The 144179-nt window shown below is 44.0% G+C and overlaps 1 protein-coding gene and 1 pseudogene across 1 annotated transcript; both read right to left on the bottom strand.

The window, feature by feature from the left end:
* Positions 1 to 22663: 22663 nt before the first annotated feature.
* RNF130 (ring finger protein 130) lies at positions 22664 to 124814 on the bottom strand. The gene is made up of 9 exons (XM_044262448.1): positions 124553 to 124814; positions 92954 to 93148; positions 68063 to 68313; positions 44078 to 44149; positions 42197 to 42279; positions 35120 to 35216; positions 32901 to 33105; positions 29691 to 29784; positions 22664 to 22864 (listed from the first exon to the last, which is right to left on the bottom strand). The coding sequence occupies exons 1-9, from the start codon at positions 124797 to 124799 to the stop codon at positions 22849 to 22851; spliced, it is 1260 nt and encodes a 419-aa protein (XP_044118383.1). The 5' UTR covers positions 124800 to 124814; the 3' UTR covers positions 22664 to 22848.
* LOC122897016 lies at positions 91538 to 91697 on the bottom strand (annotated as a pseudogene).
* Positions 124815 to 144179: the final 19365 nt, after the last annotated feature.

The raw sequence follows: 144179 nt of genomic DNA, 5'->3' as shown, positions 1-144179 counted from the left end.
AGGAGTAGCAGACTTCCCACTGAGCAGGGAGCCTGATGTGGGGCTTGCTCTCAGAACCCTGGGATAATGGCCTGAGCCGAGGGCAGACACTTAACTGATTGGGCCACCCAGATGCCCCGTGACTTCAATCTTTTAAAATTTATTGAGACTGTTTTTTGGCCTAACATGTGATCAGTTCTGGAGAATATTCCATGTGCACTTGAAAAGAATGTGTATTCTGCTATTTTTGGTTGGAATGCTCTGTACATATCCATTTGGCACATCTGGTCTAATGTGTCCTTCAAAGCCACTGTTTCCTTATTGATTTTCTGCCTGAATGATCTATCCATTGGTGTAATTATATGTCTTTTTAGATCTAAAGTGAGTCTCTTATAGGCAGCATATAGATGAGTCTTGTTTTTATCCATTGAGTCACCCCACATCTTTCGATTGGAGCATTTAGTTCACTTACATTTAAAGTAATTACTGATAGGTATGGACTTATTGCCATTTTGTTCATTGTTTTCTGGTTGTTTTTATAATTCTTCTCTTTTCCTTTCTTCTTCTCTTACTTTCTTCCATTGTGAATTGATGTCTTCCCTTAATGTTATGTTAGGATTCCTTTCTCTATTTTTTGTGTATTTATTACAAGTTTTCGTTTTGTGATTATCATGAAGTTCCTATATAATATTGTATTTATATAATGGTCTTTATTGACAGTCACTTATGTTAGAACACATTCCAGAACCACATTTTTACCCCCCACTCCACATTTGACATACATGACATCACATTTTACAACTTTCTATTGTTACATCCCTTTTTTTTTTTTAAGATTTTATTTATTTATTTATTTATTGAAGAGAGAGAAAGCACAAGTAGGGGGAGGACAGAGGGAGAAGCAGACTCCCTGCTGAGCAGGGAGCCTGATGCAGGACTTGATTCTAGGACCCTGGGATCACCACCTGAGCAGAAGGCAGATGCTTAACTAAGTCACCCATGTGCCCCTATTCTGTGTATCTCTAAACTAATTTTTGTAGATATAATTGATTTTATTTCTTTTAATCTTTTGACTTATATACTAGCATTATAACTGATTGGCCTACTTTTACTATGTTTGCTTTTATCAGTGAATTTTTTTCCATTCATAATTGTCTTATTTCTAATTATGACCTTTTCTTCTTAAAAAAAAATCCCTTTAACATTTCTTGTAAGGCTAACATAGTGGTGATAAACTCCTTTAACTTTTGTTTGTTTGGGAAACTCTTTACATCTCCTCCAAGTCTGAATGATAACTTTGTCAGGTAGAGTATTCTTGGTTGTGGGTTTTTTCCTTTCAGAACTTTGAATACATCATGCTGCAGGCTTCTGGCCTGCAAGGTTTCTGTTGAAAAATCAGCTGAGACCCTGACGGGTTTCTTTTGTACATAACTTCTGCTTTTCTCTTGCTGCTTTAAAAATGCTCTCTTTGAGATTTTAATTATTATGTGTCTTGGTGTGGACCTCCATTGTCTCAACTTGTTTGGGGCTCTTTGATTTCTGGACCTGAATGTCTTTTTCTGATTTTCATAGCCAGATGTTATGGCGGCTTGTCTTCCCAGTGTAGGTCCTCAGACCCAGCAGTGTCAGATGTGGGGCTTGGTCCCTTCCCTCTTCAGGGAACCTCTGTGTCTGTTATATCCCTCCTGCTTGTGGTTTGCTGTACTGGGGGTTTGGCTCCCTACCTAGTTTCTGTCCCTCCTACACTTCTTGGTGTGATCCCTTTATGTCTTTATCTGTAAAAGAGCTGTTCTATCAGTGTCTGGATGTGTCTGTGGGAGGAGGTGAGCTTAGGATCCTCCTTTCCCACCATCTTCCTGAGATCTCTAGTAAGTAGCCTTTTCATTATGTTGATGGTTTCCTTTGTTGTGCAGAATGCCTGTTTATTTATTTTGCTCATTTCCTCATCAGTCAGTCAGTCTTTTTCTTCTTTATTCTGACTAGAAGTCCTTTGTCAGATAAAAGCATTACAGGTAGCTTCTTCCAAATAGTGTATTCTGGTTAACAGAATTTCTTAATTTTATTGTGGACCAGTTTATCTCTTATTTTATGGCTTTTTGAGTCCTGTTTAAGAAATTTTGCCTATCCCAAGGTTTTGATGATAATTCTATTTTATCTTTCAGGATCCTCTTTGTTTTACCTTTTGCATTTCCATTTCAAATTAATTTTAATTCAAATTAATTTTTGAGTGTGGTGTGAAGATTCATTTTTTTTCTTTATAGATATTTAGTTGACCCAGCACCCTTTATTGAAAAGACCATTCTTATTTCTACTACTATACAGTGCTACCTTTGACGTGAATCAAATGTCCATAAATGCATGGTTGTTTGGGATTATATTGTGTTCCACCAAGCTATTTGTCCATCCTTGTATCAATAACTCATTCTTTTTTTAAAAAAAATATACAGCTATAGTGTTGTTGTTGTTTTAAGATTTAGTTTATTTATGTGACAAAGAGAGAGAGAGATCCAAGCAGGTGGAGAGAGAGGGGGAAGCAGGCTCCCCACCAAGCCGAGACCCCGATGCGGGGCTTGATCCCAGGACCTGAGATGATGACCCGAGCTGAAGGCAGAGTCTTAACCCATTGAGCCACCCAGGTGCCCCTCAATAACTCATTCTTAATTACTATACTTTTATAAAAAGTTTTAATACAGTTCTAGAAATCCTCCCATTTTATCATTTTTTAAGATTGTCTTGTTATTGTTGTCTCTTTTCACTTCCACATGAATTTTATAAATCAGGTTATCAAGACACACACACACACACACACACACACCCCACTACTGGGATCTCATTAAAATTGCAGTTAATCTATAGATCAATTTGGGGAGAATTAACACTGTTACAATACTGAGTCTTACAAACTATGTACCTGGTATATCCATTTATTGAGGTCATCTTTAATTTCTCTCTCTAATGCTTAATAGTTTTCTGTGTAGAAGACCTGTGTATTTACTCATTAGTACCTGATGTTTATTCGATGCCTTTGCAAATGGTATCTTTTTGAAAATTTCATTTTAATTGCTTATTATAGAGGTACAGAAGCACAATTAACCCTGTAAATTTACTTATTATTTTAAGAGCTTATTTGTAGGTTTTTTTGGATTTTCTATATATACCACTATGTTGTATGTAAGTAGTGACAGTTTTCTTCCTTCCTTTCCAATTCTTAAATCTTTTATTTCTTTTTCTTTCCTTATCATAATGGCTAAGACTGTCAATACAATGTTGAAAGACACAGTCACGACAGGTATCCTGATTTCTAATCTTAGGGAAAGTTTTTAATATTTTATCATTAAGTAGGATATTTGCTGTAGTTTTGAAAATATGCATTATTAGATTAAGGAAGTGTTCATCTATTTTTAGTTTGCTGAATGTTCTTTCTTTCTTTCTTTAAAAAAGATTTTATATTAAGTAATCTCTACACCCAATGTGGGGCTTGAACTCACTACCCTGAGATCAAGAGTCACATGCTTTTCTGCCTCCAATTTTTCTTTTTTTTAATCAGGAATGGATGTTGAATTTTAACAAGTGTTTATTCTGTACCTATTAAACATGATTTTCCACTTTATTCTGTTAATGTGTTGAATCACACTGATTTTTCAACCTTGCGGTTAAATCCAAGTGGTTGTAATTTTTTTCTATTTATATGTTGTCAGATTCATTGAGCTAGTTATCTTATTTACTGTATTTGTATCTGTAATCATAAAAGAAATTAACCTGCAATTTTCTCTTTTTTTTGTAATACCCTTGTTGTAATGCTAGTCTCATTCAAAGACTTGGGAAGTTTTCCTCTTTCTATTCTCTGAATAAATTTGTGTAAGATTGGTGTCATTTCTTCCTTAAATGTTAGACTTCACCAATGAAACCATTTAAGCTGAGAACTTTTCTCTGAGGGAAGATTTTATTTTATTTTTAAAAAAGATTTACTTATTTTAGAGTGAGAGTGGGTGAGAGAGCACATGCAAGTGGGGGGAGGGGCAGAGGGAGAGAATCTTGAAGCAGACTCCCCACTCAACCCTGAGAGAAGATTTTAAACTGTTGATTTAATTTATTGCCTAGATGTAGAATTCAGCTTTCCTATTTCTTCTTTCGTCAATTTTTTTTTAAAGATTTTATTTATTTATTTGACAGAGAGAGATCACAAGTAGGCAGAGAGGCAGGCAGAGAGAGAGAGAGAGGAGGAAGCAGGCTCCCTGCTGAGCAGAGAGCCCAATGCGGGACTCGACCCCAGGACCCCGAGATCATGACCTGAGCCGAAGGCAGTGGCTTAACCCACTGAGCCACCCAGGCGCCCTTCTTTCGTCAATTTTGATACTTCGCATTTTCCGAGGATTTGTCTATTCATTTAAATATCAGAATTTACTAACATAAATTTGTCATTATATCCTTTTATAATTTTATTGTTGTAAAAAACACAGAACATGAAATTTTCCATCTTAACCATTTTTTAAAAGATCTTATTTCTTTGTCAGAGAGAGAATGAGAGCGAGCACACAAGTGGGGGAGGGACAGAGGGAGAATCAGGCTCTGCACTGAGCAAAGAGCCCGATGTGGGATTTGATCCCAGGACCACCCTGGGATGATGATCTGAGCCAAAGGCAGATGCTTAACCAACTGAGCCACCCAGATGAACCTCATCTTACCCATTTTTAAGTGTATCATTCAGTAGTGTTGAGTATTTTCACATTGTTGTGAAATACATTTCCAGAACTTTTTCATCTTGCAAATCTGAAACTCTATACCTATTAAAGGACTTCCTTATCCCTCCTTCCACCAGCCCTTGGTAACCACTATTCTACTTTCTATTTTTATAAATCTGGTATTATTACTTCTTTTAATGCATATAGGTTCTATAGTGATACCTGTTTTCATCCCTGATACTGGTCATTTGGGTCTTTTTATTATTTTAAGATTTTATTCATTTATTTGAGAGAGAGAGTGTGAGTGAGTGAATGAGAAAGCATACAAGCAGGGGCAGAGGGAGTGGGAGAGGGAGAAGCAGGCTCCCCTGCTGAGCAAGGAGCTGGTGCTTGACCCCAGGACCTCAGGACCATGGCTTGAGCCAAAGGAGACACTGAACTGATGGAGCCACCTGAGCCACCCAGGCGTCCTGGGTCTTTTTTCTTGATAGCAGAGATCTGCTAGCTTTATTAATAGTCTTTTTTATTTTTTTAAGATTTTATTTATTTATTTGACAGAGAAAGAGAGATCTCAAGTAGGCAGAGAGGCAGGCAGAGAGAGAGAGGAGGAAGCAGGCTCCCTGCTGAGCAGAGAACCCGATGCAGGGCTCCATCCCAGGACCCTGAGATCATGACCTAAGCCAAAGGCAGGGGCTCAACCCACTGAGCCATGGAGCTGCTCCAATAGTCTTTTTCAAGAAACAATTTTGTGCTTGGCTGTTTTTTTCCCCCTCTTATATAGTTGGTTCCCAACTGAATTCATTTATGATCTTTATTATTTCCTTTATTTGACAGGAATGCTTAGAACACTGACTTCCAGCCATTTTTTTCTGTTCTAATATATGCATTTAAGGTCACAGACTTAACTCTAAATGGATTTAGCTGCATCAGACAAGTTTTGATAATTTCCACTGCAATTTCATCTCAAGCTTTCTTTTTTCTTTTTTAATTGAGTAGGCTCCATGCCCACTGTGGAGCTTGAATCCACAGCCCTGAGATCAAGAGTCAGAAGCTCTACCAACTGAACCACCCAGACACCCCTGACTTATAAACTTTTTAGAAATATATTACCAGAGGGGTGCCTGGCTGACTCAGTTGGCGGCACATGTGACTGTTGATCTTGGGAGTTGTGGGTTCAAGACCCAAGTTGTAGAGATTACTTAAGAAAAATAAAATCTTAAAAACAGAAAAGAGGTATATTACTTGATTTCAAATATTTAGGGATCAGTTTAATTACCTTTTCACTATTGATTTCTAAACTAATTCCACTGGTCAGAAAACATACTCTGTATGATTTCAATCCTTACAAATTTGTTGAAATTTCACCCAGTATGTGGTCTATTTTAGTAAATGCACTTGAAAATAATATATAATCTATAGTTGATGAGTGCTACATATATGTCAATTAGATCTTTGCTAATTGTGCTGTTCAAATCCAGATCCTTGGTGAGTATTTGTGTGCTTGTTAAAAAGAGGTGTGTTTAGGGGCACCTGGGTGGCTCAGTGGGTTAAAGCCTCTGCCTTCAGCTCAGGTCATGATCCCAGGGTCCTGGGATCCTGTCTGGGGTCCTGTGATCTCTGTCTGACAAATGAATAAAATAAAAAATCTTAAAAAAAAAGAGGTGTGTTTAAATTTCCCACTATGATACTGAAATTACTGGTCCTTTGAGAAATTGATAAATTTTTGCTCCAGATGTTTTGAGGATATATTAGGTACGCAAAACTTAGAATTATTTTCTTCATGACAGTAACTTTTTCATCATTATGAAATGTCCTCTTTGTCTTAAAGCATATTTTGTCTACTATTTATATAAAAAAAGATTTTCTTTTGATTAGTGTTTACATGGTATATATTCTATCATTTTACTTTCAACACTCCTTATATATGTCTTCTTATATTAAAGAAGTATCACAAATATATAGACATATATGTGTATTTATAAATTTTAAATGGTCTCTCTTTATATTTGAATATTTAATCATCATTTTATATTCATTACTGACATACTGGGATACAAATTTACGATATTAATCCTTTCTATTTGTCCCTTCTGTTCCACCTTCTTTTGTGCTTTAAAAAAGAAGTTTCTTCTTCCTTTGGATAATTTTATTATTCTATTTTTTGCTCTATAAGTTTATTATATATTATTTTCCTATTCTTTTAGTGGCAATACTAGCCTAGAGACTATTTTACTACTTTGTTAGTCATTACCCTAATTACAACATGTATCTGATTTTTTAAATTAATTTATTTTAAAAATATTTATTTATTTATTTATTTGAGAGAGATGTGAGCATGCACATGAGCTGGGGAGAGGGGCAGAGGGAGAGTAAGCCCCACTGAATGGGGAGCCCTATGTAGGGCTCTCTTTATCCCAGGACCCTGAGGTCATAACCTGAACCAAAGACAGATGCTTAACTGACTGAGCCACCGAGGCACCCCTATAGTTTTTTTTAAAGGAAAATAGGGGACACCTGGGTGGCTCAGTTGGTTAAGTGGCTGCCTTTGGCTCAGGTCATGATCCCAGCATCCTGGGATCGAGTCCCGCATCGGGCTCCTTGCTCATCAGGGAGCCTGCTTTTCCCTCTGCCTCTGCTACCACTGTGCCTGCCTGTGCTCTCTCTCTCTCTGACAAATAAATAAATAAATAAAATCTTAAAAAAAAATAAAGGAAAATAGGAAGTATTGGTGAGGCTGTAGAAAAACTGTAACCCCTATACACTACTGGCATGAATGTAAAATTGTTCAGCCACTGTGGGAAACATTCTGGAAGTTTCTCCAAAACTTAAACAGAATTATCATAGGACTCAGCAATTTCATACTTACATGAAGAGAGAGATGCAAACAGATTCTTGTACAGCAATTCTTAACAGCATTATTCACAATAGCCAAAGTTGGAAGCAGCTCAAATGTTCAAATGGATGAACAAACTGTGGTATACAAACACACACATATATACACACACATACATACACACACACAATGAACTATTAGCCATAAAATGGCATGAAGTACTGATTCATGCTGCGATGGGGATTATCCCTGAAAACATTATCCTAAGTGAAAGAAGACAGACCAAAAGATCACATAATTTGTATGATTCCATTTATATGAGCTATCTAGACTAGGTATAGCCATAGACAGAACACAGATAGGTATTTTCCAAAGGCTGGACAGGAGGGTTGGAATGAAGAACAACTACTTTATGCATAGGGGTTTGCTTTTTGGTGTGATAAAAACTTCTTAAAACTGGATAGAGGTGGTGGTCATACAACTGTGTGAATATACTAAATGCTATTTGCCACTTTAAAGTGGTTAATTTTATGTTATGTGAATTTCTTCTCAATTAAAAAGATGCATCTTTTTTCTCTAACTTTTTTTTTTGAAGATTTTATTTATTTATTTGACAGAGAGAAATCACAAGTAGACTGAGAGGCAGGCAGAGAGAGAGAGAGGGAAGCAGGCTCCCTGCTGAGCAGAGAGCCCGATGTGGGACTCGATCCCAGGACCCTGAGATCATGGCCTGAGCCGAAGGCAGCGGCTTAACCCACTGAGCCACCCAGGCGCCCCTCTCTAACTTTTTTTTTTTAAGATTTTATTTTTTTTGGACAGACAGAGATCACAAGTAGGCAGACAGGCAGGCAGAGAGAGGAGGAAGCAGCCTCCCCGCCAAGCAGAGAGCCTGACATGGGACTTGATCGCAGGACCCTGGGATCACGACCTGAGCTGAAAGCCGAGGCTTTAACCTACTGAGCCACCCAGGCGTCCCTTCTCTAACTGTTTTCTTTTCCTTTTCCTTTTTTTTTTTTTTTTAGTTTTACTATGATGTATCTTGGTTTTTTTTTTTTTTTTTTTCCTCATATCTGTGGTTTGATATCTTTTGTCAGTTTTGGAAAATTCTCAGCCATTTTCTCTTCAAATATTGCTTCTGCTTCAATCTTCTTTCCTTCTATGACCTGACCTGAATAGCAGGTGTGTTAGGTTTTTTTCATCATGATCTAAATTCTCTTGTGTGACCCCTCACCACCACCTTTTTGTATTTTCCTTCCCTTTTTCCTTTTGTGCTTCAGTTGAATATTATCTCCTGACCTGTATTCCAGTTCACATATCCTTTTTTGGCAATGCTTAAGTTGATGTTAAAGGTTCTATGAGTTTCTTACTGTCAGTTCTCACATTCCATTTACTTTTTTTTGGCGGGGGGGCTGTTTCTATTTATTTCTGAAATTATCCATCTTGTCTTCAGTTTCCTGAGCATACTTAGAGTTATTTTTAAAGTCTATGTTTGGTATTTCTGATATTTGTATTTCTGTGGCTCTATTTCTATTCTTTGTTTTTTCTCCTTTTTGGTTGTTTTGTCTTCTAGTATGCCTGGTATTTTTTATTCATTTATTTGTTTTGGACTGTACATATGAAAACTGCAGAGATCTGAGGCTGCTGGTGGTAGTATCTTCCTCTGGAGGATTTCCACATATCACCTGAGGCTATGGGCATATCCTTTCTTCCAATTAGAAATTAAGCAGATTCAAAGTTAGGCTTCAGTCTTTGAAAAAGTTAGTTAAATTCTGGTTCAACCTCTACCTAGTTCAAGGGTACAGCCCTTGGGGAACCCCAGAGGAAAGTCTAGGGTGTTTATCAGGGCTCATTGCTCTTTGTGGTCTCTGAACTCAAGGTTATGTCTTGCAAGTCCAGTAAGACTGCCTGAGCTGTCCTCATCAGTCATTCAGCCCCCACATTCTGGTTACTTCTCAGCCATTGTTCATGAATTGGCAAATGCCTCAAAAAGAAAAGCAGTGTTGAACATCAGGTCCATATTGCTGCACTTCCCTTTCCTCTGGGCTCTTGACTTCTCAAGTCCTCACCACATTGATAGGTCTTCAATGCTTTAAAGTAGAACGTTAAAAAAGTTTTTTCCATATTCTCTGGTTGTGCTAGGTATGATGTTTGAACTACAACAGGTTAGTATGACATTACCAGAAGCAGAAATGTGATCAATTTATTATCAATGGCTTAGAGCTCCCCTTCATGTGGGTTAAAGTTTTTCTAAACTTTAGAATCTTAAATCTGATTAAAGTAATTAAAAAATAAAATAGAGAAGACTTTGTAATTCTTTGAAAAATATAAGTACTTGATTATGTGTGCTGCTCTATTTGCTGTTTCTTTCTTCCACAGTTAGACCATAAATTTATGGGTACAACTCAGATATATTTTATCTTTCTCTTTTCACATTATGCCAGTAAACACTCCATAGAATTCAATTGATTAGCATGAAAACTATCCCAATCACATCACTAATTTGTATCCAGATGGTTTTCTTTTTAATATTTTATTTATTAGTTGCACTAGTTCACTAGCGGCAACACTACTGACTGAGAGAGAGAGAGAGAGAGAGAGACAGAGACACAGGTATGCAGAGTGGCAGGCAGAGAGAGAGAGAGAAGCAGGCTCCCCACTGAACAGAGAGCCCTACGTGGGTCTTGATCCCAGGACTCTGGGATCATAATTTGAGCTGAAGGCAGATACTTAACTGACTAAGCCACCCAAGCACCTGTGTATCCACATAGTTTTAACTTGGAACTCCCCTACCAGGAAATAAAGAGGGTTTTTGCATGAAGAAACGGACAAGAGGGGTGCCTGGCTGGCTTGGTTGGAAGAGTGTGTGACTTTTGATCTCAAGTCATGAGTTTGAGCCCTACTTTGGATATAGAGATTACAAAAAAAAAAAAAAAAGAATAACCTTAAAATAAAAAAAGACACAGACAAGAAGCTACAAATTAACCATCACTTGCTACTTCTGTGTATATCACTGGTTTTGGTAGTTATACAGCCTTTGTAAGGATTATAAAATGTTTAAGGCAACTGAAATGTCCATCAATTAAGAACTGATTCACTATACAATGCATTTATCAATCTTAAAAAGAATGAGGCAGACAGATCCATATGCACTGATGTGGAATAACTGCCAAATACTGGGCAGGAAGAGAATGATGGTCCACATATTCTGTTTTGGCAAACCCACTGCTTCCTATATTCTTGGTCTCAAATTGTGTTAAGTAGTTATTTTCTGATTGAGTTCTAGCAAACTTCAAATGGAAGTCTGTCTATGCTTTGAAAGTGCAAGCTTTTGTGAGAAGAAATTTCAGATAAAACTAAGGGAATTGCTCATGTAGGTGCAAAGAGGGACCAGAACTCTGTAGAGCAGAGCCACTTAAGGAGAAACTTTAAAGGTTAAGGTGAAGACAGGAAGCATTCACAAAAGTACAAGTTCTAACTGCTTACAAATGTAACCATTAGAGCATCTTGTGACCATATTTGTGAGCTCCCTTCTTGAGGTTTCTGCACTTAAATGGTATAAAGTTTTCTTCACTGATGTTACATTTATTCTTAAAATACCGTGTGCTAATTTGTTGCTATGGTTAACCAGATTCCCAAGTCACCTGTGGCCCTCCTCTGTGGATATAAGGTATGGGTTCTTTCATTTGGCAGAAAGCCTGAAAATCGTCTTTGTTTGTTGGTTTTAAACTTTTGGGCTAAAGGAAATTTAATAGATTGGTGACCAATCATTACCTTGTCCTAAAACTATGTGCAGAAGAGATTTTTTGTTGGGAGAAGAACAATGTGTATATCATGTTAACAATTATCAAAATACATTTGAGAGACTATGCTCATAGATGCACAAAACCTCCCTGGAAGGGCACACATGACACCAAGGCAATAGAAATTGCTGGAAGATGCCCAGGGTCGGCACCATGGTGGGAGGGAGATATAGTACACTTTGGAACTTTTCTTTTCTTTTTTTTTTTTTTTTACTATTAGCATGTTATTCAGGAAAATAATTTTAGATGATTTCTGAATACAAGGAACAAGGGCTGAAAAGGGAGAGACTTATAATTTCTATATAATTTCACAACAGCCCTTCAAGATAGATGTGTTATTACAGAGAGACGAAGTAACTGGCCCCAAATCATCAGCTAGAAGTAGGATACAGTTAAAGCTGAATTCAAAGCAAAGGTATCTTTCAGTTTTATACTCTTTAACCAGCAAGTACCTTGGATTGCAGTTATGACCAAGCAGCAAAAAAATTTAACACTTAAGTTTAATTGATATGATTCATTTATACAATTTATTTAATTTAAAGGTTTTATTTATTTATTTAACAGACAGAGATCACAAGCAGGCAGAGAGAGAGAGGAAGGGAAGCAGGTTCCCTGCTGAGCAGAGAGCCCGATGTGGGGTTCGATTCCAGGACCCTGTGATTATGACCTGAGCGAAAGGCAGGTGCTAAACGACTGAGCCACCCAGGAGCCCCTACAGCTCTGATTTTCATAAAATCACAATGTTCCTACTGCTTTTCTTTCTTTCCCAGAAATTTAAAAAAGATTATGTAAGTGAAGGCAGACAGGTCTTCAATGCTCAGTGCTATTCTATGACCAAGAGATCCAATTAGGTAACTGAAGGACCTGGCAAATTATGAGGACCTGGCAAATCACTATGGAAACCTCCCTGTGTTCCTATAATTAATGTAAACAGTATAATCTATAAATCTGCATCTCGTGCTTTCTTCAAGAAATTAGACAATGCTTGCATCTGCTTTATCCTGAGGCAGCAAGAATTTCCTTCAGCTGAGCTGAGGGGGAGGGGCGGTGCCTGGCTGTGGGTAGAGGCTCCAACCCCCTTCTGAGAGGCCTTTTCTCCTATTTTTGCCATATAACTCCTAGCCTCACTGCAGGCTCTATCTCCAGAATCAGGCCCCTGTATGTGCTCACAGGTGGCAAAGCTTTCTTTTATCACCACGCCTTGGGCCTTGTGGTAAGGGCACCTGTTGAAAGTGATAAATGACTAGAATTTTCAAGTCAAGCTTCCCTCTTAGAAAACAGGAAATGGTGCTTGAGGCCAGATAGCCTTTCCAAGAGTCCTTTCAAAGGGCTTGAGTTTTCACCTGGAAGGAAGGTCTGCTGGAGGAGCATCGGGGAAAGGCAGTGGTGCTCAATGGACCCTTATGTTGAGCAGGAGATCAGCTGCAAAACCTCAGTGGGGTGGGGACCTTCTTGGGCTGGGGGTTGCTGGGGCAAGGCTTTCCCATCATCCCCACTGGGATGGACTTTTAGGGGTCAATTATTTTTTCTTCCTTTGTTAAAGATTTTATTTATTCATTTAAGAGAAAGAGAAGGCATACAAGCAGGAGGAGAAGCAGGAGCGGGAGTAGCAGACTCCCTGCTGAGCCAGCCCGGAGGCCCAAGGGGAGCTCGATCCCAGGATCTCATGACCTGGGCTCGATCTCATGACCTGAGCCGAAGGCAATGCTTAACCACCTGAGCCACCCAGGTGCCTCCAGAGAGGAGCAACAAGTACTACAGGTCAACACCACTCACCAGGTGGATTCACAGATGGTACTGAGGAGGATGGTACACCGAGGGGGAGATGCTGACGCTGGGAGAGGCTACGAGACCAACCCGGCCAGCAAGGGGCGAGCCCAGGTTCACAGCCCAGCAGCTGGACCACACATGTGAACGCGCAGCGCACAGCAATCTAAACACTGGGCAGCGGCTGCTTGGTGCATTTCAGTTCATTTAGCAGGGCAGCAGGATAGGTCAAGTACTCAGAGAGGGTGCAAATGCAATTTGTTTTGCCCCAAGCTTAATGGAGCCGGGACTCCGTAAGAATTCTGCATGTGCTGTGGTTGTGAACCTCCTCATCTGCCCGGGGCTGTTCACCCAACTTCCAACTGCAGAGGACAAGGGCGGGAAGCCCAGTTCGGCCTGGGAGCCCGAGTCTCAGCGTGCACGTATACACGCTCTGCAGTAAATGCCATTCATTCATGCGTGCATTCATTCATTTTAAGATCTTTTTTAATTTTTTAAAATTTATTTGACAGAGAGACAGTGAGAGAAGGAACACAAGCAAGGAGAATGGGAGAGGGAGAAGCAGGCTTCCTGCTGAGCAGGGAGCCGGATGTGGGGCTCGATCCCAAGACTCTGGGATCATGACCTAAGCTCAAAGCAGACACTTAACCATTGGGCCACCCAGGCACCCCAACAAATGCCATTTAAATAGTGTGGGTGACTCTGCCTGTGGCTCCGAGGCAGGAGCGCCTGCCCTGCGGTGATGGGGACACAGGCCTCTCAAGTCCCTGCGACAAGCGGCGGTCCCTGGTCCAATGAGTCAGAGCCATGTTTCAAATGTCATTTGGATTCCGCTTGGGATTTTGCCCTTTATAAAACCTTCCCAACCCCTAAGATGCCCCAGCTCTCTACTGTAGTTGGGATCAAGCAGGTGAAATGCCCCTCTCAGGATCTGAACCCAAGGAAACTGTTTGTGCCTTGGGAGTTCTGCATGAGCCTTCCTGGTCCAACTGCCTCGGCTGCTCGTTTCAGCCACGGGTGGTGTGTGGTATGTGGTGTGTAGGGGTCATGGGGAAAGACGGTTCCTGGAGGGAGGGGTGAGTCAGGCCCAACTGCCTGTGCCCTGAGCTTAGGGCCCGCCTCTGGGGGGAAAGGGTGCCATCTTGAGGCAGAGTGCAGTGACCCCTTTCCCCTTGGTTACTCGAGACCAACCTTGTATTTTCCTCAGCTTCATGAGAAGCTTTGAGAAAAAGAAAACAAGAGTGAGGGCACTGGATAGGTTTAACGGATTTACTAGATTTCTCCTGTTTCCTGGAGCCCCATCAGTGACTGGCCTGTCTGCTGCCACCACCTGTGCACATCCAGCCTGGGCCTCTTTTCCTCATCTGGGTTTGCCTTTACCCTCCCTTAGCCTCAGTCTGAACTCGGGTTTAGCAGCCGCCCTAGCTCTTACGACTTCTTCCCTCCTTTTTGAGTTCTCAGTGCTTCCCCCGTCTCAGTCTGGCCCAGTGGGTCTAAATGCACTGAGGCAGTTCTCTTGTGCGGATGCTCTCCCGGGCTGGGTGAACGGCCCCTGGAGATCTCCTTGCCCAGGGGTTTCTAGAATCTTCTCATTGGCCCCACTGTTTCCATCCTATTTCTTGCCTGCTGCCTACTGAAGGCACCTTCTCAGCTGGGATGTTCTCAAAGTCAGCACCTCTACCTACTTTCTTTAGTAAACCCATTATTTTAATTTCAGGAGACAGTCTGTACCTAATTGACACCTTCCAAAATGCACCTTGAGGCTCCCCACTGGAAAAGCCACCGATCTTGTAATAGCCCCAGGACACCTTTCTTCCCAACCCTGCTTTGTCCTAAACACAAGGACATCACACTTCTCAGCCTTTCCTACCACCAAGCTTTGGGCACACGCGGGGCCTGTGGCCAGGACATCCCATGATCACTTTTCTATTTGGTGAGATTATTCTCTAGGCAAAACAGAATGGCATTTAGAACACAGTGCTGGCAAGTTACTGGATTTCTCTCAACTTGTTTCCTTTTCTGTAAAATGGGGGTTAATAATAGGGTGTTGTGAGGATTAAATGAGTTAATGTGTGAAATGCTTAAAAGCGTGCCTACATAGTAAGCTATTATTATGATAATTTCCTTTAAAGATACACACACACACACACACACACACACACACACACACACGTCTACAGAAAGAGAATGTGCGTCCATACGCAAGCTCAGCCCTCAAACAGTTCCCTGCATTCATCATCCTGGTTTTTCCCGAACCTGTGAATTCCTTAAGGGCAGGAACCATTGGGGTGCCTGGGTGGCTCAGTGGGTTAAAGCCTCTGCCTTTGGCTCAGGTCATGATCTCAGGGTCCTGGGATCAAGCCCCATGTTGGGCTCTCTGCTCGGCAAGGAGCCTGCTTCCCTTCCTCTCTCTCTGCCTGCTTGTGATCTCTGTCAAATAAATAAAAAGAAAAATCTTAAAAAAAAAAAAGAACCATACATACCACAGCAAATTCTGGCCCAACTGTCTCAGGGCTGAAGGGTGGCTGGGGGTCAGGGACACGGCCCCTGGGCTGCCTTGGTTTCCTTCTCACTTTGCCACTTAATAGGTGAGCGAGCTTTGCCCAGTTTCTGGACATTCTCAAAACCTCGTTTCTTCATTTGTAAAAGAGGAAAGTAACTCTCTCTTCTCTGATTTGGATATTGCCAAGATAAAAATTATAATGGATATAAACCACTCAGCATGGTGCCTGTCACATCCCATGTGCTAGCTTCTGGCTGTCTCCTGTTCAGCCTCACCGAGGAGATCTAGAATAGCAGTTTCTAGTTCCACTGGAATCTTTGTTTTGTTTATTGCTATTAGGTTCTATTCTAAAGTTGTCTTGATAAGGAATTTACTATAACCAAATATTTTCCTAGATAAAAAGTCAAAGAACCTCCAGGATCTTTCTCTTCAACTATTGAAAAAGTCTAAGTTACAACCCAGCCGGCCGAAGAGAAATTAGATTTCATTCTACCAGGCTTCAGTGGCTATAAATGCCTAAAGCCTGAGTATCAGGGAGGACCGAGGGGCTGCTTTCCTGTGGAAGCTCTTTGAACTACAGACTGTATTCCTATACACCACTGGTCCATTGTAAGCACTGAGGCTGCCTTGAAATAAAACTCTTGAAAAACATTTTTTTGGGGAGGGTGTGTGTAAAGAACAAAAACACAGAAACAACCCATGTCTTAAGGATTACAAAGTTTTTCCAAGAAGGGCTTAAAACTGAGCTATCAATCTATTCCAGACTAACTTCTAGTCATTTTCTAATTTTTAACATCATAAACAAGAAATTACTCAACCTCCTACATCATTTCTATTCATGAAGTTTTTAGCTGGTAGAACTGTGATTATGAAGAAATTAGCAACTAGGTTTTGATGAAAATTTGAATTCTGGTTCTAAGGAACCAAAAAGCCCACTCAAAGGATAACATGTATGCAGATACATGACATACCACTTTCATAGTTACAGAGACCATGACTAATTGAAACATAAAAATTTAATGAAGCCAGTTAAATCCCAAAGCCACAAAACGGCAGATTCAAATTTCAGTGGTTGAAATATCCTCCCTAAGATTGATGGAAAGCTCCATTCTCTTAATTCACTCATTTTCATTTCTTAGCTCTTGTAAAAATTCTAGATTTGGCCCTGAATAGCACCTACTATTTAAAAAAAGTCTTACTCTCTCCTAGGGCTTGAAATAATGTGAAAAGTGTGAAAGTACACTAATAGAGACGATGGCATGGTCATTAAACAGTCCTACATCTCCTGACTGCTGATGAAGGAAAATAAGAATTCACCTTAAATGGGAAGGAGAGAGCAAAGACAACAAACCAGGTTAATTTTCACTGGGATAAAGTGAGGTGGGGAGGAACTATCTTACTAGTTTATGAAAATCTGCTTGAAGAAAAAAAAATTGTAAGTATTAAGGAAGAAGTCAGCCTCAATGCTGCCCACTCAAGAGAATAAGGTCAAACATTCAGCTGAACTCTCTAGCACAGAGTTGGCTGGAAATATCAGGAGAGCAACTGAACCAGTCAATCTCAAGGGATAAAGATGTACTGAATAACCTCTGTAGCTTCTAGAAATCCTTTAACCCCATATGAACCTAACAACAGAACCACCGAATACATAAAGCAAAACCTAATACAACTAAAGGGAGAAACAGAAAATTCAGTAATAATCACTGGAGCCTTTAATATCTCATTTCTTTCTTTTCTTTTTCTCTCTCTTTCTCTTTCTTTTAGATTTATTTATTTATTTGACAGAGAATGAGAGAGGGAGAGACAAGGAGCACAAGCAGGGGGAGCTGCAGGCAGAAGGAGAGGGAAGGCAGGCTCCCTGCCAAGCAAGGAGCTCAATAAGGGGCTTGATCCCAGGACCCTGGGATCATGACCTGAACTAAAGGCATATGCTTAACCAACTGAACCACCCAGGCACCCCCCCCATTTTCAATAATAGGTAGAACTAGTTAGCTGTAGACAAAAGAGGAACAAAAAGGTTTGAACAACACTATTAACCAGATAGACCTAACAGATGTCACAGAGCACTTTATTCAGTAGAAAAATATATATTTTTTCTCAGGGTTCACATGGACTATTCTCCTGCACGGACTATATGTCAGGCCATAAAACAAGCCTAAATGTATTTAAAATGATCAAAATCATACAAAGCATGTTCTCTAACCACAAGGTAATGAAATTAGAAAGCCGTAGGAGAAGAAGTTTTGGAAATTCACATATTTTTTAAAGTTTTTTTAAGATTTAAGTTATTTGAGAGAGAGTGAGAGAGCAAGCACAAGTGGAGGGAGAATCATAGGGAGAGGGACACTAAGACTCTGGACTCAGTGTGGAGCCCGATGAGGGCCGGATCCCAAAACCTCAAGATCATGACCTGAGCTGAAATCAATAGTTGGACAACCAACTGAGCTACCCAGGCACTCCAACATGAGGGGTTTAAACAACATAATTCTAAATAACCAATGGATCAAAAGAGAAATCACAGGGGAAAGTAGAAAATACTCTAGGATAAATGTACGAAAACCAGAACATACTAAAACTTATGGATGGGCAAAACTGTGCTTGGATGAAAATTTAATAGTTGTAAATGCTTGTAAGAAAGACCTGAAATTAATAACCTAATTTTCTACTTTAAGAAAAAAGAAAAAAACAAAAAAAACTAGACCCAAAGCAAGCAGAGGAAAAAAATAACAAAGATCTGAGCAAAAATTAATGAAACAGAGAATAGAAAAATAGGCAAATCAATGAAACCCAAAGTTAGTTCTTTGAAAAGGTCAAAATTTACAAATCTTTAGCTAGATTGACAAGGCAAAAAAGGACTCAAGTTACTAAAATCAGGAATGAAAGAGGGGACATTACTACCAACATTGCAGGAATTAAAAAAAGGTCAAAAGGGAATCTTACAGGCAATTGTATGCCAACGAGTGAGACAACCTTGATGAAACAAATTACTACAGAGATAAAACTAAAGAAACTGACTTAATTAGTAATAGAAAATATTAATAGATCTATAACAGGTAAAGAGAGGGAGAGTCAGTAATCAAAAAACTTCCCACAAGGAAAAGTCCACAGCCAAATGGCTTCACTAGTGAATTTTACCAAATAATTATATAGAATTAACACCAATCCTTCTCAAACTTTTCAAAAAACAGCAGAGGAGGAATTACTTCATAATTCATTATATGCGGCCAGCATTACACTGATAGTAAAGCCAAAGAAAGACATCACAAGAAAATTACAGGCCAATCAATACCTTTTTTTGAATATAGATGCATATTCCTCAGCAAATACCAGCAACCTGAAATCTGCAACATATAAAAACATAGTCCCGTGTGCTTTGGTGAGTGCTGTGGGGTGTGTGGACCTGGCGATTCATGGACCTGTACCCCTGGGGATAAAAATATATGTTTATAAAAAATAAAAAATTAAAAAAATAAACATAGTCCCATTGTGACCAACTGGGATTTATCTCAGGAATGCAAGGTTGATTCAATACTATGAAAATCGATCAATACAATATATTATTATGATAAGGGACAAAACACACATAATCATCACAATAGGCATAGAAAAAGCATTTAACAAAATCCAAAAGTCGTGATAAAAACACTCAATAAGCTAGAACTAGAAGGGAACTTTTTTCAATCTGATAAAGGGCATCTATGAAAATCCCACAGCTAACATCATACTCAATGGTGATAGTCTGAAATCTTTCTCCCTGAGATCAGAAACAACACATGGATATATGTTTGCTCCATTCTATTCAACATCCTACTAATGGAAGTTCTAGCCAGGGTCAATTAAGCAAGAATATAAAATAAAAGCCATCAAGATTGGAAAGAAAGAAGTTAAAACTATCTTTATTTGCCAAAGAGATGACCTTTTATATAGAAAATTTTAAGGCATCCACTAAAAGACTATTAGTCCTAGTAAATGAGTTCAGTAAGAATGCAAGATCAATGTACACAAATCAATCATATTTCTATAGAAATTAAATGGAGAAAGATATCTTCTGTTCATGGATTGAAAGACTATTTTTAATTTTACTGTTTTTTAAAGGATTTTATTTATTTGAGAGAGACAGAGGCAGAGAATGAATGAATGCAGCAAGGGGCAGAGGGAGAGGGAGCAGCAGACTCCCTGCTGAGTAGGTAGCCTGAAGCAGGGTTTGATCTCGAAATCCTGAGATCATGACCTGAGCTGAACTCAGATGCATAACTGACTGAGGCACCCAGGTGCCCCAATATATATATTTTTTAATTAAAAAAAATTTTTTTTGGGGGGCACCTGAGTGGCTCAATGGGTTAAAGCCTCTGCCTTCGGCTTAGGTCATGATCACAGGGTCCTGGGATCGAGCCCCACATTGGGCTCTCTGCTCAGCATCCCTGCCCCCCCTTCTGCCTGCCTCTCTGCCTACTTGTGATTTCTATCTAATAAATAAATAAAATCTTTTAAAAAGAAAAAAAAATTCAAGTAGGTTCCATGCCCAGCATAGACTTGAACTTACAACCTTGAGATCAAGAACTGAGATGAGATCAAGAGAAGGATGCTTAACTTATTGAGCCACCTAGGCACCTCAAAAGACTTAATATTGTTAAGATGACACTGCTACCTAAAACAATGCAGATTCAGCATAATCCCTATCAAAATGCCAGCTGGCATTTTTTGCAGAGATTGAAAAACTGATCTTAATTTATATGGAAATGCAATGGATCCTGGATAGCCAGAACAATCTTGAAAAAGAACAAGGTTGGGAGGAGTCACACTTCCCGATTTTTTTATTTTTTATTTTTTTTAAAGATTTTATTTATTTGTTAGAGAGAGAGAGATACAGACTCCCTGCTGAGCAAGGAGCCCGATGTGGGACTCGATCCCAGGACGCTGGGATCATGACCTGAGCCGAAGGCAGCCGCTTAACCAACTGAGCCACCCAGGCGTCCCCACACTTCCCGATTTAAAAACTTACTACAAAGCAACAATAAACAATATCATATTAAAATGACACAAGGACAGAAAGAGAGACCAGTGGAATAGAATTGAGAATCCAGAAATAAACTCATATATTATAGTTAACTGACTTTTGACAAGGGTACCAAGACCACTCCAAGGGGGGAAAGAATAATTTGTCCAGCAAATGGTACTAGGATAAATGGATAGCCACATGCAAAGAATGAATGTGGATCCCTACCTCACACCATATACATGTATTAACTCAAAATGGGTCAAAGACCCAAATACAAGAAAACTAAACGAGAGAACTGTTGGTTTTGTCACCTTGAATTAGACAATGTCTCAGACATGATCCCTAAAACACAAACCAAAGAAAAAAAACAGATAAACTGGGCTTCATCAAAATTAAAAACTTGTATCTTGAAAGATACTATCAAGAAAGCAAACAACTTAAGGAATAAGATAAAGTATTTTTAAACCATATATCTGAGAAGGGCCTAGTAATCTAGAATATATAAAGAACACTTACAACAAAATACCACCCAATCAAAAAAAAAATGGGCAAAGGATTCGAAACTGACTTTTTCTAAAGACATTCAGGGGGCCACAAGCACAGGAAAAGCTGCCCAACATCATTAGTCATTAGGGAAATGCAAATCAAAACTGTAACGAGATGGTTTTAAAAAGGAAAATAGTAAGTGCTAGTGAAGATGTGGAGACACGAACTTTTGTACACTGCTGGCGGGAACATGCAACTACAGTTCTTCTGGAGAACATTTTGGCCATTTTTCAACAAGTCAGAGCTACCACGTGACCCAGCAATTCCGCTCCTAAGGACAGACCTGAGAGAACTGAATAAATGTTCACAGAAACTTGTCCACTGATGTTCACAGCAGCATGATTCATGGTAGCCAAAAGAGGGAAACAATGAATGTCCATCACTGGAAGCATGGACGAACAGAATGTGGAATGCATCCATATGACGGAATATTACTCAGCCACAAAAAAGAACCAGCAGGATTCATGCTGCAACATGGGAAACTTGAAGATATTATCCTACGTGAAAGAAGCCAGATGAAAAGGACTAATACTATATGATTCCGTTTCTATGAAAAGTCCAGAATGGGTAGATTCAGAGAGATAGACAGCAGATTTGTGGTTTCCAGGCTGGCAGGGGGATGGGAGGGCTGAGAGGTTACTGCTCTTGGGTATAGGGCTTCTTCTTTTGGGGGTGATGCAAATGTTCTGGAATTAGACAGATGGTTACACTATCTTGTGAATATACTAAAAACCACTGAAATGGCTTATCCTTTGCAAGGGTTAATTTTTAAGGCGTGTGAATCGAAAGATAAAAACCCCTTCACCCCCTACTGACTGGTGAATGACTGGGGTTAGTGAACCCATTACCAGTGGGAGTAAGTTCTCATCTCTCAGAGATCCTGAAGTAAAAGGTGGAGAATTCATTGCTCAAAACGTTCACACATACCAATAACCCCTCAAGCACAGAATGCAACAGAACATAAAATATTTCAACATTTTCCTCAATAATACAGCAAAAATATTTCATTTACACTCATAAAATTGCTCTTTTCCAGCTTTTTAGAATTTGCTGTTTTTTTTTTTTTTAAAAGAATACTGTACAAACTAGGTGGAAACCCATCTTGGACAGATGTAATTTATTATTAATCAGTGTGTGTTCTGGAAAATTTTCCTTAGACTCATTCCTTCATCCCACCAATATTTATTGAGCACTTACTATGTGCAAAAGCACTCTACCACGCACAAGGGATGTGGTGGCGCGCAACACAGCTGAATGTCCCTGCTGCTGTGGGGCTGACGAAGTAGTAAGAGTCTCAGAGAGGACACTGAATCTGAAGAAAGGGAGACGGAGGAACCCCACCGAGGGTCCGGGCAGGCATTACCATGAAGGACGTGCCCACGCTCCAGTCTCACTGGGGCACGGTCAGGACCGTGTGAAAATGCTAGCAGTGTCATGGTTCCTTCTGGGGGGATTCGTGAGCACATGCTCTCTCTGGAATACATGCACACGAAATCGGGTGTATGTGATCTCTAGGTCGGCCTTTGGGACATGAGTGGGTCAATAACACTTGACAGCATGGTCTTTTTTTATTTTATTATTTATTTATTTTAATACAAAGCTTTGGCATTAGCAATTTTATGAAAAAATAAAATGTACTAAAAATAAACGCTTGTGTGGCATGATTGGTAAATGATGCACAAAAATAGGTTCTTTTTTCCTTCAAGGCAATCAGTCAGAAAGCTGTTTTTTTTTCTTCTTCAAAACCACTCTACCCTGTGGAATGAAAGGAAAAAAAAAAGACAGAGGTCAAGAATTAGTTAAAGGAGAGTTGCCAATATTTTAAAATAACAGAGAAAGTGATCTTCACTGAAGGGTGGCCTTGGGCTGTCCCCAACGCCTTCCCAGCCCCGCTGGATAAAGCCAGTCAGCTCCTGGCACTTTCCTGAACTCAGCAGCTTCAGATTTGTGGTCAAGTGGCTCGGTCACCTTACACGTGTGCGTGTACTCTCAGCGGGACTGCAGGGAAAAGCCCAGGCTAACAGCATCTTGTTTAGCAATAAGGAGACAGTTACCACATCATTTACAACTTTTCCTGGTTTCATGCATGTTCTCAGGGCTGTGTGTCCTGAAATCTAGGTCTGTGTCTTTGCAACAGGATCTCCCATTTATGCTTCAAACAAGAATGTCAGTCTTTACTGTGAAACGAATTCTGCAGAGGACAGGCTTCCAGTGGGGAAGGCCCTCTCGGCGGACTTGCCCAGACTGCGTGCACGCACGTCCCTCAGTCGGGAGCCTGACGGAACCCGGGGTCTTGGGCTAACGCTGCTCCCTTCAGCCTGGCTCTGTGGGACTGCCCTAGGTCCCCGAAGCCTTGCACAGCTGGTTCACTTCCTTGGTTCCCAATTCATGTCTTTAGCGGTGCTTTCTCTCCTCTCCTCTCTGCCCAGTTCCATATCTGCGTTCCTGACCTCTTCATCTCTGGTCATTGCTCCCTCTTGATTTCCTCTCCTCCTCATGACTTCCTCCTTCAGCTCAGTATTTCACCTCACCCATCTTCCTGCCTCCAGTCTCTACAGGCCAGAGCGACTTCTCGTCCACAGAGATCCTCTTTTTGCTGAAAGGCCTGACACACTGCCTGCTATTTACAAGAATCCAGTCCAAATTCTGTAGTTGGCCTACCAACACCACCTCTTCCAGCAGACACATCAAACCCACAACTCCCTGACTCTGCTCTACTTTTTCCTCTTTGGGCCCTAATTATGCCCGGCCTGGTTCCTGAGTCACCTCCTCCAGGAAGACCTTGACGACTCCCCTGGGCCACAGTGGCAGTTCTGTGGCTTCTACGTGACCCCAAGTGGCTGGGCCCTGTCTGTAGGCTCTCCCGTCCCTTCAGTGGGCGCCCTAAGCCTGAGCCCTGTGCAGGACAGCCCCTGCCCCACAGTGCCCCTGCAGGGCGAGGCCTGGTGCCTGAGGGTGCTGGGGACACTGAATGAGCCGCAGAAAGGCCACTCACCACTCCTCACAGAGCTCCGGACCTGACTGTTCACTGCAGCTCTGCTGAAGATATGAAACTTCCTCAGAGGAATCAGATATTAGAGGTCAGAACTTTGAATGGGTGAACCAAGATTTTTATACCTAATTTATTTGGCTGTTCTTCTAAGGACTATAAACTAATTCAGCCACAGGATTAAAGGTACTTGTGAAAACCAGAAATGACCACTATGGAGACAGAGCAGAAGTCCCATCAAAGTTCACATTTCCAGAAAGCCAGCTATCTCCTTCCACCATGTGACGTGGAGCCCGTAAATGTCTCTCTGGAGTGGTCACAGATAAGCAGCGTAAAGAGGTGGGCCCAGAAATACAGGCTTGAACCACAAGCCCTTCTTCCTAGGGTATTTCTCAGGGGATCCCCCAGCCCCTCTGGCCCCCGGGTTTATTTTGTGTATATATCTTATGCTCTGAGTGACTAAAAGGAGAAGTCAGTACTAACAGAAAGAAGAGGATATGGGGGCAAGTTCAAATCTTCGCTGGCATTGCTACACGAAGGCTGCCTTGGAAAAAACAAACAACCCGCCATGGATGCCGGTGGAAGCCAGAAGTACTCGGTTGAGAACCAGAAATTCAGGTTTTAGGTCTGTTTCTCAAACCGCAGCCTGCCACCTGTTGCTGGACCATAAGAGCAACATGGGGTCCCGAGCAGCCTTAACAACCAGGTATAGAGAAAATATCAGTGGACACTGGACATGCTGAGGAAAACGTCTGTGAAACCTGTTCCAGTTACACATGTGTGGATACGGGTCCCACAATGTAAAATGCGGTTCTTTCTTTCTTTCTTTTTTTTTTTTTTTAAAGATTTTATTTATTTGACACAGAGAGAGAAATCACAAGTAGGCAGAGAGGCAGGCAGAGAGAGAGAGAGAGGGGAGAAAGCAGGCTCCCTGCGGAGCAGACCCCTTTGCGGGCTCGATCCCAGGACCCTTGGATCATGACCTGAGCCAAAGGCAGAGGCTTTAACCCACTGAGCCACCCAGGCGCCCCATAAAATGCGGTTCTTATAGCAGCAGGGGGTAAGGAAAAAAAAGAAAGTTTTAAAGTCACTGGTCCTGATACTTAAGGTTCTAAAAGAGGCAGCCAGCCACCAGGGCACGCGACCCCTCCCGTCGGGCGCGGATCCATCCAAGGAGGACCCTTCAGGACAGACAGCCGAAGAAGCGCTCTCAGAACTGGAAGGAAACTCTTACCCCCCACAGACTGTGGGGTCTGCCTCCGAACAGCGCCAGCCCTGCAACTCGTTTCTGTCTGCCTTAGGTCCTAGCAACTTTCTAGCTTTCAGGGCACCCCAGTCGCGGACGGGCCCTGCCAACTGGCTTGAAGCTCTTCTTAGTCTTTGGCGGCGCTCTACTTTCCTGCGGGTGCCCCAGAGCTCCTGAACCCCATGTAAGCCCACCCTCTGCCTGCACTGGCTGGTCCCCACGGGACTCTGCTGGGTGTCGCCCAGGGCCCCGCATGGGAGGGAGTTGGTAGCAGGTGTTCAGTGAACAGGAGCTGTTCTTGTCATCTTTGGGGGCCCTTCAAATACTTGGAGACATCCCTCACATCATCCTCAACTCCTCTCTTCTAAGCCAAGCATCCCCAAGACATCAAAATGATTCTATTTTCAGATCCTTTTATACTGAAACACACTAGTGTTTTTCTTAAGAGTGTGAGCACCTGGAGTGACTCAGCTGGTTGAGCGTCTGACTCTTGCTTTTTGGCTCAGGTCATGATCTCAGGGTTGTGAGACTGAGCCCTGTGTCAGGGTGTCTGTCTGAAATTCTCTCCCTCCCTCTCCTTCTGCCCCTTGTCTGCTCACTCTCTCCAAAATAAATAAATCTTAAAAAAAAAAAAAAAAAAAGAGTGTGAGCAGAACAATTCAGAAATACTGAACAGAGAGTAAAACAGACACACCCATTCTTCGGACCGGGCTGAGTCTCTCTCGCTCTGCCTTGGGGGAGCTGGCTCACCAAGCACACTGGTGGGGACGGCGCTGACCTGGGGCACAGCTAGGGATCCCGGCCTCGGGTTATGCTGCATGTACTGTCCCAGTCACTGTACGTGAACCACATCAGGTTCACTTCCTCCTGCTGAGACGGTTTTGGATCTTGAATGTCTGGGTTACACTCCCGGGCAGATCCTCGGGCACGAGTTCTAGGAATCAGAACCTAGGAACTGAGAAAGGACACGGTGGAGGATACCCAGCCGATCCTCCCGTTCAGCTCAAAATCCTACATCCTCTTCCTTGTCTCACAACTTGTGCCTCAAATAACAACAATCAAAACATACACTTTTCTTACGTTGAGGGGAAAATCGACTGATATGACTGGAGGCTGATAAACACTGAGACCTAACAAGGTTTTCTGAATAATGAGGTAGAGCAACAAACCTCCTTTGGGAACTGAAGTTCGCTAACACTGCCTACTGAGGGACTAAGAAACGGGGTATGAGAAGACAATAAATAAATTTACCTCACATATATATGCTTCTTCGACTACTTTCCTATTTATATTCGCAAAGTCTCAACATTCACTGGAGTTGTTTGCCGTATTAAAAAATTAAAGCACAATTAGTCATGGTGAGTATTTTAATAGTATTTCAACACACTGGGAGGGGAGTGACTTCTCATCAGGCACCAGTGTCAGGTCAAGCCCTGGGTAACGGCGCGGGTGCCGAGTGTGGTGAGGGAGGCAGCCGAGCCCCTACCCTGCGGCGGGGCACCAGTGCCCGTGCCGAAGCCAGGCCGGCTTGCCTGGCCTCCCCACGTCTGCCCTCACACGGGGCCCACAGTGCTGCCTCCTGCCCACTGGCTTTCACCAGGGACTGGAGTGGGTCAAGGTCCTGCTGCAGTCACAATACACAAGTTCAGGGTATTGCTGACAGAAGAGTAAACCAGGATGGGAGGTAATGTGGGGAGGTGAATTTTGCTATCAACTTCCAGGATAAATCGCTCACGTGGGAAAAGACGGCCTCTACTCATACAGAAGACTATCTCACTCATGGATGAGGTCACCCAGAAAATCAGAACAGCAATTCAACTGAAAAGACAATCTCATTTTGGCTGTAAGTTTTTGGTAAAGACAAAAAGGGAAGTAAGACAGATTTCAAAGAATTCATTAATGAAGATTAATTATAAATTTACTTGCTTATATAAACATTTCTGTGGAATTAAAATAACCTAGGAATTTTTCATCAACATTCTTGGGAAGGAGACACTGAGTAAGAGTGACTACTGTTTTTCTTTTATCCTCCACAATTAAGAGGCCCTTTCAAATATTAAGTAATTCATGTTACATAAAAAAGCCAACCCATAAAAGCACAATAGGAGAGAAAAACATCACCCAAAATCTTACTAAATTAAGATAATCACCATTTATATCTTGGTGACCGTTCTTTCATGCATCCATGTGTGTACACACACACACACACACACACACACACACTCTCTCTCTCTCTCTCTCCATGGAATCATAAAAATCGTCCTTCAGAGGAATTCTGACTGAAGGCACAGAAATAGTATTTGGATGGACAACTTTGGTATCAACCCTCTGCGAAGGCTACTGGGAGAAGGGCTGGCCTCAGAAACGGATCTAAGATGGACGCTGAGACTGAGTCATACAGCCATTTACGCATGGAACCGAACTATCATGGCCTGGAGACTTTGATTTCTACACGGTAACACGTCTACCGAGCCTTCTCTAAACCATCTGACTGATGTGTGACTTGAGCCTCTGGCAGGTCCTGGGTGGCAGCAAGGCAACTGTGAGGTCCCTTAATCGTTCTCTACAAGTGCCCGGAGTGCCTCTATCCGCTGTGACTGCTTTTTGCTCATCTGCAAAAGTCTTAAGGAGGGGGCTTACCCCATCAGCTAGCTGATGGGGTCACTGTGAGAGGAAGCGAAAGAGGTGACTGCAGGCAAAATCAGTATTTCCTTCCAAACAGAGGGCCGAATCACAGGACTCATAGAGCTCCTGTGATTCAGTATTATTTCCTGGAAGAAAACTAAATTCATCTGCTGAATGATAAAGGCAGGGAGACGGTCATCTCGTTCCCAGGACCCCGGAAGATTCTCAGTGGAACTGCTAAGCTAACATTTACTGAGCACTTACTATGTACCAGGCACTGTGCTAAGCACTTTATATGCTACTATGTAACACCTATGATGTTGTTCTGCTGTTATTCTTGTTTTCTGTAGGACTAAAATGAGCTTCCCGAGAAAGGCCCAGGCCTCCCAAGCAGACAATGGAAGAGCAGGGAGTCAAACCCAGGTTACGTCCAACTCTGGGGTCTGAGCAGTGAACACTGTGCTAAGCTGAAGTCAGCCTTTGTCAGGTGGGCTGACCTTTTGGAGGAGCAGCCGAGCACACACCTGCAGGCTGAAGGATGGCGACCAACCACAGCATCCTCCCAGTGTGAGCTAGGGGCAGGGATGCCTAAGGGCACTTCTTACAAGTATCTAGTCAACAGGTCAGGTTAGAGATAATAAAATCATGTCACTGTAAGTGGGGGTTACTTGCCCATTTGTTTCCACAGCTGGGCAATGAGCATTCAATTAAATCAATTACAAGGGCTTGGCCAGTTATTACTAATCTGTCAAAATGCCAGGACATAAGTGCGTGTGGCGAGCACATGAATTCCAGTGGTGCTAATTCAGGTCTGTATCTGGGCTGTGTCCCAGGGACACTTTTACCTCTGATGAATTTTCACAAATACTGGTAGAAGAAAGGACTCTATAAAACCTTACACTAAATGACCTAAATTAAAAACAAAACAAACAAAACCAAAAACCTTTCCTGCATCTTACCCCCTTGGAAAGCAGGTCCTAGAATACTGCTGGATCAAAATGGACCTCGACAGTCAGCTCGCCCAGTTTCGCCTTAAAACCTCTGACCTCCAGCTGTCCTGACAGGTAACACATCTCATCCTGAGAACTCCCCATGGCAAACTGTCTCCCTGGTGCGGGGGCCTGGCTGACAGGTGGGTCTTCCTTTCCCTGAGATGAAATCCGCCTTCCCATCCCCTGCCCTCTGGTCCTCATTTTGCCCCACCGAAATATAGTTGACACTTCCCCTTGACAGTCTTCCCAATATTTGGAAACAGTGGGTCTTGCTGATTGCTTCTTTCTTGCAGGCTACACATCCACATCACTGTCCCTCGACCCCAGGTCAGGGTGCCAGTGTTCCGTCAAAAGCTACGTATGTAAGAATCCGGGTAAAGTCTGCTGGGCCTATTCCTGCCAATGATCAGGACATGGACCTTCTTGACATCCCGTGACTGTATGGGCACCCTTGGTCGTCTGCATCAAACAGTTGCTGTCCTCTATGCTGTGGCTAGCGAAAGCCCCTAGATCTTTCCTCCCAGGAGCTCTTGTTGCTGAGCAAGGTAACCTCCCAATCTACATCCTGACTACAAGTACATAGTCATGAAATACCTTACTCTGCTAGGTATGATATCATCAGGATCACTACGCAACTGGTGGAAGCCAATTTTCACCAGCTTTATGAAAATTACAAGTTTTCTTGGGGTCATCTGGCACATGCAATCCAAAAAATAATTTGTTACTTACTCATTAGCATTCAAGCTAGCTGTGGCTCTGATGATCATGTAGCAGAGTGTGAGAGCACTGAGGAGGCCAAAACTGGCAATAATAAACCATTCTTCTGTTGACAAAGGAAAGGGAGGAAATCACTCTGGGGAGAAGGCTTAAGTCAAATCGATGTCAACATTTCCCTCAAATGCAACGAAGCAGACGTCAACGGAGGTGTAAGCCAAGACTGGCCCAAGGAAGTGAAGCAGGAGGAGGTTTGCCAGAGAGCTACTAACTGGAGAAGGTTAGTGGAGGTAGTGGTGAGAGCTGCAAGGGAGGAAGGAAAGCATGGCCCGGACAGTTCTTCCAGTTAAGGTCCTGACGTCTGTGAGGAGTGTGGCCACCGAAAAGCGTGCAGGAGAAACAGGTCTATCAGATTGCACATGGACAGAGATTTTTAAATCACTGCTTTACATGACAGCACAGTGGACTTAGCCACACTTCTATAACCTTTCCTTCTTCGTTCTGTCACTTCTGCGTGGTTGTGTCACTCATTCTTAGCGGAAGGCTTATAAATGCGGAGTAGGGGTCCCAGAAGTCTTGGGGGCACTCCATGCAGTCCGCAGGCTGGTCTTCTGGTCTTTCTTTTCTCCTGGGCTTGGGCTTACTTACAGCCTTTATGTAAAAAGGACACCTTACTTGTGTCTCCTGGAAAGGACTGCCTTTCCCACCCCCACCGGCGGGAAGCGGCTCTGGCTGTGTCAAGCAGGTGACTCACCAGAAAGCTGGCCCATCAGAGGGTTGAAAATCTCTGATACACAGAACTCTAGAAATTTCAGCTAGCCTCCTTCTAGATCCAGGAAGTCAGTTAATGTTTTCCCTTCTCTTGAAAGCCCATGCCATCAAGATAATGTTCCACAAACATTCTTTATCTGAAAACCTCCAAAATAACTTGTGAACCAATCCTGACTTCCTAGTAAGTGTGAACTACAAAACATTTCCTAGAGTCTGTGCTACCCAGGGCTGGTTTAACAAAGTGGCTCACAGCGAAGCCCCTCCGTATCGGCAGCGGGGTAGCCGGAAGACACTCAGCCTTGGAATGCCCAAAGTTTACATGCAGAAGTGGAGCATGTAACACACATGTTCTCAATCTGGTGTCCACCAGTCCCACAGATATGCAAAGCTATGAGTTCCTAGGAATTTTTCTAGAAAAAGGTTCTTATATTTTCATTGGATTTTAAAGGTGGTGATCTTCAAAAGGTTAAGAATTGCCCTTCAGGGCTCCAGGATGATGAATCTCTTCTATGAGCATCAGCCATCTTGTTTTATACATTAAAATGCTTAGCAAACTGTTTCTTTTTTTGGTAGTAGTGCTGCCATTGCTTCCTGGATTATAAATTCCTTGTGAGTACAGTGAATTTATAAGGTTTTAAGTAAAAAAATGAACATTTAAGAACCAACACCAAACTGGCCATCTTTACCTGCATGGATTTTAAGTTAGGAAAAATGGACACTGGCATTTGAAAAAAATTAAGAGATGACTGGTCATCAGGATTAAGAAGCTTCACCTGGTGTTCTTTATTTATTTTTTTCTTCTCAGAGATCTTTATAAGTGATAAATAGACTGAGTTTTAGAGCTGCAAGTTCCGTGTTTCTGCATTCTGAACAGACCATCCACAGACGCATGGCATTTAGGTTATAAAAACTAGTAACCAAAAAGAAGCAGGTGCAACCACAATGATCCCCTGTGGGCCCAGGGGCATTCTGGCAGCAGCTGGGCCCCTGGTCAGCCCTGCCCACCCCACTGGGTACTTAGCACAGTGCCTTGCACAGTGGATGCTGGGACACTACAGAACTTTGAGGGAAAAGGTGAGGTTGCTTTGGGTTAATTTAACCACATGAATTAATTAACATGTGTCAATTCCACTAAAGGTGATTCATTTCATACATGAAGTAACATTTTTTTATCATCAAAATGTAAGATTTTGAAAGGGCATTTCGGCATAAAATATAATGGGATCAGAACTTAATGTAGTAGTAGGTGCTCAATAAATGTCGATCAATGAAGAGCCTACAAAAACTCACTGATAAACAAATAACCTGTTTCCTTTATTGCTATTGGATCAGTTTTTAAAAATCTACCCCCTAAATCCTGAAAACATGAAAAGCTGTTAAAACAAATCGCCAGGACGTGGTAGGAAATGAGTCAAACTGCATCAAAGAATACTTTTCCTTGTTTTATAACTGAATGAAGTCTCCCTGAGTTTAGACAAACGATAGCACAAATGCTGGGACACTGTTCATGACTACTAATCTCTGGTCGGTGGGAAACATGTGCACTGCAATTGAGCAGCCCACACATGCCTTACTACATGGAGGAAAAATCCTTCGTGACGGCTTTCTCCGCACCGCGGCCTCGTGGGGCTTAGGGCTGGAAGCGACAGCAAGCGATAGCACGCACTGGGGAAGGCAGCACCACAGTGGTGACAAGGAGCGCGGAGAGAGGCGGTTAGATGGAGAGACCACGTAGAGGATGGAGCTGAAGGGGACAGCTGGCTTGTTACAGGGTGAATGCCCACAGGGCCCACACACACACACGCTGGCCGGCCCACGCACACTGTCCTTCGGCCTTGGCCATCGACACACTCAGAGAGCCACGTCTCTCCTCAGCAGCGCCTCACCCCGCAAGACGTTCCAGCCTAGTGAGAGCGTTTTTTTAAAAGCACATCCCCGTTTGGCTTTTTCCCGCCCCAGATACAGTGACCCCAAAGAGGGAAGTGCCAAGATACCAGACTTCATAAAGTGAAGTGAGCAGCAACAGGATGTCTCAACCGCCCCCGGAGCTGTTCAACTCTGTTCAGATTCTGCCCTGGCTTTGCACAAAGCCGCCTGCAGCCTGGTGCTTGCGGCTGGTGACACCACACATGACACCCCACGTCGCATCCCAGTGTGACCGCTTCCAACGCCCGTGGGCAAGGCAGTCATCAAAGCAAGTGTCTGTACAGCTACCGAGACAACTTGTGAGACAGCAGCTGTTCTGACTTAGTACACACAAATCCACAAGCTCCTTATTACAAGGAAAGGTCTGTCTTCCCAAATACCCGTTTCAACAGCAGGATCTGTCACTTCCTCCGTTACAGACTAACTCCCTGGCCTGGGTGACTGCCTCCTCTGCCGTCTGGAGCAGTCAACACACACCAAGCCACAGCAGCAAACCTGCCCTGTGCCTGGGTACAGGGCCCCACTTACTTGTTACTGCAATGTTGATCTCTCCCGTTCTGGGAGTGAGCTCCCCGTCCTGAGGAAGAGGCGAGATCCCCGAAGTTCGAAGTGGCTCGAGGCCTAGGGAGTTGTCGCTGGCAAGGTCGCCTAGGGCTGATCTTCGGTTAACGGCCTGGGTTCTGGTGAGCCTTTCCATGTCAAACGCTACGTTATCAGTACATGGCAAATTTGGCTGCAAAACATTCCCAGATTAAGAGTACTTAGAAGCATAGCAAATCTCTGACAAAATTCTAAATGTCTGACACCTGCTGAAAGACTTAAGGATTTTTTTTTCCATGTGACTTCCTCTCATTTCTTCCCCCATTTACCCTTTCTCACCCAAGGGTTTTCCTTTAAAAGAAACAGATGATTTCCCCCCAAACATGATACAAAGGAAACCAAAATCCACTGCAGAGCTGAGAAAACTGGACACTTGAGCCTCACGAAGAGATGACAAGCTCTGGCGGACACAGCTAAATGACAAACAGGAAAACGCCTCACTCTAGGTCTTCCAGTAATGCTGAGGGAGGGCAGAGAACATCAAATACTGCTTTGCTCCTACTAACTTCTCTGAAATGCCCTGCTCTGAAAAAGTTTTTAAATGTCTTCTACCTTTAGACACAAGGAAAGCACACGACCAAGAGGAGATCAACGGTGCAAAGACCTTTGAGCTGTGGGTAAACCATTGGTTTCAAAATCAAAGCATCTGGCCCTGAAGGAGAGGTACAGAGCTGCCCTGAGCCAAAGCCTACCCACTAAAAAATGGGTGCGAGGTCTCCTGAGGTAGCAAGATGGCTATTTGATTTCCCCAGCAGCCTTCAGTTCTGGCAGACAGCACTGGAAGCAGAGTAGGGAAGGATGGCGGAGAGGAGCTCAAGAATGGAGAAGTGACAGCTAACAAGACCCACAGCAATGGTTTCCTGGGTAGAAGAACTGCTCTAGATTGCCCCACAGCCAGAGGAAAATGCTTAGAATGATACCCAGTCAGAAGAGCTTTACTATGGCTTTTAGATTTAAAATTATGATAGCTTGTAATAGACTCCAGAAGGATGTTCTTTAAAAACACAAGGGAGATGTGTCTGTACTTCAAAGAACAGGACTGAAGGCAAAACAACTATACCAACCAAAAGAGGCAAAGTTAATACTTCTGGAAACATCTGCCACACATCAGATATCAGGGCGGATGCTCTATGCTAAACACTTCCCATGGGGGGTGACTGTTCCCCATGTCTGGACACATTTGGACTGTGTGACTGGTGAGTGACTGTGACTACTAGCCTTTGGGAGCCACCAAGGATGCTGGGGACACTCTATGGGGCACAGGATGCCCCCCACCCCGATGGAATGATCTGGTTCAGTGTCAGCCGTTCTGAGGAAGAGTAACCCTACGTTCAACTATATCAGTGACGTGGTCTCTGGAGCTGGGAGGAGCCACACTGCCCACCTGGACCACTCGGGTGTTGACCGATGGCATGTATCACGTGGGATTTCTCAGACAAGCTTTGGGTTGCAAAGCTAAAATGAGCAACTCATCTGCTGGACAAACTAAACTTCTGGTTCCACAAGGAAATCATTCATCCACTCTTTCTTGAGACCAGCAAGTATTTAATTTTCCTCGAAGGGGGATTAATTTTAGACAGATATGTCCTCCAGGGCGACCTGAAGGAAGTCTCCCAAGGTCCTTGGTGAGTCAGTGCTGGCCAGAGCTGAATGAAGGACTGTGTCGCCTTGGACCAAAGGCCTTGCCAGGAGCTCACCGCCCACCTTCACGTCCAGTAGCTGACCAGGGAGCAAAGCCAGATTCAAGAGAACGAAACTTAAGTGATGACATAGTTTTATAAAATGCTGAATGAGGAAAAAATTTACTACAGGACCGAAGTCAAAAGTCTCTATTTCTAGCCCTTAATAACAAAACAAAACAAACAACCGCCCCCCCCAAACCCTGTAATGAAAGCAAACCCCATTCCTCTCTCTGTTGCCATTCTTCCCTGCACTTCCACCACCCAATGGCTTCCGAGTAGACTAGTTCAGGTCTTTATCTTCTCTTCTGGGAGTTCCCCAAGACGGGTTGGACTCTAAGAATGTGGAAGAATGGCCATGTGGCAGAGAAAGCTGTGCTCTCTCGGGAGACTTAACTGCCCACCTGTCCCATGCTGGCTCATATGCAGACACCACCACACAAAAGGAGTGACAAAACAGGAACATACCACAATTCCCAGGGCCTTCAAAATATTAAGTTTGCACATTGGACAGGTACAATGTTCACTAAGCCAGGGATCCACGCAGGACTTGTGGAAAACATGCCTATAAAAACAAAACACAAGAAATGGAGAGTTGTATCATGGATTATATATTGAACAACTGTTAGATCCAGGAATGGAATTTTAGTTAGTCTGTTTCTCCCTCCTTTTGGAAATATTGGCAAGTCCTAAGAGAAAAATATTGGGGATGTATTAAAATACAGCTGGCAGAAAACCTCCTGACCCCAATCTGTATGCTAAAAACTGGCAAGTGGTATTTGGCAGTTCAATCTTTTTATTCTAGCATTTGAAGAAACAGGATTTTCCTTAAGAATGGAACAAACTATACCTTATCAATCAGTTATGCTTTATACAACAGCCAGAGTAGAAGGGAAACTGAAGAAAGTACGAACCAAGGGTTGGATGAAACGTTTTCTGCACAACCATGAATTATTCATGGAACTTGGTTTCCATGTCATTTATAACATTATTTAAGAAGACTTCTAGGCAATGTTTTAAATGTGAAAGTTAGGGGCGCCTGGGTGGCTCAGTTGGTTGAGCAACTGCCTTTGGCTTGGGTCACGGTCCTAGAGTATGGAGTCCCACATTGGGCTCCCAGCTCCACGGGGAGTCTGCTTCTCCCTCTGACCTTCTCACCTCTCATGCTCTCTCTCACTGTCTCTCCCTCAAATAAATAAATAAAATCTTCATAAATAAATAAATAAATAAATAAATGTGAAAGTTATGAGGTGGTTAGGAGTGTTTTAAAGATGAAGGGTGCCTAAGAATACGGTGACACTGAGCCAACAGTTTTCAGTGGAAATGTGAAGGGGAGAGAGAAAGGATGGGTGATTTTTTTTTTTTTTTTCACTCAGGAGAGTGGAAAGTCACTTCCTTGTGATGGAAAAGCAGTCACAGAGTCTTGCATTCTTAAAAAAGGGACCTGTGCCTTGTGGAAGGGAGAGACTTTGAGGGAGCTGTGGCAATCACTTCTCAAGTTCAAGGACTCCCCATGGCAGCTGGTAGAAGCTAAAATGAGGCCCCAGAGTCCAGGCCAGAGAGGGAGAGAGGCGGGTGCCAGGACACATAGTCTGGGCACCTTAGAGGAACTATACTTGGAGTCTCAAGATAAGATAAAAGAAATTTCAAGAAAGATATCAGATGGAAACATGGTACGCCTTTACAACTTTGTGAATCTGTAATTTATATGTGGCTTATAATTATATGCAGCTGCTTAAAAATGCAGTTTTCATCAAATAAGGAAGGGGTCTAAACATCTTGCTGCTTTACTTGGGATTTGGAAGAAACATGCATGCTTACAGCTTCAACCTCAACACTGGATCCGCACCCACCTACTGACACTTGGTGACTTTGCCCTCACTTCTTCGGGGAAGAATAAAGATCTCGAAGACTGAATTTATCAGTGCAGTGAACCAGAGCTTCCTTGTCCCGGTTGGCTTTTATTTAAACCTGCAGGTTTTTACTCAAGGGGCAAAAGTCATCAAACCATAGGTGAGCCCGAAATTCATTTAGTACACACAAAGAACATCCACTTCTTGTTCTGGTATCCTCGTAGGAGAGTGCTTGGATTGGGGGGAAGGGTTCCAGGGGTAGGGGGAAGGGCTCTTGCCTGCAGGGCCCCATACCCCAGCAGCTGTCAACTGTGCCAGAGTTCACTATAGTCTGGTAAAGACTAGCATAAGGCTTCTAATCTTTCTGGGGATACAGACCCCTTTAGGTCGACTAAGTGACAGATCTTTCGCCTCACAAGGGTGCATCTGCCTAACCTCTGACCTATAGACCTCTGAAGGTCTGGTTAGTGCCGGGTTGGTTAGTGGGACAGGTGATGGAGGCCAGCTTCATGTGGGGTGGATGATGGACTTTGGGTGGTTGGCAGGTGACAGGAGAGAAGAGGCTGCGTGACCTGTGATGGGTCCACTGGCATCAGCTGTTTGCAGAGACCCTGGTTTCAGCAAGTAGCCCCAGCCTGGGGGCAAATGGTGGTTTGCTCTCCTGGCTGTCCATCATTAGCGTTTTCACTTTTCTTTTTTTCTTAGCCTACTGCCTTTCATTTCTATTACTGGTTGTTCAGAAAAAGATGGTATAATCCCATATTTAATTTTTAAAGCTGCATGAGCTGAGTGTTCTTTGTTTATCTGTTCCTTAACTTTAGTTATACACAGGTTTTCCCTATGTCGGGGTTTTAAACTGTTTCCTTTGAGGTTTGTCGATGTAAAGGACTGTCCCTCCATGCAGTACAGTAATGGACAACTATGACTAACTGGGTCTCCAGGGAGAAACTGAGAACGTCTCCCTTCCCTAGCTGACCCCAAATCTGAAGAAATTAAGTTTTTTTCCTTAAACTAAAAAAATCTTTTCCTTGTGACTGTGTGTGTACCCTGTGTTTCTCCTCTTGACCACCCCAACCCCAGTCAGCCACATACCCACTCCCTCCTTCGACAGAGTCCCCGAGAGCCCGGTTCCTGCACCTCGCCTCGTGGGGAGATGCGGAGGTTGTCATCCTGGCTCCCACGCATACCCCTCTCGTCTGAAAACAGCCCCGCAGCTTCCCTGTTCACCCACGGACTCTCTGATGCAGACCCCCTGCCTCCTCGGGGCCACTGCTGCTATCTTGGTGGGTAACTGCCCTGTGTTCCTTCTTGCCCTCCTCACCCATCCCCTTCCCCTCTTGTGTCACTGCTGCATGAAGCTTGGCAGTGGCCCGCCCATTCCTCTCAGACACACTTCTACCTCCCCAGTCTGAGCCCGCCTCCTGGCTGTGTCAGCATGGAGCTGCCAGGCCTGAGGCGAAGGCACGCACTGTTTGGAGTGGCAAGTGACGAGCTGTCATAGAATATTTAGAAAACCCCCAGCGGTGTGCAAATGCAAGGTACCATTAAACACACGCTCAGCCTAAGTCATGCTAATGTTTCCCACACTAGCCCAACGAGTGGTAAGAACATGTGCGCAGGCCTCTGGTGCCAGCATGCCCAGCACCAGCGATGTCTGACTAGCTCACAGGTGTACTCTGGGCCCACACGGTCACCTCAGTGGGTGGCTCCAGGGGCCAGCCAGAGAAGCCCTTCCCACTGTGATAAAAGATTCGAGCAGTCAGAGTACATGTGAAAGCAGGAGATGTGCCGAGGACCAGTGAAATGTGGAAAGAACAAGCAGATCAGAACTTTGGGAAAAAAGCTCTTTATTCCTGCAAGAAATGCTCTGGGGTACAGAATGCAGAGTGAAACCAGTAGTAGGGCGCCCTCCTCTTTCCTACTTCCTGCACAGCTCATAAACTGGAGAGGGCAGAGCGATGGCCGAAGGTGGGGAGAGGAGGGTGCACTGGAGCTGAGTGGTTTTCCCAGCTCCTCTTGGTGCCGTGCAAGAGCCTGGCAAATATAGAGGGATCCAGAATTATGAAAGGTCAGAGATGAGAACTCTTCCCCCTTGCTGGGCTGGCAGCAGACACTGCTGGAACAGGCTCTCCCTCAAGGTGGGGATACGCCCGTGATGCCTGACGCAGTGGCCAGAGGATGGACCCCTTTTAGGCTCCCTACGTAGCATCCTGGACACATGGTGATCTGAGCGATGGCCCTTGACTTCTGAAAAGTATTTTTAACTACTAAAAGAATGTTGTGGTTGACCTTTAAATAAGAGGTCTAAATAAGGTGACAGTTTCTAAGACGTGCTGGCTAACTTCCAAGGATGATCAGCTGTAATCAACAGACACAAGCAGGAGGCCCCCAAACGAGGCCAAGAGCCATCTGTCCACAGTAAATTAATATGACAGAAGAGGAAAAAGAAAGGTCATGCAGCAAAAAGGCAGCAATGCATGAGCTCTGCTCTCTCTAGATACAAAGTCTAAGTTCAGTCTGCAGAGAAGCTTGTTAAAAATGAAGGATGGAGGGGCGTCTGGGTGGCTCAGTCCGTTAAGCGTCTGCTTTCAGCTCCGGTCATGATCCCAGGGTCCTGGGATTGAGCCCCGCATCGGGCTCTCTGCTCGGCAGGGGGCCTGCTTCTCCCACTTTCCCTGCCTGCCTCTCTACTACTTGTGCTCTTTCTCTCTGTCAAAGAAATAAATAAAATCTTTAAAAAAAAAATTAAGGATGGACAGAAACAAAGGCACCTGGGCTTTCCTTGGTTCCTCACTCAAGTGAAGAAGGGACAGTGAGCACAGCTCCTTTCTAAAGTCTGGCCGTGAAGGGAGCAGCCGAAGGATGGTGTTTAGCAATGGCTTATGACAATGGCACAGGACGGGCTTGAATATGACGAAATGTTGGTGTACAGACCGAAAGAACAAAAACTGGCAGGGGCAGAGTCAGCAGAGTAAGGTCCCCTGGGCACAGGGAGGCTGGGGTGGAAAGAGTATGTCAGAACAAAAGGAGCCCGCCGCCATCCTGATCGGAAGGGACACTGCAAGGCTGGGTGGGGAGGCAGGAGCACGGAAAGCTTCAGGCCAGGAAGCAGAGGGAATTTCGGGGTCAAACAACCACAACTTTTTCCATGAAGCTGCGGGGGAAGCTATCTGGCCAGAGTGAGGAATAAAGGGATGAGCCACGGTGTTTAAAGGAGAATAAACAAGGAGAGCCAACCAGGGAAAGAGACAGGTGCTCTGTGCAACACTCCAGGCCCAGCTGGGGTGGGGGGTGGGGCAGAGAGAGTCCCATGGGAGGCAGGGAGGCGCCAGCACGCTCAAGGGAGAGGTAACAGAGTCACCCTTCTGCTCTGTTCCAAAGCCCTACAGACAAAAGAGGAAGGGCAGGATGTCCCAGGCAGAGGGAAGAAAGGAGGTAGCAACCCACAGCCCAAATTCATCTGTAAGTATCCTAGAGGGGGTCCCCCAGAAACCAGAGGTGTGGGGAAGATGTGAAGTGAAGATGGGAGATCTGGCCGAGGCCACCCTCTATGTGAGTGGTTGCCTCGACTGTGTGTAGGGGCTGCTGCGGGCCTCTCGGCGGGGCGGCCAGGGACACCGCTAAAGATCCTGTGATGCACAGGCCAGCTGCCCCACCCCCGACCCCAAAGGATCCCAAAGAATCATGTGGTCCCAAAGGTCAACAGTACCAAGGCTCAGAAACCTTGCTCTGGGTGGGAAGCTGTTGATTCCGGTCCCACAGAAAGTTGCTCGACGTGCAAGGTTAATTTTTCCTGTACCTGAGAATCCTGCTGGTGGTACCATTTCAGTGAGGTAAACAGCTGTGCTGAGCAGAGAAGGCTACCACTTGCTGAGGCTTCAGGAGTACATGTAATGGAGAGCACCCGGCCCCAAAGCAGAAGGGGGACTTGGGCAGAGCGTCAGACAAGGAGGCAGCAACAGAACACCACCCACCGAGGACGTAGTGCCCTAACAGCGGGCACAGAGAAATGTCGTTAAGTTTGCCAGAATTCTAACATCCAAAAGCAGACCGCAGCCACAGGCGCAGCCACAGAAGGACGAGGCCCGGGACGGAGGGGCACACTGTGGAGTGCTGCTCAGGTGACTATTACGAGCCACAGGCCCAGGCTCTGGGGTGTGTTTTTCTGAACACTCCCCACGGATTCCAACACACCGTCTGGTTTGGAGAGCACTGGATTAAGTTAAGAAAAAGGAGAACGAAGAATCAAACTTTGGAACAGCCAGTGCTCAGGAGGCCGGGAGGAGGGTGAGCAAGCTTCCAGAGCAGTCTATTTTTGGCGGAGGCCCCCCTGAGGAAGACACTCTCGAGCTAGTAACAACCACGATTGGCTTCAGAGGCCTTTGTTCTTCTGTCCAGATGGTCCCTCTGGGAGGGTAAGAGGGACCCTGGCCTGAAATAGGAAGACAGAATTTGGAAAGACTTCGCCTCTTCCTGGTGATTTTGGTGTCAGAGATCTGTGCAGGCGAAAACAGGTTTAAAACCAGCTAAGAGTGGGTAATGCTTTATACTGTACCTACTGATCTTCCTGGTTTGTATTTGGATGTGTATTGCCTCCAGCTTCATGTTTTAAACCATACCTGACGGCAGCTGAAGGAAATATGCTAATTATGCAATTTAATTTTCTACAGGAAATGTACTGTTAGTTTTGTAGATTTTCCTTTATAAGTAAACTAGATTGACTTGAATTCTAGAAGCTGGTTTTCTGTTTCAGCATATGGAATTATTCTTAAGTTCTATGATTAAGGAAAAAAACAAAAACCCTCACAGATCTTTCTAGGTTTAAAATCGATGACTTTGTAAAGAAAATGGTACCGGTAGCCTCATGGAGACAACCACTGACAATTATTTCATTTGTTCACATGTTCTGTGTTAATAAGTGGTCAGCGTGGTTATGTTTTAAGGGAGCAGAAAAAGAAGAGTTAAAGTCTTTGATTTGAGGCTTCTCAGTAGGCGACTTTGTATTTTTTCCATTTCACATGCTTCTAAAGAACATTTGCTCTATTTAGAGCCCCATACACGAGTGAATGTGGCCCGATATACAGAGCACTAAAAGGCAGACCTTTATTTTGACTCCCCTGTTTCTGGACCATGAGACCCCGGCATCTACCAGGAGGGTCCTTGTCTCTCAGGTACAGCGGGGAGAAAAGCACGGACCCTGGCACAGGACAGTAACCTCAAGGGCACCCAGCAGAGGGCCTGGCCCAGCAGCCAGTCTGAGTAACCCAGGTTCAGAAGGATTGGTCCAAGTCCTAGAGTTTTGGTTCCCGGAGACAAGTGAACACCACAGAGCCTTCACGGGAGGGCCTAGTGATGCGCTGGGATTTAACAGGAAGAGGAGCAAGGGGCTCCTTTTGAAACCCATGAGAGTCCCAGAATTGAACATTCTTGACTGTTATGGTCTTAGGCTATGATGTGCCCAAAGGTTCTCCCCATGTTTCTCACCAGCAGCGGAGGCCTGCTGTCAGTGTGTGCCGAGGCACACAGCTCCAGCCGACTGCTACCCCCCTCACAGGTAATGTGGTGCCCCAGCTCTGCCTGCCGCCAGAGCCTGGCAAGCAGGTGCCGAGAGCCAGTGGGACCCTCGCCCTGAGAGGGGGGCGTGCGTGCCCCACAAGCATCACTCTGTTTTAAACAAAGGATGCGGACATACTTGCAGGGGAGAATCCGCACCACATCATTCTGCTTGTAGCTCTCGATACAGACTGCGCAGTGGTCGAAGTCGGGGTCTGTTTCCTGTGAGGAGAAGCACAGGCATGAGAGTCACAGGCTAGAACAGAAGCCATACAGAAACGGGGAGACAATCCAGCAGAGCATCTTCCCGTGGCACCCACAGCGAGCAAACCATTAGGGAGTGAACAGCTACCAACACTTCTCACGTTTTCAGTTGCTTAGCTGCACTGACCCAAATGGTACCAAAACCCCTCTACCTCGTTTTGAAACTGTGTTGTAAGAGTTGCTGCTAATTCTATTTGTGAAGGGTCTTAGAAAGTAGAATTTTTACTTGTGTTTCAAGATTCAAACACACCATCACTGTGGGCACCTTCCTCTCACCCACCACGGCGGCATCATGGCTCTGGGCCAGCGGGTTTCCCCGCACACCCTCCACAGTGTGGGTCGTCCTCTGACCATGTATCAGAGTGCAGGCAGAAAAGATGGTGAGCCCCCAAAAGATCAAGCCCCAAGGATGGGAGCTGGTCCCAGGTCTGGGGTAGAGAACAATCATGGCCCGACCCAACCCTGGGTCTTTGTGGACACTCAGGAGGACTCAGCCGGGTGGTTGGCCGCCCAGGTTAACTGGCTTCCTTCCTTGCCCATGCCAGGAAGGGACTTCCCTGAATTGTCGTTACGTGGAGCATTATCAGGACGTAAGCCAGGAAAGGGGAGACAGCCTGCTGTGTCACAGCCACTGGGACTGAAACTCAGTGGGACAACTCTGGGTAGGTCTAGGAGATGCAAACTTGGTAGAGGTGTTGGTGTGAATAAGGAAAGACTATTTGTTGTTAGCCTGAAGGACAACATAGGATGGGTGGTTTAGACCAGCTCTGGGGAATTTCAATTGATGTGGAAGCTGAAGGCCACCAGGCCAAAAGGGTGACTATTCCCTCTGGGATTAGACAGCTGCTGTCCTGATGCTGCTTTGACTTTCTGCCGATGTTTCTACCTGTTTCTTCCCTTAGTGCTCACTGAAAAGGTCTCCACCCTCCAGAGCCATGTCAAGGGGGTGGGAATAAAAACGGGTGAAGTCAAGAAAGTGGAGAAACTACAGAGGATGGAGAATTGTCTGAAATTACCCTCCCAGGGCTGTTCATCACAATGTGAGAGCCGAGTGCGCTGCAGAAAACAGCTTTGGGCTTATGCCTATAGAGGCACAACTTTTCCCTCTAGATAACCGAATGCATGGCGCGCAGGCTCCAACCCCACGCTGCTGCTTGGTCCTCATGCAGCAGAAGCAGGCTCCACGTGATGCGAGGCCCGACCGGGAGGTCTGGTGAGCCGTCTCAGCCACGGCCTCAGTCACTGGCTTTCTCACTCGGTCTCCCCACGCCAAGGGCCCAACCCTGACACACTGGGCGCTTTCTTCCAACTCTCTGGCCCACTGGGCAGCACCTTGTGAATGACACTCCCGGGAGATGTGGGGCTCCAGCTCTCTGGTGAATTGGTGAGGGACTAAAACACAAAGGAAGCACAGGGAAGAGGACGTATACTCCTGGCCACTGAGGGCACCAACTGACCCATAAGGGCTCTGCCTGAAGGCATCCTTGGCTGCGGTGCAACACCACGGCGAGGGGAAGGAGACCAAGGCAGCTGGTAATGGAGCAGCACTGCAAGTCCAGGAGAGTCAGAAACTCTAGGGATGGCCTCCAAATGAGGCATGCTAAGGGTAAGAGTTCAAAGGGAGGCTAGTCTAAAATGAAGCACTAGATCGTATACCCAGAGAGGCACAAATGATTAGGGTGTGTTCTTTCCCACCAAATCGAAGGTGAAACTACTTTACTGTTTTTATAATGTCAAAGTTATTTCGCTACCATACCTTATCACCCTTTTTTACTGTTCTGGTGGTCAATTTGCTGATGGCTTTCTTGGCAGCATCTCCAAGACGACGCTATGACAATTACAAAGAAAAACAGACATTAATGCGAGATCTCTAGATGACGTCCTTCACTTTAAAGTCGTTAAATGTATAAAGCCTCTGTTATCCCGTAACATTCCCTAGGTCACGTCACAGGAAAGGATTCTAACAAAGCAATTAAGAAAAAGAGAAAAACTGGCAATTTTCCCATAGATTCAGCTTTCTGAATTGAATTACTGAATTATCCTGAACACTGAATGAACCTTGAATAGTTCAAGAGTATATATAGTGGGAAAAAAACAATAGGGTCATAACCACTGCTGCATCCCTGTGTTTAATAAACCTCTGAAATACTATAGTGTTAACTGAGATCTACTTCTTGCACTTGTCAGAGCCGCAAGCATGGCCCTCATGGCTCTGGGACAATCAGAAGGATGAATTCGAGCCTCCAATGCCCCCGCGGTGGTGCAGCACGGTGCCCAGCGAGGCAGGAGAGAGGCAGTCACGAGCTCTCCTTTTGTCTCCACCACCACAATGCTCCGTGAGCTTAGCAAGGTGCATTTACCTTCCCAGGGGTGAGTTGTCTGAAAGGGTTAAGTCACAGAATCTCAGAGACTGGATGGATCCCACATTTGGGCAGACATTGCTAGATACCAAGGACCCAGAGGGGGAAAGACGGTGCTCCCAAATCTCGAAATGCCAGGTGAATCAGGGGACAGACCAGGAGATACTGTGACTGAGTGCTGCACAGCAGAGAATGCCTGGGTGGTGTGCGGCGCAGAGGGGCAGCTTAACATGGTGGGCCGGGGCAGAGGAGGGATGTCAGGGAAGGCTTGAGGAAAGGAGCCCTGAGCAGAGATGTGGAACACTAGTGGGAAGGAATCTGATCAGGAAAAGCACAGGGGACAGGAGGGGCCTCCTGGACAAAGGAAACCTAAGAAAAATAAATTGGCGTGAAGCACAGGACTATGAAGGAAATTATTCGATATCGCTAGGATGAGCATATACCTGACCGTGCAAGACAGAACGTTCTGGAAGTCAGAGGGCCCTATCAGTAATTACACGGGCCAGTGGGTGCAAACAGGCACGCGGAGACAGGTGGTCACTCTGCACACAAGCAGATCTTGAACAGTGAGAAGAGGCAGACGCTGAGCCTGAGGGGGGATGGTGGGGGCTAAGAGAAGGGGAGACCTTGGATTTTATATCCTGAGGATGAAAAAAAATCATAGAAACATAAACATTTAGGGGAATTTAAAAATACACAAAAGAAAATAATGAACTTCTATGTAACTACCCATCATCCAGCTTCAATGTCAATGTTTTACCAATATTTTCCATCCTTCCATCTATCCCCTCCTCTTTACTGTGCTAGAGGATTTCAAAGCATATCACAAAGCATTTCACACATAAAACTGTCACTATGTCTTATAGATAGGGGCTTTCATTTGCTGCCACTGTCTCATCTAACAAAATTAACAATAATTTATCAACATTATCAAATGCTCAGACTATACTATAATTTCCCCAGCTCTCTTAAAAATGTCTATTTTTATTTTTTCTTAAATATTTAATTTTTTATTTGAGAGACAGAGAGATTGAGAGGGGAGGTCAGAAGGAGAAGCAGACTTCCCATGGAACTGGGATCCCAATGCAGGACATGATTCCGAGACTCCAGGATCACAAGCTGAGCTGAAGGCAGTTGGTTAACCAACTGAGCCACCCGGGCACCCAGAAAAGTCCATTTTTAAAAAAAGATTTATCTGACAGAGAGACCACGCAAGCTCACACATATGTGGGTGCGGGAGGGGAGGGGTAGAGGGAGTGAGAGACTCTCCTCACCCCTACCATGGCTGAGAGTGGAGCCCAACCTGATCTCATGATCAGGCGCACCCCCAACGTATCTTTTTACATAGTTGGCTTGACTCAGGGTACAAAGTACAAACATTGCATTTGGTTGCTGTTCCCCTCAAATTTCTCTTAGTCTGTGAGAGTCTCTTCTACCATATATGTATCTTTTTAGCCTGTGGAAACAGAATTGACTTAAACTGCATATATTGGAAGTGTACAATTAAATATATATTTCTAAGCTTTTATTTATTTATTTGACAGGGAGAGAGAAAGAGAGCACAAGCAGGTATAGCAGCAGGCAGAGGAAGAAGCAGACTCCCACCGAGCAGAGAACCCCATGCGGGACTCGATCCCAACACCCTGGGATCATGACCTGAGCTGAAGGCAGAGGCTTCACCCACTGAGCCACCTGGGTGCCCCTACAATTTGATATTTTGACATGGCCCTCAAAACCATGACTACCATTAAGACACCGTATCTATCATTCCCCAATTTCCTTGTGCCTCTTCCTAATCCCTTCTTCCCATCATGGCTTCTGTCCACCGCCTACTTTCTGCTATTGTACTTTCTATTTTTCAGAGTTTTACATAAATACGATACACTACGTACTATTTTGTATATGGCTTCTTTCATTCAGCATAATTATCTTAAGATTAATCCCTGTTACTGCAAGTGTCAACAGTTCATTGCTTTCTTACTCTACGTAGTATCCCACTGTACAGATACACAGCAATTTATCTTTTTACCCTATTGATGGAACTTCTGTATTGTTTGCCAGGTTTGGGCTACAATGAAGAAAGCTGAAAACCACCTTACTGACTTGCACAAGTCTTCGTGAGGACATGCGCTTTCTGTTCTCTGGGGTAAATACTTTACACAGTAGGGAAGACTGGCAATAGGGTAGTGTGTCTGACTTTTTAAGAGACCGCCAAAGTGTCTTCCAATGTGAGTGGGCCATTTTTATGTCTCCACAAGCTGTGTATGAAAATCCCACTTCCTCCACATCCTCACCAACACTTGGGTGGTCAGTCTTTTCCATCTGATTGTAAACACTAAGAGGCATGTAGTGGTATCTCACTGTAGCTCAAATTTGCATTTCCCTAACAACTAACGATGGTGAGCATCTTTTCATGTACTTGTTTGCCATCTGCATATTTTCTCTGGTGAAGTGTCTGTCTGAATCTTTTGCCCGTTTTTCTATGCAGTTGTATGTTCTCTTATTATTGATTTGACAGTATACTACATATATTTTTTAAAGATTTATTTATTTATTTTGGTGGGGGAGGAACACAGGGAGAGGAGTGAGAATGAATCTCAAGCAGACTCCCTACTGAGTGGGGAGCCTGACGTGGGGCTCAATGTCAACCTGAGCTGAAATCAAGCGCTAGAGGCTCAACCAGACTCAGCCACTCACAGACTGAGCCACACAGGTGCCCCTATATTACATATTCTAGATCCCATTCTTTTTGCATACATTTCCTCTCACTTTGTGGCAAAAGTTCTTAATTTTGATGGTCAGTTTATCAATTTTTCACTTGTGGACTGTACTCTGGTATCATATCTAAGTAATTTTTGCCTATCCCAAGATTCCAAGACTTTCCCCTATTTTCTAGAAGGTTTATTGTTTAGGTTTGGTACATAGGCCTCTGATCCATACTGAGTTAATTTTGTATATGGTGTGAGGTCCTGAGCACAGGTTTTTGGCATATGATACACAATTGTTCCAGCATCATAAACTCATCTTTCTCCACTGAACTGCCTTTGTACATTTGGCAAAAACCATTTTCCCATAAATGTGTGGGTCTGTGTATGAACACTATTTTGTAGCATGTATCTATTACTAAGCAAATATCACACTCATTAATTTCTTATAGTTATTAATTTCTTGTAGTGCTTTGTAAAAACAAATTTGAAATCAGTGTTACACCTCCAACTTTTTTTTTCCCCTTCTTTCCAACATCCTTTTGGTTGTTCTTGATCCAGTGTGTTCCCTAAGAATTTTAGGTTAAGCTTGTCACTTTCTATAAAAAAAGTTATCTGGGATTTACATTAGGATTGATTGCATCAAATGCATAGATCAATTTGGGGAGAAGTGACATCTAACTAGCACTGAGTCTTCCCCTGAACACTGTATATCTCTCCATCTGATTAGTTCTTATTTAATTTCTCTCACCAATATTTTATAGTTTTCACCGTACAGGTCGTACACATCTTTTGTCAGATCTCTAACAATTTCCTGTTTATTTTCTGTTTGATGCTAATGGAAATGGTACTTAAAAAAATTTAATTCTCATCCAGTGCTCGTATGGAAATAAAATTGATTTTTGTATTATATCTCTCAACCTTGCTAAGCCCATTGATTAGTTCTGACGGGCTTTTCTAAATAGATGTTAATGTTCTTTGTGAATGAAAACTGCTTTACTTATTCATTTCTTTTTTTTAAAGAGAGAGCAAATGAGAGTGAGCAGAGGAGGGAGAGTGGGTGAGGGGGAGAGAGAATATCAAGTAGGCTCTGTGCCCAGTGTGGAGCCCAAAGTGGGACTTGATCTCACAACCCTGAGATCATGATATGAGCTGAAATCAAGAGTGGGATTCTTAACCGACTGAGCCACCCAGAGGCCCCTACTTATTCATTTCTGATATGGGCACCTTTATTTATTTATTTTTAAAATATTTTATTTATTTCTCAGAGAGAGAGAGAGAGTTAGCAAGCGCACAAGCAATGGAAGTGGCAGGCAGAGGGAGAAGCAGACTCCCCAATGAGCAGGAAGCCAGATGCAGGACCTGATCCCAGGACCCTGAGATTGAGATCATGACCTGAGCAGAAGGCAGGCACTTAATCAACTGAGCCACCCAGGAGTCCCTCATTATGTTCTTTATTCCTTGTTGCGCTGGTTAGAACTTGCAGCACAATGTGGAAATAAAAGTCATCGAAGTACAAATCCTTCTATTGTTCCTAATCTTAAAAAGAAGCATCTGATCTCTCACCGTTTCATATGATGGTAGAGCTGCTAGTTTTCCATTGATGCCTCCTGTCAGTTTAAGGAAGTTACCTTTTATGCCTAGTTTATAAAAAAGTTTTAAAGTCAGGAAGAAATGTTGGATTTTCATAAGGGATTTTTCTCCATCTACTGAGACATATGGTTTTCTTTTCTTTTTTTGGGGTCTGTTAGTATGGGAAATTATATCAATTAATTTCTTAGTGTTTAAATAGCCTTGCATTCCTGGGATCAACACAACCTGGTCATGATGAATTAGCCTTCTTATATATTGTTGGGTATTATTTGCTAAAATTTTCTTTAGAATTTTTCCATTTTTGTTCAAGAGGGATTCTGGTTTACAGTTTTCTGTTTTGTAATGTTTTCATCTAGTTCTGGTATCAGGATGTTGCTGGCTTTACAGATGAAATGGGAGGTATTCCTGCCTTTTCAATTTTCTGGAATTTGTATATTTTTTCCTTAAATGTTTGATAGAACTCAACAGAAACCATCTGCCTGGAGTTCGTTCTTTCTTTCTTTTTAAGTTTTACACTACAAATGCAGTTTTCCTGGTAGATACAGAGCTAGTTATCTTTTCTTCTTGAATGTGTTTTGGTCATAAGGGTTTTTCATGGAGTTTGTCCATTTTGTATTAATTGCCATAGAACTGTTCAAAATATTCACTTATTATCCCTATAATCTGTAGTGATGTCATTGCTCTCATTTTTGATATTGCTAATTTGTGCCTTCTCTCTTTTCTTCCTGAACATTGTGGCCACAGGCTTATCAATCTTACTGATTATTTCTTAGCACCACTGTTTTTCTGTTTTCTAGTTCACTGACTGCTCCTATGATCTTTTATGGTTTCTTTTCTTCTGTTTAATTTGAATTTAATTTGCTCTTCTTCCCAAGTTTCTTAAGGCATAAGTTGACAGTATTCGGAACGTTCACCTTTTCTAATATAGACACAGCTTTAGCGGAATCTTGAAAATTTTGATATTCTGTGTCTTCATTTTCATTCCATTCAAATGATTCTCCCATTTCTCTTTATCCCATGACTTATTTAAAGGTTAGTTTCTAAATATTTAAGAGTTTTCTGAAGACTTTTTGTTAGTTTCTGATTTTTTAAAAAAAGATTTGAGAGATAAAAAGAGAGAGCCCACAAAAGCATGAGTGGGGGGCAGGGGCAGAGGCAGAGGGAGAAGCAGACTCCCCATTGAGCAGGAAGCCCATCACAGGGCTTGACTCCAGGACCCCAGGATCACGACCAAACCCAAAGGCAGATGCTGAACCAGCTGAGCCACACAGCATCCTTGATTTCTGATTTAATTCCAAGTGGTCAGAGAACATATTCTGCAGGACTCAAATACCATTAAATCCACTGAGACCTGTTCTGTGGCTCAGAGTACACTTGAAAAGGCTGGATGGAGTGTTCTTTAAATGTCAGTCAGGTCAAGTTAATCAATGATGTCTGTTTAAATCTTTTTTACATGCTCACTGATTTTTTTGTCCACTTCTTTCAATCGCTGAGAATTGGACTCTAACTGCAGAGATAGGTCTCTTGCAGCATCCCCTTAGTTTTCATTTCACATCATTTTGGAGCTTTCTAATTTGTCAGGAGCGTAAATGTTTAGGTGCCAGGTCTTCTCACCTATCGAATAATTTCTGATCAAGAAGTGACGCTCACTGGCTGAGAAGTCCCCTGAGAACAAGAACCGTTCTCCCTTCTGGCTTTATAATTTTGACTACACCAAGAATCTCATGTTAGTGGAGTCTTACAGTATTTGTCTTTCTGTGACTGGTTTATTTCACTCGGCAAATGCCTTCAAAGTTCACCAGTGTTGTAGTGTATTGCAGAGCTGTCTTCCCTTGTAAGGGGAATGATACTCTGTTGTCTGCACACAGATTCTGCTTATCCACGCATCTGTCGGTGGGCACCTGAGTTGCTCCCATGTTTCAGCTACTGTGAACAATGCTGGGTTCTCTACTCTATCACGGGTCTGTCTTTATGCCCCCACCATACTGCTTTGATTACTGTAGCTTTGTAGTAAGTTACTAAATCAGGCAATGCGAGATTTGCAACTTAGTTCTTATTCAAGATTGTTTTGGCTGTGCAGCTCAGAGAGTCAAATCACCATTTCACAACAGGGGGAAGATGAAGGGAGAGCAGGGCTGGGAGAGTGCACGTTGGGATGTATGATGTTCAAGGCCAAGCATTACGAGTACTGAGACCTGGCTACTGGAGACAGCAAACATGGGTCATGGTGGCCTTGACCCGAGTCACAAAGTGGAAAGACAGAAAGAAAATCCTGAGTGGAGGGGCCTTTAACTGGGACAAGGTTGTGGGAGCAGGGTAATGTTTAAATCTTACTGAATTTCCTGAGGAAAGGGCGCAGACCAACTTTAATGAAGGTAGGTGGAAGGATCTCCCACAGACCCGAGATGACAAGTAGTCGGGGTCAAACCACCAACAGTAGTGTTATTCTAAAAGGATATAGACTCGGCAGCTGTGCTAAAGGGAAGAGAAAAGGGGTTCTGACAGTCCCAAGAGCCAGAGAACCCAGAAACCAGCATAAAATACCTCCCCACACTCCTGAGAGAGAGACTGCTCACTGAACAGAAGCCTCGGCAGGTGACTCTGAGATACAACCAGGGACGGGGACATTTCTCAGGCTCCACTTTACAGATAAAATATAACAAGGGAGGGAAGATCAGATAATTCAGGGCAGCCCACTCCCCTGAGGATCTGAAACACCCACCACAACCCCCCCAAAAAGAAAGGGCCCTCCCTTCCTGAGGAAAACAAGACCTGGACTGAGCAGAACAGGAACAGGGTGGGGGGGCGGTTGGGGGAGGAAGGAGAGAGAAGCTTCCAACACTAGAGGAAACTCTTAAAACTTGAAGCTCATCTTTTCTGTTTGCCATTTCTCAGGCATCCCTGATCCTTGTAGTCGTCTGTTTTCTTGACAATATGATTTCATGTTTCTGCTGTTGTCTCTTAACTGTTTCAGGCAGGAGGGTAAACCAAGTTCATGATCTGATTCTATTTTGGCCCCAAACAGAAGTCTCCACAATACTTTTTTAAAAGGTCATTTTAAAATGATAAAACTGGGTTATTTGTCTAACAGAGTGTCCCATATTCTAAATTTGGCTGCTTGTTTCCTTCTGGTGTCATTGTACTTGGTCTATTTCTTACGAAACAGCAGTTAGATTTAGGCTCGCCTGCTCTGTTGAGTGTATGTCCTAGAAGGTGCTGTGTGCTTCCTCACAGCCCCCAGCTCCAGGACGCCTTCCCTGCCCTCATGGACATGAAGACAATCAGTAGATTCAGGCTTTGTCAGCTCCATCCATCCATCCACTATCCAGCTCCCTACATCCTCCCGCTGATATTAGCATCCACTGATGATCACTGCCTAAGGCTGGCAGTTCATGAACGGTTACAAAATGGTGGTTCTGTAATTCATTGATGAGGTGGAATTCTTTTACAAGGAACTTCCCCTCACCAACTAGTTGGTTACGATGCAATAATACAATGTGTACAGAAGACTCAAGATGGATCATTTTTAAGGGTCATTTTATTTTTTTTCAATAGGCTCTATACCCATTGTGGAGCCCAACTTGGGGCTTGAACACACGACCTTGAGTTGGGATACAGATTCATTATTTTATTTAGGATGTAAAATGGTAATTTTGCCTTTCCTTCTGCATTTAGTAGCTGGAATTATTCCACAAACAGGGGTGTTCTTTGTTACTGGGTTGTCATTACCATGGACAGAGGAGCTCTGTATTCTTTTAGAAAAAGGAAAAGAAACCAGGATTTCACACTATTTCCAATTCAAAAATCAGATCACAATGTTACCACTTAATGTCTTTAATTTTAAAATATTTTTCTTATAGTGAAAAACTTGGTTTCTATGATCATTACCACAATTACTTATTTGCTTTACCTTGCATATACATACAATAGTTTCAAATAACAATACCACTAACAGTAAGATAATTCAATGCAGCTGACTTATTTTTATTTTTTAATCCTTAGACTACATCCTGGTAGAAATGTATTGTCCAAAACAGGTGGCCTAAAATAATTCCTTCCTCCGTGTGTGTATGCCACAATCTTGAAATATATTTAGGTTCATTTGTTTCCATTTATTTTCAATTTTGATGATTCCTTCTTCTTCTTCTTTAAATTATCTCAACAGTCACACAGTTCCAGAGTCAAAACTGTAAAACCAGGTACAATGAAGTCTCACTTTCATCCCTAGTTTCTCCACCCTGTTTTCTTTCCCCTCAAGCAAGAACTCTTTTTTAAGAGAATTCTGCTCTATCCTTATACTGTTGCCTTCTGGAAATAAAAGCTTGCACCTGTAGTGTGTGCATTCGTGCTATATACCTCCATTTACATGGGTGTATTTTCACAGTCCCCTTCTTTCTTACAATAAACTAGTACATAAAACTGTTCTGTACAAGGGTGCCTGGGACTTCGCTGGTTGCTACTCTTTGTTTCAGCAGGTCATGATCTCACCGCTGTGAGATGGAGCCCCATGTCGGCTCAGTGTAGAGTCTGCTTCAGATTTTCTCTCCTGTTCCCTCTCCCTCCAGCTCACACACTTGCTCGCTCTCTCAAATCAATAAATATTAAACAAATATTTATTAAAAAAATAAATAAATCTTAAAAACAAAACAAAACCCTGCAGACAGCAGACAGAGATCTTTAGACTGTCCTTCTGTTCTACAGCTCCAGTGCATTCGGAGTCTTTCATGGTGGAGAGTGCTAGTTTACTCCAGCAGACTCCTACTGAGTGATGTTTGGGTGGTTCAAGTCTTTACATTATAAAGAATATCAAGATGAACAGTAGTGTATATATATATGTCTTTTTTCACTTTTTAAGGCTATGATGCTACAGGCAAGGTTACTAAGGGATAAGCACATATGAGCTTTTGCTAGCTGTTACAGATTCCAGTCACTCCCCCACCCCATGAACTGGATTCTTTTCACCCCATTCTGCATTCTTTTCATCGGTGTATGAGAATTCTTGTTTTCCCATCACTTGGTCATGAGGGAATGCTGTCAAACTTTAGAATTTTCTTTTTTGATCAGTAAGAAACGGTATCTCAGTATATATATATTTTTTCTGAGTATAGTTTTAAAGTCACATTTAACTTATCAGTGTGGTTGAACATCTTTTACTATTTTAAGTACCACTTGGCATTTTTCTAAGTGAGCTTTTTTTTATTTTTTGGCCTATTTTTCCCTATCATGTTTTTAGTCTTCTTTATACTCAAGGATACTAGCCCTTTGTGTGTAATATAAGTAAACATCGTAAGTATTGTAAATATCTTTTTCTAGTTTGTCATTCATTCGTGTTTGGTTTTCCTTTAAAAAATTAAAATATGGAGTCAAATTATCAGTCATTTTTTATTCTACTCTATTTTGAGCCATAATTCAAAGTTTTCCAAGTTCTCTGTCATAAAGGAAAATTTAGTCCATGTTTTCTTCTGATATTTGTAGTTTAACTGTTTATAAATAGATCTCTGATTCATCTGAAATTTATCCTGTTGTGCAATGTAAGGAATAGTTCTAATTTTGTCTTTTTTTTCAGTTGTCCCACAACTACTTATTAAAAAGTTCCTCTTTCTCCACTGATTTGAGATGATGTTTTTTATTATATACTGTACTTAAATTTCTACATGCAGTAGTTTATTTTTGGATTTTGCATTTTTGTTCTATGGGTCTGCTTACTCATAGGCTAACTTTTAACATTCTTTTAAACAAGAGGCTTTATTATGTATTATTAAACTTCGTGTGGCCAGCCACCCATCACTGCTCCTCAATTTTTTTTTTTTAAGATTTTATTTATTTATTTGACAGACAAAGATCACAAGTAGGCAGAGAAGCAGGCAGAGAGAGAAAGGGGTTGGGGGGTGGGAAGCAGACTCCCTGCTGATCAGAGAGCCCAATGTGGGTCTTGATCCCAGGACCCTGGGATCATGACCTGAGCTGAAGGCAGAGGCTTTTAACCCATTGAGCCACCCAGGTGCCCTGCTCCTCAAATTTTTAAGTTTTTTTTTTTGTTTTTTGTTTTTTTTAAAATTACTCTCTCTTCCATATGATTTTTATAATTACCTTATCTAACCCTCAGAAAAATGAAGGCAATTTCATTGCATTTGTATTGAGTTGTATTTTATTGTATTTGGATTGAGTTAAATTTATGAATAAACTTCAGGAGAACTAACATCTTCATTACACTGAATGTTTATATTCAACAGGAACAAGGTATGTCAGGAGCGTTTTGTAGTTTTCCTCATGTAGGTTTTACACAGTGTTTGAGAAGTTCATAGAAAGATTGAGCCACCCACTCATTCAGTTGTAAATGTTGCCTTCCATCCCATTATATCTATCTATTGATTTTCTTCTGTATGTTAATTTTTTAAAAAAATATTTTATTTATTTGACAGAGAGTGAGAGCACAAGCAGGGGGAGCAGCAGAGGGAGAGGGGGAAGCAGGCTCCCTACAGAGCTGGGAGCCTGATGTGGGGCTTGGTCCCATGACCCTGAGATCACGACCTGAGCCGAAGGCAGACGCTTAGCCACCTGAGCCACACAGGTGCCCCTCTATATGTTAATTCTATATCCTGTTGCTTTATTAAGTCATCTCCCTGCTTTGTATGGTTCCATTGACCTTTTTGGGATTTTCAGATCGATGCTCCTTTCAACTGAAAATCGAGATACTTCTCCAAGCTTTATGCATCTTGCTGCCTGCTCTTACTGAATTGCCCACGTCAGTACCTGCAGCAGGACATTAAATAAAGAGGGCAGCTCTGCTTCGGCCTCACTGCAGGGGGAATGTCTTCCATCTTACCTGTGGGGGACGATGTGGGTTTCCAGGCTTGTGTGTGTGCAAGTGCAGGCTACTGAATGCCCACCACCTACTGTGCTCCCCACTGCTCCAGAACAGCTCCTGGATCAGAGCCTGCGGATCTCTCTGCAGAGGCTTCTGACCTCTCTTTCTGCTTTCTGGGTTTCTGACTCTTAGGGCCACCAGAACCACCCCCTTTCTTCCCTTGGCTGCCTTCTTTGGACCCTGCGGCTGTTGGCAGCCTGGCCTGATCATTGCTTTATCTGGAGTTCTTGGGGCACCCTGTGGCCTGGTGTCATCAAAGATGTCTGAGGACTTTTCCTTTTGTTATCCTACCTGATCTCTGTGTTTATTGTTTTAAAGGCATTTAGGGAAATTTAAAACATAAAACAAACAAAAAACCCCCTACTGCTCCCATTTTGTTCAGCTCAGGATTCTGCGAAAGAATTATAAGCAGGAAGGACGCCTGGGTGGCTCAGTTGGTTAAACAGCTGCTTTTGGCTCAGGTCATGATCCCAGGGTCCTGGGATCGAGTCCCACATCGGGCTCCTTGCTCGGCAGGGAGCCTGCTTCTCCCTCTGCCTCTGCCTGCCTGTCTGCCTGTGCTCGCTCACTCTCTCTCCCTCTGTCTCTGACCAAAAAAAAAAAAATCTTAAAAAAAAAAAAAAAAAAGAATTATAAGCAGGAGATCCCTGATGAAATGGGAGTTTTGGAGAATTGAGGCCTGGACTCCTGAGAAAATGCTATGTGGACACAGGGAAGCGTGGGGGCAGTGAAGACCCAGTTGGGTTGAGGGCTTCAGTGACTCAGGGCCCAAATCAGGCACGTGGGGGCAGGGAAAGGGGAGAGGGCAAAAATCCAGGGAGATTTAGGGGGTAAAATGGGCAGAACCTAATGGCGAACAGCCGCGGGGGCATGACAACAGTGGGGAGCCAAGAGCGTCAGCTCCCTAGTTAGGTGCCTGGCTCCGTGGGAGTGGTACCACGTGAGGGTGTTTCAGAAAGAGAAGAGTGGGTGCTGGGGGGAGAGGGGCTCAATGTCAGCAAGCTGCTACCAATGCACACAGGGTATCACATTAGATAATGCTCGCAAATATCTGGATCCATTCCCCCTTATACTTCTGAACTTCCAACATCTTCTGTGGAAAAAGGGAAAAAATTCACCTTTCCTCTGTATTTGATACGAGTATCACATATCTTCATTGTAGTATCTTTCACCAGACTTGGCTTCTGTGTTACTGTTTCTCGCCGACCCTGTCCCCAACGTTCCCAATCACTCTGTGACACGTACACCTCAGCCAGCCACGGTTCTGGTCTTTTACTTGAATCTGTCTAAAAGCCTCTGCTTTTTTCCCTCTTGCTCTTAATACTATTTGTGTTCTGCTGACTCCCAAAATCTAAGATGAAGCACAAATTCACTTTGTGAGGATCATTTTTTAATAAGTCCCTTATCTATATCTGACGACCAAGCCCTTAAGTCACTGCTCTTCAAGGTGTGGCCCATGGGGCTTAATAATAACATGAAATAATGATATTTGGAGTAACTAAGATGTATTTAATACACACCATGTGCAAGGTACTGTTCTATACCTTTCTCAGGACTGACTTGTGTAATCCTCATATTCATTTTATAAGAAAGAACTACATTGTACACATTTTACAGAAAAGGAAATTGAGGCACAGAAAGATTAAGTAAATTGCCCAAATCCAAAGCTGGTAAGCAGGTCCTATCTAGACTTCCTGAATCAGTCAGGAGGGGGGAAATGTCTTGGGAATTTGCACTTTTAAAGTGCCCCCCACCAAAAAATAAAGGGGGGGGTTCTCCACATGATTCCTCTGCATACTGAAGTTTGAGACTCACAGAACCACATATACTCTACTGACCCTGGTTTCCAAAGCCTTTCCCCGAACACTCCATGCACTCACTCATATTCTTTATACTTCTGACTGTGCTCCATTCACTACGTAGTAAAATTACCCAAGTCTCCACTGTGGGACCCACAGAGCATTAGAATGGAGCAAAACCACAGGGACGCATCACTCCGCAAAGAAGGAAACCCAAATCAGACAGGTTAGGAGATGTGCGTCAAGTGAATACAAGTGCTGGGACCAGAGCCTCCCTCCTCCAATCTAAACACTGCAGAGACTTTCTCTATTATAAAATACAAAGGGATTATAAATGCCAGGGGCCACCTGACCTTACTTCACTCTGTTCAAGGCGCGGATAGTGCCAATGTGGACACAGTTCTAGACGTGGGCGCGGGGCACCCAGGTTTTAAACTGGTAGAAAACAACTCTGGCTTCACTGAACAGGAATAATTTGCTCAAAGCCAGCTGGTTCACAGCATGTTGAAGACAGGTCACTGTAATGTAACTTAGCTCAGGTTCCTCTTTTCGGTCACCCGAGCTCTCCCATAGACACGGAGCAGGGTTCTCTTCCAAACACTGGTGAAATTCAGGTGGTGGGAAGGTCATTTTCCCTGAGACCTCCTTCTCGTCTTCACCTGCCATCCACTCTCTCATCACAACGATGACTCGTCCCATTCATCTAAAAGAAGTAACTCCGATGCCTTTCCAAAGTACCACGTGTCCTGACCCAGCCCTCCACAAGACCTTGTTTTGTTAATATGACTTTCCTTGGCTCTTCAGTATTTCCCTAAGAGTTCCCTCCCCCAAGTCTCACCCTCAGGAAAATATCTCCTATCACTCCAGTGCTAAAAGCCATCATTTCACAGCTCCTTCCTGCTTAGAGAATAAAGTCTCAATGCTTCCGCGTGCGACTCAAGCCCTTCACCTTCTCGTGTCAACACATGCGTGCCCAGGACAGCTCACAGGCTCTGGTTTCCTCCCCACGATTCCTGATTCCTGTCACTCCCTTCATCCCTCCACAGTTCTGTGGAAAACGATCCCTTTGCCTGACTTTCCTTCTAGTCCCTGTTGGATGAATAGTTATCCATCCTTTAAAATTCAGCTCAAGTGTCACCACCTCTGCTGTGAAGTCCCTGACTCACCCTGGGTAATATCACTCTGCCTCCGGAAGAGTAATGCACACCTACACAGTATTCTGATTACACCTGTCTGCCTTCCTCATAAAATGTAAGCTCAAGCTTTGATCCACAGAAGCATTCATGAGTCAGTGTGATGTGCCAGGCCGCACGCTAAACCTTGAGGAGGCAGAAAAGAATGTCTCAGAAACACCTCCATTTCAACAGCATATTCTGTGCTAGAAAAAAAATCCTAAACTCCTGATGTATGTATAACTTTTAGAAGCCAGGTACTTCCCATATACATGGTGGTATTTATGTAAACTGATCATATACTAGCAGGACATGAAAAAGAAAGTAACACTATCTGGGGTACATAAGAAAAATGATAAAGTAATATGTACATACTCAGCTCACTTATTTTCTTTTCTCAGGTTTTCTGGAATTGTTAATCCCTGATAAACATAATAGGCAAAACTCAATGTGCAATCCGACAATGACAAGTCTGTCTCTTTCAACTACATAATCTCTTCCTAGGGAAAAAATCTTTTTCTTTTTAAAAAAAGATTTTATATATTTATTTATTTGTCAGAGAGCAAGCAAGCATAAGCTGGGGGAGCAGGCAGAGGGAGAAGCAGGCTCCCCACTGAGCAGGGAGCCCCATGCAGCACTGGATCCCAGGACCCTGAGCTGAAGGCAGACACTGAATCCACAGGGCCACCCAGGCGTCCCTCTAGGGGAAAAGTCTTGACAATATGGACAGTACTTCCTCCCGACCGTCTAGAAGGAAGACACTGAGCCCATCATATTTCAAAGAGGCACATGAATGAGGCAAGTATTAGTCCTCCTCTGAAGGACATTCTTATTCTTCCTCACACTCACATGGCAAGTGTGCTCTCCTACCAGCGACGCTGCAGGAGGAGAATGGGCAATAAAAGCCTGCTTTACTTCAGTAACCTCGACATATTTATAAAGTCTAAGAATAACGTATACATATTTTGGCAAGGAGCTTTAATACATTTTTTAAAAAATATTTTTATTTATTTATTTATTTTTGCCAGAGAGAGTGAGAGCACAAGCAGGGGGAGCAGCACAGGGAGAGGGAGCAGGCTCCTCACCGAGCAGAGAACCCGATGCCGGGCTCGACCTCAGGACGCTGGGATCATGACCTGGGCCGAAGGCAGACGCTTAACGACTGAGCCGCCCAGGCGCCCCAACAAGTGTTACATACCTTAGAAACTGCATTTTCACGGTGAGTTTTCATAAAAAGACACACCATAAACTCAGGGTTGGCTTGTGGCCCGTCTCTACATCTGCCCTCTTCTTCCTCAACAGTAACAGAAAAGGCTACTGCTCTGTTTTGGGAATCAAACCTGACTGCTTGAGGGTCACAGGGGCAAGAGGAATCATTAGTTGCGAAAGTTCCACGGGAGGCTCCCTTCCGACGCACACACAGTGAACTCACGCCCGCCGGCCTGCCCACCGGAGGGACGACCGCCTCTCCCACCGCCTTTCCCGGGTGCCCTCCCGGCCCTCCCCCGCCCACAGCCCTGGTCTTCAGGCGCTCGCACGCGCTCGCGGGAAGAGCGGCCGCAGACCGTGAGCACCCGCGAGCCTCCGCACGCGGTTGGTGCCGCGCGGGAAGGCTGCCCACTGCGGATGCGGCGCCGGGACCCGAGCTCCTTGCCATGGGCGTCCTGCTCCTGCGCCCAGGGCTGCCTGCCGAGGGATTCGGGAGAGCCGCTTATGGGGAAAACGAACCTCTCCTGAAACTCATCGGTTCTCCTGCCAGTACTTCTGGTTTAAAATAGCCAAAGGTTTCAGCCAGGGGAGCGGCTGCCACCTTCTTATGAAACTTTAATAAGCTAGGCTTTTTACGCCACATAAAAATTTCATCAAGCATTCCTCCACCTTCGGGAAAAAACGGAAGGAGGGAAAAAGGTCAGACCCTCACTTTCCGCTCTGGCGGCTTCTGGAGAAGGCTCTGGAAGGAGCGGGGAGGCGAGGAGGCGACGGGGCGAGGGGGCGAGGGGGCGAGAGACCCCCCCCCCCGTGCCATATGGCGGGGCTGCTGCCGCCTTCCATACACACGCATGCGCACACTCGCACGGGCCCACGCCGTCAAAGCCCGAGCTCCTGGGGCCCCGTGCACTCTTCCCCAGAAGTCGTGGGGGATGCGCTACATTCCCCCCAAAGCATGGGTCTTCCCGGCCAGGACACCAGTTCAGGGCAACGCTTGACTATTTCACTCATGGTGTTCCATAAGGGCAACTTGTTTAACACATGTCTTTATTTTATTTATTTTTATTTTTATTTTTTAAAGATTTTATTTATTTATTTGACAGAGATCACAAGCAGGCAGAGAGAGAGAGGAGGAAGCAGGCTCCCCTCTGAGCAGAGAGCCCGACCTGGGGCTCGATCCCAGGACTCTGAGATCATGACCTGAGCTGAAGGCAGAGGCTTTAACCCACTGAGCCACCCAGGCGCCCCCACATGTCTTTATTTAAAAAAAAAAATGCAATATAGCCTGCTCCATGTCAGTATGGAGTTAGTAACAGAAGAAAGAGATAAAAGTTGAGAGAGGTCACTCGGTCTCTGGGAAACAGGAATTAGGAAAACACGGCGACGAACCAAGCCTTGTGGCACTATTTATTTTTAAGAATCATGTGTTCTATTGGTGAAGTATTTTTAAAAATGTAAGCTACGTCACCGAAGAAAGTGGACTGTTAAAAACCACTCTGGGGCTGTGCTACTGTCCCTCATGAAACTCGAAAACTTGGGCTGACGTCTATTCTCCTCCAGCCTCATCAGACAGGACTTCTGTGATAAATAAACAAAGGCTGTCATTTTGTTAGTGATAGGGTGACTCTAGTCCTCATTTCATCAAAACTGGTTTTCACATCTATTCGTTTAGCAAAAACCTCATAAAACAGGTGTCTTCTACTTGAAGGCTGTAAATGTGATTTCACACGTTATGTCTAATAATCTTTTCTAGGACAGGCATATTTTAGATCAGTTAACACTTTCACCTAATATTCCTTTATCGCCTTCATCACCCATATCTGTGTCCAAGAGTGGGAGATGCTCTGGAGACTGTCAGTTCTGACAATACAGGAGCCCCTCGTGCTCCCCCACCCCCACCCAGGTCTTCTGAAAAGTGGAAAAATAAGGCAGGCTTCTCAGGGACCTCCAGACTGGAGGAAGGCAGGGTGGAATGCCTGCACCTGTCCCACTCTAGCCAAATGCCTACGGAAAAACCACATCCCTCTTTCCATGATGGTTTTAGTGGGGCCCAGGGGGAAGGTGATCATTCCACCCCATCTCCTCGCAAAAGCAAGCTCTGTGCACTGATTTAATTGACATCCATGGAATACTCCACCCAACAGCTGAAAACACATTTTTTCCCCAACCACCCACAGAATATTCACCAGGGGGGCGCCTGGGTGGCTCAGTGGATTAAAGCCTCTGCCTTCAGCTCACGTCATGATCCCAGGGTTCTGGGATCGAGCCCCACATTGGGCTCTCTGCTCAGCAGGGAGCCTGTTTCCTCCTCTCTCTCTGCCTGCTTCTCTGCCTACTTGTGATCTCTGTCAAATAAATAAATAAAATCTTAAAAAAAAAAAAAAAGAAAGAATATTCACCAGGACAGACTATATGCTAGCTAATAAAACAAATCTCAACACACCTACAAGAACTGAAATCATACAGAGTATTTCTCTGATGATAATGGAACCAAAATAGAAATCAGCAACGCTAAGATTACTGCAGAATCTCATAACTACTGGAAAGTGAACAACACAGGGGTCAAAGAGGAAGTCTCAAGAGAAAAAAATTACATAAAACTGAACAAAAATGGAAATATAGGACACAGTTAAAGTCCTAAGAAGTTTATAACACTAAATGCTTACGTTAGAAAGATGAAGTTTTCAAATAAATAAATCTAAGTTGCTATCTTTAAAAATGAAATTAAATTTTTAAAAAAGCTGGTCCTTTGAAAAATTGAGAAGTTTCTAGCAAGATTGGCAAAAATAAAAAGAGAAGATAAAAATCCTTCGGATCAGACACAGAGGGAGTATCACCACAGACACTGTAGCCATTAAGACAACTTTATGTTCATAGATTTGACATCTAAAAAATGGGTCAATTCCTCAAAAAACCACAAATTACCAAAATTCAATAAAGATGATATAGACAAACTGAACACTCTTTTAACCATTAAAGAAATTATAATTTTACACGCCCCCCCCCAAAAAACTATAGCCTGGTATCTCTCACAAACTTAGACACAAAGATCCTCAACAAAATTAAGCAGCTGAACTCAGCAATGCATAAAAAATTACACACCACAATGAAGTGGGATTTATTACACACATTAGAAAATCAATAAATGCCTAAACAGAAAACTTATTTTTCCAGAACTGTTATTTCCTTCCCCACTGATTTGTATCCCTTATAGATAATAAAATTGTATATAAACTTGGAAAAGAAAAATCAATCAATGCAACCTACCATGTCAACAGGATGAAGAAAAAAACAACAACAAAAAAATCATGACTACATCAACTGACACAAAAAAGTGTGACAAAACTGAACTAGTTGTGATTAAAGCACTCAGCTAACTAGAAACACAGAGGAGCTTCGTGAAGTTGGTAATAAACATCTACAAAACTAAAACATACTTAGCGGTGAAAGACTGAATCCTTTCCTCTAAGACAGGGTACGGGCAAGGATGCCCCCATTCTTGCAAACACTGTTATTTAACATAGCACTGAAGACTGCAGCCACTGTAATTAAGGCAAAACAAACAAACAAAGCAAAAACAAGGGCAAGAGAGACCAGAAAGGAAGAAGTAAAACAATCCCTATTTGCAGATATCCCAAGCAACCTACAGTGAGTTTACCAAGACTGTAGAGTAAAAAGTCAACACACACAACTGGATCACGTTCTGATCTTGTAACAACGAATATATGGAACTTGAAGAAGTTAAAAACACATCGGCAGTCCATTTACCATTATATTATTGTTTATTGTTACTCCAAACAAAATGATATACTTAGGTATAAACTTAAAACATGTACAGGATCTATGCTAAAAACCACAAAATGCTGATGAAAGGAATAAAAAGGACCTGAATAAGTGGAGAAACATTACAGGTTCATGGACCGGAAGATTCAGCATAGTAAATATATCAGTTCTCCCCCAATTGATTGTTTAATGTGTTCATATAGAAATTCCAGGAAGGTTCTGTGTTTTTTTCCCCTCTTCCTTTTTTTTGTAGAGACACAGACAAGCTTATTCTAAAATTTATACGGAAAGACTCTAGGACCTAGAATAGCCTTGAAAAATAAGAATAAAGTGGGAGGAATCACTCTACCCAATATTGAGGCTAGAGTCATCAAGACAGTGTGGGATGGGCAGAGGGATAAAAACATAGTTCAGTGGAATAGAACCAGAAACCCAGACACAGATCCATATAAATCTGCCCAACTGAGTTTTGACAAAGTTGTAATATCAGATATAAAATGAGGGAAAACAAACAAATAAACAAAAACCCAAAACAAAACAAAATCTTAACCCAAATCTCTTTATACAAAATTAATTCAAAATGGATCAAGGACTTCAATGTAAAAGGTAGACCTATAAAACTTCAAGGAAAAAAAGAGAAGCTCTCCGGAATCTAGGACTAGGCAAAAAAGTTTTTAGACTTGCAGCATCAGCAAAACTGATAAATTAAACCTCATCAAAATTAAAGATGTTTCCTCTTCAAAAGACCTGTTAAGGGGCGCCTTGGTGGCTCAGTGGGTTGAAGCCTCTGCCTTCGGCTCAGGTCATGATCCCAGGGTTCTGGGATCTCTCTTTTCAGCAGGGAGCCTGCTTCCCTTCCTCTCTCTGCCTGCCTCTTTGCCTACTTGTGATCTGTCTGTCAAATAAATAAATAAAAATAAAATAAATAAAAATCTTTAAAAAAAGGACCTGTTAAGAGGTTGTAAGGACATATCTGCAGAACACAATTCTGACAAAGGCTTGTATATGGAATGCAGCAACTCTCAAAAATCAATGGTAAAAAAAAAAAAAAACAAACCAACAACCCAGGTAGGAAATGGGCAAAAGCCATGAACAGACATTTCACTGAAGAGGACACACAGGTGGCAAATAAGCACATGAAAAGATGTTCCACATCAGCAGCCACGAGAGGAATGCAAATGAAAACCACAGGGGAGAGGGGACTACACACCTAAAATACAAAACAGTGACAACAACACACATGCCATCCAGGAGTCAGGGAAACCAGGTCAGGGATCCGTACCTAGTGCGAACGTGTGACACTGTGGTCACCTGGAGAAAGGGTATGACAGTTTCTTACAGAATTATGGATGTGCTTACCAGAATAACCCAGATACTTCACTCTTGAACATTTATCCAAGGCAAATGCAAACTAATGTTAACACAAAATCTGTCACAAATGTTCACAGCCACTCTAAAATAGCCCAAACCTTGAAACAATCTGATTCACCACACTGTGGTATGCCCAAGTGACAGAATTCTACAAGCAACAAAAACGAGTAAGCTACCGACACACACAACAACTTGGAAGGCTCTCAAGGAGTCATGGTAGGTGAAGACACCCAAACTCTAAAGGGGAAGGACTGGAGGATTCCATTTAGACAGCATTCCAAAACTGACGGAATCACAGAGCGGTGGACAGGTCAGTGATGTCAGGGGCTGGGCGGGGGGAAGAGAGGGGGCCTGGGACGGAAAACAGCAGCATAAGGGATCCTGGTGGGGGACTGTTCTATGCCTTGACCGTGGTGGTGGTGGTGTAGAGAGACACATACACACGAGTACAGGCTGGACTGGAGAAATTGGAGTCAGCTCAGTGGATGGTATCCATGTAAGGATCCTGGTTGAACTAGTTACTATAGTTATGCAAGATTTTACCCCGGGTGCGGGGGAATGCACGAGGGTACCTGGGAACTCCCTGTATCATTTCTTACAAATGCAGGTGAATCTACGGTTACCTCAAAATAAAAAGTTTAACAAATGTAAAGGACTGGTGTTCCTTAAAAAATGCACATAACCTGGATCTGATGATCCAGGAACACAGGGTATCAGGCAAACTCAAAGACAAAACAAATGGGTTGGACTCCTCAAAAATGTCAATGCCGGGGCACCTGGGTGGCTCAGTGGGTTAAGCCTCTGCTTCGGCTCCAGTCATGATCCCAGGGTCCTGGGATCGAGCCCCGTATTGGGCTCTCTGCTTGCTGGGGAGCCTGCTTCCTCCTCTCTCTCTGCCTGCCTCTCTGCCTACTTGTGATCTCTGTTAGATGAATAAATAAAATCTTAAAAAAAAAATGTCAATGTCATGAGACAGATTAAGAGAGACCTAACAGGGGCGACCGCTGGCTCAGCTGGTAGAGCGCATGACTCTTAATCTTGGAGTTTGAGTTCAAGCTGCATATGGGGTACAGAGCTTACTTAAAAAAAAAAATGGCAAGTGAATGCAAAGTACAATCTGGATCAATCCAGGGTTTGCTTTGCATTGCAGGCATTAAGACAATTTTTTAAAATTAAGTAGGCTCCATACCCAGTGTGGAGCCTGAACTCATGACCTGACAGCAAGAGTACCATGCTCTACCAACTGAGCCAGCCAGGTGCCCCTATTATTAAGACAGTTTTACAAAACTTAAGAAAGGTCTGTAGATCTTAAGAAAGGTCTGTATTGTATCAATATTAACTTTTGATTTTCATAATTATACTGTGATTATATAGGAATGTTCTTGTTTTTAAAAATACACACTGAGGTATTTAAAGAGTAAAGGGGCATCATATCTCAAATTTATACTCAAATGGTTAAAAAAAAGTATATACTCATAGAAAAGGAACTAGGGCAAAATGCTAACAGTTTAAGAATCTGGGGAAGAGAATACTTCATACTATTTTTACAGCTTCTCCAAGTATGAAATTATAAATAAAAATTATCATAATAAAAAACTTTAAAGGTATACAGGATACTGCACAAAGTTTGGCACATAAGTATGCAATAAATGACAGTTTTCAGATATTTTGTACCTATTTTCAGATGAAGAAACAAACTGAGAAGTGAAATAAATGGTCTACGAAAGACCATGGCAAACTGGTGATGAGGTTGGAATTTGAACTCAGATCTGTTCCGTAGCAGCCTCTGTGCTTTCACTAGAATGAGGAAGGCTGAAAACTTCAGCTCTCCCACAGAGGTCTGGATGTCCTCTGTTTATAAGGAGAGGATGGCATCCACAAAGACTGGCTTCAAACCACTCTGCAAACAGCCTGTTTGCTGGTTTCTTAGCAGAGAAGACTCGGACTGGGGCTGGGACCTCACACCTCCATCTGGGCCCCCCGGGTGCACGTTTTATCTAGAGGGCGTCCAACTAGCTAACAAACGGACCAGGTCACCGCCTGCGGGTTCTCCACTACAGGGCGGCAGGCCCTCCTGTCCTTCCTGGGTCTTTATTCACTGATCTGAAACCCACTGAACACTCAGTTTGTGCTCACTGAGGGAGGAAGGGGAAGTTCTAGGACGACCGGATATATCTCTTCTATGGGACCTTCTCCACCTCACTGTCACCCCACGGGCAAGCTTAAACAGGGTAATTTTTTTTTTTTTTTAAACAGGGTAATTTTTAACGGACTTATTTTTCTGAAGAGATAATACACATGGAACTAAAGTATGTGAAGGCTCCCTCCCCCAGCTCCCAGCTTGCCTTGCCCCTGACAACCAATGCTTCCAGCTCAGAAATGCAACTCTGTGAGAGCTCTCCAAATGATCAGAGTCAGCTAGATCATATCATGATACTAAGTTAACCTTTTACCCAGGATATTCCAAGTGATCACTGTAAATGTAGACTCCCCATTTAGACATTTAAAAAAGATCCTGAAAGGGGCGCCTGGGTGGCTCAGTGGATTAAAGCCTCTGCCTTTGGCTCAGGTCATGATCCCAGGGTCCTGGGATCGAACCCCGCGTCGGGCTCTCTGCTCGGCGGGGAGCCTGCTTCCCTTCCGCTCTCTCTGCCTGCCTCTCTGCCTACTTGTAATCTCTGTCCGTCAAATAAATAAATAAAATCTTAAAAAAAAAAAAAGATCCTGAAAATAACGTATGTAAATATGTTTTCAACACATGGACATGACTGAAGGTCACAACTTTTTTCTTAAGTGAAGAACTCTGTGCTGTGAATGACCACAATAGACGTCTCCAAATTACGGTTGTAAGATGGATAGTTAGAGAGTGCCAGGAGCTCACCTGGTTCCTGTCGCGTGCATTCGTGTACCTGATCTTCTGAATGAAGTAGAATATGAGCCATGCTGAAGAAATAATCATCAGAACAATAAAGGATATTGACACGAAGACTAGAGAGCCACGGCTGAAGTTCTTTGGCGGCATTCGCGTTCCAACAGCTATTGTCATTTGTACAGAGATGTTTTTCTCCAGATAACTCAAAATATCCTTACCCCTCAATTCTGTAATCATGACAGCAATGATATCTCCAGTGCCTGTAATGTAAAATAAATATAGACGCTCAAATGACCTTTAAAATTTACAGGAACATCATATGAAAATGCTATTTAGAGAAACAACTATGATTTCTGCTACTGGGAGGGGTGTGCAGAATCAGTTTCTCAGGTGGAACGAATCTGCAGCTGGGTACGCTCTGGCTCCAAGTGGGGACAAGAATCCATGTGGAGTGCTTCCAGAGTGTGAAGGGCTGTAATGCTAAGAGCCACATTAACTTGTCTTATAACTATATTTAAAAAACAGATTAAATCAGCCAAATGTGAAGACAGACAGTATAAAACATATGATACAACATAATGTGATAAAATCACCACAGGTCTTTACTGTAGAACCTTTTCCATTAAAACCTTCCTGAGAAAGTCCCACCTCCTTAAGAAAAGGAGAACAGTGCTAGTACTTATAATACAAAAAGCACTAGGATTTATCATACAAAAAATTGGTAGTTTTTGCACTACTCACTCTTAGAATTATTTATGGAGCATCTATTGTGTGCAGAACTGCTATAAGGAATAGAAAGAAATACAGCATCTGCAGCTTTATAATATCACCAACATGACACAAATCTGCCAACAGAGCTGCAAAAGCCAAATGGCCTGTGGTAAAGCTTCATGAGAAAAAGCGGAGACTCCCCTTGGTCTTGTGTCTAGACCTGACGAGAGGAAGGTTCCTTTCTTCTTTACCCCAGAACCCTTCCAGAAATTAACACCCCCCTCAAGACACGCCCACGCCTCAAAAGCCTGGACTAGCTGGGCACAGAAACCCTTCCGGCTTCTAACAGCGGTCCAGAGGTTCTGCCACAGTGACAAGCCATTGAAGGCAAACACCAGGATGCGAGGTTCTCTTTGAGCCATCCACCTCCTTCACTTATGTAATCTCCAGGAGGAGTAACACCGTCAAGGCAAGTTACTCCCTCTCCTGTGGAGCGTGAAATAACTGCTCCTTTCCTCCTCCACAAAGGGAGGTCATTTCCCACTTCCTTTCCAGGAAAAAGGGCTGCCGAACCACACCAGTTGAGCTGCTGACGAGCCTCCTTCCTAAGCCGGGGCTGGTGGCAATGTGCAACTTCCAGCACACTTCAAAGCAAGGACTAGGACTCTGGGGGTCGCAGGAAGGAGAACAAACATTTCTATTTCAGGAAAGAGAAAATTATAACTATTTATCCAAGTCTGAATAAGGTCTGCACGTAAATGTAAACCACCAAAGCCAAATGAACAAATACCCCAGAACTTGCCCTTTCAAAGACTTCATCAATGAATTCTGCTAAGTGTTTGGTTTATGTGTTTACCATCTTTAGCTAAAAGAATTACCCTCGTTATCCCAGGCAGTCAAAAGGCCACAGGCAACTGAAAAGAAAGTCAATAATTAAAAGCTTCATGAAGAATTTAACCTGGTGGCACACAGACCTTTTGTATTACCTTATTCAAAATCGTGCCAGCCATTTTATCAGAATACTAATTTAAAAAAAAATTCAAAAAACAAAAAGAAAACTGCATAAGTAAAGAAAGCAACAAAGTTAACATCTAAGAGTTCTGATCAGTGAGTGAGAGAGAAATCATCAAGTAATGCTAAACCATTTACATTTTCCATTTAGAAACCTTAGGTCTGTGCTTTTAAACTGCTGTTTGGCAGGGAACGGTGTGCGGTGTCGGGTACCAGGCCCGGCTATAAAGTAACTGAGACGGATCCCACAACCGACACATGACAATCAGTCTCATTGCTTTATAATCGCACCAGGCACAAAGGGTTTTAGAAACCAGTTCTGAGGCTTCCTCTTGAAGACTCAAGCTGGGAGAGGAGCAGGGAAAGCTGCACAGGTAGCTGGGGAAACCGATCCACACAATTTCTCTTGTTCAAAGAACACTAAGTGAACATCACCTAATTTCAACGGGAAAGCTGTTTGGGAAAAGAAGCGGTTAATTATTTCAACCATCCTCTCAATGATATTTATTGAGCACATACTATGATCAAGGTTCCCTAATGTTTACTTTTTTTTTTTTTTTAAGATTTTATTTATTTGAGAGAGAGAGAGGAGAAGGTCAGAGGGAGAAGCAGACTCCCCGCGGAGCTGGGACTTAATCCTTAATCCTGGGACTCTGGGATCATGACCAGAGCCAAAGGCAGTTGCTTAACCAGCTGAGTCACCCAGGCACCCTATCTTTTTTTGTTTTTAAAGATTTTATTTTGAAGTGATCTCTATACCCAATGTGGGGCTCAAACTTACAACACCAAGATCAAGAGTTGCATGCTCTACCAACTGAGCCAGCCAGGTGCTCCCCATCCTAACGTCTGTTTTTTAAAGACAGAAAATTTACAGGCTGTGAAGTAAGAAAAAACAGATATATTGGTCTCCCCAGGTTCTTGGCACAGAGCTACTAAAACCCTTGGCAATTTCCTAAGTGATAAGAGCATGAGGACCATCTTTTGTTCTGATATCTGGTTTTGGATCCTGACATGGTGATCTTAAGTCCCTTGAAACTTCCTGGTGACAGGAGTCTTTTGTTTTAATGAGATGACTAGTAGACGAGTAGTGGGCCATGAAGAGAAGCTTGGAACTTTCAGTCCATACCCTCCATCCTCTGGGGAGGGGAGAGGAAAAAGAGACTGAGTTAATGACCGATCATGCTGATGTGATGAATTCTCCATAAAAACTCCCACACTGTGCTGTCTGGAGAACTTCTGGGTTGGTAAGCATGTGTGGGGGCTGGGAGGGCAGCAAACTAGAGGGCCCCTTCCCACAAACCTTGCCCTGAGCATCTTCAGCTGGCCATTCATCTGTACCTTTTCCTATACCCTTCATAATCAACCAGTAAATGTGTTTCCTTGAGTTCTGTGAGCCATTCTAACAAAGTTTGGGACACTATGAGGGGGTTGTGGGAAAACTGATTTATAGCTAGCTGGTAAAGTACAGGTGACGGCCTAGGACTTTTGGTTGGGGCAGGGAGGGGGCAGCCTTGTGGGTCTGAGCTCTTAACCCGTGGGATATGATCCGAACTCCAGGCAGACAGGGTCAGAATCCAATTGAATTCTTGGACACCCAGTTGGTATGGCTGAGAATTGCTTCATACAGGCGAAAGCCCCACACAATAGGCGACTGGAAGTGTCACAGAAGCATATGTGTGACTAGCACAGGAGACACACACACAAGAGGATTTTTTCCTTTATACCTGTTCTTGATTATGAGAAAACTGTCCTTACTCTCAAAGAGCAAAGGAGAATCCAATTGCAATTCAATTAAAAAAAAAAAAAAAAGCTAAACAAAGTAATGGATAAATAAAAGGTATACCTATTTAAAAAAAAAAAAAAAAGAGCAAAGGAGAATCTTTTTTTTTTTTTTTTTTTTAAAGTAGGCTCCATATTGGGCCTGTGGGGCTTGAACTCTCAACCTCCCAAGATCAGGACCTGAGCCGAGACCAAGAGTTGAACGCTTAACGGACTGAGCCAGCCAGGGGCCTGGAGCAAAGAAAAATCTTAAAGGGGCTAGAGAGAGAAGCCAGGGAGGCAGTCGTATAGGCTAGCAGAGAGGGGGAGATTGCTAGCAGGACAGGCAAGGGGGCTAAGCCACTGCTCCTCAAGCAAAATGAAGAAAAATGACAGCAGGTTGTGAGAATACTAGTCAAGCCGCTCGGTTCTTAACCCTTTCTGCCTGTAACTCACTTAAAGTATCTGATGACAGGAGACCCTCCTAACAAGAAAAGCCCTGTTCTGCTGATTTCATTCATCTCCTCACTTCCCACCCCTAAAGCTGATCTGGGCTCAAAGACCCTGAATGAAGGATGCCTCGGTCACCTGACTTTTAAAGATCTGATAGTAAGGCCAGAGAGGGTATAAGCCTCAGGATAAAGGTCACGTTAGGTTAAGTGGTGACTGTTAAGAGTTAAAGACTTAATCAGACTACAATGATGTGAACACTCAAGGAGAGATGACAAATATCTGGAACATCTACTACCACTAACCCTAATCCTAACCTTTAGCTAACACTGCTAATAAATCACAGATATGGCCTCAGAATCCCAAGCATTTCAACTTGCCCAGCACCCAGGATTAATTTACCAGAGATGATAAATCAGTAAAAATCTAAGTGCAATCCCTGCTTTTACCTATTTTCTGTGAATCTGTGTTTCCACTGCTTGAATTTGGCTACTTTATGAAAACAGTTCTACTCTTTCTCTCCCACCTTTGCCTTTAAAAAAAAAAATTCCTTCTCCTTTGGAGAATTTGCAAACCCCAGAACAGTTTCAAATCATGACATTTCCTCCCTGAATACTTCGTCTCCTTAATTAATTTATCACCTCCTTAATTCATTTTTCACCTTCAAGAAACTGAGCTCTGATACAGAACTGTTCCAACTGAATTCCGGAACTCCCTCTCATTCATTCCTCCCGACCACCCCAGGGAAGCACGAACCTGCTGGCCAACACTATCCCCACGGCTTTCACAGGGATCCGAGCTTCAGCTCCGGGAGTCCTTCCAGATGGGAAGTACCAGAAGCCCCCAGCCCTGACCCACACATAGCCGTTCTTCCCTCTCAGGGCAAGCCCAGTCCAGCGGGGTGGCTGATGGTTTCACCTTAGAAAGGCAGATCCAGGAAGGAAACAAATGAGCTGCCTGAGGCATCAGGCCACAAGGGGAGAGAGGTGCTTTTACTGTAAGCTGCTTTACTTTTTTACTATAAGCTTACTCAATTTTTTTTAAAAAAAAGAAAACAACCTCCCTATACAAAACCCCACTTTGTAGAGGTTTTATCTCTTAACGGAAGAAGATGTTTGTTAAGTTCAAATCACCTGCCAAAGTTTTAGGGAATTTTCAAGCTCTTAGGTGATTTTAGTGTATTTCCCATAAAAAGGTTCAGGGAGGTGCGGTATTCCCTAAGCATCTGCAGTGAAACCAGTATAACTTCTGGTAGGTTACGGTCAGTGGCATCAGACTTCTTCCTACAGAATTCAGTGACCTATGTTTACATATAAAACAGAAAAACAGAACACTAACACTTTAGGTGAGAGAATTAAATTTGCTTTCCGGTTCCAACCTGGCTGCTGCTGAGGGAAAAGGGGGCCTAACCCAGGGACTTTCTGTAGCTCTCTCTGTCAAGTCAAGCTGCACAGACCACAGCACCCACCATCCTGTGCCTCAGGGAGTCTGCTCACAAGTGGTCTCAGGCTCTCTTTTCACTCTGCCTTCCACAGACTTCAATCCTTCGCAAACATTTATCTGTAACACTTCTGGCTTCTTCAAACCCAGGACTCATTCTTCTCTCCTTTGACCCCCTTTAGGAACTCAAGGGGGAGAGAGAAAAAAAAAAAAAAGATTGGCTAATTCTTTTAGGAAATGAATACAGCTTTAATTCTGACAGATGTAGATGGCAGGTTCTATCAATTATAGACATCCTGCTGAGATCTGCCAGCATTTTTCTAATGCCTAATTTGTCCTGTCACTCTGTTCAAAGCCTCTGACATCTGCGACAACACGGAGGGACCCAGAGGGCAGTATGCAAAGCAAAAAAAAGTCAGGCTGAGAAAGACAAATGCCATTATGATCTAACTATATGGAAACTAAAAAAACGAAACAAATGAGCAAACCAACAAAAACCAGACTCTTTATATAGAGGGGCCGGGGGTGAGGGATGGACGAGATAGGTGAAGGAGACTGAGAGGTACAAGCCCGCCATGACAAGTAAGTCACAGAGACGGGAAGTGTGGCATAGGGAATACAGCCGGGAATACTGTACTAACTCCGCATGGTGACAGAGGATGTGACCCTGTGGTGAGCACGGACTCGTGCATGGAATCGTCAGATCCCTATGTTGTAAACCCAAAACTCAGATAACACTGGGTGTCAGCCATGCTTCAACAAAAATTAAAGAAAAAAAAAAAACAAAGAAAAGTCTTTACCCCTTCTGTTAGCTAAATAAAGTTCAAACTTCTTAACCTGACATTCAAAGCATTTTGGGAGCCAAATGGGCCTAAAGGTAACAGACAGTCATGTGACAGTAGACACTCTATTGCGCAAACGAAGCTGTCTGTCACAGTGACTGAAACTGTGGCTCATACAGTCCAAGCAGAATGGAGGCATCATGCCCAGGGGAGGAGAACTGCAAGAAAATGGACCCAGAAGCTTCAGCAAAACAGAAGGTAAGGAGGAGAGGAGAGAAAGGGAAGAAGCAACAGTCAGAGAACAGGACACTGGACTCGAGACCAGAGATGTTAGCGATTCTGGGAGATACTGAGGATGGGAGTCAGGCCAGGTGTGCACTTTCCCTGTGGACTGGGAGGCCGCCTGGGATGACGGCAGGGCTGTGCACAGGTAAGTCAGCCAGGAGTCAAGGCCTCTGAGGAGCGTGGCGACATGAGTGTGTGGAACACAGGAATGAAGGGTGAAGCTGTGTCACTGGGAAAGCAGCTGCACTGCATCTAGAAAGCACGGGCCCCACAGCATCCGGGTGGTGCCCCAGTTGCACAGTGCTGACTGGCTTGGACCTGGACTCTCCTGACAAGGCTGACATTCAGGGGCTCCATGGGTGAGCCACAAGGGGGACTCCAAAGTGACTCGATTAATTCCTGACAATACTCGACTGCAGTCCATCCTCAGCAAGAGCCAGGGTCTACTAAAACCTTGTCCCTTCAGTCTCAGCCCAAGGAGAGCAAAGGCTCAACGCCCAGTGTTCAAAAGGTGGTTTCTGTTCTTATACCATCTCCTGACTGTATGCACCCGTCACATAATCTATCTCTTCCTCCTCAAAAAAGACAGTAGGAGCCAAGACCTGCACGGAAGAGAAAGTCACTTTCTCTTCCTTCATTTAGAGGCAGAAACGAGGGGAAGGGGTAACTGGGGAGACAATCACCAGTCAGCAGAGGTCAGATAATCTTTGAGTTAAGAGCGTTCTTAGGGGTCTTCTTCAACACAATACAAATAACTTCCTGACCAGTTCAGGTAGCTAGCTTGAGCCACAGGTAGTTCTAAGTGTTGGAAAGGTCTTCCTATAATTAAAATCTTGATTCCTAAATGCCCATTCATGGCTCCTGGTTCTCTTCGGTTGAGAAGCACCACCAAACAAATACACTATATTTCACTATCGATTGTGTAAAACACCATCAACGGTTACGAAGGAAAAATCCTCCCAGTAAACCGTAAGATGCCGCCAGATATAAGAAACACCCGACTTCATGCTGTAAGTCCCAGAATGGACAAAAATTCTTCCACGCAGCAGTCCTTCATTCAGATAGCCAAAGACCGCTTCTCTGGTACTCCACCTCAGGATTTTCTCCACCTAGCTCCTCCCAGAGCCCCAGATTATTCATTTACAAACATTTTTAAAGAACCCAACACAGAAAAGCTGGAGGTATGGTCTAAAAACCTCTTTTCCTCCAAACCATTCACGAGTAAGTTACTGGTGAAACATGTCATCCCCTCCAAACATTTAGTGTGTCTTCTCCTACAAACAAAAACCATTTACCAAGTACAACCATCGAGCCGGGAAGTGAACACTGACGCATTACTACGGCCTCATCTCGGAGCCCACTTGAGCATCCGTTTCCCAACCACATCCTAGAGCAGAAAGGGATCAGGGCTGTATGTGCTGCCCTCAGCCATCTCATCCTATGGCTGTCAGTCTGGACCAGTTTCTCAAACACTCCCTGATGCCCACAACCTTGACACTTGGGAAGATGACAGACAGCCCCTTCGTCTGGATGGATCCAGCGTCTCCATGGAGCTGGATTCAGGTCACACATTTCTGGCAGCAGCCCCAAAAGAAGTGAGGCTGTGCTCTGTTCAGCGTGTCCTAGCAGGTGGTGCAGTCAGGACACAGCCCGACAATGCGGAAGTTCCTTCTGATCACATGCTTTGCCAAAGGGACGTTCTCCAGCCATTTCTGCTGTGAAGCCACTCTTTCCCCTCTTTGTAATTCGTAAGTATTCTGTGGGGAGGTACTTTGAGATTTGGTAACTACTCCATTCCTCATCAAGATTTCAATATACTTTTACTTTTTAGATTAGTATGACCTCAGGGTGCCTGGGTGCCTCAGGTGGTTAAGCATATGCCTTCCGCTTAGGTCATGATCCCCGGGTCCTGGGATTGAGCATGAAATCAGGGTCTCTGCTCAGCAGGGAGTCTGCTTCTTCTTCTCCCTCTGCCCCTCACCCCACTCGTGTGCTCGTTCTCTGTCTCTCTTAAATAAAATAAAAATAAAGATTAGTATGAATTCATGTTCCTTTGTTATTTAATGGGCTAATAAAATCATTACTGTCATTATTCATTTTCATGCTCAAATTCCAAATGGTAAATCACTATTTACAGATCTTTTCCAACCTGTTCATTTGAAAAACATCTGTTTTTCAATGTCTTTATTAAGTTGTATTCATTTTTAGCATTTTATTTATTAAAACAAAATGCTAAAAATGAATATAATGCATCCAATATTAAGAGCAGCACGGGGCTAACCTCTCCCTACCTCTGAATATTATGTTCCCAAGGATACAACCCAAGCTTCCAATGTACTTTTTGGCAACCAGGACACATGTTAGCGCAAGCAGGGATTACAGGATACAAGGTTCCCAGGGTTCCTCTGATCAAACTATTACTTAACCCAAGTCTCCACCAACTCTTGCTGCTAATTTTTTGAGCCCATTTGTAGGTTAACTTAACGAATACCTTCTTTTCATTGTTTCGTGTGTTCCAAGATCCACCTAGTTTCATGTCATTTTCAAGTTAAGATACCCACCTTTATATTTTCTTACAAATTTTTGATATAAGCATTTTGAATGGGAGGAGAGAGAAAGGTTCAGTACTGAGTGAGGCACTCTACCCAGAGAAGACATGCACCGAGCACCAACAATGTGACAGCCTGCAGACCTGTTATTTACGTTTAAGGATCTCTAAGTCTGTGGGCACTCAGTGAACTCAACAGGAAAGCGGATGGTGGGTTGTGGGAGCCAGGTTTCTTGCGGCTGCAGTGGGAGTTTAGAGGCAGGTAAGCGGGGGAGGCTAGAATGATGCATGTGGTCATGGGTTAGAGCTGGAGACCTGGGTATGGACTCATTCTTAGCTTGACACAGACACCCAGGGTTACGTACGGAAGTATCTGTGGATATGTGTACAGGAAAGGGTTGGTATTTATACACATATTCCCTTGCTCTGTCAGCACAGAGGGCCCAGAAGCAACAAAACCACAATGGTAACAAGCACACCTAACGCCCACAGCTTGGTTTCTAATGTCATTCTCCAGTCAGGGGAACCAGAGCTCCTGGGAGAAAATAGCCGATTCTCCATTTGGGACAGGAAGTGCATCTAAGATAAGCCTGGAGATCTCAGAGCACCAGAAAGGAAGAAAGTGCTCAAAAATAAGACAAAACAAAAAACCAAAAACCAAAAACCCAATACCCATGGTAACGAGTGCACGTCTAAGGACCCAGAGCCACGTGAAAGTGCTCCCAAGGGCCAACGACAGAAGAGTCTGAGTGACAAGAACAAGTAAAGCAGCACTGTATTCTAACACAAAGTATAAAATAACCATCTGCAAGTCCACACTGGTATCAAGACATGAATAAATTAAGAAGCAGAGAAGAAACAAATCATCCACGCAGAGTCATCCCCCAAAAGTCATACTCCTTACGTGTGGGCTGTGTTCCGTGGCCTCCTTCTGGAAAGTAGCGTACGGAAGAGAGAAACGAGGAGCTTCCTGGGGAGGAAGCCTGACAAACACCCAACGAACAGCCAGGTGATGGTGGTCATTCATGTTGACAGTGTGTACCCTGTGATCATACTCTCAAAGCCCCAGATCCTCAGTCTGATGAAGAGAATGACATCAAACACGTCCCAGCTGAAGACCGTGCTACAGGATCCCTGAGCAGGAGTCCTCAAAAACCATCAGAAACAAAGGAAGTCTATGAATGGTCACAGTCAGAGACAAAGGAGACACAGGACACCTCCCTCCTAGACAGGGTCCTGGCACAGAAAATGGACATTAGTAACAGCTAAGGAGATGTGAATAAAGTACAGATGTTCGTTAATAACTGTGTACTGTGCTGACTGGGTCACTAGATACCACACATGTACTATACTAATGTAGGAAGTTAACGGGAAACTGGGTGCATTCTTTATACTGTCTTCGCAATTGCCTGTAATGCTGTTCTAAAAAAAAAAATAGAATTTATTAAAAAAAAAGACATTACATAAAAGAGAACATTCTTTCATCAGGAAGAATGGAGGCTGGAAAACAAAGTAAACACTTTTTTTTAAAGTGCTGAAAGCATCGTCAGCTCAGAATTCTATGTCAACGTCCTTGAAAAACAATGGCAAAAAAAAAGACATCTTCACAGACGAGTGATGCAAGAACTCACACCCAGCAGATCTGCACTGGGAGAAACAATGAAAAAGTCGGCCTAGGTTGACAGGGAATGTGGAACTAGCGGGAGTTACAAACCACACAGGAAGTGCTACTCTGGGCTGGTCTATAAGCCCATGGCCTTCCTGTCATCATTTTGCCATTCCCATGACCTCCCCCTCCCTGCCCCGCTGCCATATACAAGGGACCCCTCCGCATTCCTCCTCTATGGGTACCCCGGACCTGGAAGGGGACAGTGGGGCTCAGTGGGGCAGAAAAGTCCTCTCAGGGTGTGTCTATCTGAGACTCTGGGGAAGGACTGTACGTGGCTGTGCACATGGAGAATCCGTCACTAGGCTTTGTAGGCACAGGCCTGGGAGGCCAGGTGTCATACAATGCAGAGGACAGTCCTGCAGGACAGGCAATGTCTTGTCTCCCCAGGGCCCCACGCCCTGACAAACCGCAAGTGCGGGGTGCTGCGAGGCCTCCCCACCAGGTCTCCCGTGCCGCCTTCCCTAGCAGCCCTGCCTGTCAACACGCCGAAAGCTACCAAGTAAAACGTGTCTTCCATCCTGTCAACTATGGACCTGCTTCTGAAGCCAGTATTCTAAACTTCTGCTGATCCTTTACGTTATTTTGGCTTCTTCCACCCTCTGCTGCTGGTGAGGGAAAGATAAGCCCAAGGAAGATAAAAAGGCAAACCAAGTGGGGAGTTCAAGCAACCCACTCAGGAGACCGAGCCCGCAAGGTCAGAGTTAGACAGGAAGGTGAGTGGACAGACTGTCTCAAGTCTCTGGCAGATGGACGGGCTCTTCGCTTCCACTTCAATTAAGATTCAGAGACACAAAGGAAAGCATCAGAGCTTCTGGGATGGTTTTTGAACAGAACCATCAGCAGGTATTTTTTATAAGCAATTTTTAGTTTTAAAAAACTATGGCTTAAGTGTTTCCGTTTTATTTTTGTGAAGTTTTTAATTCCAGTAAACATACAGTGTTATATTAGTTTCAGGTGTACAAAACAGTGCTTCAAGAATTCCACACAATACCCAGTGCTCACCATAAATGCCCTCTTTAATTCCCATCACCCATTTCCCCCATTCCCCCACCCCTGCCCTTCTGGTGACCATCAGCTTGTTCTCTACAGTTAACAGTCTGTGTCTTGGTTTGCCTCTTTTCTCTCCCCTTTGCTTGTTTATTTCTTAAATTCCACATTTGTCCTTCTCTGATTCATTTGCTTAGCGGTATACTCTCTAGTTTCATCCATGTTGTCGATAATGGCAAGATTTCATCCTTTCTGATGGCTTCGTAATATTCCATTGTAAATACACCCCCCCCCATCTTCTTTATCCGTTCAACAGTCAGTGGACACTTGGGTTGCTTCCCTATCTTGGCTATCAGAAATAATCCTGCTATAAACATAGGGGTGCCTGTACCCCTTAGAATTAGTGTTCTTGTATTCTTTGGTAAGTACCCAGTAGTGCGATTACTGGGGCACAAGGTAGGTCTATTTTTAAGTTTTTGAGGAGACCTCATACTGTTTTCCACAGTGGCTGCACCGGCTTGCATTGCTACAAACAGTGCACGAGTTTCCTTTCTTTCCATATCCTCACCAACACCCGTTGTTTCTTGTGTTCCTGATTTTAGCCGTTCTGAGAGGTGTGAGGTGATATCACTGTGGTTTTGAATTTCATTTCCCTGATGATGGTTGATGATGAACATATTTTCATGTGTCTGTTGCCCATCTGGATGTCTTCTTCAGAGAGATGGCTGTTCATGTCTTCTGCCCACTTTTTAATTGGATTGTTTTTCAGGTGTGGAGTTTGATAAGTTCTTTATAGTATTTTGGATACTAGTTCTTTATCGGATATGTGGTTTGCAAATATCTTCTCCCATTCCATAGGTTACCTTTTAGTTTCGTTGATTATTTCCCTCTCTGTGCATAAGATTTTTACTCTAATGAAGACTGAATCGTTTATTTTTGTTTTTGCTTCCCTTGCCTCAGGAGAAATATCTAGAAAGAAGATGCCACAGCCAAAGTCAAAGAGGTTACTGCCTGTATCATCTTCTAGGATTTTTATGGTTTTAGGTCTCACGTTTAGGTCTTCTGTATCTTTTTTGAATTTATGTTTGTCTGTAGTATAGGAAAGTGGTACACTTTCTCTTCTGCATGTGGCTGTCCAGTTTTCCCAACGCTGTTTGTTGAAGAGACGGTCTTTTTCCCATTGGATATTCTTCTCTGCTTTGTCAAAGATTAATTGACCATACAGTTGTGGGTTTATTTCTGAGTTTTCTCCTCTATCCCATTAAGTGTTTCAGTTTTAGATTTTTTTTTTTAATAATTCCACATTTCTAAAAGTGGATTGCATGGAAGATAAAAGAGAAATATTTGCAACTCAGGCAAAGAGATACACACAAATTCTTCTTTCCTATCACAGCAGTACATTTAAACTGTAGGCTCCATCTTTTCTGAGGTAATTAAATCCATATTCAATTAGAACAAAAAAAACTTTAAGTGCTAAAACTTACTTAAACACAGCTCATAATTAATTAATAGAGTCATACTAAAACAACAGTGTGACTCTATTTTTGTGATGGTTTTTTTTAAGGATAAAGATACTAGACTTACACTAAGGGGCCCAAATTACTGATATTTAAAGATATTTTACAGTATGTTTATGATTTATCTTTACTTGCTTTCATAAAATGATTTTTTATATTCACAAAGTAAATTTTCTATACTGTACAAAGTGATATTTTTCTATTTATTGCTCAATAGTAAATATAGAGCTATAGAAGTGTTTTTTTCTTTAAGGAGTATGATGGGAAAAAGAAGGTAAAGGGCCATCAAGTAATTCTTTGCAAGCAGCCAAAGGAACAGTAAGAAGCACCTGATAATGCTGGCTGATACCAAGACTGAAAAGCAACATTATTATTTGGTTGCATTTTTATCTAAATTACATTTTTCTACTAACAACGGAAAGACTGTCCACAGATAAAACCGTAAGAGATTTCCAACTTGACAATGGTTTGACACAATGGAAGACTGATAAACAGTAACAGTAAAGCCTATATAAATTTTTAAAGTCCAAGAAAATAAATCCTTAACTTTCAGACAAATGTACATTTTAAACTATCCAAGAGCCCATAACTTCCCTTTTATACTACCACACATCCGCTAACTACATTACAAAGAACTCATTCTTTAACTAGAGGTAACGAATAAAACCACAAATTGAGCTGTCCTTCCTGTCAATGATGTCACGGACACTGCACTGGGAAAGATGTCCTTCAGGCACCCGATGAAGGGCATTCAGTAGAACAAACACGGGCAAGCTCTTGGAACATCGTTGACAAAGCAAGAAAACAAAATATTTATATTTAACAATGTGTAATTTTTAGGTCAGTTATAAACTCTGTCCTTAAGTGGAAGGAAAGCTCAATAAAACTAAGTATCTTCATGAAGTCATTTCAGTGCAGTGCACACTTATTTTGCTCACAGCATTCTGCTGACCACTGCAGAGAACAGCAAGATACATGCTTTCACATAAAGAAGTCTGCAGTCCTTTTTCCCTTCTGCCCGTCAAGTGTGCAAGTACCAAGGAGAACACCATCAGGGAGGTTCAACAAGACGCTCTGGAGACTGCAGAGACCCAGGATGGTAAACGCACTGAGGGGGTAACTCAGGTCTCCTAGAGTTGGTTTTTTGGACTCTTACCAACTCATGGTAGTTCCCATTGCAATGCACAGAGAGGTATTGATCTAAGGTTTCTTGACTGAATGGAGGGTGGGCTGAACTGACAGGCCAGCCCGGGAAGGCTGAGACACGGATCTTCGGGTCCACTCCTTGAGATTATGAGTTATAGGCTGTTACTCGGAGGCAAGTGTCCTTGCACCTTACGTGGGGCCTGCTTGGCCACTGCTCATTTCCTGTACACCCCCACCCAATGCTTCCTGCTGGGTCCCCCAAGCCCACACTGGGAGGGCAGAGAAGCCAGGAACAACCTCCCAGCTGCTTAAGAGCAGCAGCCAGCTACGGAGCAGAGCGGCTCAGCTGCCCAGTGTGTTGGCTGAGGCAGGCGTGCGACCCTGCACACTGAGCCCCAGCGCAGCGCCACAACCAAGGTGGCCACTGAGTCTCACCAAAGACTATGCCTCCCACAGCTTGCAAATCCTCAATCTTAAATTCTAATGCCTAGTCCCTGCCTTGGCACACAGCTGCTGTGAGGGAGAGGCCTTGAAGTTGAATTTACTATGCCCCCATCCACCCTCTCACCCAACCTTCCCCCCAGTATCTAAAATGGCTTTCACGTTGCTTTTTCCCACCTCTGAGCTTCTCCCCTGCGGGTTCTCCTGCCTAGAAGACTCTTCTCAACTTGTGAATTCTCATTCAAACGTCGCCTCCTCAGGACAGCCCTCTCTGACTCTGCAGAACTACGTTGGCCTCATAAGGACTTCTTGTAATTATCCTCTTTGATTCAATGTTTCTCTTCTCTGATCATAACTCCACTGAAAGCAGCAGCTCTCACGTGGGTCTTGTACACCTGGAGACCTGACAGGAGCTCAAAAAATATCTGTTCATGAATTAGCATATAGAAGCCAAATCCCTTTGCTTGCTGTCACCCCACCCAGCCTGATACTCCGCCCTCACCCTCAGACGCCTGCCCCTCCAGGCAGGTCTCTGACTCACGCGGATCCCCCACAGAGGGGGTCTTCTCTGGTCCAGTACCGACAACCAGGCAGGGCCTAGCACAATGAAAGCCTCCTCTCTAAAGTCCTCTGATTGGTTCCTGCCAGCCTTCAGAGTCAGGAACTCGTTCTTGGTAATACCGAGGCCTGTCCTCCTAAGTCAGCACTCAGTGGTCCCAGTTATTGCACGCACGTGTCTCCCTATTGGAGTAAGTGTTCCTTAAGGACCTGCACCTGCATACACTTACTTCTTCTGTAGAGCCCTAAAGGGTCGCTCACAGATCGCTTGGCAAGAGCAAATGTAATTTAGTATCTGTCGATGAACTATTTTACACCAAACGTGCTTGAAACAATTATGTCATAGGGAAGAAAGGCCAGAAGAACAAAGAAAAAGTAGACTTGGGCATTTAAAAAAATAAGTACTAGTCTTAAAGTTAGAGAAATAAGTACATTGATTCCATAATTATAAATGAGGTAGTGCTCATTCAAGGCACAAGAAGAATAAATAACAACCGCACACTTTAACAAATTCATTACCTCAATAAAGTCACAATCATCCTATTAGGTGATTAGGCAGACGCCCTTGATGTTGTACAAAGGAGGACGATGGTTCAAAGACTCCTTCACCTCAAGTCCTAAGGCTAGTCATCACTGGGTCTGGGATTCCAGTTCCAGGCTTGTGACTGTCAATGCCAAACTCTTTGCTATTTTAGAGGTGCCCTGTGATCTGACAGAGTTTTAATTTTGCTTTTGTAACTAAAAAGATGATGCAGAATCCTGTGGCGAATTACAGGTCAGTGACAGACCCTTAAATATGATTCTGAAAGGTGAAGAAAGTAGAAGACAGTCGGACTGCTTTGGAAGCACAGATCTGTGAGCCAGACAAAATATTCCATGACACTTTTCTGGGGTGAGGAATATGTTAACAGGTGCAACGCCATGGAGAACGGACTGACACCAAGACAGAATTCTGCCTGGAAAACAGCACGTGAACAATAGCTCAGGGGTTCAAAGAAGAAAGGGCAAAAGTTCTCCTATCAAGAAACAACCAAGACCCTTTCACACCCTAAAATGAGCCCATTTAAGCAGAATCCACAAATCCCCAAACAAAATGGCATTTTAATTTTTCTCTAATTAAAAGTAAAAAAAATTAAAAGTAAAAGTGTATTTCATTGCTGGAGGGGAGGGGCGTGGGAGGAATGGGGTGGCTGGGTGGTGGACATGGGGGAGGGTATGTGCTATCGTGAGTGCTGTGAAGTGTGTAAGACTGATGAATCACAGACCTGCCCCCAGAAACAAATAATACATTATATGTTAATAAAAAATAAAGTATACTTCAGAAATCTTTTCAGTGAATGGATTTATTTCCACTGCTTTTGTTAACAATACATCCATGCTTTCATTTAAATAATCTGTGTAACTTCCCAGTTACACAGTGTAAATAAAATAAACCGCATCATCCTAGAGCAGTTTGGTTCAGATAGAGAATTCGTAACTCTGAAATATTTAACCTCTGTGTTAAGGTCACAACTTGAGAGGTAATCTTTCTGTCTCACACACACAGGCACTTAGCATGTCTCTACTCCTTGTAAAGCAAAGTGATTGTCTTTATTTTTACTTTTTTTTGGCTCACATTTTATTATTATTTTTAAAAGATTTTTATTTATTTATTTGAGAGAGAGACAGAGATCATAAGTAGGCAGAGAGAGAAGGGAAGCAGGCTCCCTGCCGGGCAGGGAGTCCAACGTGAGACTCGATCCCAGGACTCTGAGATCATGACCTGAGCCGAAGACAGAGGCCCAACCCACTGAGTCACCCAGGTGCCCTTGGCTCATCATTCCATCCTTATCTGGCCTGTAACATTCCACCCTGAACACTGAAAATGAGAACCAAAGCCACAAGAGATAACCTCATGAACACCTGCTATGAGTGTCTCAAAGTCAAAGTAAGAATACTTAGGGGCGTACAACTCAAACAAAGCTTCCAGTTTAAGAATTTTTGTGTTGCTTTTGACCGTTAGCCTGTACCACATTTTAAAAAAAAGTCATCTCTAGGGGCGCCTGGGTGGCTCAGTGGGTTAAGCCGCTGCCTTCGGCTCAGGTCATGATCTCAGGGTCTTGGGATCGAGTCCCGCATCGGGCTCTCTGCTCAGCAGGGAGCCTGCTTCCCTCTCTCTCTCTCTCTGCCTGCCTCTCCGTCTGCTTGTGATTTCTCTCTGTCAAATAAATAAATAAAATCTTAAAAAAAAAAAAAGTCATCTCTACACCCAACGTGGGGCTCAAATTCATGACCCCAAGATCGAGAGTCACGTGCTGCACCGACTGAGCCAGTTGGACGTCCCAGATCCCACTTCTGAACAAGTTTAAAGAAGTGTTACTTTACATGCCATAACTTTCTGGAAATGTAAATTCACTGATTTGGGTAAATTCACAGGGGGTGTGCAACCACCATCAGCCAGTTTTAGAATGTTTTCATTACCCCCTAAAGTTCTGTTGTGCCCGCAAGCGGGTGGTCTGCACACCCAGCCCCCAGCCTGTACACGCACTAACCTGCCTCGTGTCTCTACGAGTGGGACTTCCCTAGACCTAGAAATTGTGCCATTCGCAGATGTTTCTAACTCCGGGCTTCCCGCGGGCATAAGGCTTTCGGAGGTCTATCCGTGTTGCTGCAGGTGTCAGCGGTCAACTCCGTGTAATTGCTGAACTGTGTTCCGTACTGCAGCTACGCCATGTTGTTTTTCCACTGGCTGGCTGATGGACACTCGTGCTGTTGCCATCATTTAGACTTCTGTAAATAATGCAATGAGTATTCATGCACAAGTTTTCACGTGGACATCTCACTGTTTTCATTTCTCTTAGGTAGATTCCCGGAAGCAGGAAATATGGTAAATTTGTGTGTCACTTAAAAAAAACCCTGCCTGTTTTCCAAACTGGTTGTATTATTTCACATTCCTACCAACAGTGCACAAGGGTTTCAGTTTACTCACATCCTCAACAAAACATGGTCATATCTGACTTTTTTATTATTTTTTTTTATTTAAAAAAAAGATTTTATTTATTGATTTGACAGAGAGAGATCACAAGTAGGCAGAGAGGCAGGCAGAGAGAGAGAGGAGGAAGCAGGTTCCCCGCTGAGCAGAGAACCCGATGCGGGACTCGATCCCAGGACCCTGAGATCCTGACCTGAGCCGAAGGCAGCGGCTTAACCCACTGAGCCACCCAGGTGCCCCATATCTGACTTTTTTTATTGTAGTCATTCTAGTGAGTATGAAATAATATCTCATTGTTTCAACTATTTTCTAATAACTGATGAAATGTTAAATTATTACATCCTCTGCCCATTATAAAATTGTCTTATTACTGCCAATTTCTTTTTTCTTTTTTCTCCAATTTTTTTTTTCTTCTGAATAATAAGGTATTTCACTTCTTTAAGACTAACACTGTTCTTGTCTTTTATGGATAGTGTTTTGGAGTAAGAACTTTCTGTCCTAAATGACAGAGGCTTTCTCCTATGATTTCTTCTAGAAATTTATGTGGTTTTACTTCTTACATTTTGTCTATTATCTACTGGGAAGTCATTCTTATACATTGGAAGGTAAGGGTCTTCATCCTTTTTTGTCTTTTGTATCTGGAGAACAACCCTTCTGGGACTACTTGTTGAAAAGACTATCTTTTCCCCACAGAAAGGTCACGGCGCCTTTGCTGAAAATCAACTGAGCATTAAAGTTTATTTGTAGATTCTCAGTTCTGACCCATCAGTCTACGGGCCCATCCTTATGCCAATGCCACACACCCTGATTACTGAAGTCTTCCGACACGGTTGTACTTTCTCAAAATTCTTTGGGCTATCCAGGTACTTTGATTTTTAGGATTACCTTATTAATTTCTACAAAGCATCTTATTTGGAAAGTTGTCAGCTATTATTTCTTGGAATAGTTTTTCTGCCACTCTGGGTCTTCTGGAATGTGACAGTGTCCCACAGGCCTCAGAGGCTCTGTTCATTTTCTTCAGGTTATTTTTTTTTTTCCTAACTTGTTCTACTGAGTGATAATTTCTATTGCTCTACCTCCAAGCTAACAGATTCTTCTGTTGTTTTGAATCCGCTATTCAAGTCCTCAAATGATGTTTTTCATTCCCAATATTGTACTCTTCAACTCCATGATTTCTATGTGGCTCTTTTCCATAATTTTGCTATCCTTTATTGAGAATCTCTATGTGTTGGCTTCTGGTGCCATTCACTATTGTCATATTTTTCTTTTTAATTCTTTAAATATCATTTCTTTAAGTTCTCCAAATGTATGTTAATTCCTTTGAATTCTTTCTCTGCTAAATTCAGCATCTGAGAATATTCAGAAGCAGCTTCTGCTGACTTTTTCTTTTATTTATTTTCTAAATAGGCTCCGTGCCTGGTGCAGAGCCCAATGAGGGGCTCGAACTCACGACCCTGAGATCAAGCCCTGAGCTGAGATCAAGAATCGGATGCTTAACCAACTGAGCCACCCAGGTGCCCTTGCAGATTCTTTTTTGAGTATGAGTCACTCTTTCATATTTCTTTGCATAGCTTGTCATCTTTTGTTGAAAATCAGACCTTTTGGACAATAAAACGTCTCAACTCTGCATTCTGATCTTTTTTTCCCCTAAAGGTTGCTGCTGTTGCCTTGTCTGTTTGCCTGCTTTGTTCAGTAGCATGGCCAAGTTAGACCTGTGAAGTCTGCTTCCTCTGTGGTGTGCAGTCACTGATGTCTCTGCTCAGCTTCTTATTTAATATTCTTCCAAGACTAGCTGTCAGCCAGTTACTGGACACGGGTGCTCAAACATCTCAAATCAGTAAGGCTGATATCATCTGCTAATGGATCTGGGTGTAGGGAGAGAAGAGTGTTCAAAGCTGTGGCCACTTCCAGTCCCGCCTGGTTTACTCCTGCCAGTCCTGTCTCCTACCTGCAGGCGCATAGTCTCAAGGTTGTCCGGGAATGTAAACAGCTTCAGCTCTGAAATCACGGAGCATGTGGTCTCAGACAAGAACATACTTGGCGGCAACCTTGGGCTGGGAGAGATAGACACTGACCTTCCTCCACCTGCCTGTCCCCAAGACGTCACTTCCAGAGACAACAGTGTTGGGCATGGTGTCACCCACCCTTCTGTCACTGCTAGGCTAGCCCTCTGTCCTTGCCACCCGCCCTGCCCCAGCAGAAACCACCAGCGACATAGCTTGGGGAGTGTGGGAAGCAGCCCCAGGCCAAACACCACAGCTTCCCATTGTTCCCACCCAAAGTCTGGCAGCTGTTCAAAACATCAATGAGCCTCAGATTGTTATATGCCTCTGGTTGATTTCCAGAACACTGAAGGGGCTGCTTTGTCAGTTTTGTCCAGTTTTAGAGTCATTTTCTTCTGAAAAGAAAATCCGGTCATCTCCTTACTTGGTCATAGCCAGAAGGGCCACTTCTTCTGCTTACTTTTAATCCTTTACAGTTATTCTTACGATTTTTACTTTGAAATATTTCAAAGCTCAAGAATAAGAGAGAATATAATGAACATCTATGTACTCAACCCTCAGCTTAAGAAGTGACACATGATGGGCTCATCTGAACCTCCTCATATACTTCCCCCTGATCTTAAATTTGCCGCCCCTCAAAAAATCCCCTTTCCAGAAAGATCCATTATCCCAAAACTTGATATTTGTTCATCTAATTTGTACTTCTGCTATTTTATTCATATCTATCTATACATGGCAGCTACAGTTGTGCATTTTTAAATGCACATTCATTTTTATGTTATTTGTACATATTCTTCTACAACTTACTCTTTTATGCTCGTTATTATGTTTTTGGGATTTAGTCATATAAATACATGTGGCTTTAACTTATTGACAGTTAATCACTCTATAAATATGCCACAATCCCTCCATTCTCCTGTGAGGGACATCTAGGTGTTTCCAATAAATGCTGTTACATAACACTGCCACGAACACTCTCATATGCTTCTCATGCACACAGGCAAGAGTAACAAGGGTCTGGAGGACGACAGGGAGGGGCCCCCGGTGCTTGTGTAAATACATGAAATCTCCCCACTGGCTCCCACACAGTCCGAGGCAGAAAGTGGGAGATCTCATAAGAAGGCAAACGATTGTCCTCCGTGACGGGGATTCAAGGCCTTCCACAGAACCTGGGTTTAGAGTCACGAGAGGCCTTCCCAGACAGGAGGCAACTCATCCTGTGTCATCCAGCAAGTCAGTAGAAAAGCTGGGACTAAAACATAGGTCTCCTGTCTTCCTTTGTCTCAAAGCAAAAGGTGTGGACTAGAGGCATTAGCATCAGCTGGGAATTTGTTAAAAATACAGAATCTCAGGCTGTACCCCAGATATGCTGGATCAGAGTCTGCATTTTAACAAAATGCCCAGGTAACCTGTATGCACAGTAAAGTCTGGAAAGTACTCTGGAGGAGGTATACAGGCAAGGAATTCCCAGATCACAATGTAGCAGTTCTTTAGCGATAACACACAATGCCAAATTTCTCTTCAAAGTACTGTACCAATTTAGTTTCCCAGATTACTCTAATTTTTTCTGTGTCTAATTACAGCATAAAGCCATTTCTCATTGCTCTCATGTCTGCTTTGATTCCATTTGAATTACCACATCCCACTTCCTAACACTAGATCCTCAAACTCTGGCCCTAAAGATCCTTCCTCGTGCTGCTCCACACTAACCTGTGATGAAAGGGGTACATGGTCAAATAAATTTGGGAAACCACAGGTTAATATACGTAGGACAATTTCTTAACCCTAAGACTCTCAGAGATCTTAGTGTGTTCTCTCAGGAGCCTCTGAGAGTGGGCTATATTTCAAGCATTTTCCTAAGCTTATTTCACCACTTACCTTTTCTCAGTCATGGGTCATCTTTGAAAATACTTGAATAAACTAACATTTTAAGGAACACAGATGAGGGGAGATCTGTGATTATCTATAGAGGCTTCCAACCTTTTTAAAAAATCATAAATAAAATCAATTTCTGGGGCGCCTGGATGGCTCAGTGGATTAAGCCTCTGCCTTCAGCTCAGGTCATAATCCCAGGGTCCTGGATCGAGCCCCAGGTCAGGCTCTCTGCTCAGCAGGGAACCTGCTTCTCCCCAACCCTCCCTGCCTGCCTCTCTGCCTACTCGTGGTCTCTCTCTGTCAAATAAATAAACAAAATCTTTTAAAAAAAAATCAATTTCCTCTCTTATAATCTCCAGATCTTCTCATATTTAGAAGACTCATTCTAGCTACTTCTTTGCAGCTTTATGTATATAAAATACCACCACCAGGAAAGAAAAATACATTTTGCTCAAATGAATTTCTCCCTCTCCAGGTTTCTTCATGCTTTCAGTAAAAAGAAATCAGTATGGAATGATCAGGTCCAAAACTTCAAATAGTTTCTCTTTGCTCTAAAACAGCCGAGGAGAACAAATTAGCAGCTGCTCTGAGACCTAGAGCAGAAAAGCCCCAAGTCTCTGCTCCAGTGTTCCCACACAGATGGCCAGCTGAAACAGGCTGTCCCTTTATCTCCCTGTGGTTTCCCCTGAAGAAATTAAAAGCTACAGGACTCCAGTGATCTCTGGATACTGAAGATCACTCACTCTCTCTTATTCTTTGTGTTTTACTATTGTTTCAGCTTTTCTACAGTGAGTATGTGTTACTACTTTTGCAACTAGAAAAAATACAGTTTTATTCTAAAAGGCTTAATTTGAAAGGAACAAAACAAGTCACAGAACAATAATATTGAAATCCATCTCATTACTCTATAAAAATAGACACAAAAGGTGACCCTCAATTGGGGTGCAGATGCCTCTGCAAGATTACTGTCTAAAACTGATTGTGTCTAACACTCTTTAAATACGACATTAAACTTTAAAACCTTTATGAACACAGACTTAGCTTTATCTAGGTTTCAATTCTGGGAGATGACAGACTACTGGCGAACCCGCTGGTCTGACTCCTGCCGCACTCTCCTGGTTCTAGAAGATGGGAGTTCCTACACCATGTACAGCTACGGCAAGGATGATGAAAACATGGATTAAAAGTGCCACATCATGTCAGCAGGGAAACACAAATTAAAACAACTCATTAGAATGGCCACAATCCAGAACACAGATGGCAGCAAAGCTTGCGATGATGTGGGACAAGAGAAACTCTCATTTATTGCTGGTGGACCCGCAAAACGGTACAGCCGCTGGGGAGGACGGTCTGGCAGTTTATAAAATGAAATGCGCGCTTACCATGTAACTCAGTAATCACACACCCAAAGGATCTGAGAAAAGTTTTCAATTAGCAATAATCGCGCCTCGGATAAACCTCATTGGCTACGATACTGCCACTGCGCAAAGCTAAGGATCTGAAAACTAAACAAAACATCTAGATAAAAACCTGCACACGAATGTTTACAGCAGCTTAATTCATAATTGCCAAAACTCAGAAGTAAGCAAGATGTCCTTCAGTAGGTGACAGATAAACTGCAGTACATCTGGAAAATGGAGCACTGTTCAGCACTTAAAAGAAATGCACCATCAAGCCATGAAAAGACAGGGAGGAAACCTAAATGTATGCTACAAACTGAAAGAAGTCGGTATGCACAGGCTAGATGCTGTTATGATTCCAACTACAGGACATTCAGGAAAAGGCAAAACTATGGAAACAGTAAAAAAAAATTATCAGTGGTTGCCAAGGGGTGGAAAAATGGGAGGGATGGGGGAAGGGATGGATAGGCAGAGCGCTGAGGATGTTTAGGGCAGTGAACATAGTCGGTATGATACCATCACAGTGGGTACAAATCTGTCCAAACCCATAGAATGTTCCATAGCAGTAGTGACCTTCCAAGTAAACTATGGACCGTGGGTAATTAGAAGTCATCGCTGTAGATTCACCACCTGTAACGCATGCACTGCTCCAGACGGGGAGGCCGATAGTGAGGGAGGCCCTCCCTGTGTGGGGCTATAGGGGAAATCTCCGTACTTTCCAGTCAGCTTTGCTGGGAGCATAAAACTGCTCTGAAGAATAAAGTCTGTTAAAAAAACAACCCCCCCCCCAAAACCCCTTGCAGTCCAGTGCTGGCATATATATAGTAAGTGCTCAATAAATTGCAACTCTTGTTACTAAAGCAGTTAAATTAGAGATAGCCTCAAATGCTCCCACAAGAAATGAAGACAGTTACTACTGAGTCCGTTTAGACATTTATCCTGATAAGATAAAAAGAATCCTCCTCGAAGAGGTAATCCTTCAGAGTCCATAACCTAGATGAATGATTCTCAATGGAACATGTCATTCAATGGAACATGTCATTTTGCAAAGTTATTAAGTGAAATGTAGAAATGCAAAATGACTAAGGATTCCATCACAGCCAGTTATTTAGTAAGTGCAAGTTTTACAGACTCTCAAAATCATTATTTAAGAAACAAATTCAACTAAAGGAAAAAGACATGCATCTCAAGAAACGAATGGTAATACCAAAAATGAATATTAAAAAATGAATGTAATCATAGAATTATGTTGTAAATGATGTGGTTCTGTGGTGGTAGAATGCTTACCTACAAAGCACTAATTTCTAGAAGGAACAACAAAATTTACAACCCCCCTTGTTCTGTTTACCTGGATGAGTCATGGTGACAGGCTCCTCTTTGGATTTATTATTGTAGATGACTACGGCAACTGCATTGTGGAAAGCAGCCCGTGATATTTTCTCTTTAAATGTGCAATTTCCCCTCTGCAGCAAGGCAATCCACTGTTTGATGTTAGGAGGGACAAAGAACCGTGTCTGAGGATCACAGCCCAGATGATCAGCAACTAAACAGAAAAGAAAAAAACAACATTAATTTTTCTCAACATAAATAAGATCAATCAAATCTTTATCAAAGTGCTCAACTGTTCCCCAAATACTGGGTGTATCCAAAGCACTTTGAACAGCTCTCTGCCAGCAGAGCTATGAATATACCCATGAACCTGAACCCTCATCTGTACAGGGAGAGAGAGGCTCCATTAACATGTTACCTGTGATGCAAATGAAAACCGTGAAAAAATCCTGTTTAACTTCATAGGCTGACAAAGGAAAAACAGACTGACAATGCCCAGTGTAGGCTGGTGAAGAGAGGGGGCAAACAGAGACACCCTCATCCCCCAACACCCAGGTGACTGAGTGATCTACCCATGACTTCTGCTCATTCGTTGGACTTACTCTTCTCTCCACACCCCTACCCTACCCCCACCCTCTTCTCACCCTGTCTCACCCCACCCCCACGCTGCAGAGAGAGACTGATTTTGCTTGAGGTAAATGAGGCAGCCAAACTAACCTTTGCTTCAGTTACCAAGTGGCTTGTTGAAATTCAAGCATGTTTGAACAAATTTCTTCTTAAGTATCTAAGGAAATTACAAAGGTAAGTTCTGGCTTGTATCGGAAGTTCAAATAGTTAAAATAACATGAAACTAGAAACTAGATTATTCCTGTAATTTACATTTGTTGGTAAAAATTACAATTCTACATTAAGATATATATATTAACTTTACTATATCCTATATATATAGCATATATACTATATATACTAACTACATATAGTATATTACTATACTATATTACTATATATACTATATATATATTAAGATATATATATTAACTTTACTATATATAAGACAACTTGTTACTTGTCTAACAACATGCATGCAGACCCCAGGACACTCCCTTGGGGACCCTGATTACACGGCTATTGCTGTGGATCTGGGGGGAGAGTCTGTTCCAGAAACCGGTAAGTACACAGCAGCTTGTAAGGCCAGGCTCCTCTCTCCGAGGCAGCACAGATGGTCACGACAGCCCTGCCCACCTCTGCCCTGGCTGTTCCTCCCTCTCCCCCTCTCCTCATGTTTCTAGCAGGTGAACTTGAACCGGCAGGGTGGTCTAGAAGGTGAGGGGGTAAGAATCGCAATGGAGAAGTCTGCAGACCGCCATCTGCAGTGCCAGAGGACGGCCCTAAGCTCTGCACTGGCTGGGGTGGGGGTGGGAGCAGGAAGGGCAAGAGAGTAACAGTAAAAGCAAATAAATAATAAAAACACGAAATCAGTATTAATAATCGACTGTATTAAAAGGTGACATCAGTGGGGAAATACATCTTTCCATGTCCTGGAAGCACACTACTTAGCCGGAGAAATGAAACGTTCACACCACTTAAACCACACAGTGTAGAAATGCCAACTAACTTGGGAAAAATGGTACATCTATCATTCCCACTTACACTGTATTTCCCCCCAAATTCTCTTATTATCGCGGTGAGGGATCATAATGAGTGTATTTGCTATCAGAGGTCTCCTGACACAACTGAGACATAAATAATTTCACAATGTCATGATTTACATTGTTGACAAATATCACCCCTTTCCTTAAACAATTTCTGCACTCTGAAACTTGAGTCCTTTCTCAGTCAAAGTAAATGGATGGGAAAAAAGCCTATATCACAATTTTAGCAGTCAATTATTTTTTTTAATTTTTATTTTTTAACATATTTTACATTTAAAAAATATTTTATTTATTTGAGAGAGAGACAGTGAGAGAGAGCATGAGCAAGGAGGAGGTCAGAGGGAAAAGCAGACTCCCCATGGAGCTGGGAGCCCAATGCGGGACTCGATCTCAGAACTCCAGGATCATGACCTGAGCTGAAGGCAGTTGCTAACCAACTGAGTCACCCAGGCCACCTTATTTTGTTTATTTTTAAAGATTTTATTTGAGAAGGAGAGAAAGAACACGTGTGCATGCACACACAAGTTGGGGGAGGGGCCGAAGGAGAGGGAGAAGCAAGCCCAATCCCCTCTCAGGGCTAGATCCCAGGATCCTGGGATCATGACCTGAGCCTAAGGTAGACGCTTAATGACTGAACCACCCAGGTGCCCCAGTAGTCAACTATTTACTGAAAGACACATTGAAGGCATTGTGAAACTCGGAAATCCTGAAACAGACTGTTCACTTGCAGTGGAATCTGTTTCCCAGATAATCATGCTGCTTTAGAATAGAAGCATTTAGGCTATGTGTTAGATAACCTGTCTTGGAAAAACCTCCAATACCATACATAGAGAGCAAGCAAAGGGCTGGTTTAAGTGTTTTGTTATTTTTCATAACACACTGCTGCAAAAACCCTGGAAGAATATGCAGAATCAAGAATACCCAAAAGGATGTATATACTTCAGCAAAATGGTCACTTTTCTATAACTTATCCTGTGCTCCCTATGATTTCACACATACTCCCAGGGCCGTAAGGAGGAAACAACAAGACGGTCATGGAATCAGCAAGACACGGGGCTCACATTCTAGATCAATTATTCACTAGCTGAACAACCACCTGGGCTCAATGATCTCATCTTCAACTTTTACTAACAAAGACGGAGTTAAAATTCTTACCTCATGCGAGTTATATATGTGAAAAAGGCTACAGTAATTCCTCTACTCTTAAGTGCTTTAAAAAAATTAGTTCTCTTGGGGGCACCTCGGTGGCTCAGTTAGAGCATCTGGCTCTTAATTTCGGCTCAGGTCATGGTTTCAGGGCCGAGGTATTAAGCCCTGTGCTCAGCGGGGAGTCTGCTTGAGATTCTCTCTCCCTCTCCTTCTGCCCCTTCCCTGAACGCTTTCTCGCATGCATTCAATACAAACATACATACATATATACATACACACTTACAATCTTAAAAAAAATCAACTCCCTTTCCTTTAGTTTTATGGGTTTCATCTTATCTGGTCCTAGTGTTCTAGTTTGGTGCCGTGGGGATTTTCTGCATCAATGTGTGTGAAATCCACCCACAGCTCAGAGCACATGTCCGCCCCACATCCCCGGCTCCTAACACCTACTGCTCCCGTCTCATTCCCTATCCCTGTGGCGCTGACAGTGTCATCGTCTTCTTAGAAGATAACAGTCATAATTTCCAAGACCGAAAAGACACAGGAAAGGATGCAACCATGGAGCAAAATCTACCAAACATACTGAAGGAGAACTTGAAAATTCTCTTAAGGAATCCCCACCCACTAAGAACAGATTCTACCCACAACTGCAGGACTCAAACAAATTCCAACAACAGACTATATGAGCGGAAGAATATCCTTGTTCCCAAAATTCACCCAAGTCATAGTCCATAAAAGGACTTTGTGAACATTTATATCAGCAAGAATATGAAATAATAAGGGAGAATAAGATATTCAAGCTCCTGTTCAAGGAAGGAGGTTTCATTATTTGGAAAAAGAAAGTAAGAGGTTTTCATAACCACTTAATACTGTCATGTGTTTATTTTATCTATTCATCCCTTCCTGTAATTAAAATATAACTTGAACAGTGAAAATGTGAACAGCTCTAACACAACTTCCCAAGAGGACTGAAGACGAATGGGTTCAGTAGTCCTACTTCGCAATGTAATACCAGTTGCTTACACTTGAAGCAATTTATTACGTGAGGACGCAGTATGGCATCAAATATCTACGCAATTAAGAAGCATTAAAATTTATCAATAGCAATTTTGCTCAAATTCAAAATCATTTTACTTCCTTTTTTTTTTTTTTTAAACCTGCCAAATCTAGAGAAGGACTTCACCTCTGACTTCTTTGCATTTGATAATGTCAGGAAAAACTCTGAGGAAGTTATTGTAAAAACATGAAATTACAGATGATATAAAATACTGCATTACAATATCTTACAATTTTGTGAATTATACTTAAATAAACCTGAAAAAATGTCGTATTGCAGAGAGACCAAACTTCTGTTTTTTTTCTGTATGGCCTTTCCTGCTGAATCCAGAAACAGTAATGAGAATCTCACTCCTTGATAAGAACCAAACAGCTACTGACAGGAACAATTACGGAACCCTCACCTCAACCAACACAGATGCTTAGCAACAACCCAACACCTTGGTCTTGAGTCTCAAGGAACCTCTAGGTGTACTGAGGTTGGACGCTGGACACAGAAATGAAATCTCAGCAAACTGGTTAGTAGTACAACGTGAAGGGTGCTTAGAGACCCAGGAAAAGAGCCACACAACGGTGAAGGTCTCGTGGGGGCTGGAACTCAGATGGAACACTGGAAAATCGCTAGGCAGTGAGCAGGGGGTGCAGAAGGGACCAGCACCAGAACAGAGGATAAAGATGAAGCCCTTCTCCTGAACTCTCGTGACAATCAAGATGACACATAACCCCCATTGCAACACTATATCAATGTAAGAGAATCAAGTTCTGAAAAGATGACACCATCTGCGGTGGGAACAGAGGAAGAATATCCCAGCACAAGGAGCATGTAAATATTTCAAGGGTTCTGTGAGTGATGATGTCAGTCAATAAACTAACTCTGTCTTGCCCAAGCAGCCCGAAACTCCCACTTTGGTTCACCTGACTTAGACTTCGTTGTGGGAAAATGCAAGTGCCCCATCTAGTGTGTAGCGGTCACGGCGTTACTGTGTGGGTCCTGTCTCCTCCCGCACCCGAGAACCACCAATCCACTGCCATAGGGAAGAGTCCTGCTGGGCCGGGGCACAGCCAGCTCCCCTGGGGCGCCTCCCGCTCTCAGAGCCCGGGTATCTTGGTTCCTCCCTCTGAAAGGCCCAGCCCCCTGTTTCCTTGCTGACATCCTCCCAAACCTCAGGATTCTGCTAAAATCTCCCCTCCGGAACACCCTCCTGGCCTCCTGAGCCTGAGCTGGGTGCTCTGTTTCCATGGCACCCTGAGATGACACACACTTTAGCATTCATCTTACCGTCCTAGCAACTGGCTGTTTGCTCGGAGTCTCTCCTCGAGCGTGAGACCCAGCATCTCCTCCAGTACGTGTGGCACAGAAGAGGCACTGGACCTCTAGGCGAAGGGAGAAATGGGAGAACGACATACGGAGACTGAACAAAAACGGACACAAAGAGTCTATGCCAAAGACCACTGTTTCCTGGGGTAGTGTTCTGACCAGCGTGGCGTTCTGCCAGCTGCTTCCTATGAAAGACGTAAAAATAAAGGTAAGCCTAACTAGTTACCCTGGGTCTAGATGTTTCTCTGATCAGGTAAGTTCTGGCTCTTTGCTCCCTAGTTCTACATGAGATTATAATCTCATCTTTAGGTTTCTTGCTGCTTCTCCTGAATTTCCTTATTTTCCCTCTGTTAAATTCTAATTTTACGATTCAAAGGACAAAACAATTCCTTATTTGCATTTCCAGTTTCTTAATTTTTAATGTTCAGCGACTGGATTTAAATGTCTAGCTTTCATCCCTTCATCCACATCCACAGATAACTTACTCTTACGATTTCTACATTTTCACTTTTTAAAAAAGATTTTATTTATTTATTTGAGAAAGAGAGAGCGAGCATGAGAGGGGAGAGGCAGCTGGAGAAGCAGACTCCCTCCCAAGCAGGGAGCCCAATGCAGGACTCAATCCTGGGACTCCAGGATCATGACCGGAGCTGAAGGCAGTTGCTTAACCAACTGAGCCACTCAGGCCCCTACATTTTCACTTTAATCTACCATCTTTTCATTATTTATCTTCAGTATTTGTTTAATCTTGTTGAAATGCTCTGCTTTCCTTTTGTCTTAATTTCTCATTAACTCATTTGTAAGTTCCATTTTTCTCTTAACCTCCTATCTACTTGGTTCCTCTAATTTTCTCATCCCTTCCCCCTACCCAACACCGGTAATCAAGATGATCAGACCCACTGCTAGATCTCGTTACTTAATGTGATCAGAAGGAAGCACAGTTATTTTAAATACTGATGCTGCCGTTTCAGGAGACTCGGCTCCCTTTAATCCTATTTACTTTTGCACAGATCACTACTCTGAGAAGCAGCCTGCGGGTCTCTCTTTCATTAGACTGCAAACGGAGCCTCAACCGCCAGGGTTAGTGAATGCATACTGCTTACAGGAAGACTTGGATCCGTTTCCGTTACTTCACTTTGTCCTCCTGTATCCTGCGATTCCTAAGTTCTTTATACTTTCCTCCATCTGTCCCTACTTCTGAAAGCACTGATCACATTTTCTCTATTCCCCTCTTTTCCTCCATTTATATATTCAAGTCCTATTTTTTTAAGAGGTTACTCTTAAAATGTTAACATGCATACTTGATAAAGAGTTTACATTTCATCAATGTCTCTAGTTCCTTCCTGAAGAATACAGGCTCTTAAAATATGTACTGGTTTCACAGGGCTACCCCCCCAAAACCCACTACACACCTGGTGGCTTAAACAACAGAAATGTATTCTCTCTCAGTTGTGAGGGACAGATGTCTGCAGTCAGGGTGCTGGCAGGCTCACGTGCCCTCCAAAAAGCTTCAGGGGAGAGACTCTTGCTTGACTCTTCCAGCTTCTGCTGGCCCCTGGCAACCTTTGGCTTCTGGCTGCATTGTTCCAACCTCTGCCTCTGTCTGCTTGTGGCCTTCTCCACTGTGCCCATGCCTTCACTTCTATCTCTAAGAACACTTACTGTTGGATTTAAGGCCCATTTGGTTAATGCAAGGTGCTCTCGTCTCAAGATCTTCATCTAATTACTTCTTCAATGTAATTTTTTCCAAATAAGGTTTCCACATTCCTAGGTTCTGGGGATTAGGTCACCGACACATCTTCTGGGAGGCCACCATTCGATCTATTGCCAGATGCAGTTCCAACCGCCCCCATTCATCTTACCTATAATTACCCTTACTCAGATCTACCTTGCTCTAATTACCCCATCCCTAATATTTATAGTTTCATATGGTCAATGCTTGTTGAATGTTACCTACAGATACTGGTCAGTCCTTATGTTAGTCTAGGATCTCCAGAGAAACAGACCAATAAGATACATGTGTGTATAAAGAGATGGTGTGTAAGGAATTAGCTCATGGGGCTGTGGAGGCTGACAAGCCCCAAGATCTGCAGGGTAAGTCAGCAAACTGGAGAGATAATGGTGTGGCTCTAGTCGGAAGCCTAGCAGCTTGAGACCCAGGAAGAGCTAATGTTTCAGTTTGAGTCTGCAGGCAGGGAAAGGCCAATCTCCCAATGCAAAACCAGTCAGGCAAGAGGAATTCTCTCTTACTGGAAGGAAAATCAGCTCTTTTGTTTTATGCAGGCCTTTGACTGATTAGACGAGGCCCACACACATCAGGGATGGCAATCTCCTTTGAGCCACTTTATTCAGTCTACCAACTTAAATGTTAATCTCATCTAAAAATACCCTGAGAGAAACACCCAGAATATCTGACCAAATCACCTAGACATCCTCTGGCCCAGTAAAAGTGATACTTAAAATGAACCATGACAGGGGCCCCTGAGCGGTACAGTAGGTGAAGCCTCTGACTCTTGGTTTCAGCTCAGGTCACCATCTCAGGATTGTGAAGTCAAGCCCCCATAAGGCTCTGTGCTCAGCAGGGAGTTTGTGTAAAAATTCTCTCCCCTCACCCCTCCCAAAACTCAAGTGGGGAGTGGAATTAAAAAAAAAATCTTTTTTTTTTTAAGATTTTATTTATTCGTTTGACAGAGAGAGAGAGAGAGAGAAAGGGAGGGCACCACACAAGCAGGGGAAGCAGTAGGCAAAGGGAGAGGGAGAAGTAGGCTCCCTTGCTGAGCAGGAAGCCTGACCCAGGGGTCAATCCCAGAACTCCAGGATCACGACCTGAGCCCAAGGCAGATGCCTAACCAACTGAGCCACTCAGGTGCCCCTCTAATAAATAAATTTTTTAAAAAATTAATCATCGCTATCCTCTTCATATCTTACTTTTTCCTTCTGTCTTTCATTTCCTCCTTCCTTATAAGAATAGTAAGAACATCCCTTTGATGTTCCTTCAAATAAGGATCTGTTCAGGGTAAAGTCAGGGTTTCGAGTAAACTTGTCTTTTTATATCTGAAAACATCTTTCAGATGATCCCATTCTTGAATGACAGCTTAATTAGGTAAAAAATTCTCAGCACTTTGAAGATATTATTCCATTGTCTTCTGCTTCTTATGATGAGAAGAAGCTGAAGAAAACATTTTAATTGTAAAGGTTCTCAAATGTTATTTTATCTACTTTGCAGCTTTGAGTCTAGTATATTTTAAAAGTAAAATAAATGTGTCCCTTATTTTTCTCCGAGTTGGCAAGTTTTGCTTCTTTGCTTATACTTATTGTAAAGAAACAAATTTTTACAAGTCATTGCCTTTTTGTATGGAATTTTTTTTTAAAGATTTTATTTATTTATTTGACAGAGAGAGATCACAAGTAGGCAGAGAGGCAGGCAGAGAGAGAGAGAGGAGGAAGCAGGCTCCCTGCTGAGCAGAGAGCCCGACGCGGGACCCGATCCCAGGACCCCGAGATCATGACCTGAGCCGAAGGCAGCGGCTTAACCCACGGAGCCACCCAGGCAACAAGAAGGCAACAACAGAATATCTCCGTACACCTAGAGTGCTGGATATATCAGTCAACACTGCAAGAAGGGTCATACAGAGCTGACCTGTCAGCAAATTTAATTGTCAATAGCTATCCATTATCATTTGTCTTCTATACTTAGTTATTGCATATCTCAAATGGATTTTGATTATTTTTCACATCCTTACAACTTAAATATATCTGCTGGATGTTCTCCATGACATAATAAAAAGCATCTTAAGATAATTTCAAATGATGACTAATACAAATCACTTCACCTGAAAAGTTATGTTCAAAAATAATTTCTATTACAACTGATACAACAAGTACTTCATGTAAGAGAGATGAAGCAAATAAAAATAACTAAAAATCGTGCTCAGTCCTTGGACTAGTATACCACAGTGCAATGGAAGTATGTGTTAATTACCTAATCCACATCACTCCCCATTCCACAAAAGCATTACACATTGAGTACGAGTTTTCCTGCAGCTCTCTTTTCTGTTGACTTCTGTTCACCACACTTTCCTCTCACCTCTCTGCCTACTCTTATTTTCCTGTTGCCAGCCTCTTAAATGGAAGGCTTTCACCAAGCATCTGCCCCGAGCCCTCTCTTCTCAGTGGGCAATCTTACCCACTCCCACGGCTTCAACCAACACCTGTATGTATGTAATGTCTAAATCTCTCTCTTGTGTTTTATTCTGCAATTTTCAACTGTCTGCTATATATTTCTCCATGAATACTGAGTATCACCAACTCATTATTCTCCCCCATCAAATGTGATGTTCCCACTATGGAATTCCTGACTGAGAGCATCATCATTCACCTAAACACACAAGACTGAAATCCCTGTTGAGAAACAAGGAAGTGACAATTAAGAGAGAGGACTAAATAGAGGGTTCCATTTTCTTGGCTACCAACAAACCCCCACAATGGCCAAGCAAAGCCACTCTATACCTCAACACTGCTGATGCACAGAAGGGTATGAGGATACCACCAGGCAGGAGAGTCTTGGAAGGCATTATTCCCCTCCCCTCCCCCAGCTTTACTGAGGTATAATTAATAAACAAAAACTACATATATTTAAAGTACACAATGTGACTTGATACACACTGTGAAATGATCACCACAGTCAAGTGAATTCATATATCCATTGCCTCATTTAGTTACCTTTATTATTATTTTTTTATTTGGTGGAAACACCTGAGATCTAGTCTCTCAGCAAATATCAAGTACACACTATGGTATAGTCACACATTGTATGTGTATCGCCAGAACTTATAACGGAAAGCTGGCAACATGGGAAGGCATTATTAACTCTTGGGCAGAAGAGGAAAGAATATGGAAGCATTCCTGTTTTATCTATCACCTCTTCTAGTACTTCTAGTATTAATGAGTTGGACAGAGAGACAACATTAACAAAGACTGGGCCATCTGGAACATAACTTCAAACACATATTTAATGGATTACACACTGTATCAAACAGGATTTGTTCCAGGAATGCAATGATGGTTCAACCTCCACAACAATGTGGTACCCTACATTAACAAATGCCTCCATTTTGGGACCACACAATCATTTCAAAAGATGCAGGGAAAGCATCTGACAAAATTCAACTCTATTTATGATAAAAACTCTCAACTAAATGGGTATAAAGGGACTGTACTTCAACATAATGAAGGTCCTATAAGACAAGCCCACAACTAACATCATACTCCACAGTGAGAAACTAAAACCTTTTCCTCTAAGATCAGGAACAAGACAAGGATGTCCATTCTCATTACCTTTATTTAACATATAGCACTGGAAGTCCTAGCCAGAGCAATTAGGCAAGAAAAAAATGTAAGAGGCATCCATATCTGAAAGGAAGAAGTAAAACACTCTCTATTTGTAAATGACATGACATTATATATAGAAAACCCTAAAAATTCCACCAAAAAGCTGTTACAGCAAATAAACTCAGTAAAGCTACAGTATACAAAACAACGCACATAGATCTGTTGCATATCTAGACACTACTCATGAATTACTAAAAAGAAAAGAAAACAATCCCATTCACAACTGCATCAAAAAGAATGAAATACTTAGGAATAAATTCAACCAAGGAGGTAAAAGAGCTGTATACTGAAAATTATAAGACATCGATATAAGAAACTAAGGAAGAAACAAATAGATATTTTGATTGGAGGAATCAATACTGTTAAAATGCCCATATTACCCAGAGCAATCTACTCTATTGAATAGGGATTCAATGCAATCCCTATCATAAGTCCAATGGTATTTTTCACAGAAATAGGACAAATAATACTAAAATTTGCATGGAGCCACAAAAGGGCCTGAATAGCCAAAGCAATTCTGAGAAAGACAAATAAAGCTCGAAATATCATGCTTCCTTATTTTGAACTATATTATGAATCTGTACTAATCAAAAGTGTATAGTACTGGCATAAAACAAGACACACAGGGATGCCTGGGAGGCTCAGCTGGTTAAGTACCCGACTCCTGATTTCGGCTTAGGTCATGATCTCAGGGTTGTGGGACAACCCTGTGTCAGGTTCTGCGCTCAATGTGGAGTTTACTAAGATTCTCTCTCTCACTCTGCTCCCTCCCCTGCACCCCCCTTAAAAAAAAAGACACAGATCAATAGAACAAAATAGAGACCCCAGAAATCCACACATTTTGTCTAATTAATTTACAACAAAGGAGTTAATAATATACAACAGGGAAGGGATGTTCTCTTCAATAAATGGTGTTCTGGGAAAGACAGCAACATGCAAAATAATGAAACAGGACCACTATCTTATACTGTACACAAAAATCAACTCAAAATGGATCAAAGAATTGAACATAAGACCCAGAACCACAGAATTCCTAAAACAAAACAGGGGCAGTAATTTCCTCGATTTGGTGGTGATATTTTGGATTCAAAAAAGTAAAAAGTAAAGGCACCAAAAGCAAAAATGCACAAGTGGGACTTCACCAAACTAAGAAGCTGCTGCACAGCTAAGGAAACCCATCAACAAAATGAAGAGGAAACCTATCAAATGGGAGAAAATATCTGTAATTCATGTATCTGATAAGGAGCTAATATGCAAAATATAGAGAGAATTTATATAGCAAGAAATTTCTTCATCTTAGGGTCCTTGCTTTATGCAAATCTCTATCACACAGTTCACCATTCCTTACATTTGACAGGTGCTAGCTCAGTGTGTGATGCTGTTGTTAACCTTTGAATAAATAATATGGGAGTTAAAAGAAATGACTCATCCTTACAGAAAAAAAAAAAAGGAAAAATGAAGGGCTAGGAATAGCTAACTGCTGAGGAAGGAGGTAGGAGAACATGAAAAAAAAATCATGAAGTCAGTCCCTGTGGAGGACAGTTAGAGGAAAAAAAAAAACCAAAACCACTTGAGGGACTCAAATGAACACTGAGAACAGGAGATTTTTTTTTTTTTTTTTTTTTTTGGGAGAACAGGAGACTTAAAGTTTTCATAATCTGAGATATCTCTAAACAAATATAAGTAATAAGAAAACCCTTTAGTTTATTTTAAATAACAATTAATCAACAGAACTTGTTGAAGTGGGTCTATAGATGATGGGAAAAGTATACCTAAGGAACTAGAGGGAAAAAAGAAGCAGATATTTTGTATCAAGATAACAGACCTCTTTTAGGGAAATCCAAGAGAACAGAACTCAAGAACCTAAGACACAGAAATGAAACTGTGATGGGGCAATATACCTAAGCCAACCTGCCAAACAGAGTAAATATGAAAGTTCTTAACAGGTCACTGAGCTAGGATCTACAGAACTGGGGAGATGTTGCTCAGCTAAAAGCAGGGCGTCTAACAAGTTCGTGATCTGCTCTACCATTCGCTTCCTCTCCAACAAGCTAACGCCTATGGATAACCAGGGGAAACTGCAACCCAGAACCCAACACACACCCAGAATGCAGTGACTAGTAACTTGCAAGAAAGCAACCCATCATTACAGAGTTTGCAAAACCCAGGGCAAAGATAGCTGGGTAATTACAAATCATCCTGATGAGAAAGACAATGAACAGAATAGCAAGAAAGCCATAAAGGCAAATGCAGGATGACAGTGCAGACTTAGATTTTTTTTTTATTTCAAAAATTAAAAAGCCCAGGAAGAGTTAAAGATTGCAAATAAGGACAGGAGCAAGCAAAGTGGCTTCTCTCACCCCCTTCCCAAAAGATTTCTTCAAAAGTTTTTTTCAGACCAAGACAAGTAGGAAAGAAATAGGTCTACTGTGGGGTCATCAAAAACAGTGGGTGACAGCATTTCCCCAAACCATTTTTTGCTTTTGTTTCCTCTATCAAGGAGAAGAACCTGAGAAGGGTGACCGTCAGAGGAAGACTAAGGGACACTGCAACCGGGCACAGAGATAGTTAGAAAGTCAATCCACAGATCCTTGGGGGTACGTTTCTCTGTGACACACTCTCATCTCAGTAAAACTGCTGTTTGCATCTGGTGCACTCATGCTGGTTTCTTCAAGAAATCTCTCATTCCCTTAAGATGATCTGGAATAATCCAGCTTTCTTTGCCCTGGAGTTGGCCAACTTAGAAAACAATATAGTTGCTTCCTTTTAAATTTCCAGTCACCATGCTTCTGCCTCACCAAGTGCAGAGGAAATCTTCCAGCCCTCGGCAGACACCCTCCTCAGCAAGTCCGTGGGGGGGGGGGGACCACTTTGAGAGTGCACATTTCTCTGGCCTCCTCTCTCTCGCTCTCAGTCCTCCTGGCTCTCCAGTCTTCCCAGCACCCTGTGTTGAAAAGACTGTTGTTTTCCCCACCGAATTGTCTTGGCATCTTGGTCAACAATCAATTGATCATAAATGTAAGCTTTTTTGGATGCCACTTCTATTTCATTGATCTGTAGGTAGGTCTGTGCCAGTACCACACTGTCTTGTAGTAAGTTCTGAAATCGGGAAATGTGAGCCCTTTGATTGTGTTCTTCTTGTTCAAGACTGTTTTGACTATTCAGGGTCCACATGAATTAAAATCAGCCTGCCAATCTCTCCAAAAATCCAGCTGGTATTTTCCTACAATCATGATGAACCTGTAGGTCAACTGGCCATATTAACAATATGGTAAGTCTTTGGATCCTTGAATATGGGATTTTTTTCTGCTTCTTCAGATCTTTCATTTCTTATGACAGTGTTCTGTAGTTTTCGATGCCAATGCCATTTTAAATGGTATTTTTAAAAATTTATTGTCTAACTGCTTGTTCCTGGCATACAGAAGTACAATTAGCTTCTTTTTTGTATTTGTATTGATCTTATATCCACTGACTTTTCTAAGTTGACTTGAGTTATAAAAGGAAAATCATTCTGTTATAGGTAGTAAGAAATGAAGCTTTACTGATGTTTCATTATGGATTAACACTGGTTGCTTTTCTCAATCCATGACTCGCTGTTGTGTGTCTCCTGTTGTATCTGAGGCGTCCTGAGTGGGATCCCACAAATGTAAAGGGAACAGCAGTGACTCCCTCACACATGTATGTGTTTTCCCCTTATTGTAAAACAGCCGAGTTACCTGGATTTACAGATGAGACCATCTACTTTTAATTAAACTGTCCCATATTTATAAGACAAATGTCTTTAAAAAAAAAAAGGCCTGCAAAATAAAGTTTAAAAAAAAATTGGCAGAACTCACATTTCTACTGCTGTACAAGCTCTTTTTAGTCACCATGAAAGGGGAAAAAAACAAACACAAAAAAGCCCCCCCCAAACCCAAAACCTAACTAATTGGATTGGGAAAATAAAGCAAAAAAGTTAGAAATTAACATGAAGACTATTACAAATACAAACTTATTAGATGCTATATCAGAGAACACCGAGAGGACAGTGTACCATTTCTAAGTACAGGACTGGGGACACGTGTGTGTGCACAAGCAGGAGAGTCTGTGTCTCCACACCGCAGGGACGTGTCAGAGTGGGTAACAGTGGACACAGGAAGCCCATCAGGAGGCCACAGAGCCAAGAGAGGAGATCAGAGTAGTCTGCAGTGGATGTGGGGAGAAGCGGACACACTGTAGAGACACGTAGGAATCTGGACCAACAAGGCTGCGTGAGTAACTAGATACAGGGGCTGGAGGCCTGCACAAAGTGTCTCAGGTTCTGGCCTAACAGCCTGGGGAGAAGGTGGTACTGCTGACTGAAATTGCACCCTCAGAGGAGGAACAGAGCTCCAAAGGAACGACAACGAGCTATCTTGGGAACAGTGGGCCTGAAAGAAAACGGAGGGAGACAACAGTCCCCTCCCGACACACAGCCCAGAAAACGCTCCATGTGCGTACACAGTGTGCATGACAGCATGCGAAGCCACGAAAGCCACGTAGCAGGCAGCCCACATGCCTATCCACAGAGGCACGGCTAAGCTGTGACCTACTCAAGCTCGGGCCCACCGACAAAACCACAGACGGTAACAGGAGCTGACCTCACACACTAGCAATGGGAGCAGAAGAGACTTGGTCCAAGAACACAAAGGCACCCATACCAAGGTCTACGTGCATCAGGTGAAAACAGGCATAATCTGCAGTCTTCAGTCTGGGGGTGCTGGGCGGTGTCGTGATGAAAAGGGGGCTTCTGGGGATGCTCACGTTCCTGGCCAGGCTTGGGCGGGCTACAGTAACTCCCCAAGCTGCACTTAAGGCTGCGTGTTTTTCTGTGTAGGTTGTACAGCCAGCTCAGCCCTCAGGTTAAAGCCCTTCTATGACACTGATGAACGCCACGACATGGACAGACGTGGAGGACAACAGGCTAAGTGAAAATAAGTCAGTTGCGGGGCGCCTTGCTCAGTGGGTTAAAGCCTCTGCCTTCGGCTCAGGTCATGATCTCAGGGTCCTGGGATGGAGTCCTGCGTCGGGCTCTCTGCTCAGCAGGAGCCTGCTTCCCTCCCTCCCTCTCTGCCTACTTGTGATCTCTCTCTGTCAAATAAACAAAAATAAAATCTTAAAAAAAAAAAAAAGAAAAGAAGTCAATCGCAAAATGACACAGTATTCTGTGGGATGCTACCAACAGGACAATGTTCTAGAGCAGCCAGATTTCGAGACAGAAAGTGGAAGGGCAGTTGCTGGGGGCCGGTGGAGGGGGAAATAGGGAGTTTCCGTTTGGCAAGATAAAGAGTTCTAGATATCGCCTGCACAACAATGTATGTACATGTAATACTACCGAAGGGTGCATCTAAAGAAGGGTTAAGATAGTAAGTTTCGTATTCTCTGTATTTTACCATAACTAAACATTTAACAAACAAACCAGTGAACCCTTCAGAAATCTTCTATTCTTCTTGAGACAAGGACAAAACTCCTGACAAGCCTAGAAAATACTGACCTACCCTTAGGCCTCTGCTGAATACCACTTTCCCTTAGTCTCTCCATTACTCCTTTCCTTTCCTCCCGCACACCAAAGGTGTTTTGCACCTTCTGGTCTTCACGGAGGATCCCTGGCCCTGGAACCGTCTTCCTCTTTGCGCCCCTCCTAGTTTAGTATTTGCTCATGCGTTAGTCTCAGCATTAACGCTTCTTCAGAGGAGCCTTCCCTGACCACCCTGGACTGAGTTGCCGCTCTCATCTACGTCCTCTCGGCATCCTGGTCCTCCCGCCCAGCATCAGTGATAAAGTTACCTGTGTTATCATCTGTTCAATGTCCGTTTTCACCACCGGACCATCCCCAGGTGCTGACTCACTTTGCCTCCCCGCCCGGAGGCGTGCCGTACCATCTTGTCCTGCCTGCCACACAGTGGGCACTGAATGAGCCTCTGCTGAAGGAGCACTGGAAGCGACTGCCCCACGAGTTCAGGATTATTGATCCAGATGAGTCACCGTCTGGTGAACCCCAGAAGAGCGACATTACGAAAGTAGCCAACAAGTAGTGTGTAAACAGCACTCCAGTGTTTACAAGTGATGAAGGTGGATGGTGCAAATTGCGGACGTGCTCGGGAATTGCGGCTCCTTGGCAAAATTTTAGAAGGTATGATTAAAAGAGTAACTGCAGACCCTGAGAAGAGAAGGCTGTCATCACAAGGTGCTAGCACAAGTCCATGCTGTCTGGACGGCAGAATAATGCTGTCCCCCTCCCCCCACATGTCTCTACCCTAATCCCTGGGACCTGTGAATATGTTAGGTTATGCTGCACGAGGAAATTAAAAGTTGCTCTTCAGGAGACTTTAAAATAGAGAGATTAGGGGCACCTGGGTGGCTCAGTCCTTAGGCATCTGCCTTCAGCTCAGGTCATGATCCCAGGGTTTTGGGATCAAGCCCCGTATTGGGCTCCCTCCTAGGTGGGAAGCCTGCTTCTCCCTCTCCCTCTCCCACTACCCCTGCTTGTGTCCTCCCCCCAAACCCCCATCAAATAAGTAAATAAAATCTTTTAAAATAAATAAATAAATAAATCGATCACCTTGGACTGCGTGAGTGGCCATAGAGTAATCCCAGGGTCTCTGAAATGTGCAGGAAAGAGGCAAGAGGTCAGATGGAGGAGAGAGCCTGCAGATGCCTCCCTATAGCTTCTGAAGACAGAGGAAGGGCCACAAGCCAAGGAATGCAGGCAGCCTCTAGAAGCTAGGAAAGGGAAAAGAACTGATTCTCCCTCAGCGCCTCTGGGAAGAATGCAGGACTGCCAGTGCCTTGATTTCAGCCTAGTGAGACCTGATTCTGGGCTTCTCACTTCTTGAACTGCAACAATAAATCTGTATTGTTTTAAGCCAGTTGGTTTGCAGTGGCAACAGGAAACTAGGCTACTGTGGCTGAGCCATGAAAGATCCACTTCCACTCCTTCCTTGCCCCAGCTCCTGACCTAGCAAATCCAGAACAGAGTCAATAAATACCTTGAGGCACTTGGGTGGCTCAGTGGGTTAAGCTTCTGCCTTCGGCTCAGGTCATGATCTCAGGGTCCTGGGAATGAGCCCCGCATCGGGCTGTCTGCTCACTGGGCAGCCTGCTTCCCTTCCTCTCTCTCTGCCTGCCTCTCTGCCTACTTGTGATCTGTCTGTCAAATAAATAAATAAAATCTTAAAATAAATAAATAAATAAATACCTTTGTTCTTTCCCTCAAAACACCTGATCATGTCTTTTTTTTTTTTTTTAAGATTTTATTTATTTGTTAGAGAGAGAGAGAGAGTGTGAGCACAGGCAGACAGAGTGGCAGGCAGAGGCAGAGGGAGAAGCAGGCTCCCTGCCGAGCAAGGAGCCCGATGTGGGACTCGATCCCAGGACACTGGGATCATGACCTGAGCCGAAGGCAGCCACTTAACCAACTGAGCCACCCAGGCGTCCCTGATCATGTCTTTTATGATATCCTAAAACTGAGAAACAGGCACCCAATGCAAAGTCAATGAAAACTCTGTGACGTGCCCGTGACCCAGAAGTGCTGATAAATGGAACAAGGTCAACCACCTTGGAAGGTTTTGACCAACACACTACGAGGGTCTGGTCATTCCCATGCTTCAAAACTATATTACGTAGAGCAGGGACCCTTAACTTCGGGTTTCTGGACCCCTTGGGGCTTGAAGAGGTATCTGAAACTTCTAAACCTTTCTGAAAATTTTCTGTATTATCTAACATCAATACAAAATTTTTTGGCCAAAAGCTCCATGGCTTTCATTACAGTCTTAAAGGGGCTCCATAAGCCCAGAAGGTTAAGACCTGACTTAGATCCTGAAAGTAGGCTCATCACATTCACTACAGACACAAGGCCACCGGGAAGAGGAAAGACCGTGGGTGACAATTCAGGACTCAGAGAGTATCTGGAAAGGCTGAGAGAACAGGCTGCGTCCGGTGAAGATAAAATCACATAGCTCAGGGCAGCCACTGACAAAGACTTAGAAGGTTTAATCAACGGTAAGCTCAGTATGAGTCAGTGATTAACGCTACCAAAATAACATAGAATTCTAGGCAGGTGTCCAGCACCATGGGAAAAAGCAGCTCTGCTTTCTTCTGCTTTGGTGAAACCAAATGCATGACTATGTCCAGTCGGGTTTTTTCTGTATTCATTCCCTGGGGCTGCCATAACAAATGACCACATACTTGGTGGATTCAAACAAGAAATGGATTGTGTGGCAGTTCTGGAGGCCAGAAGTTGAAATCAAAGAGTCAGCAGGGTTGGCTTCGTCTGGAGGCTCAAGGAAGAAACAGTCGCACGTCTCTCTCCCAGCTTCTGGGGCTCAATAGCAACCCTTGGTGTGTGCTGGGCGTGGCAGAGTAACTGTGACCTCTGCTTCCCTCACTTTTTCCCTCTGTGCCTCTCTGAATCCTCTCCTTTCCTTAAAAGGACACCCACATTGGATTTAGGGCCCACCCTAAGCTACTGTGATCTTATCTCCATCCTTAACTACTTACATTTGTCAAGATCCTATTTCCAAATAAGGTCACACTCTAAGATTCCAGGTGGATATGAACTTTGACGGGACACTATTCAGCCTACTGGAGTGGAGTGCCCATAGACAAGCGCATTCTGACATTTACGGCACCATACACTTAAGAATGGCCCAAAGAAACAGAGATAGATAGCCCAAAGGTTAGAGGGCTTGAGTCAAACAAGGGAATCAACTACTGCCTACAAATATTTGAACCAATTTTTTTCCCCCAGGTGAAAAACTTCCTCACACTGTTTTCCAGAGCTGAATTGCGTGCGGGAGCTGTACAATCACCGGACAGGAATGCTGAGGCTTCGGAGGGGTGGCTAGACTGGAGAATCACTGACAGCCACTGAGCTCTGACATTCGCTAATTCTTCTCCCGTGTCTGTCTGCCCCTTTAATTGGCCATTACACAGAACCAAAGAACTGGAAAGCTCCACCGCATGGTGGAGGCAGCCACCTTATGGGGGAGGAGGAAGTGGAGGTGGGTGGGACAGCAGCCAGGAGGTAACACATTGTGAAGACAACTCTGGAGCGCCAAGAAGTAAAGACGACCAGAGCGGCTTTGGCATGGGGAGCAGCGGCGAGCGGAGTGGTGGGAGCGAAGGGAGTTCCCCGCAGCAAGGGGTCCACCCTGCCATTCTAAGGACGATGAGAAGACGCTGAAGGGGGTTAAGCAGGGAGTGTTACGATTTCATGTGGAGGCTTCAGGAGGATTCTGGCTGCTGTAGGGAGAAAACATTGATGGGAGTTCAGAGAAGAGGCAGAGAGACCAGGTAAGGGCAAGGGGGGAGAGCTGCCTACACCGAGGCAGCAGGAGGGAGAATGGCAAGCTACAGAGAGAGATGCATATTCTGCAGTCCTGCCAGTGACCTGTGAAGGAAAGATCGGACGTGGCACATGAGGGAAGGCAGCAAGGATGACTCCTAGATTCGCTTAAATATTAAGAGCAGACAGTGATGTCATTTACAGAGATGGGGGAGACTGGGAAGCAGGGGGAGCAGACAGGAAGGCAAAAGAAAAGTGTCAAAAACTCCATCTGAGGCTCTTCAATCCGGAGAGGTCCTCGAGACATTTAAGTCAAAGATACCAAGCAGGTGGAGTTGAATGTGTGACTCAAGGGCTCAGAAGAGATGACCAGGCTGAAGGTAAAGGGGAAGAGATGACAGCAGGCGTTGGAGAGAGAGAAACTTGCTGCCTCAGAGAGCTGTCTCACTTCTTTAGAAGAAAATATTTTGGGGGGCGCCTGGCTGGCTCGGAAGAATGTGTGACTCTTGATCTTGGGGTCGTGAGTTTGAACCCACACTGGGTGTAGAGATTGAATAAGTAAAAAAAACGTAAAAAAGAAAATGGTTTTGGATTACTGAACATTGTGTGCCCATTTGTTTTTGCTTAAATTTGATGTTCTCAACCTTGGTCAGCTGGGCTGTTCAGATTTTCCCCAGCAACGTCCAGCTGCGTGGTGACAGGAAGCGCAAAGACGAATGATACGTGGCTCACCCAGGATGGTGATTTTGCCAAGTGAGTGTGACACAGAATACAGGAAAAAGGTGCGATTATCATGAAGAATCACAGAATCAACATCAAGTAAGGAGAGAAGTGAGAAGCCCGGAGGGGGCTGAGATAGCTCCAGAGGGGGCCAAGGGACAGGGTCATCCTATGCTTGGTCAAGGCTGAGGCCTTCTCACCACTGACTGAGGAGGAAGGGAGCTGCCAGGGAAAAGGGAAACCAACGTAGTAGCTACTCCAATATAGTTCCCTCTAGGGTTTACAGACGCAGTGCTGCTTATGAAATAAAATCAGGTAAGTCGATGGAAGCGTTTCCTGATTTCAGAGTCTGTTGGTGCCAACTAGGCAGGAATGCTCTGGAGACAGTGCTTAGTTTCTGCAGAACTCTACATTCTCCACCAGGGCCCTGGGGCTGCAGAAGGCTGAGGATGCTGGGAAAGCAGGGAGCTTCAGCAAGAGGAAAAGGAATGGGAGCAGAATTCACTTCAAGTGTGGAAAGGGGAAAGAGCAGGATCTCAGTGTTCACACACAGCCAAGGCAAATTCTCCCAGTGGCATACAGGGAAGGGCCCCTGCCCCATTCACTCCAGCTCCCCAAGTCCCCAAAGGCATCCACTTTTAACTTCCGTCTGCAGTTCTTCTGGTGGATACCATCCACAGTTCCAAAAAGGCTTATGGCCATTATTTCACCATTAGACACTGTAGATTTATGAGGTCACAAATCAAGATTCTGCTCACTGAGGTGTCACATCTTTCCTCTCTCCTGATTCTGTTAGTTCCTGATTCTTCTCTGGGGTTAAGCCCTCCCAGCGGCTGCAGCTACAGATGCCTTCCAGAAGGCTCACCTTGTGTGGAGAGACGAAGACACTGGCCCTCACCCGTTCCTGACTCGTCTTTTCTCTTCCGTTTCTCTACCTTCATCATCTGTTTATAGTGGTATTTTTTTTTTTAAGATTCTATTTATTTGACAGAAAGATAGAGTACACAAGTAGGCAGAGCAGCAGGCATAGGGAGGAGGAGAAGCAGGCTCCCCACTGAGCAGGGAGCCTGATGTGGGGCTCTATCCCAGAACCCCGGGATCACGACCTAAGCTGAAGGCAGGCACTTAACGACTGAGCCACCCAGGGGCACCTATAGTGGTATATTCTTAAGGTTGGTAATGTTTACTTTCTGTTCTACAAGTCACAGACCCTTCTATGCTTTAACTGCAGACTGATTAAACAGTGAAAACCAACAAAACCACTGAAGTATTAATATTGTCATTACAGAAGTATTACAGAACAGCTGGGCCCTGTGCTAAGATTCCACTTCTCCTTCCAGGATCTGCTAATCACTCGAAATCATGCCACATTTTACTTGTTTCCCATTTGGACCAAGTACTCTTGGTGTTGGAGTTCCTTTTTTCTTACTAGGGAAAAACATGCCCTTTTCAATAGACATCTGGTATCTCCTGGTTTCCTACTGTTTCTGAATGTGGCTTGGAATTCATTCCATTCTCCTTGAAGCTAGGGAATAAACAAACAGAAAACCAACCTGTTGACACGGACTTGTCCCCTCGGGAACTAGGACTTTCCCCTTATGAAGCTTTTGTACTGAAAATTAACAATTTCAAAAAAAGAGAGAAAAGAAAATGAGAAATGTCACCCACAATCCAATCATCCAATCAATATAACACAACCGGTTTTATTTTTGCACATTACTTTGAGTCCTTGTCCACTGTAAACAAATTTAACACAGTCACAGCTCAATCACTGTACATTTATTTTTGTAGGATATATGCAACTTTCACGATCCCCTTTAATGGCTGTGTAACATTCCGCTGAGTGGATAGATCATAATTTATTAAATCCATTTGGGAAGCAGTACAAAAAAGTGGTTGGAGTGTAGACGTAGCGGCCAGACAGACCCAAATCACATCCCAGCTCTGCTGAACCCCTACGGCCACACGGTTCGTGGGCTCCCTCACCAGCTTCAACCCTTCCAGTGCTCACGACCCAATGCCAACAGCCTACTACGTGCCAGGTCCCACACTAAGCACCAATCAGACAAGAGTGGACACACGAACTGCACCCCTGCCCGCAGAAACCAACCAACGAGATGCATCATTTCCCATCGCAGAGAGTGCGCGGAAGATAAAAGACACCAAGAGAGAGACTGAAGAATCCTAATTCCACAAAACTGTAACCACCTAGGGCTGTTATTAAAGGCCAGTCTGCATACAGTTCTGGCACAGCTCAGTCCAGTGTGGGACACGCCGTGTGTTAACTGCACGTCTCTGCCCGGGGTACACGGATAGCACCAGAGCACAACCCTCGCTCAGCAGCAGCGCACTCACTGCTCTCCTTTCTATCAGTGGAAACCTTCCACTTGGTCAAGTTTGGGTTCGTGACTAGAGGTCTGACTTGGGTCTGGTCTGCATCCATTTCTCTCCTCATCATGTTCTTACTTTCTTTTCCCTCGAACAAATGTAGATCTGTACTAGCAGCTCTAACATTCTCTTCTGCAACTCTACCATTTGTTCCATTTCTGGGCCTGTTGCTATGGATTGTTTTGTCTGTTTCTTAGCACGTCTGGTCATTTCTGACTGGATATTGGTCTTGGATATTTTTATGTTTTTGGGACCCAGATGGCGTTGCATCCCTTTAACTACTGTCAGGCTTTGTTCTGGACCAGTTACTGGGAATCAGTCTGACCCTTTGAAAGTGGGCTTCTAAGCTGTGTTAGGCTTTTATTTAGGGCTAACGTGGCCTTGCTCCATGCCCTGAGCATTAGAGGGTCTCCCTACACTGACTGACGAGAATATGAACTATTCCCAGCCTCGTGAGAACTCCGAGAGTTCTTCTGTCTGCTAATTTCTGACGCCTCTTCATAAAATATACAGATCAGTACTCAACCAAAGACCTGAGAGGACCCACTGTGGCTCTCCAGAGCTCACTCTGTGCCGCTCCCTCCTCTCTCGTGCTTTCCCTCCTTGCACACCCAAGCCCATTCCAACCCCGTGGCCTCCCTGAGCTCTGAACTCTGTCTCAGCAACTCAAGGAGCCCTCCAGGTTCCTTCTGGATTCCCCTTGCTTGCACTGCAACATGGAAACTCTCCTCGCTGAAGGCTGGAGCAGCAAACAGCTCCATTGTTGATTTCCTTTCTCTCAGGGATCACTGTCTTGTACTCTTTGTTGACCTATTTCTCAAACTGCTGTTTCATAACTTTGTCCGACTTTCTAGTCATTTTAGGTAAGGAAGTAAACCCAGTCCCTTTTACCAGCCGGAAAGAGAACTGATCAAGGCTGACTTCAAATTCCACATTTTCAACGAAACCTTTCCAGACTACACGTCCAAACCATTTTCTGTTTCTCTGGTCTTCATGCCATTTACACTATAGCACACTAACAGAGGCCCTATGGTATACCCTGTCCATCACCCCCCAGCCCCACATTCCTACAGAGCCTGCCATCAGTTTCACTACCAGACTAAACAGCACAGGACAAAATGCAATCCTATAATCCAGTGGCTTGCTAGTGCCAGGCACAGTCCTAGGTGCTGGGCTGAAACAAAGACGCCATTGTCCCTAACTGCCAGGAGTCATAGTCTGGGGCAATTTAGGAATCAAGCCCTCATCCATAAATCCATAACATAGTTTTTCACAGGAAAAACTAAGGTACAAACGAACTTTTAGAAAACAAATTGTCCAAACATTTTCTTAAAGGGCTGGGGACTAAGCTCTTTAGGCTTCCAGGCCACAGACACTCCTGTCACAACCACCCAGTTCAAAAGCCACCCCAGACATGTGACCAAAGGACCACAGCCATCTTCCATAATCTGTTCACAGGAATAGGTGGCAGTCGTCTGCAGACCCCTGCTTCTGAAAAATGTCCATGGGGGAAGACAGCCTGCTCCACCTTCCACAATGGCAGGTGCTGGTGGTGTCGCCCAGACAAAGCTGGTCTCAACATGAATGCTGAGCTCCTCTAGGCAGGAAGTGCACACCATGCCTTCTGCACATACTGTAGGATGCATGGGACACAAGCACAGAGTAGGTGCGCTTTTTTTTTTTCAAGATTTTTATTTATTTGAGAGAGATGGTGACAGAGATAACAACATAGTGCACACAAGCAGGGAAGAAAGGAGGAAGCGGGCTCCCCACTGAGCAAGGAGCCTGATGTGGGACTCGATCTCAGGACCCTGGGATCATGACCTGAGCCAAAGGCAGATGCCTAACCCACTGAGCCACCCAGGCACCCCACAGCAGGTACTTGAGTACTTTTGTATTTATGCCATTTTGCTTTCAACGAGTTCCCTTTGTTTTATTCAAAACTGCTTCCAACAATGGATACCGCCTTACACCAATTAGAATGGTCAAAATTAACAAGACAGTGAACAACAAGTGCTGGAGAGGATGTGGAGGAAGGGGAACGCTCTTACACTGTTGGTGGGAATGCAAGTTGGCGCAGCCACTTTGGAAAACAGTGTGGAGATTCCTTAAGAAATTAAAAATAGAGCTTCCCTATGACCCTGCAATTGCACTCCTGGGTATTTACCCCGAAGATACAGCTGTAGTGAAAAGAAGGGCTCTCTGTACCCCAATGTTCATAGCAGGAATGGCCACAGCCGCCAAACTGTGGAAAGAGCCAAGATGCCCTTCAACAGACGAATGGATAAGGAAGATGTGGTCTATATATACAATGGAATATTATGCAGCCACTGGAAAGGATGAATACCCAACTTTTGTAGCAACATGGACGGTACTGGAAGAGATTACGCTGAGTGAAATTAGTCAAGCAGAGAGAGTCAATTATATGATTTCGCTTATTTGTGAAGCATAAGGAATAACACAGAGGACATTGGGAGACGAAGAGGAGAAGGGTGTTGGGGGACTTTGGAGAGGGAGACGAACCCTGAGAGACTGTGGACTCTGAGAAACAAACTGAGGGTTTTGGAGAAGAAGTGGGTGAGGGATTGGGAGGGCCTGGTGGTGGGTATTAAGGAGGGCACGTATTGCATGGAGCACTGGGTGTGATGCATAAACAATGAATCTTGGAACACTGAAAAAATAAAATTAAAACAACAACAAAGAACTGCTTCCAACAGTAAAAAAAAAAGCTTCACAATTTATAGAAAATAATGTCTCCTGTGTAAGATATTCTAAAGATGATAAAACATACAAATGTTGATGGTCTTGAAAAGCAGTTTCATTTTGTAAACAAGTCAAGACTGTTAAATACTCAAAAGAATCAGCTCTGAGGATTACCCACCCATTCATCCCCCAGATGCCACGGATGTGGCCTCAATCACACTGGACTTTCTCTCTGGAGAATTATCTAAAGAGAGAGTTCACAAGACGAGCACATTAAAAAAGAACTGCCTCAAAATAACTTTCAATTGTCAAAATTCAAATCTATCTATGAAAGACAGATTTGTTACCCTGCACATCTTTTTTTAAATTGTTCAACTGAAAAGATAACCTTTCAAGACAAATTCTAGAAGTGTTTCAATATCTGTTTTTATTGCTAAACAGGACGTGTGTGGATATGTGGACACACACGAGGCCGTGTGACTGGTTTGAGAAGAACCACGCTCCTTCATAGGTGTATGCTGGCAGGTTCTTCAAAAAGAGCTGTAGTCACACTTCGATAAATTCATTTCATCTGACCTTCCTTCAAAGGAAGGATTTTTCTTTCATAACGTTCAAAACAATGCTCTGTGTTCCGTCCATCTTTTAAAACTCATATGTAGAACTAAACATAAACGAGAGGAGGGCCTGGCCTCTATGAAGCGGGACCAGTGCTGGCCAGGATCCAGATGCTCAGATACACGGAGACCAGAGATGGCCCCTCCCGCGAAAGGCAACTAAGCCTTATCTCCCTTCAACACCCTTCAATGCGGCTGATTATGATTATTATTTTTGTTTTTACTAGAATTCAGGACTATTTATTCATGCCCATTAAGTTTTTTCTTAGTTTCAAACTATTCCACACAGTGAGACCCTCAGGATTCTGAAGGCCAATAATATATCATTTAAATATGCCACGTCTTTATCAGAATCACTGTCACAGCATCAAAGATCTTCACAATGTGAACAGCAGGAGGAAAAACTGCAAGACAGCAAATATGAACAACACTGATGAGAAGCTTTGCCATTAAGAGAAACAGAGAAATGGAATGTTAGCAGGATGGATATTTGGTGGGAAGGACAAATTTTTTTTTTTAAATATTCAAATACTGGGGCACCTGGGTGGTTCAGTGGGTTAAAGCCTCTGCCTTGGGCTCAGGGCACGATCCCAGAGTCCTGGGATCAAGACCCACATCATCCTGGGATCAAGCCCTACATCGGGCTCTCTGTTCAGCAGGGAGCCTGCTTCCTCCTCTCTCTCTGCCTGGCTCTCTGCCTACTTGTGATCTCTGTCAAATAAATAAATAAAATCTTAAAAAAAATTCAAATACTATATGACAACGGATCATCCAAAAGTGAAGGGAAAATACAGTATGTAAAAACATTTTCTAGATTGTAAAATTCAATATAGGCGCACCTGAGTGGATCAGTCAGTTAAGCATCAGCCTTCAGCTCATGTCATGATCCCGGGGTCCTGGGATCGAGCTCCACATCAGGCACCCTGCTCGTAGAGAGTCTGCCTCCCCCTACCCATGCTCTCTCTCAAATACATCTTTAAAAAATTATAAAATTCAATTTAAATATAATTTATTGTATATAGCTCCTTTATCTGCTTGCTTGGTTATTTACATTAAAGTCTGGTTTTTAGAACTTCCAGCTCCTTTTGAATTCTCTTTCCTTTCGGAGTCCCTACTCCCAGGATCATACCTATTTTTCCTCTGAATATTTTGAAACCTCTGACTATCTCCAGCAGCCCCTGCCTTTGCTATTATGAATGAATTCCAACATTACATGACCACTTTTGTCCAAGGCCTTATTTCCACATCAATCTCCTTCATCAGAATTTTAAAAGCCATGTTCAGATTTAATGGATTCATCCCACAGAATCACTTTCTTAAACCTAAGTATTTTTAAAAAAATGTTATTGTATCTGTACAGTCAGCAAGACCCCCTTCCCCCCAACAAGCTGAATATTTGTTAAGACTGTTCTCTCAGGCTGTAACAGCCAATCCTCAAATTTTCTACGCAAAGCAAAAAGTGGCTGATACCAGATTCTTCCCACCAGCACATCTGCAGACACAATGACATCATCAACACAGGGCCTTCTCCTTCCCAACCCCCCACTCCAGGCTCAGACAAAAAGTTAGTGTGCGCACACACAGAGCACAGTTACAAGGTCTGCCCCACCGCAGGCACGAGCGAGAGGTTTTACACTTGCTTCCAGCTCTAAGCTCACCCTTTGAGTAAATTAGTAATAAGAAAGTAAATGGAATCTGCAAATACAAGACGGGTCGCTTCAAAAGCCCATTTCTAAAAATGAATTCCTTCTCAGTTACAATGTGAAATTCGTTAGCACCAGACAAATGAAATCTCCATTTATAAATGCATTCTATGTAATGACAAAGAATGGATTTTCAAAGTGGAACACTTACTGTTTTTATAAACTGTAACCTTCCCAAAATGTACTTTGAAAATACCAAAGCACCAAGAAAGAAAAGGCTGCCTACTTATCCTTTAAGGACATAGGGCAAATAAATTTTGATCAGGAATTCATACATGCCTAATTGGTAGTAGCAATATGAAGTAAGACAGGTTTCTAGTATTTCACCAATCAAGTCATAGATTTAAAATGAGTCACCATGTTAAGCTCTAGGAAAATGTGTATTTTGTCTTTATGTTCCTTACTACCAAACACTTATCCTCAAAATGCATTTTCATTAATTTCTCATCTAGGGGCTCCTGGCTGGCTTAGGGGGCAGAGCATGTGACTCCTATCTCAGGGCAGTGAATTCAAGCCCCATGTTTGGTACAGAGCCGAAGGAGAGGAAGAAAAGAGAAGGAAACGGAAGGAAGGAAAGGGAAAGGAAGAGAAGGGAAGGAAGGAAGGGAAGGGAGATTGATTCACATCTACTGCCCACAGCTGCTTTTGCCAGGAATTCTATCTCATAACTTTTTCGTTTGTGTGATTTGAATATCACTTTACTGTCAATACACAGTAAGTCCTCAACGAACATGCTAAGAATTCAAAATGGTAAGAGCATAAAGATCACGAGAATTGCAATATTTTTTCTTAAAATACAGAATTTTGAAACCGACTAAATCAAGAATAACCACTTTCTTTTTCCTGAGATATAATTGATGTAAGCTATTTCTTAAACATGGGTAATTTTAACAGGTTTATACCACCATTGTTGTTTTTAAGATAGATTCCTAAGTCCCTGTTGCAAAAGTAGGAAAATGTCTTGGACTTCGTGATTTACAGGTAAACTGATTTATAAAAGGCCCTTACTAGTGCTTCAGGAAGAAGAGAGATTTTTATCTGTTTTGTTCACTGCTGTTGCCCCTCTGTCTCCCCAGTGGTACAAAGGATTTCAATTAGTATTTGCTGGACTGAAAGCGCCATGTGTGCAGATCCTTAGTAGGAAGTCAAATCCAAACCACCTGCAGGATCTCACCATGCACACCATGAGAACGTAGAGCAACCTCACGTACAAAAAGATGAGCTCTGAGAGGATGGAGAAGGGGAAGGGAAGACGTAGACACCTAAGGAAACTGACTCCAGACTCCGCCTTTACACACTGCCCCCACTGTGTTCACTATAATGGGGTGTCTAAAACCTCACCAATTTAAGACTTCCATTAGGTTAACAAGTCTGCTCTTTTTAATAATGGAGGAACCATGGGACACCTGGGTGGCTCAGTCAGTTAAAATCATCCAACTCTTGATCTTAACTCAAGACTTGATCTAAGGGTCATAAGTTCAAGCCCAGTGTCCAGCTCCATGCTGGGCGTGGAGCCTACTTTTAAAAAAAACACAGGAACCATTTACACCTCTCAACAACCTTACTGAGACAAGTATGTCATCATTCCATTTTGCTGATGAAACTGAAGCCATGCAGCCGATTTATTTTCCTAGTGTCACAAAGTATGTATATGTACAGCCGGGCTCAGAACCTTGAATCCCACAGCGATGCTACCTCCGCAGGGACAAGGGAATGGGGCTAAACCTTCACCCACACATCCATTGCATGTGCGCTCCCAACACCCTTGTACTACAACACCTAAAACAAGCTTTCTCAAAGAGGGGCCTTTTGTTTGGGGTGACAAGCAAGCAACAAGTAGTTCTGAAACGTGGAACCCTCTGGAGGCAAGAGTCTAAATGTGAGGATAGTGGATTTAGGGTGCCAGACGGAACCAAGCCCCAAAGGAAAACCACAGATTTCAAAACACGGCCCAGGGCCTGCTCTTGCTCCAGAACAGCTTGCCTCTCTTTTTTTTTCTCTCTCTCTTCCTCTTCCTCCCCTTCCACGTGACCCTCACGGTTCTCAGCACCAGAAAATAGGCTGCCATTGTTAGTGCCACAGTTTGGCAACACCGTGTGATCCAACTACAGTGACTGGCACAGATCAGGGACACAAATATTTACTAAATGAACCAAAGACCCAAGTTGTTTCTGCGGGCACATGGGGACCCTAACTGCCATTTTTGTTTTTTAATTTTATTTATTTGAGAGAGAAAGAGAGAGAGAGCAAGCAGGAGAGGAGAGAGATCAGCAGGAGAAGCAGACTCCCCGCTGAGAAGGGAGTCCGATATGGGACTTGATCCCAGGACTCCAGGATCATGACCTGAGCCGAAGGCAGTCGCTTAACCCACTGAGCCACCCAGGTGCCCCCCTAACTGCCATTTTTAAGGAAGGGAAGATGAGAATGCACTTGAAGCACCTGACTGTTGGGTGTACAAGGGAAGTTTTAAAGGGCAGGTCCACATGAGAGGGAGGCGGGCAAGCTACTGCCAAAGCCCCACAAGATACTCTGTCCTCGGCCAGTATACGAACACCTCGGCAAACAAACACAGATCTCGTAAGAGGCATGATGTTTTAATATTTAAAGTATACGAACAAACACCATTGCCTCATTTAGGCTGCCTTGTTTAGGTCATCTTAACATGAATAGCAGCTTTAAAAAAAAAAATCCACTCTAAGCATTCTCAGGATGAGTGTGGGGGAGAAGATAGCAGACATTTTCCAAAAAGTTGGCAGTGGGGAGGGGAAAAAAAAAACCACCCACAGAAAATATCAGAAGGAAGAAATTTCCCTTTAAAACATAGCCAGTGATGTATAAAAATATATGTTTCGTACCAAATAATCAGAGGCTGCTGTGCTTTTAGGAAGACACGAGGGTAAGCCAAATGGCTTCAAAAACGATTCTTGAAAATTTTATCTATTTGCCCTGCGGTCAGCTCCCGTGCCCTGAAGACCTGGCTACCAGTCCTAATCGGTATCAGATTTTCCCTAATGTGAGGTTGCCAGGCGTCGAATTACAGTCAAACTCCTGGGGCAGAGCAGGAGCCAGAAGCAACAGGGAAGATGCCGGTTTTCCTTCTCCACCCCCCACCCCCCCGCTTGCCACTTGAGAAAAACGGCACGTTTCCACGTGAGAAAGGGCCCTGGTCCTCCGAGGGCCAGCGCCGCGCTATGTCTGTGATTTCGGGCGCAAACCTGCGGGTTCGGAACCGGCAGGGGAACACCTCCTCCGCCAGGAATCAGTGGTGCGCTCCTCCCCCGCCGCCTTTGTCTCAACTGTCCCCGCAAACTCGCAGGCCGATGTCCTCCCGTAAACAGGCCCCCTCCACGAAAAGGACGGTTTTCCGAGTCCTCCGAGGAGAGGAGGCGAGCCCCCAGCCGCCGCAGGAGCCCCACCGCCAGCCGCCGAGCAGGCCGGGCTGCACCACAACCCAAGCCGCGGCCCCGGTGCCGCCGGCGGAGCGGAGCTGCGAGCCCGGCCGGGGTGGGGGCGCCGTGTCCGCCGCCCCCGCGCCCCAGCTCCCTCGCCCGGGGTGGGGGCCGTCGCCCGCCCCCGCGCCCCCCGCGCCCGGCCTCCGCTCTCCGCCGCCCGGCACTCACCGCCGTGGATGGGCAGCGGCGCCAGCACCTGGCCGCGGACCTCGGCCTTGGGCGAGTCGAGCCCGTAGCGCCCGCGGTCGATGCGGAACGTGAGCGGGGCGCCGCGGCCGGGCTCCTGCACCGTCACGTTGATGAGCGCAGTGTAGTACTCCTGGCTCGCGTTGTCCGCCCGCGCCGGCCACAGGCTGCAGGTCAACAGGGCGAGCGCGGCGAGCCGGGCCGGGCCCGCCCGCGCCGCGCCGCTCATCGTCCCTCCGGCCGCCGCCGCCGCTGCTCGCGGACCGGGCTCCGGGGCCGGCGCCGAGAGGCGGGGCGGGCGCGGCCGGCGCTGTGGTGGGAGCGCGCGCGAGCGGCCTGCGCGCGGCCGGGCACGAGCACGGCCCTCCTCGTCGCCGCGGCCCCGCCGCTCGCCGCCCTCAAGTCCGCGGCGCGCCCGCGGGGACGCGCCCATGGGTCCCCGGGCGAGGACGGCGGCTCAGGCAGCGTGCGGTCGTCGTCTCGGGGCCCCTATGGGGCCGTTGGGACGGGCCCACTCCATTTCCCCGGGGCTGGTCCCGCCGAGTCTGGGGCGCCTTGCCTGAAAGCGGCGGCAGATTTCGGGGGGCGGCTCTGGCACGATGCGCCCGAAGGAGGGTCTGTGGAGCACAAGGTCCCGCCAGCCCCACGGCCGCCTCCGGCGCGCGCTCGCCACCGCTCCGCCCAGTCCCTCTCCCCCGCGGCCGAGCGGCAACGCGCAGGCCTGGGGCGCAGCTCCGCCCCCGCGCGCATGCGTGCGAGGCTCTGCCCGCTCCCGCCCGCCTGCACGAGGGTGCGAGCTTAGCGGAGCCCTGTCCGTGCGGCTGGCGTGATGGGCGCGGGGCCTGGAGCCTGGGAGCTTTCCAAAGGCTGCGGAAAAGTTTGCAACGAGAATACCAAAGGAAAACAGTTCGAACTTTACAATTAATTAAAAAAAAAGAAGATGTCTAAGAGATTCCACCTTTCAGCAGGTCTGCTGCAAGTCATATAATGGACATCCTGGTGCGCGGGGAAGGGGATGTGGCTTTGCAAAGGGGTGTGGGGGGCCCACAACACCCAGAACTGTAAGGGCACCTGTGTGGTTGAGAAAGCTCTCTACAGACGAGACCAAACCTCTGGAGTCCCTGGATAAGGAGCAGATCGTGCGGAGACCTGCCCAGCCCCCAGTACAAACACCTTGCCAGTTAGGCTGTGCACCCTTCTAACGCATAGGCGAAAAGGAGGGGTGCGTCTTGTGTCAGCCGTGTATGAATCCAGGAGCTCATAGAGTACCGGGCAGGGTCGTTATTATGGTTCCGAGGTGAGGAGGAAGGATATCATCTCCTGACCGGCCAGGTCTGGATCCTCTGAATCCTGTAGTGGGAAGGGGTAGAGTCAACCTCGCCCAACCAAATATACGGAATATCCCAGAAAGAGGCAGTTTCCCAAAGGAAAACCGAGGCACTGTTTCCAGGAAAAGGGTCTGGATGCAGTGCTGGCTAAAATATCAGATGTCCGTGGGTGACTCTTAGCAAGAGCCTTCACAATTTCTCCCTCTATATCCTTCCCTTCCGCCCTCACTGGGCATCATCTGTTTATGCCCTGGCGGTGTTGAGGCTGGATTGTATTTATTTATTTGTCTCCAGGAAGTACAGACCCTAGGTCAAAGTAACCAGGCTCTCTCCCTGGGTCTAGCACTTAAAGATGGATCTACTCTGGCCCTCCTACAGCGGACGCCCTCCTCACAGAGCAAGAAGCTCTTGGAACTGAAGTAGCCCTTGTTCAGGCACCTGAGACATGGAATTCCCTGCCCAGAGAGCCCTGGGCCTGGTGGGGGTCTGTCTGTTCTGCTTTTCTTACTGGGCATTCCTTGGCCTGCGTGTGCCTGACGTTCTTATGCCCCTGTCTCTTTTGTCTTTACATCAGTCTTTCAAAGCATGGGGTATGGAGTGGGATGAGGTCTCCATGTATAGACTCAGCAGATGCCAGCATCTGGGCAACATCAACACTGCCTTATTTTGGAGTGTAATTGTTTTAATTTTATGGACACTTTTCCTTTACGGCAAGAGTTTTCTCATGTATAGCGTGATATAAAGCTACCTTATAAAATTGTCATGAAACACACAAAACAAAATTGACATTTTGACCTTTATCAAGGGTTTAGTGGCATTTGGTATATTCACTTCATTGAGCAACCATCACCACCATCCGATGCTGGAACTCTTTTCATCTTGTAAAGCTGAATTTCTGTACCTGTTACATAGTAACTCCCCCCACCCCGCCCCCTCCCCCAGCCCATGGTCACCACCACTCTACTTCCCATTTCAATAAATTTCACTCCTCCCATTATACACAGGCAGACGTTTACATACATACATATGTGGAGTCACACAGTATTTGACTTTTAGGGGTTTTTTGGTTTGGTTTGGTTTTTAGTGTTTGACGTTTTGTGACTGGATTATTTTACTTCGCATAATATCCTCTAGGTTCATCCACCTTGTAGTGTGTGTCAGTATTTCCTTCCTTTTTAAGAATGAATAGTATTCCATTGTTCGTATATACTTTTGTTAATCTACCTGTTGAAGGACACTGGAATTGCTTCTACCTTTTGGCTAGGCTATAGTATGGGTGTATAAATATCTCTTCAAGATCCTGATTTCAATTTTTTTGCATAAATACCTAGAAGTGACTTTGCTGGATCATAGGGTAGTTCTATGTTTAATGTTTCAATTAGCTGTCGTACCATTTTCCACAGTGGCTGCAACATTTACCTTCCCACCAGCAGGGCACCAGGGGTCCCATTTCTCCATATCCATATCACGCTTTGGACAAACCTTCTAAAACATTAAGGTAAAAAAATTTTTTTTAAATTAAAAGTATTAGTAAAAGCACAGGTGGTACTTGGCTGCAGCAGGTCTCATGACAGACGTGTGTTGAGGGCCAACTGAGGCTCACGCTGGTCTGGGAATGAGTTGCCCACCAGCTTCCAGGTCCCTCCTCTGTGGGGCTATTTCTCTGACTTCCCAACACATGACTCTCTCTTATCCCTGCTCTCATCTTCCACCTCTTGAGAAATCCCAGGTCACCTGTGAGCCCCATCTGAAATGCCCCTTCTCCTCAGAGAACATCACTCCCAGGGCCACGAACAGGAACAGCCTGTGTATAAAGCACGCTGCATGGCATGAGGGTGGGGGGAGCTCCAGGCATTAGAGCCCAAGCTGGATTCCTTGGGGAGTGTTGGAAACCTCATAGGATTGTCCAAAATGTAATGTCTTTTCCTCTCCTCCCCCTTCTCCTCTTCTTCTTCCTTTTCTTTATGAAATGGCCCAGGATCCCTCTGGTCCTAGTGAGAACCTGATCTTATTTTATTGTTTATGGTTTCCCTTTTATCCCTACCCCTCTCTCCCATTCCCTCCCCACAGCTTAATGTATATCTTTTCAGTTCTCCCAAAACGTGAGGTATCCTATCTGTACATGTGCTTCTTTATTTTTCAACAGTGTTGGTTATAGATGTCATTATGGTTCTCACTCCCTTTATCTACCACTGTGCTGGTATTTTGTATACCTTTCTCTTATATTTATTTATTACATTGTATGTTGAAATATAACAAACATACCTGTACTAAAGTGCAAAAAAAAAAATCTTCCCTATACAACTCAACAGGTGTTTAGCAAGTGGACACAGCTTTGTAGCCGCCATTGAGATCAAGGTGGAAAACCTTACCAGCATCCCTGAAGCTTTCCTGGGCTTCTCAGTCATTAGCACCCCTGTATTCTGACTCCTGTTGCCTATTTTTGGACTTTCTAGAAATAGAACCACAAACACATACTCCTTGGGGTCCAGTTTCTTTTTCTTGACATTATGTCTGTGAGATTCTTTCCTTCCTTGCATGTAGTAGTAGTAGTGGCTGCTCTTTTTCTTTGCTGTATAGTATTCCACACCAGATTTGTCCATTTTTCTGTTGATGGGTATGTGGATTGGTTTCCATTTGGAGCTATTTGGGGAGAACTGTTATGAAGAGCCTGTGTGTCTTTTGGTGGACATGTGCAAGCCTCTCTGAGAGTATGTGTTCTGGAATGGAATGGCAGCTTTGCTGGGTAGGCTTGCATTTAGCTTTGGTGGAAACTAGCCCTGTACTAGTTGACCTCTGTAGGAACCTCTGTTTTCGTTTCCTTCCTGGGGCTCTGTCCCTTGGAGGTCTTGGTCCATACTGGCCGCCCTGCCACTGCTGCTCTTGATCAATACCCTATGCCTCCCTCCCACCAAACTGCGGCCGGGGGTGAAATGATTGTGGAAACCAGTCCAATCCCCATGGGGCACGCCATCCTAGAGGAGCTGCTCACAGTGTGTTCCTTACGGATCCTGAGGTCCTAGGACAGGCTACAGGTGAAGAGCCTTGTGGGGACATCAAACCTGTACAAGACACGTCTGAACACTGGCTGAGTATTTTCATGTTCATAACAAATTTGCTGTCTTCTCCTTTTGAAGGACCCAGTGGCATGTCATAGCCCTTTCACATAATGGCTGTTATGAAAGGTGGCAGAAGGATGGGCCCCAGGTCCCCGGAGTACAGCCTCTAGGTCCCCCGGGCCAGCACATGGAAAGGGCATTTTAGATAGTGCAAAGAATTCTTTTTTTTTTAATAATTAAAATTTCATTTTAATATTACCTTACTCTTTATAGCAAGTGATTTGCAGTGATAGTAATGTCAACCGTCTTTAAAAAGTCGGGTGTCGTGGGATGCCTGGGTGGCTCAGTCAGTTAAGCGTCTGCCTTCAGTTCAGGCCATGATTCCAGGGTCCTGAGACTGGGCCCTGCATTGGGATTCCTGCTCAGCAGGGATCCTGCTTCTCCCTTTCCTTCTGCTCCCATCCCTTGCTTGTGCTTGTTCTCTCTCTTTCTTGCAAATAAATACATTTTTTTTTAAAAAGTGAGTTTTCTTGGGAAAAACATGTAATAATAGTCAGGTGGAACACAGGTGTGGCAAAACTGTACAAGCGGTGAGCAGATGAACAAGGTGCAGCAAATGCTGGCAGAGAAGATGGTTGGGACTTCTGAGATGGATGCCCAGGGCCGGGTTCAAATCCATGGTGCTGACTGTTAATTACTGAGGGATTTTGTAAGTCATTTGTGAAGCCACTGATCCCTTGAAACTGACCGTGGTGGTAAGTAGTAGTTATACCTTCCTTCCCCTCCATCTGCCTTTGTCTCCTTTTCTTATTTTTCAGAGGGTGATTTACCAGAATGTCTCTGCCTTGACACAGGTCAAGTGGGTGAGCTCTCCAAGCTCCTGTTCTCTCTGGGGTCAGTTTTCCTCTGTGAAGTGGACCTAATGACCTCTCCCTCTCTACAAATTGGATGAAGGGTGCCCGGAAGCTGTAGCTACCACCGTCACCCCTGCTTTCCCTAAGACTTGTCACTGGAGGCACAGGGACCCGTGAAGTGTTTGAGTGGGGGCCTGAGTGAGAACTGGCAGTGCTCCTCCCATCCCAACCAGACATGACCCAGGGCAGGCCATCCTGGATGGGTGGATGCTGAGGCTGGCCTGTGTCCTGTACCCTCAGGCACCAGCAGGTGCCCCACGGACAGCAGGGACATGACATCATAGCATCCTGTTTAGAAAAATGTACAAAACATTTGAATCAGCAGTTCCAATCTTTCCTTCCCTTTTCTTTTCTTTTTTCTTCTTTCCTTCTTCCTTCCTTCCATCCTCCTTCCTTCCTTCCTTCCCTCCTTCCTTCCTTTTTCTCTCCCTCCCTTCTTTCCTTTTAAAAGATTTTATTTATTTATTTGACACAGAGGGAGAGCACAAGCAGGGGGAGCAGCAGAGGGAAAGGGAGAAGCAGGCTTCCTGCTGAGCAGGGAGCCCAATGAGGGGCTTGATCCCAGAACTCTGGGATCATGACCTGAGCCGAAGGCAGACGTTTAACTGATGGAGCCACCCAGGGGCTCCCCTTTTCATCTTGCTTAATGAAAATCTTCAAATACAAGAAAAAGTGTAAAGAATGGCACAATGAAGCACTTGTACCCCACCATCTGGGTTCAGTTGTGGTCCACATTTGGTCATAAATCCGTTACCTGTCTATTGCTTTTATTTTTAGAATTTTTTTCTGAACCATTTTATGACTGGTAAAATCAGTCATTACATAGGCTGTTCTCCTGTACGCCCATGAACAAGACAAACCACTGTAATTCTGTAAAATGATCCCATATTCTCCCCTACTCGTATGTTTCCAAACATCGAAAAATGTCCGGGTGCCACTGATTTATTTTTATTTTTATTTTTAATGGGATCCAGTGAAGGTTCTGCCTTGGATTTGGTGATGTTTCTTTCCTCAAAACTCAAGACTTTGAGAGTGCAGCCCCAAATCCTGCAGATTACAAGAAGTAGATGGCTGTCTGGTACCGCTGAGTTTGTGTCCCTCACAGACAGCACCCCTAGGAGTTTACCCGAAAATGTACTGAGTTCTGCCATTATCTTGTCCATCCGGCACATACATGGTCTCATACTTTTTTGGTGTAGACACGTAAATTGCACCAAAGTTGCTGCAACTTTCTTTTTCAACTACAGGGAAGCTCAAAATTGAAAGCAGCCCAGGTTCCTCTCCACTCTGGGCCCGCTAGAGAAAGGAAGCAGATGCCCTTCCCACTTTTCCTGGTGGTATGGCATTAGGGAAGTCGTGGCAGGGGAACAGGGAGTGCGGGCCCACAGTGTTAGCAATCCTCCCAGCCTGGGGCCCACCGAGGGAGAGCAGGCTTGGGGGCCCGCCAGGTGTCCCTGTGCAAACCCCTGTCGACAGAGGCACGAGAGGAAATTGGGCTCGGATTTGGAACCTGTCGTGGTCCAGGCGCTAGGATGTGACTCTCCCCGAGGACCAACCCCCCAGGCATAGGGATTGTTGCACCCATTTTGCAGATGAGGAAATGGAAATTTGGGAGTGAACGCTTTGCCCAGTGAACTTGCTCCAGCCGATGAGGAGTGAGCAGGGAAGCTAACCCTGTCCCCACGCACTCCAGGCTTATTTCCCTCTTGCCGCTTGGCGCCAGGTTCAGGATTCTGACGACGTCTCAATTCCCTGGTACTTAGCCAGCCTGGGAAGCCAAAGGCTCTGTCCAGGAATTCGGGTGGGGCTTGGGGCCGACGCTGAGTGGGCACAGGCTGCTGGGATGGCTGCCTTTTAGCAGGATCGAAGGCATCACTTTGTCCTTTGTCAGTTTTTGTTTGGTCAGAGTGATGAATTGCTGAGCCAGAGAGCCCAGAGAAGAGACGCCAGTGGGGCTGAGCTGGCCAGGGCAGGCTGGCCCACGGGTCTGACTGCTGACCTTCAGGCTGACCTGCAGTGGTGGTCCCTGAGATCCCCAGGACCCCTCTGCTAGGGGACCTGGCTGTATCTGGGAGGGCTCTCTGTTCACAGGCGGAGAGACACGTTCAGAGATGCTTTTGGAAGGCTGCAAGTAAAGGCAAGGTGACCGGGCTGGGCTCAGAAAGAACAAGCACCCAGCAGGTTCTGGGGATCTGGGCAGCTGGAACAGAAGAATGACTTCATCGGGAACCAGCTTTTGGGCTGAATCAGTGTCACTTTCCTCTGGAAAGAAAGCAGCTGACCTGTCTAGTTTGAATCAGGTGCCCACACCTTGATCCTAAAAACAAAGGCACCTTGACTGTCAGCCTGTCCAGGGAGCATCTGAGGGAGGAGGAGAGCACCTGAGAGCTGACATAGCCCAGCGAGCATGGGAGGCAGGGACAGCTCTGTCTGCTCCAGGGAACCCTTACAGGCTGCCTGATCCCCATTTCTGCCAGGTCAACCCCACTACTTTCTTCCACAAGCAGGGGTGGAATTCCAAACCTATCTCTGCAGACATGTCACTGAGCAGGGGGACCATGCTGCTTTCCGTTCATTTGTGGCCAGCAAAGAGTCTGACAGTGGCTTCTGTCTGGCCAGTAGCCTCAGGATTCGGGTGGAGCCACGCAAGCCACCAGCCCAGAGCCGACAGCGGCCTTCATGCAGCTTTTCAACCAACACTCCACCCAAGAACAAGACAAGCAATGTGCCCAAGGATGTTTATTGCAGCCTTAGCTACAGAGGCAAAAAGTTGGAAGTAAACTCATTTATTTGTCAAGCAAATTATGGCGCAACAAATTTGAGGATGATTATGCAGCTATTAAGATATCAAACAGGCTGTGGCAATGGGAAGAACACTTATGATGTACTGTTGAGTGCAGACGCAGAACAGAAAATAAATCTCCGGCTGTCACTCTGTAAACTGAGTCCACATATGTGAACAAGGCCAAGAATGGACATAGCAAGGTGAAAGGGTTTGGTTCATTTGGGAGGAATATGAGTGACTGTTTTTACTTTCTTTTTTTTTTCCCCACCCAAAAATGCAGTGTTCTTTTTGCAAATACAACAAAGCTCTCTCTGATCCCCATCAGGAGATCACCGAAGAACCTATTCGAGGTAGTAGGACTGTGAGGTGCAGCCAAGGGTAGGGAGATTGAGCATTAGGGGGGTCAGCCTGGAAGAATTGGGGGGGGGTGGCTCCTGGTTGTCCTCAGACAAACTATCCTTTACAGTCCTAATGCTCTGTATACATTTAATGATTCTATCCCCATCCCTTGGGGGGAAAAATAGACATAGATTTGGCCTATTGACTATAGGCACAGTTGCTAGAAAGAAATCTCACATTATTGCAACAGATGGGTTATGAATGATGGCGATATTCCTATAAGAAGTCTTTGTTCAAAAGTTATGCCAACTTGTTGTTACTGAAAGCAGAGGGGGCCATCCCATTACCCTCACTGGAGTCACAGCTGGATCTCATTCCTGTCATCAATATTGTCCCAGGAGAAGTTACAAAAAGTGGGGAATACATCTCCCTGGTGAAGCATATGTCTCATGGTGGGTAAGTATCTCCCAAGAAAGATTGGGGTGGGGGTAGCCAGATATGATCAGATATATGAAAAAAGAATTTTTTAATAAGATTTTATTTATTTGACAGACAGAGATCACATGTAGGCAGAGAGGCAGGCAGAGAGAGGGATGGGGGAGAAGCAGGCTCCCTGCTGAGCAGAGAGCCTGATGCAGGGCTTGATCCCAGGACCCTGGGATCATGACCTGAGCCGAAGGCAGAGGCTTTAACCCATTGAACCACCCAGGCGCCCCCTGAAAAAAGAATTCTTACAAGAGATCTTATCTGTGGAGGAGGAAGACTCATGAAGAATGCCAAGATAGTGTATGCCAGTGTGGGGGATGGGGAGCAGATGATGTGAGGGATCACCAGTGGCATTCTAGTCCCTTCTCCCTTGCCTGATTCCATGCAGGGGCTATAGGAGATAAAAACTCAATTTTCCCTTAAGGGCATCCATCCGTCAATCCACTCATCTATCCACCCATCCACTCATCCATCTATTCATCCATTCATCCATGAAGCTAGCCACCCAACCATCCACCCATCTACCCACCCATCTACTCACCTATCCATCCATCCAACCATCCATCCATCCACCCATCCACCCATCCTTCCATTCATCCATCCACCCACCCATTTGCCCAACCATCCAGCATTCATCCATCTACCCAACCATCCACCTATCCACCCACCCATCCATCCACCCATCCACTCATCCATCCATTCATCCATCCCCATCCCCCCACCCATTCCCCTGTCTACCATCCATCCACCCAACCACCCACACTTCCACCCATCCATCCATCCATCCATCCATTCACTTATTCTCTCTGGATGTTTATTGGGCATCTGTTCTAGGCACTTGGAATACCTAAGCAAACAATCAAAGATCCCCACCCTCAGGAAACATTCTAGCCAAGATGCCTTTCTTGCCAGTATGCTGGGATGGAAGGTCACTGTTGCCACATTTTCCCCTTTCTCCTGCCCACATGGGATCATAAGCGTGTAAACCAAACATCAAGGGTGGTGGAGAAAAAGAGGTAAAGGAGTATGGGTCTGAGCCCTCTTCCTTCTTCTGCATTTGTTTAAACCACTGTGTGAAAGATTTCCTCTTATTTGCATCTGAATGAAGCCCTAACTGAGATAGAGAAAGAGAGAGAAGAGAGGCCAGGGGAAAATTTTGTTCCTGGGCTCCGGGTGTCTTGGCATCCTGAAATATCCGCCATACAGTTCATTTTAAAAGATTCCCAAATTAAGCCCAGTCTAGAGAAGGGAGCTCCTCCCAATGGAGGAGACACAACTCAAAGAATGAAGGAGTTTGGGATTTGAGTGAGGAGGGAAGTTTGAGGAGGGCCCTGTAGCAAGTGGTGGATGGTATATACTGATCGGGGCCACTTTAGTGGCAAGTATCAGAAATCCAACTCAATGTGGAGGAGAATTTTTTATATGGTCGCTTATAAAAAGTTAGGGGTTTGCTCAGGCACAAGTGAATCTAGCTCAGGTTGGGATTCCTCTGACCACCTCTCAACATTACTCTCCTTCATTCGTTCCCAGGTGGGCTCTCCCCATATGGATGCAAGATAAATCCCAGTAGATTCAGGAGTACATTCTGTTCTGTTCTTTCAGAATCCCAAAAAGACACAGCAGGAGAGAAAGTCCTTTTCTTTCTCAGTGGCCTTTCCATTCCATGTTCTGAGTATCATTTGTCCACTTCATGTCATGAATTCAACACTAAGCAAACCACTGTGACCAAGAGGATAAAATGCCCTGACTGGCCAGACCTTCCCATATGCATACCCCTGGAGGCAGATGGAGTCTGTTTGACCCAACCCTGTGGGTCAAAGAAGAAGACGTGGCATAATAAAAAACCAAATATTTGGTCTTTGTCCCTGGTTCCTGGCACACAAACTCCTAAAACCATTGGCATCTGTAGAGTGGTAAAATGTCTTTTTTTAAAAGATTTATTTATTTATGCATTTAGTTATAAAGATTTTATTTATTTGAGAGAGAAAGAAAGTGGGGGTGGGGGGGAAGAGTGGGTTGAGGGAGGGGCAAAGGGAAAGGGAGAAGCAGACTCCCTGCTGAGCCGTGTACCAGACATGGGGCTTGATCATGACCTGAGCCGAAGGCAGACACTTAACCAACTGAGCCACCCAGGCACCCCTATTTATTTATTTTAGAGAGAGAGAGAGAGAAAGAAGAGAGAGAGAGAGAGAGAGAGAGAGAAAGTAGAAGGGAAAAAGAGAGGCAGAGGGAGAGAGAGAATCTCAAGCAGCCTCCCCACCAAGCATGGAGCCCTGCACAGTGTTCTATCCTACCACCCTGAGATCACAACTGAGCTGAAAACAAGAGTCAGCCATTTGACTGAGCTACAAAGGTGCCCCTAGTAGAGTGTCTTTTGTATGCTAAGGAGATGAGATGGTGGGAGGTCCCTGGACAGCTTCAGGATGGGGGCTGTTTGCCAGAAAGACCAAGCTATATTTAGAGGATTGAAACTCTCAGCCCCACCCCCTGATCTCCAGAGAGTATATTGAGTTGATCATCAATGGCCAATAATTCTATCAGTCATGCTTACAGAATTGGAACCTCCATTAAACTCCTAAGTGACAGAGTTTGGAGTGCTCCTAGGTGGGTGAGCACACTGAGGTGTTAGAAGGGTAATGTCCCTGGACAGGGCATGGACACTCTGTGCACGTCCCCATATCTTGTTCTATGCACCTTTTTCATTTGGCTGTTCCTGAGTTATATCCTTTCTAATAAACTGGCAATGGTATATTACCAGTCCTATGAGTCGTTCTAGCAAAATATTAAACCTGAGGATGGTGTTGTGGGAACCCTTGACATTGTAGCCAAGTGAGACCAAAGTGCAGGTGACCTGGGGGTCTGACACTTCTGACTGGCATCTGAAGTGGGGACAGTCTTGTGTGACTGAGTCTTGGACTTGTGGAGTTAGTAGTTAGTGTCAGCGTTGAATTGGACCATAGGACACCCAGTTGGTGTCAGAGTTGGTTGGTGTCCAGATAGTTGAAGCATTGGCTCATTGGTGTGGAACAAACAAACAAACAGACGAACGAACACAGAGGGGTTTCCCAAGGATGCGCTGACAAATATATAGGACATGGGTCTGGGCAAGGACAATAATAGATGCACATGGATTCCTCACCTGTGACCAGAGGTAGGCTTGCTCTTATCCTAGGCACAGAGGCTGTTCTCCTGCACCAACCTAGGGATGGGTGGCTCCTGCCACACATCCAAGAGGAGCTCAGCCTGGGAGGGGTCAACTAAGATGCCTTGGGCTGTAAGTAAGGAAAGACTTGACTTAAACTGACTCATTCATACAGGAAATCTAGAGGAAGAGGAGGCCCCAGGCAGGCTGTCCTGCATGGGCTTTGTCCCCAGGCTGTCTTCTCTCCTAGCTGTAGATAGATGCCAGTGGTAACCGGAACAATGTATTTCCTTGTTCCTGTTGGGTAGGGAGACAGAAATTCCCTCGACTGCAGAATAAAAATCCTCATCTTCAGCCAATTGTGGTGACCTGACAGTTGCTCCTGGACAAATGAGGTTAACAAGGGAATGCCAATGCTCAGTGGATTAACCCTGGGTCCTGAGAGCAAAGGGAGATAGGATTACATCATTGCTTTGACTGGCAGTTTGCTTGCACTAACTTCATGGAGTTAATGAACTTCACAGAACACTAACCCTTCAGGGAGGGCTGGCTGGAAGCAGGGGCCGGTGAGTTCTGGGTAGGTACTCAGTGCAGAACTGCTGTTGATTAATACTGTTCTGACATTCAGAAGAGACCTCCATGCCTTCCCTACTCTCTCCTTCTTCTCAGTCTTCTGTTTCTCTCCCATTTCAACCTCTCCCTCCCCACCACTCTATTCTTCCACTTCCTGCTTCCTTTTTTGCCTTCTCCTGTTTTCCAACTCTGGTCCGTGTATCTGCTCCATGACGTAATTTTAATCGTGTATATATTTCACCTTAACATTGGCTACATCGGGTTGGGGAGGTAACTTTTAAGCCTCAAGTTATTTATCTTTAAAGTAAAGGAATTAATATTGATCTCACATGGTACTTGGAAATTGAAAGTTGTATTGTTGGGCTCTCTGAGGCTGATCAAGATGAAGTAAGACAACTACAATCCATCCATCCCACAGATTACAACCAGGAACTCTCAATAAAGTAACCAAGTAACCAACTGAGACTCTGAACCTGTTACCAATGGCAGGTGGGTTGGGGAGAAGAACCAAAACCCAAAGAATGACCTGTTGCGAGGATGAGAGTCCCAGTTTCTCTTTTTCTCTCTGCTTTCCCAGTTTTGAATAGAGGTCAGCTCTAGGGTAGGATGTGCAGAGAAACCGTCTCTCTAGCCAAAGGACTGGGATAGAGGCCTCTGCAAGAGGAAGTATGTGTGTGTGGGGGAATCCTTGAGTTCATTTCATTTTATCTTTTTTTTTCCCTCTCTTACCCCTGCCCTGAGCACAGCCTCAGCTACAGAGCTACACCATGGGAGCAGCAGCATTAACACTGCACCTCTGAGAGGAAACCCATGTAAGCCAGAGAATATAAGGTGAATCCTAGAGAGAAGAGAATCGGAAGAGGGAGTCCTAATTCTGTGGGTGAGTGGACACAAAATTGTAGGTGAGCCTAGATCCAAAACAGTATGGCAAGGTTGTTTTTTTTAAGTTTTTATTTTGAAATAATTATCGATTCACAAGAGTATACCCTTCACCAGCTCCCCCAATGATGCATCTTAAGTAATTGTAGTGCAATATCAAAACTAGGAAATTGACAGCGGTACAATATTATTAACCATACTATAGACCTTCTGCAGATTTCACCAGCCTTCATGTGCACTGTTTGTGTGTGTGTGTACGTAGTTCTACACAATTTCATCCCATGTATAGGTTTGTGTAACCAACACTACAACTGAGACACAGAATGGCTCCATTGCTGTAAATAGACCTCCTCCTGCTGCCCCTTTACTGTTGTACCCACCCCCATCACCTTCCCCGTCCTCTGAAAATCACTAACCTTGTCTCCGTTTCTGTAGTTCTGTCCTTTTGAGACTGTCATATAAATGGAATCATAAAGTACCTAATCTTTTTTAAAAAAATTTATTTGATGGAGAGAGAGATCACAAGTAGGCAGAGAGGCAGGCGGTGGGGGGGGGTGCGAGGGGAGCAGGCTCCCCGCTGAGCAGAGAGCCCTACACGGGGCTCAATCCCAGCACCTTGAGACCATGACCTGAGCTGAAGGCAGAGGCTTAACCCACTGAGCCACCCAGCTGCCCCAGTACATAATCTTCTAAGATTGGCTTTTTCCACTAAGTATAATTCCTATGACATCCATTCAGGTTGTGTCATGTATCAGTAGCCTGTTCCTTTTTTTTTTTAAAGATTTATTTATTCATTTGACAGAGATCACAAGTAGGCAGAGAGAGGAGAAGCAGGCTCCCTGCTGAGCAGAGAGCCTGATGTGGGGCTCGATCCCAAGACCCTGGGATCACGACCTGAGCTGAAGGCAGAGGCTTTAATCCACTGAGCTACCCAGGTGCCCAGCCTGTTCCTTTTTATCAATGAGTAATAGTCTATTGAATGGTTGTGCCAGAGTTCATTCAACAATTTAACCGAGGAAAGGCATTTGGGTTGTTTCTAGTTTGGGGCCATTCTAAATAAAGCTGCTGTGAACATTCATGTGCAGGTTTTTGTGTGAACATAAGTTTTCAATTCCCTGAGATAAATGCCCAAGAATATAATTGCTGGTAAGTGCATACTTAGTTTTATAAAAAACTGGTAAGCTATTTTCTGGAGCAGCTGTACCATTTCATATTCCCACCAAGGAAAACCTTTGAAAACAAAGGTACCATTGAATCTACTAGTGACTGAAGATGGGACAAAACTTGTGGTCTGAACCTAACCAGGATTGATTGATTCCTAAAACCACCATAACAAAATTCATCCTCCAAGAGATTTTTATACTACCCGCCATATCACAACATGATATTCAAAATGTCCAGGACACCATCCAAAATTTGTTCGAGTGTCAATACAAAGAAAATGTGACCAATTCACAAGTATAAAGACAACCAACAAAAGATCCCAACCCCCAGATAACCCAGATGTTCAAGCAGCTATTAGAACTATGCTCTAGGAGGTAAAAGTAAACACTCTTAGAAAAAAAAATGGAAAGATTGATATTCTCAGCAGAAAAAATGGAAACAGCCAAATGGAGATTTTAGAACCAAAAAATTACAGTTTCTGAATTAAAAATTCACTGAATGGATATGTGCCAAAGGAAATAGTGAATTTCATAGCAGACCATTAGAAATGATCCAGTTTGAACAATATGGAGAAACATAACATGCAAAACTAAAGAATCCTGAGGGATCATGGGATGATATTAAAAGGTCCATGATTCAGGGTCGCCTGGGTGGCTCAGTGGGTTAAGCCTCTGCCTTCAGCTCAGGACATGATCTCAGCATCCTGGGATCGAGCCCCACATTGGGCTCTCTGCTTGGCAGGGAGCCTGCTTCCCCCTCTCTCTCTGCCTGCCTCTCTGCCTACTTGTGATCTCTCTCTGTCAAATAAATAAATAAAATTTTTAAAAAATGTTAATGATTCATATTACTGGAGTCTTAGAAAGAGAGGAGGAAGTGAGTGGTACAGAAAAATAACTAAAGAAATCATGGCTGATATTTCCCCAAATTTGATGAAAGATAACATTTACAGATTCAAGAAGCTCAGCAAATATAAACAGGAAAAAATCAAAGGAAACTGTACTCAACCATATTGTAATCAAGCCAATGAAAACTAAAAATAAGGAGTAAATCTTGTATATTCTGTTAATGGATTGAAAGAACTAGTATTGTTAAAATGTTCATTCTATCCAAGGCCATCCATAGATTCAATGCTTTCCCCAGCAAAATTCCAATGGCATTTTTCACAGAAGCAGAAAAGCAATCTGAAAATTTGTGTAGACCCACAAAAGACCCTGAATAACCAAAGGAATTCTGAGAAAGAACAAAGCCAGAGGTATCACACTTCCTGATTTCAAACTATATTACAAAGCTAGTAATCAAAACAATATGGTAGTGGCATAAAAACAGACACATAGACCAATGGAACAGAATCAAGAATCCAGAACCAAACTCCCTCATACATGGTTATGTATATTTGTAATATTTGATAAGGGAGGAAAGAATATCCAATGGGGAAAGATAGTCTCTTCAATAAATGGTGTTTGGCAAATTGGATATTCATTTGCAAAAGAATGAAACTGGACTCTTGTGCTATACAACTTACAAAAATTAACTTGAAATGGATTAAAGAGAACTGAAACTGAACAAAGAAAACAGAGGAAAAAGCTTCTTGACATGGGTCTTTGCAACAGTTTCTTGGATATGATACCAGAAGTATAAGCACCAAAAGCAAAAGTAAGTAACTGGGACTACATCAACTAATAAACTTCTGCAGAGCCAAAGAACACTCAACAAATGAAAAGGCATCCTATGGAATGGGAGAAGATATTTGCAAACCATACATTTGATAAGGGGTTAAAATATAGAAGGAGCTCATACAACTCAATAGCAAAACAAAAACAGAACAAAAGAACCCCAAATACTCAAATTTTAAAAATGGGCAGAGGACCTGAATAGACATTTCCTCAAAGACATACAAATGGCCAACAGGCACATGAAAAGGTGCTCAACATTACAATCATCAGGTAAATGCCAATCTAGACCACAAAGGGATCTTACCCAATACCTATTAGAATGGCTATTTTTAAAAAAGGCAAGAGTTAAGTGTGGGTGAGGATATGGAGCCCTTTCAGTGGAACTGTGGGTGGGTGCAGCCACTATGGAAAACTGTATGGAGGTTCTTCAAAAAATTCAATTAAATCCCAAAAGAGAGCTACCATATAATCCAGAAATCCCATTTCTGTATATATATATGAAGGAAATGAAATCAGTATCTTGAGGATATATCTGCACCTCCCACCATGTTCACTGAAACATTATTCACAATAATCAAGACATGGAAACAACCAAAATGTCCATCAAAGGATGAATAGATAAAGAAAATGTGCTTTATAGAGAGAATAGAGTATTATTCAGCCATAAAAAAGGAAATCTTCCTTTATTGTTATTGTTGGTAAGTAGGGTCTACCCCCAGTGTAGGGCTTAATATGTGGGGCTTGAACTCATGACCCTGAGATCAAGACTTGAGCTGAGATCAGAGTTGGATGCTTAACTGAATGAGCCACCGAGGTTCCCCGATCTTGCTTTTTTTTTTTTTTTTGACAAAATGGGTGACCCTAAGGACATTGTGCTAAGAGAAATAAGTCATACGAGAGAGAAAGTAAAAAAACATACAATACACAAAAACCATGTGTGGAATCAAAAAAAGCTGAACTCGGGCGCCTGGGTGGCTCAGTGGGTTAAGCTGCTGCTTTTGGCTCAGGTCATGATCTCAGGGTAGTGGGATTGAGTCCCGCATTGGGCTCTCTGCTCAGCAGGGAGCTTGCCTCCTCTCTCTCTCTGCCTGCCTCTCTGCCTACTTGTGATCTCTCTCTGTCAAATAAATGAATAAAATCTTTAAAAAAAAAAAAGCTGAACTCATAGAAACAGCAGAATGGTGGTTACTGGGGGTGGAAGGAAAGGAGAAGATATTGATCAAAGGGTACAAACTTTCAGTTATAAGATGAATAAGTTTTAGGAACCCAATGTTCAACATGATGATGATAGTTAACAATGCTGTATTATAGTCTAGACAGTTCCTAAGAGAGCAAATATTAAGTGTTCTCACCACATACACATGCACAAACAGTAATTTTGTGAGGTAGTGGATATGTTAAGTAATCTTAATGTGGTAATCCAAAATAAACATGCATATCAAATCATCATATTGTACATAATGCTATATGTCAATTGTATCTCAATAAAATTGGAGGGAAAAAAAGAAATGCACTCTGGAAAACGTCCAGAGAAAAGCAGCACATTGCATACAGAGGGACAGTAATTCAAATGACTGGATCGATCATCAGAAAACATGGAGGCCTGGAGGGAGGAGCAAGATGGTGGAGGAGTAGGAGACCTAAATATCATAGTGTCCCAGGAGTTCAGCTAGATAGTTATCAAACCATTCTGAACACCTGTAAACCCAACAAGAGATCGAAGAGAAGAGCAGCAACTCTAGGAACAGAAAAACGACCACTTTCTGGAAGGTAGGACATGTGGAGAAGTGAATCCAAGGTGACAGGAAGACAGACCGTGGGGGGCCAGAAGGGGGAGAGGCCGGCTCCCAGCCAGCAGTGGACAGTGGAGCACAAGTCAGAACTTTTAGAAGTCTTCTCCATTGAGGGACATCACTCCAGAGGCTAAGTGGGGGTGGAGACCTCATGGGGACAGTGTGATCTCAGGACCCACGGGGTTATAGAAAGATGGGGGGTGTCTGAATGTGGCAGATTTGCCAGGTATCAGACCAGGGAAGCCAGTGGCGAAGATGGAGCCACGGGCGGGGCCTCTCAGGTTGGGGTAACCTTAAACCATGATCTGAGACACAGTTAGGCCACTACTCTTTGAGGAGTGACCCCACAAGGGCAGATCCAAAAGACTCACCTTCCTGTGAGTGGCCAGAATGTGCAGCAGGAATCTGCTGGGTTTGGAGACTCCAAATGGGATCGTGCGCCAGAGACAGAAATGCCGGGTCATAGGCTGGGTGAGTTCAGAGCGTGGTCAGAGACCAAGGAGACAGGAGGGATTGACTGCTTTTCTCTGAGGATGCACTAAGGAGTGGGGCCCCGAGCTTGCCACTCCTCTGGCCGGAGACTAGGAGGCAGCAATCTTCATTTCCTTCCTCCAGAGCTCTACGGAAAGTAAAGCAATCAGGGAACAAAAACTCCCAGAGTGAACCCATGCAGATTACTTAGCCCTGTCCCTGGCAAGGGCATACAATTCCGCCTCAGGAAAAGACACTTGAGAATCACAGCAACAGGCCTCGCCCCCAGAAGATCAGCAAGAACATCCAGCCAAAACCAAGTTCACTGATTAATGAGAACTGCAAAACTAAAACGCTATGGGCATACATCACATAGAATTCATGGCTTTACCCTCAAGATTCTTTAGTCTTTCAAAGGTAAGTTTTTAAAATTTTATTCTTTTCTTGTTCTATTTTTAAATTTTTCCTCTTTCCTATTTTAATTTTTTAAAACTATTTTATCTTATCAATATCTTTTTAGAAATCTTTTAAAATTTTCATTGTTATAGTCATATTCTATCCTTTCATTGTATTTAACCTTATTTTTTGTATACATATAGCTTTTTCTTTTTTTTTTTAAGATTTTTAAGATTTTTTTTTAAGATTTTACTTATTTATTTGACAGATGGAAATCACAAGTAGGCAGAGAGGCAGGCAGAGAGAGAGGAGGAAACAGGCTCCCTGCTGAGCAGAAAGCCCGATGTGGGGGCTCGATCCCAGGACCCTGGGATCACGACCCAAGCCGAAGGCAGAGACTTGAACCCATTGTGCCACTCAGGCGCCCCTAGCTTTTTCTTTCTTTAAAATTTTGGAATGCAGTTTCTTCTGATAGATCAAAATACACCCTAAATCTAGTGCATGGCTTTGTTCTAGTCTCCAGCCAGATCACATTCTTTCCTCTTTTTTTTTCTTTTCTCAACCAACTTCTTATCAATTCATTTTTTAGAATCATTTAAAAAAATTT

Source organism: Neovison vison, chromosome 1 (genome assembly GCF_020171115.1).
Source record: "Neovison vison isolate M4711 chromosome 1, ASM_NN_V1, whole genome shotgun sequence".
Taxonomy (NCBI): domain Eukaryota; kingdom Metazoa; phylum Chordata; class Mammalia; order Carnivora; family Mustelidae; genus Neogale; species Neogale vison.
The sequence above is the reverse complement of the archived record's forward strand: the minus strand, read 5'-3'. Positions and strand labels throughout refer to the sequence as shown.

Excerpts from the sequence above, each read along its gene's own strand:
- RNF130 (XM_044262448.1), bottom strand. The coding sequence starts at position 124,799 with ATGAGCGGCGCGGCGCGGGCGGGCCCGGCCCGGCTCGCCGCGCTCGCC. Across the intron at positions 42,280-44,077 it reads CAGTAAAAAAGGGTGATAAG|GAAACAGACCCCGACTTCGA; the intron begins GTATGGTAGCGA and ends TTCTCCTCACAG. Across the intron at positions 33,106-35,119 it reads TGAAGGCCCTGGGAATTGTG|CCAAATTTGCCATGTACTGA; the intron begins GTATGTTCCTGT and ends AATGTTTTGCAG.